Source organism: Lagopus leucura, unplaced genomic scaffold, assembly GCF_019238085.1.
Source record: "Lagopus leucura isolate 7727_CA_CO unplaced genomic scaffold, USGS_WTPT01 Super-Scaffold_100033, whole genome shotgun sequence".
Classification (NCBI taxonomy): domain Eukaryota; kingdom Metazoa; phylum Chordata; class Aves; order Galliformes; family Phasianidae; genus Lagopus; species Lagopus leucura.
This window is the reverse complement of record NW_024962282.1, coordinates 1986188-2115555: the sequence shown is the minus strand read 5'-3', so window position 1 is coordinate 2115555 and position 129368 is coordinate 1986188. Positions and strand designations below refer to the sequence as shown.

The following is a 129368-nucleotide window of genomic DNA, read 5'->3' as shown; positions in this document are numbered from 1 at the left end:
TCATATACATATTTTATAAAAATCCTACAGAAGTGAAAATTGGTCATTATCATAACACATTCAGGATTGCACATTTTGATTAGTTTTTTGATGTTTTAGGGATTGTATTTTTTATTTTTTGAGAACTGTCTTACATGATGCAAGCAGTCTATACTTGGAGGTAATGCAGCTAAAAAATTACTCCTTTATTAGTGGCCATTTTATAGTGTGAGCATTTTTATTAGGTATACTAGTGCTGGGATTTTTCAAAATCTCTACCTGTGAGAGAATTAAGCTTAATTGTCAGCAAAGGCTGGGAATCACAGACCCAGAGAGAAAGCCTTTGCAATCCATGAGACCATTAATGGATCCTATTTCCTTACAGCAGACAATGCTGTCATGTTAAATTAATGACGAGACGAAGTATTATGTTCTTAGTTTCGTATTTGTGTTCCATAAATATTTAACAGTGAGTACTTATACGTGGCTCACACAATAAAAGGTTGGCAGAATGGCTTTGCCCTATCCAGTATTGCCTAATTTCCTTCTTGAAAATGGAAATACATTCACATGCATGTCTGCCAGAGTCCATTAAACTAAGGCTTTTGGTTTGCTTTGTTTAAAAGAGAAGACCCTAGGAATTATTTTGCGTTCCTAGCATGACATTAAGAATGTGTGACACTTCTATTTGCAGGCATTTTTAAGTGCTGTGTGAGTACTGAACTTATTGTTCTGTTCAATTACTACTTAGGCAATGATTCTGGTCTTTCTGCAGCACATTTTTCAAAAAGCAACCCAACCTTTTCACAGTATGGATTCAGTCTTTGATTAGGAAAGACTACAATACAGGATTACTACACAAGAAAAAATTAACGTTTGATTATGCTGTAGTCTGACAGCCTTGCTGTCATCAGCCTTTTTTTTTTTTTTTTTCCCCAAGCATTTGCCAAGTTCCTAATTTTGTTACATGGATTTTAACAGCTTTGCTGTCACTCATATCCCAGTATATTTGCACAGTACAAATTTTATTTGGCACTGCCATCTTTATTGCATACATTCCAAAACTAACAACAGTGAAAGCAGAAACCAAGGCCTGTCCTGACAAATGTAAGAAAGCTTCTGGTAGTGTAAAGTCCATTGTCTGCAATTGGTCTGACACATGACTGAGCTCAGACAATGCATCATACGTACATGCTTAAATTGTGAACAAATCCCATTGATGTCAGGCTTTTTCTAAATCTCAAGTATTGGGTGCAGCCCTTGGCTTCTAAGCCCAGTTTATGGGATTCAGTGTAAGGCCTAAAGGGCTCTAAATTAATTCCAGACAGGCTTGTTATAACCCTGCCTCACACCAGTGAGTATTTAAAAATCTCTGCAATAGTTATTAGCAAATTGCTACATGGTCAACACATCCGCACAGCTGTTTCTTGCTTTATGAAGTACGTATCAAAGCAATGTATGACTATGTATGTCTTGTTCATGATAGATCCCCTAGCACCAAAACATTTGAGATGTGTTTATTGCATCATTACAGCACCAGGAACAATTATTCAGACAAATACATGGCTGGGTACTTGGAATAGAGAAAATAATTAGAAAAAAATAATAAAAGATAAAAGAATCAGAAGATCTTTGCATTTGTATAGATAAGCAGAATACTAACTTTAAGAACACTTGCATTTCTATAAAAGTTTGAATAATATAACACTGCACAACTGAAGCAGACAAGCAAAAATGACAGCAGTGCTTCATTATTTAGAAGTGACTGTCTCCCCAAGAACAGACTTCTGAGCATTGGTATCAAGCTGACCAAGTTCCTCTGGTTACCAGCCTGGGATGAACACAGTACATACAGCTACCAAATCCAGTGAATGAGAATTTTATAGAATGTTTCTCAGATGAGGAAATGCCATTTTTAAGTTGCACTGCAACACACACATATCTACACTTTAAAAGTCTTTTCTTTAAAAAGCTGTTAATTTTTATACATCTGCCTAGTTTTGTGTAAATTCTTCTTTCATACTTACCTTTCAATGCATATCTCTTTCCAAGATCTCAATTAGCATAGATGGTGTAGGACTTGTGATAAACATTCAACAAGCACATGAAAGCTTAAGTACCATTTCTGAGCACTCAGAAACCATTCAGAAACAGAGGAAACAACCATAACATCCAGACCGTACTTGAAAACTACTTCATGAAGGAGACAAAAATATTAACAAGCACTTCCATATACAATTACTACTGTATCAACAAAAACAAAGAATCCGTGCAGTGCTGAAACAGCTGTCAAATAGATTGAGCTGCCAGAAGAACCCAGCTCCATTCAGGAAACAGCAGAATTCCAGACAATGAGGCCAAGGAAAGGGAAATTGACTTCTCTGCGTATCACTTGGCAAATGAAGTCTATCTGAACAAGTACATTCGCCTCTTTTTGTTCTATTAATCAGAGTATTTCTCTAAGGGATAAATAAACAGTCTTTGGGCATTAGAAATACAATTTCAATAATGAGCTTGAATAGAAAATTCAATAGAGAAGTTGAAATCTTGATGTCAAGTCAGCCTTACATTAATACTTCAGAGATCTTGATGTAAAAGCAATGGCCTGAGGCACTGTACAGAAAGACTTTGGCAAGAATGTGGATTCTGAAATACATCTTGGTTGTATCAGCCAGCTTTAGCTATTAAAGTGATCATAATTATTCTGGTTTATCCTCTAAACAATTCTCAAGATTGGAAAACAAGTATGGTTAAAACATCTCTTTTAATAGCTGATGAAAAAACAGGTCTGGACATTCTGGAATGAAAAGTGTGGCATGTTGCATTCCCAACAAAGGCAAAGTCAGTATGGTTAACTATGTTCTTGAAGAAAAGACTCTAGAGCACAGTCTCAGAGTTCCTGCACGTGATACGGATGCTTCAAAATACTGAATCTATCACCCAGCTCATTCAAGAACACAAGCAGGCAGCTAGCAGAAACATTTAATAGATGATGCTTTACTGCTCAGGAGGACAGCATAGCTCCCCAATCTCAAGGCACCCAAAGGGCAACTTCTAGCCAAGAAATCAAGCATCTGTCAGGGCAACCTTAAAGCATATTAGAAAAGCATTCCAGTAATGATATTGCTTGTACTCAGTTGCAAGCCTGCAGTCTACAACCAGTAGAAGAATAGCTAGTCTTACTAATTCAGCTTGTTACAGGTAAGATATTCCAGTTCATACCCTTTGCAGTGTGTGACGCCTGCTTGGATTAGATGCTAAACAATCATTCTTTACAGTTGTTTTATTCTCTCTGGAAATGCCAAGCATTTGGAAGCCAATAAAATTGCCTAAGAAAATAAAGAGTAGGTGAAAGCACAGCTGTCCCTGCTGCTGCGTCAATTGAGGCTTGCAGGATTGTTCTAAGTAACATATTGCTCTCAGTAATTGGAGTGTCAAGCTTCTGGCAATAATCTTTAGGCAGTAATCTGATAAAGGTCAACAGATGGTCAAAGATCTTATGAAAATAGTTTGGAAAGAACACAAGGTAGTTCCAAACGTGGAACTGAAGTGAAGCTGAAGGCTTTACTGAAGCACAAGTAACTCAGGAATCTTCAGAATAGTAGCCTTGCATGGTACTTCGGCTGTAAAGATTTAGAACACAAGAACTCTTCCTTAAGGATGAGATAATATGTCTATATTGGAGGTCTGTCTGGTAAAGAGAACACAATGCTGCAGGTCTGACGAGCTTCTCTAATCGCCCCAGTTGTCACATAAATGTCTGGCCCTAAAATCTTGATTAGGAATTGGAGGGAGAAAAGGAAAAAGACATTATGTTTTCTCATCTGAAAAAGATGGGCTTGCCACTCATGGAACATATTGTTTGCATCTCATGTCTAAACAATTCAGATTTGTATTTGTGAACAGATGTGTATTTGTGAAATACAAATATATCCTTGTGTCCAAGGATTAAGTAGTTCTAGTACACAGAACGTACCTAATTCTATGTTGACCTTACTTAAGTTTCTGCAAGTCACTTTGTCATTTAAGACTAACTTTCTAAGTAAATGCTAAAGCACAGTCTAAATTCAAAAATGCCTTGTAAAGACACCTCAAATAAGTCACGTCCACTTACAAAATAAATTTAATTAGGCAAACTAGTGTGGCAACTGGAATCCTGTTACATTACATAGAAATAAATGATTATATACTCATTTTGTTTGCGTCCCATGCTAATATATTTCCATATCTTCTATATAAATGCTTCTAGCTAGACCTCTCCGAAGCGTGACCTTGCTTAAAGCAGCACTTCTGCCTACCCTCTCTGAATCTCTTCTACTTTGAGCAGTATTAAGAATCAGGCCTCACCTCAACATCTGAATGTCTTTGTTATTTTAAGCTGCATGCCAAATTAATATATTTTACACCAATTTGAAGTTGTTGCATTCAGAAATACATTAGTCACACCATTAGATCTGGTGAAGATCTACTTATGTAGGAGGTCTGGCTGGGGAGGTAACTGAATAAACTGTGCCAAATTTTAAAAACATAAATCCAGTCTTTAATGCTACCTGACATTTGAGCTTGACTTTTAAACATGAAAATCCTCTTATAAAAGCAGTCACCATAGGAATCATTATGGAATGGAATAAAAGATACAGCAATAAGAAATCAGTGATACAAACCTAAGTGTTTGAGTTTGGTATATTAAGCATCAATTAGAGCTAACTAGTTACTACTAATTGAACATTAGTGCAAAGCTATCATAATGCAAACTTCTGGGTTTCATCGATCAACTCTGGTAAAACTACTGCTGTGTCCAATCCACTCTTTCAATGTCTTTTCCTCTCAGGTTGTTGTTAATTCAAACAAAAAACCTCCAAGCAACAAAAGAACCATTCTAAATGTGATGCCTTTGTGTTTGCAGGGCAATTATTATTCTTCCATTGCATGAAAGATCAAACAAGTGCACATGACTGATTACTTCTACATCATTACTTTGTACCCAAGTATGCCAGATACATTTTAGCTATAAATAAGCACATAAAGTTTAACCAACTGGAAGTTCATACACGTGCATTACCAATTCATTACAGATTCGAAATGTGTAACATTTCCAGAGCATACCTTCATTTTTTCTTACCTTGTGAATTCAAATGTTTTTTTACAAATAGGGGAGAGCCTATTTTTTATAATATAAAAAGTCTTTGTTGTTTGGGTAAAACCCCATGAAGATTTGCAGTGTTTTCTTATGGCTTCTATTTACTCTTTTCAAAAGTTCCACCTGAGAAAGATGAGTATCTTGGAAACATTTAAATATATTTTCACATCCAGCTGTTCTTCCTCCTCTAAATGTAACATCACTCCTAAAGGCAATAAGCACTGCTTTTGAGCAATAATTCCATTGAATTTAATCAAGAGGTTTATCTGCTAATGTTGTGAAACCATTTCCTACATACATTCACCCTTGCAAACTAAACACAATTCAGTGATGTTCAGACATAATCATGATGCACCATTATGCCATTCACATGGGGAAAAAGCAGCAAACCCAAAGTTACAGAAGTATTTCAAGTATTTCAAGAGGTTCTGATGTGGTAAATTTGGACTCTGAGTTTTGTCAAGCCCAATGTAATGGGCACTGTGTTCAGCAAAATATCAGTGCTGAAAAAGGAGTAGGAGCTGCAGTTAAGATACGAAGAACAGGCTGATAAATGATTGTAACTGTACACAGTACTGAGTATGAATATCAAAACAGTCCTATTGAATTAAACAAAGAAAGGTAACCTTTAGCTAAATATGGAGGCTTAAAAATACATAGGCAAGATTACTGAGACAAGTTGTCTCAAACAAGAGCACTGACACTGTCATCACTTCCTGACAATACATAAGTTGCAGGTTATATTCAATAAACAACTGGATCTTAATAAATAATCAAAATAAAACTGACCTAAGCAATGCTGGTGGCATGCTTACCTTTTCAGGAACAGGCAGAAATAACACATTTATCACTGTAAAACTAGACAATTTGCTCTTGTTTGCTACTTCACACATCTCAACTCCGTCTGTAGCTGGAAGGACAAAATGCCTCCACGCTGATGAGTAATTATTTTAATTGCATAATCTTCCTTATTTATTTTTCTTTTGATCTCATATCCAATCTCCAGAAGAGATAGTTATGCAGTCACTATTACAGAATTCTGTCACCTTTCTCTTTGTTTTGTAGAAAAATAACTTTTATTTACATATTTTGTTCTGCAGATTCATTTACATAGACTGCCTTACTAGGCTATCATTATTTTGAATACTAAAACCAAATTAATCTCAAAATATTTTATAAGTTTAATGAAGTATAACAGTTTATGATAAGTTTTGAATGCTTAATATTCGGTCAAGATTGCTTTTTGCATTCAAGAAGATGTAGTACATCTTATTACTTGCTTTCTGTCAAGGCACAATTTTACAGACTCCGTTCGAGGCAAAGGATACATTTTTATTTATTTACAAACAAAACAAACAGTGACTGTTAATAACATTTTAGTCTCAGTCCAAACTCTTAGAATATATCTACTGTAAGGCAGTGTTAAGTATGATGAACTTCTGAGTACAATTAATGCCTATGAAGGCTTCATACACTTAACTAAATGGCAACACACCACCTAACAGCTGAGGTGCTGCTCAAACACGTGCTGAAACACGGGCCAGACCCTCAAGAGGTGTAAATCAACACAATCCCTTTACTGGTTTGTATTATGCCTGCTGACAACATAATGTAATTACAGCAATTTAACAGAATTCAGATGGATGTTAATTAACAAGGACCTGTCTCGGTGATTTAGGGTCAATAAAGTGGGTGTCCAAAAGACATGGAAATGAGACAAACTGATTAATTCAGCTCCCTAACCTCCTCTCCAATAAATGATTGCATTTGGACCAATTTTGATCTTTTTGAGAATGTATTTATGCATCTGATGCTCATGTGTTAAGACAGACGTCTCTGAAAAAACACACCAGCTGCCTAGTTAGGTTTAATCTTTAGCAGTATTAATGAGCAGAGTCCATGAAATGCCTACATTTCAATTCCAGACAGAAATTTCAATTAGCAAATTAGGGAGTGAATTGCCAAATATTAGCATGTACTCTTAAGTTTAATGTCATTTCACTGGATGTGCAGATTTTATGATAAAATACGATTTGGTATTTAAGTATAAGTTATACTTTTTGTAGAGATGTTACATAGGAAGAAAGTAATCTTTTTATTATCAATCTTTAACTTGATTATACCATGGCATGCCAAATTGTGCTTAAATAATTAATTTTGACGAAGCAAAACCTGGCAGAAGTTTCATAACTGAAAAAAAAAATCCTGCATTCTTATTCTAAACAAATTGAACCCACTCCCAATTCTCCAAATAAGCTCATGTGAAAGAGCAATACGGTATAAATGTATGCAGTTCTCTGGTGTCCTTAAGGCACAGTATATGTTGAATCTGATAGCACAATAACTTTATATTTATTAGGAAATGGTCCCTTCAGGGAGAAAAAAATCAATTTGTATATTATATATTGCACAGAAATGATGTTCTAAAATGTTACAGAACCTCGGTAAGTTTTCTCATAAAGCTAACATGAAATGTTGGACTTCTAGTGTTATTTGGAGCAACACAGACTGTATACATTGTGACAGCAATAACTGCAACTTCAAAGGATTCTACTTGTAAATCACTTAAAGTCACCTACTGACAGTTTCACCTTTAAAAAGTAGCAGTTTGGATATTATCAAAATACATTTCAGCTGTAAAGATACTTGTCATTGCATGTGTATCTGGAGATGAACATGTTGGTCCATTTGAGAAGCGTCTAAGTTTCTTCAGTCAGGAGACTGCTTAAATTAAAAATCTAAACTAGTATGAACATCTGGATATGGTAACAGAAGCCAGCATGCTGCTGGTTCTCTTAGAGAATCAGAAATATTGACACCAGAAAAAAAACTTGAGTCCAGATGAAGCTTTATGTTGTCCTAATTTTTATTAAGACTCAGAGTACTGATGTGATATTTCTTCTATTCACTGACTGTTCCTCAGATTTGTTACTACTGAGCTACAGCTACAGTTAGATGAGAGAAATCTCATCTAACAATGTCATATCACCCCAGCTGCATATTTCTAGTGCTATACCCATGCTTGTTAAACTGACTACTGCTGTATCTACAAGAGACATCTTACAAGACAGTTTTTTTTTTTTCCACAACTTGTTAGCTTTCCTTGCCACGTGTATCTTTTTTAGAAATTAAACACTTGCCATTTGTAGTAACTTGGTCTTTGCAGTCATCCAAAGATCATAATGTTGTGACTTACCTTTGAAACTGACTGCTTTGCTTCACGTGGAATGCAATTGGATCTCTTCTCACCCTTGGACTTGACAAATATAACTCCTCCCTGCAAGAGCAGTCACATCGTGCATAGTAAATATACTTCCAGAAGACTTTTTCCCTGTATTTTTTTCCTTCACTTAGTAGCTACATCTCAGTATCCTTCAATCATTTCTTTCCACTATATTGGCTGCCTATGAAGTACTGCAGATTTCTCTAGTCCTTCAGTGTTCAAGACTACAAGCATCTTAGCAGTTGGTGTCATACCCTGCTTTTAAAAGGCAGCACACTACACGCAGGTAAGTTTGGGATCATCCAGGCAGCACAGTTGCATCTCTGAGCCTTCAAGTCACAAGCACTCAGCAAGCTGAAGCACACATCTTTACAGTTTACCAGCATTTTCACTGCTTGGTTCAGTACAAACTTAGAATAGTAATAGTGGTAATAATATCATTTCCTTATTTAAGCACCTAACTTAAACAAAAACCAGTAATAAAACTGAGGTATCCCCAACTACTGCTTGTACCAACTTAGCTGTCTTTATATTGTGTTACAATTTCTTAACAAAACTGTAATATTCAAAGAAATGAATAGTGAAACATCTGCATTTCCACAAAGACTTCCAAGACTACATTTACAGAACAGCAGGAATTCATCCAAATGTTTTGGTTGCTCACAATTAGAAAACATTTTGTAAGTGTCCAGTTTACCTCTTTTGAGTACTGCAACAGAGAGCTGCTTACCCACAGATATGAATAAAAAAAACCAGCGTATGGAACTTACTAACTCAAAGCTCCAAAGCAAGAGAGATCCTCTTTTCTCACCTTCTTTTCACCCACACTCTACACTACTCCAGCAGCCAGGCAGTAGAAACTTGTTCCTTGAAGACATCAACTTCATCATCAATTTGTGTACAAAAATTAATAAGCAGATGATCTCAGATTACAGCTAGAAATGTAGGCTATTCAAACCACGCAGCTGGCTTAAGTTTTTGTTGTTTCCAGTTTCAAACATTTTTTTTAAAGACCTTAAGTCTAGGCAGAAAAATGAGCAGTGCAAACAGACGGGAATTACTGCAATTCAGAAATATTCCAGAGGATGTGACAAGGTTTAGAGATGGTTCTGGACATGTGTTAAAGGAACAAGCTGCAATGTTCTAATGACACAGAAAGTACTACAATAAGAGCAAGGGAACAAAGTCTTTGGAAATGAGAACAAACCCAAATGCAGCAGCCACAGAAATGAAAGAAAAGCACAGTTTACTTTTAGAAAGCCCCAGGTAGGCAGGAACCTACAGCAAGAGATGCCCTCGCCTCCACTGCCAACCATTAAGTGAGGACTGGGAAGGAGTGGACCCTGGCTCTACCCCTTCCAGTTACTCAGGTGCACTGCATACACCTGAGCTCCCTTGGGCCGGCCCTGTCTTCCCACCGGGTGCTCCATCACTGCTTCAGGCCATCACTCAGCATTTCTGCTACACAGGTGAAAAAATAAGCCAAAATTAATGTCTTAGTAAAGACAATTATGGTTATAGTCTCTGCTCTTTTTAGTTATGATGTTTTGGAATAGAGAACAGAAAACAGTAACTTGATATTTTGAAATATTATAGACTAGTTTTCATTTAAACACTTAGCAAACTGCAAATAAAGGCATTTGTCTGTATATACATGCTGTAGAATCAATATCCACTGTTGCAAAAATTCCAGTATTATACCACATAATACCTTAAGAATAAACCAGCATCAATGAAGTGCTTATTTTCTTTAATCAGTGCAGCTAGAAAATGACAAAAAAAAAAAAAAAAAATTAAAAAATTGCAATGAAATTATTGCCTTCATTACAAGTTAAATACTTTCTATCTTTCACTTTGATGTTGTCTGTATTTAAGCAATGTTGACCTACCAATAGCAAACGAAAAGGTACTTCTTCACTCCTCTAGCAGAAGTGCTAAGTGATGGCCAGAAGCAGTGATGGAGCACCTGGTGGGAAGGCAGGGCCAACCCAGGGGAGCTCATGAGTACGCAGTGCACCTGAGTGACAGGAAGGGATGGAGTCAGGATCCACCCCTTCCCAGCTCTCATTTAAGGGCTGGCAGTGAAGGTGAAAGCATTTCTTTTTAGAGATCCCTACTTACCTGAGGACTTCAAAAGGTAAGCAGCTCTCTTCCTTAATTTCTGCATCTGTGGCTGCTGCATTTGGGCTTGTTCTCATTTGCTGTAGCCAAAAACTTTGTCACCCTACTATTATCATCCCATTATAGCATTACAGCTGTTAAAATTATTCTGTCATAAGAAGTTTAGTTAACGCTCTTAATGATAGATGCTGTCTTATTCAAATCAAGTTTGCCTTACATTGAAATCCTTCACAATTAGCTTATAAACTATTCAGGAATCTATTCATAGTTACATCCTTTTATAAGAGTACGCTAGGAAGATTACTGTTAGGCAACAGAGAAGCTGCTAAAGAAACTACTCACATAAAATGAGCTGTGAATACATTTCTTCAGGGTGTTTTTGCACAGACACACCACTGAATTAAAAGCTAATTATTGCGTGGTAAGTAATCTGAAAACAAACAAACCATAAGGTGGTGAAGCGAATTGCTGATAGAAAATTATGGAGAGTAGAAAAATAAACTCAGTTGAGCAAATCTGCATACAAGCTCACAACCCTGAGGTCATTTGCAGGTTGTGTTTAATGTAAATAACCATGAAACATGTATGGAAAAGAATTCCATCCTTACCTGTATAACTATCTAGAGGAGTTAGATGTTAACACTAAAGGCTGTCCTGTGATCTATGAAGTGATAGTGATCAGTGTTCAATGTTTCTTCACTGTTCAGCAGAACAATTTTCAACAGTGCTCAGTTTGTTGGCTTGCTTTTTTTCTCTAACCAAAACAAACAAAAGACAAACAGGAGATAGGAACTATAAGGGAAGAATTAGTCTGGGACGTGGAAATCAATTTTTTTGGCCCAGTGTAAATCCATCTGCAATACTTCTGATTCAGAAAGCGCTAATGTCACAGTGAGCTGTGCTCAGGGTGGTAAGGGATCATATGGAGTCACATCTGGTGCTCTTCTTTAGGCACTTTCTGCTGTTACAGCTGAATATGTGCGCATATGATATTCCTAAGAGGATCACAATGTCTGGTTACCTCTGGAACACGTTTATAGCTGAATTCAATAGAATAGAAAAAAACGAAGGGGCTGTGGTAATATCTCAGCAAGGAAAACATCTGTATCCATGTCCCCACCTGGCTGTGGGTGAAACGATGTCAATAACACGGGAATAAAGGCAGGAAATCCACGTTCTCTTTCGGAATGCTGTTATCTCTGTCATTCTCTGCACTGGAGGAGACCGAAGCAAAGAGCAGAAACTCCCTCTAATCCAACCTTGCTCTTCACGCCTTAAAAATAACGGTCCGTAGGACAACGCCACGCTTTGCAGCGCGCACAAGCAACTTTCCCTCAGCGTTCAAAAGCAAACAAACAAAGACGAGAAGGGAAAACCCACACGCCCAGAGCCCAGCTCCCGTTGCCTCAGGCCGCTCGCCCCGTCCCGCGCGGCTCTCTCACAGCCCCGACGCCGCCGAGCCGCTCCGCACAGCCGGCAGCCGTCACCGCCCGCTCCGTCACCTCGTGGCGGACGGACGCCGCTGCAAGCGCTCGGGGCGGGCACGCGCGCGCGACTTCTCCCCCTCCCCCAACCCCTACCCCACACACTTCAACCCCGCCTCCCCCTCCCTCCCCGCTTCCCGCGCGGCCGTTACCGCGTGGCAGTTCGCGCGCAGCCGCTCGCGGGGCGCGTGCCGCCTCAGAGGCTTCCGCGCGCGCCGTGCGCAGCGCGTGAGGGGAGGCGGGCTGGGGCCGTGCCCCGCCGACGGACCGCTCCTCCGGTGAGCGCTGGGAGGCGACAGCGAGCTCCTCCCGCCGGATCCGTTCCGGGGAGAGCGAGCCGAGCGGCCAGACTTTTACCTTTTCTCTCTTTTCCCGTCGCTCTCCCCACCATGCTCCGGACGCCGCCGCCCGCGGGGCAGAAGCCGCGGCTCGGCCCGGCGCCCCTCTCCTGAGGCGATGCGGGAGGCGCCGGCGGGACGGAGCTAGCGAGACCCCCGACCGCCATGCGGGAAGAGAGAGAAGCGGCCGCCTCCGTCTCCCGCCGCGGCCCCGGCAAGCCGCCGCCGCACCGCCCGCAGCCGGACGGCGCGGGGCCGCCGCCGCCGCCCCCCCCGGCGCCGCCCGAGAGCCTCCGGAACGGCTACGTGCGGGGCTGCGCGACCCCGCCGCGCCGGGACCTCCCGGAGAGCGTCCCGACCCCACCGCTCTGCCCCGGCGCCGCCGCCGCCTCCTCCTCCCGCCGGGCGCTGCTCAGCCTGGGTGCCCTGGCCGCCGTCGCCCTCTCGCTGCTGGCCTTCCCCGGCCGGGGCGGCGCCGGCCCGCAGGACGGCGGCGGCTGGCGGAGCCCCCGGGCGTTGCACGCCTTGCTGAGCCTCTCCCGCTGCCTCAGCCCGCTCTTCAGCATCGCCTGCGCCTTCTTCTTCCTCACCTGCCGCCTGGCCCGCGGGGAGCGCGGCGCGACGCGCTGGTGGCTGCTGGCGCTGCCCGTCTGCTGCTACTCGGGGGACCTGGTGGCGCTGCGGTGGCTGCCGCCCGCGCAGGGGCGCGTCGAGGAGACCCTCGCCCCCGGCGAGCCGCGGTTGGCGGCGGGCAGGCTGCTGGCCGCGCTGGGCTCGGTGGCGGCGCTCACCCTGCTGCGGAGCTCCGCGGGGCTCCGCCGCAGCCTTCTCGTCCTGCTCTTCTCCGGCGCGGTGTGGCTGGTGTCTCTGACCGGCCTTCAGCCGCTGCCCCCGGCCCTCCGGCCGCTGCTGGCGGGCTCGGTGGGGGTGGCGGGCTGCCTGCTGGCTCTCCGCGGCGCCGAGCGCGGCATCTTCCCGGCCCGGGGCCGGGCGGCGCCCCGGCAGCACCAGCCGCAGCCCCGGCTGCCTGGCGTGGAGGACAAAGTGCCTGCGGTCAGACCCCGGCGGAGGTCGAGCTGCGTGTCCCTGGGGGAAGCTTCGGGCAGCTACTACGGCAGCAGCAAGATGTTCAGGAGACCCTCGTTGCCTTGCATCTCCAGAGAGCAGGTAGGTGGCTCCGGGACCGCGGGGAGAAAGTTTGAGGGCGGCGAGCGCGCCGCTCGCTCTCCCGGCTCCTGTAGGTGTGTGTACGGGGTGCCTGCTGTCACGCCGCTCCTTAGCGTCTGTTGACTCCTTAATTCGGTTCCGCAGGATCGGTGCAATCCTTGCGGGCTGCACGGAAGCTAAGTCGCACCGATGCGTGCGACAGAACGGAAGCTTCGCTCACTTTTTATACGGATTAAACGCTAAAATCTAACCCTTCTTGCTATCAACAGCCTTGTTTATTTCCCAAAGCCCACCTCCTCTGCTCCTGGCAAATGTCATGAGACAAAGCCTTGCTGGCTGCTCTCCCCCTGCTTCTTCTCGCTTTCTATCGACAAAAAGACTGCCAAGTGCTAAAGGAGAACTCGGGTTTGGAGGGATATTATTTACCAGTTTGGGACAGTGTTTGAGTGGCAGGGTCCTTCTGCCTCGCAGATTACCGTGTCTGTTTCTCTGGTCTCCAACCATCTCTCCCTCGCTCCAAATAAATTACCATTAGGTTTGAGCTCTTTGAACTCAAGAAACTTCTACTTTTTTTTTTTTTTTTTTTTTTTTTGTAACCTCAGAGAGAGCTGTTTAGTAGAGTCTGGAAAGATGCCTGAAACATTCAGTTTTCTTGAATGGAACTCTGTTGGTTTCTGCCTCCTGGAAAACTTGTCAATGAGTCCTGTTTGTTTTTTTTGTTTGTTTTTTGCTTTTTTGCAGGGCAGCCCCCATGTGGGGCAGTTGATTTATATTTGGTAGGTGGCACATGAGCAAGAGGAGCTGGGTGTAAGCGGCCCAGCTCTGCTGGAGCGGACAGTTGACCCCGTGCTGGGGGAGCGTGGGGGCATTGGGAATGAATGGCAAGTGCCCGGCTTCTGTGAAGGGATTGTTGCCACAAAACCCCCCATCTGTTGCTGCGGTGGCTGAAATTCATAAATGCCAAATGAAATGTTCTAACTTTGCTTTGTCGTGCGTTCCATAATGCGCTGCTTGTGATGTGAAATAGGTCGGAGGAAATACGAGGCAAATCTGAAACAGTGCAGCAGTTTGCGAGCGTTTCTTTCTCTGCATTTACGCAATAGAACAATACAGAAGTAATTGTTCTGTGCGTGAAAGGTTCAAATGCCAGTCTGCTGGAACAGGCGTCAGAAGGTTGAAATTATCAAGTGCAGACAATGGGACAAACGTTAAAATATTGTAACAGCAGTTAAGATACGTGGGGAATATTGTACAATAGTTTACTTTCTCTGCTCCCTTCCCTTCTAGATAGGAAATGCTCTCCGTTTGTATTGTGTTTGTCTACAATATAAGAAACGCAGAAAACGCAGTAACAGCTTTCATTAACTTTTCTAGACGATAAAAGATATTTGTTTTTATTCAACTGAGTAAGTGTTTCCTTTGATATTCAGTTCACTTCCCATAAAATACGTATATATTTCAAGTGAAGACATTTAGTATTCTTTAAGTAACATCATAAACGTCAACCTAACTAAATGCCTGGAATTTATTGGCAGTACTTAAATCATACGTGTTCATAGTAAAATGCAACTGCTTGGTAGACTTCCAGAATTTGATATCTTCATTATCACTAGAAGTGAACAGTAACGACAAAGAGATCTGAAGTTCTTTATTTTCCTCATAAAGTCTATTACACCTTACAGTAAATATTTGTGCTTTATTAGCCATGATTTAAATTGCATTCGGAGATACATGTTCGAGGCAGTGTTTTATGAGGGATTTTTATGAGGACGATGCAGGTGAAATACTCAGCTCTCGTGTTTGACTTGGAGAGATATCAGACATTGCAGAGCTGATAAAGTGTCAGCTGCTGGGGTTGGGGGTCACACGAGGAAGGAAGCCTATGGTCTGTGAGTGTGTTTGACCAAACACTGTGAGGTCTTTATGTTGTTTCCTTGAAACGGAAGGAATATATGCACTTAATGCTCTTCAGAGGAGCATTTATTGTGTGAACTTTCTTGATTCACTGCATGTTTTGTAGATGTTTAGACAATACTGCAAGGCTTCTTTCTCAATATTTTAATAATATTAATATTTTAAGATAGTGAAATAGGACTGCTGGGAAGGTCAGTGGAGTATGAGGAACGTGCTGCTGGATGTTTGCTGTGTCAGGAGTACTTATAATGACGATATTAGTTTAGCTGTCATTCAGTTTGATGCATTTTATATGATTGCTTATGCACATTGCACCCCTATAAGCAAGTGTACATAAGAACAAAAAAAGGCAGATGTAGATTTTAGTTACTTTGCAGGGGAAAAAGGGATTGCTGGTATTGACATTAAGTTTTCAGATACTTGTTGAATTGGAATTATGCCCAACTCTGTCTTAGTACCACGAGAAAAGAAGTGTAGTGTGCTGACTTCTGTTTTCTTTTTGCATAAATAAGCTTAAACCAACAATTCTAAGGGATCTTTCTGCGTGGAGAGTAGAGGGAGAGGGGGCAATTCCAGGTGTGCACAACCAGTAGTGTTCACACAGTGGAGTCAAGTGGAGCTGTCACTGTTTTCTGAGGGTAGAGGTAGGAAGAGGCCCTGTGAGCATGATCCTACAAGTGCTTTCTGATTTGAGGAATGTACTTCTCAAATTCGGGTTTCTGTTTTTTGTTTGTCAACAGATAGCAACAGTCGATAATTATCTTTGTTCTTACCTGTTCCACGAACATCCATGCTTTGCTGTCAGAATCTAACTTGTGCCATATGTGCTTTTTTTCTGCCGTATGTGTGGCTAGAGATGTAGTTTGGTGGGTGCAGGAAAAGAGTCTTGAATAGGCTTTATCCTTGAAACGTCATGCTACTGTACTTAAATGCCATTTTCAAACATACAGATAGCAATATGTGTAGAACAGAAGGAAGTAAATTAAGGCTAAAAATCATGCAAGCACAATGTCTTCTGATTTCTACTATATTAACAGGGAAAGTTAATGCAAATTTGTATGATGTTAGCAGTAAACAGGCCTTTTTGTTTCCTTTTTTTCAGTATTCAAATTGGGCCAATTGATGAGTCGTTTAGCAGTGCAATTGCAGTATTGATTGCAATTACAAATGCTGTGCAGGCAATGTTTTGACTAAATGTTTTAATGACGTGCTAATGTTAGCATATTGCTATCAAAGGTGTTGCCTGCATTGGCTGTTGAATACTTACTACGCATTTCTTGATGTTCTTTTTTGTTTGTTGCTGCTTCTTGAAAGCCAGGTCATGTCAACAAAACCGTGACAGATCACTACTGGGACTGGTCAGATCTTATAAATAATCTCTGTCTTGAAAAATACTGTAGTGTAAAACATTCTTTTTACATCCTTGTGAATGTGTATATGAGAGCATGTAACTACATGTAGGACATGTGATTCTAAAATGTCTATTTGTCTTTACTAAGAGAATAGGCCTTTCAAATTATGTGCATGGGACACATGTCCAAAACAACCTGCAAATAGAGCTAGGGTTTTTTTGTTGTTCATTTTCTTTTTAAAATTTCCTACCTATCTGACTAGGTTCAAACAAGAAGTAAAGCTGAGATGGATAAAAACTTCCATGCTGTGCTCTGTCAGCTGAAGGAAGAGTTGTCTCATGTTTAGGCTGGTAGATTGATCACCAATTCTTGCCAATTTCCATTTGTAGCTATCTTATGCCTTTTATCTTGTACCTTCTGAGGATCAAGTCTTATCTTGTACCCTAGGAAGATCACGACTTGATTTAGAGTCTAAAATGTAGATTTAACTTTTTAAATTAACATAGTTTAATTAGGCACATATAAGCTGTCTGTTTCTTGTTTTTAAAACAAATTATATTTTTCCTTAGCTGCTGAGGCGATTGGTTTCCTAGGGCAGAAGATACCTGTTAATAGGTATGTTACATTGCCTTAAAGTTTTCAAGTTCTGATACAGTTTCTAGGTTTGCAGCCTAGAAAGATGAAATGTATCTTCTTCTATGCAACTGAGATGATGAGCTCTTTGCAATGTTCATCTTTTCCTGTAGTGGTGGTTGTGGTGACTCACCACAACTGAACCTGCAGGCAAAGCTTTGTTTCTGTTGTTCTCCGTATGTCTTGGGTTTTTATTGGTCATCTCTTGGGGTGAGGGGTGGAAATCAAGGTAGAAATAAGTCTGTGTTTAGTTGTGAATGCAATCAACTTCAATAGAATGCAGCTGAGTGTTGGAAATACACAATAACAGTGAGTGTTCCAAGAAATGACAGTCATGGAGAACAATTGTTGCAACTATTACTTTGGATAAGTAAGATTATTTCTGTCTGGTTCTTTCTGGCCTTGACAGAATGTTTTGTGCCAGGCAAAATGAGAAGGCTTCGTAAGAGTTGCGTCCTTTTTTTTTAATTCTTTTTTTTTTCTTCTCCATTCTGAAGTTTCTTAGAGTATCTTCAAGTTTCTAGAAGTATCATACCAGAAAGAAGGGATCGTTTGAGCAGTCTGCCTGTAGAGACCTATAGAGAGATTGAAGCTTAAGATGCTGTCCCTGTGGCAGTGATCACCAGAACAGTAATGTGGTTCAGAGACTAACAAAGAACGCTGGGAGTGCGGATAAGAAGACTGGTGGCTGGTAAGAGCTCTGTTAGCTAACTGTAGGGTAGGCTGGTTTTCATATATCCAGAACTGCATGGCAGTTTGCTTTGGACAGAAGTAGCACACTTAAAGCAGGGAAACGTGTTTGTAACTTGTCAGTGTAGCAAATTAGCTTGACTGTTTCTGCAGGTGTGATTTCCTGAGGACAAGATGTAAAGAGAGAAATGAATGAAAGTGAAGACATCTGCTGAGGAAACACTGGAGAAATCTGGGGAAAGTATTGCAGGTGGTGTGTTACAGGAGTGACTGGAATGCCAGTGGGCAAGAAGTTTGTAAGAACTGAGTTATCAACTGCGTGAAAGGGAACCAACAGAATACATTGATAAAACATTGGTTTTCAGCTTTGACAAGTAAGCTATTTTAAAATTATGCAAGAAAATGGTAGAGATGTAGAATAATAAGTTCTCAGAAGTATCTCTAGAGTGGCAAAAAAAAAAAAAAGGATGGTTTCCATGCTGTAGGTCATAAACAACATGTTCTGTGAGGTTAAATATGAAAGGAGTGAGTATGACAAGGTGTCAGGTATATTTAACAGAGGAAAAGACAACTCATGTTGAGTTGCACACTCCTATTTGTGCATGTATGTGTCTGGCAGTACCATCCTAATGAAGGAATGTGACCAAACTGATTGAATGCTAAGGCCTTCGAAGCTTCAAAGATATGAAATTCAACTAAGCTTTGTGAAAAAAGGTGAGTGGGAAGACCTGCTGGAATATGCTGTGACATACAGCAAGTCCATAGTGTGAGCTGGTGCTCCATACTAGAATCTCACCTGTTTTTCTAGAAAAAAACTGTGGGGAGAGAACTGAAATGACTTGTTAAGGTGAGAGTTGGCGGAAAACAATTCTTAGCAAGATGAAAAGACACAACAGAATATATTATATTGGGGAGTAAGAATAATGGGACTTTTTGGCAACTCAGTAGGAGTGAAAGTCTGGAGGGTAATTGAAGTCTTGGGCTGGATAAGGAAGACTTTTCAATAATTGAGTGAATGATAGTGAACAATTAAATGCATTGATCACTTTGAGGACGCATTGGAAGTTAAGGAATACTTGAGTCTTCCAAACAGACAGGAATCAAGAATAGCAATAGATTAGAAGTGATAGGATATTGTGATCCATCAACTTATTTGACAAGGGAAAGCATGATGAAAACATATTGGAGAGATCCTTCCTTCAGCAGGAGTGAGTTATGTGAGTGGTGTTTGGGCAAGGGAGAGAAAAAAGTGTCCTAAGAACTGGGTGCTCCATAAAAAGAATCACTGCTGATACAGAATTGTAGCTTACTGATCAGGCTAATATTTGAAAAACAATCAGTTGTTTTGCGAAAGCATATCCATAAGTTGATCCAAAAGTAATGCCTCCTGCTTCTTTCTATGGAAACTACAACAGCTAAGAAGATCACAACAACGCTGTATGATAGAGCAGATTCTCTACAAAACATCAGTTTTTTAACGTAGTCATCACCATTAGCTACGCTTTTTCACCAGTGATAAACAAGAGCCTGCATACCGTGCTCATGAAAATCTGTACCAGTGGAAGTGACCCACTGCCATCACTGCTGAAACGCATCACTCACCACCTCACTGTGCTCACATCCATTGTTTGGTCTCCATAAACATTCAGCAAATCTCAGTGGGTGCAGATTGTTTCTGCATGAAGGAATTTACTGGTAAACCGTTGCTTCATCTGTGCTTCCATGTCAGATGCCATTTTGTCATACTGTCCCTCTGCTGCCATCTGTCACGCAGTGACAACATGTAACAGAATGTAGGTGGGAAGGTTCAGCCTCTACTGCCCTACCACCACCATCTGCCTCTGACAGCCTATAATAAAATAGGAGGCATTACTTTCAGAGAAACCCTCATAATTCAAATAGAGGCAGCTGCTGTCTAGAAGTTAGCGTTGATATGTCTGGTTTTCTTTTCATTAACTATCCCTACTTTTCGTAGCTTTTGTGTCTAGCCTCCTCCTTTGAAATGAGCAAATTCACAGGTGGAGGAACAGAAGAAAACACAGCCAGAGAAATGGTTTTTGTACATGCCTTCATTTATTTGGTAGTTTGGCATCTATGAAATGCAGTGCTGCTATGTAGAACATTTTTTGTGTGCCAGTGCTAATCTCATTTTATACAAAAAGAGTGGAAATAGCTGACAGACTTCCAATTAAATGGCCTTGAATGTTAATCTCGTCAGGTTTAGTTACCCAGTTCTGATCTGCCAGCCTTAACATTCCTGTCTTCAAATCTAAATACTTTAGTTATTTAATTAATTTAGTTAAGTTAATTAAGTTAATTTAGTTAAAGGGATATTTGCAGCAAACGTTTGTTGTTCACTTGATAAACAAAAGGTTGTTTCATTGATTGTTAAAATATTCTTTTCCTTACGTACTTTCCTTTAAGATATTCTAGATACCATAGAAAATATACCATGTGAAGCTGCTTTGAATTTGTTTTTGAGAAATTGTCCCTCTTTTATGAAGAAGCAGCATGAATTAGCGAAGTAGCTATAACCATGTTGGTAATGCTAGCTGGAAAAATATGCAGGTGGTTTAATTTGGGATGAGCACTTTCAGCGTGCCCAGACCACGCAGCACTGCTCCCACCCCAGCAGAGTTGTGCTGCGATCCTGTGGCACACCTGCCTGTGTGACACATCTATTGTCATTGCAGCTTCGTCTGCAGAAGTGTGTAGTATCAGGTTGTTGGAAGTGAATGAGATGTCACTTTGTGGAGAGGGTTTTTATCAGTTTGACTGAAATAACAGCTTAACAGTGAAACCTCGCATGGGCATCATGGCATTAGAGCATCTCTTTTAACCTTCATTGTTGGTCGTATTTTGTTTTCTTTTTGATTAAACTCTTTTAAAACGATGGCAGGCAAAATTAAGGCCTTGAAAAGGCATTTTACACTAGATTCACTGTCTGTATCTTTAGCATGATTTTTCTTCTAGTGTGGCCTAAAATTAAAGGCTTATATATGTGTTTGGGAATTCTGGGGCTTTTTATTTTTCTTAGTTTAATATTATAAAGTAAATTACAAATTATGTTCATTCTTATAAAAACCTTTTTCTAAGTCCCCGTGGGTGAAACTTGTTTAACCACATCAGCAGTACGGCTATTTTTGGTCTGATGGATTCCTTTAAAGGAATTCTAATTTTCTGAGTACTCTAGCACTGAGTGCTCTGATTTCTGACCAGTAGGACTTCTGGCTCTTTGGAAGAGCTTATATCTTTTCTTGTGAACTGCTACTATGGATAAGGTTTTTTAATGTTTGGTGATAAACACTGACCTCACTTCAAACAGGAAATAATCTGTGTGGTGCCACGGAGCCTTACAGTGGACATGCCTTACAGAAGTGGGCAGCCGTTTAGCTGGGTTTGCAGCTTGGAGGGGATATGAACTTCTTGTGAGCTTTCTCTGGGGCAGGTACTAATCTCTGTATTTATAGGACGTCATTAGTATTTAATAAAACTCAATGCCACACGTCTAGACTATAACTGCTAACTATATAAGAAAAAAATATATTTGAGAAATCTTAAATAACTCTTTTGAGTATTGACCACAGTAGCCTCTATTTCATTTGATTTGCCATCTAAACGATGCGGTCTACTCACAGTATTTTTGATATTTATTCTTGTAGTTCTGTAACCCTACGTATTACCAGTCCAAAAGAATTACTCCCATTGCATAGTCTGAGCTTCAATTTCAGTTCATTTAGGCTGCTTTTTCTTAGATACAAGCAGTTCAAGTCCCATGTGTGAGAGCAGGAAATTTGTGTTAGAACCTGAAGGTGTGATTAGCACACTGAAAAAAGTTAAAGTCCTGCTGTGCCTGTGAAATACTGTCTGCTCTGCATTGCCCTGCATGAATTGGCTTGGACTGAAGGAATTGAAGGCACACCAGCACAGCTTTGCCCTTAATTAGCTGGGACATGTGAGAAGCAGTCTTTACTTTCCAGGAAAAGAAAAGTGTTGATGTGGGTTACACTGCTCCCGTTGAGACTGTCCATACAATAATGCCATGGAACAGAGATGTATCCACTGTGAGTTGTTTGTAGCCTGGGGCAAACACACAAACCTGAAGGATTTGAAGGTCTTTGTTCATTCGGATGTCTCAATGTAGAATAGAGCACTGTATTTCATATCCTAGCTTGTAAACACAAGCAACTTTGTTATCTGCTCCCTACACACTCTCTTTCTGTCCTTTTGTTAGCTAGCTACATAGCATCCATTTGGGAATTACTGAGGTGTGCTCTGAAAGGAAATTTCAAACGAAAAAAAAGAATTGCAATGAGTTCCAATTGATTGAACGCACAGATGTTTGTCTAGGCGTTTTCTAGTTGTTGGGTGTTTTTGTAATAATAAAAGAGCTGAGTTACTTGGAATCTTTCCAGTGATTAAAGGAATGCAGTGTGTATGTCGATATGAAGTTAAAATGAGTGATTACCATCATGTGATAAGAGATAACTTTGTGACGCTATGGCAAAACACAGTTGAAGATATGTTGAAGACAGTGAACTTATTTTATGTAGCTATAGACAAGTATTCATTAGAATCTATCTACGAGTTTCTTTTTTATTCATCATAGAAGAATGTTTCCATGCAATGGTAATACTGAAAATCTAATTTTTCTTCCTATTTGGAGCTTCTGGTTGGACAAATTTGGTTAAGAAAGAAGATTTTGGAACAGCTGTTCTGTTAACAACCAGTATTTCTGTTGGTTTTAATTTCATTTACTATAACTGGCAGCACTTTCGTTAGATGACAAAGAACTTTTTAAAAAGCTTGAAAATAAGGGGTTTGTGTGTAACTTTATGAAACGTGTGTAAGTTTTGAAAATAAGAAGGCAGGCAGTGGCTATTGCTTTTGAGTGTAGCCTAGGTTTTCAGATCCTCTGAGATAAAGACTTTTGTATCAAAGACATCTGAGAATGGTCCGAAGGAGAAAATAGTACTTCTGTCTCTGAAGGATAAAAATTCTTGTGGAGAATAAAAGTCAAAGCTAAGATACTCAGGATTGAAAGCTGTTTTGTTAAAACCAAGTAAAACTCTGTTTACATATTAAATTAATTTATGAATTATGCCTTTTATTAAGATCATTAAGGGTAAAAATTCAAGACAAATCCATTTGGAATTTCATGTGTTATTTAGAAATATGAAATTGGTATCCAGTTTTAATTAGTGCTCAGGAAAGTGTTGCAGCCTTGGAAAAGGTTCAAGCTGTGTTTCATAAAATAAAGTGATGTAATTCAGAACTAGCTACGAGTCAGTAAAACTTCAGTAATTGACCTCTAACACTTCTCCATTGAGTAATAAGGGATGTAATATAAATGATAAATAAAAATATAAAATCAATAATATATAATGTAATACAGAATGTTAGCTTTATGTCATTATCTTGTATGAGACTAACTGCTGTTAAAATTTCTTTTCTAAGGGTTTGTTGAGTCTTCTATCCTTGCCTTAACATTTATTCTGTTAGGAAGCTCCCTAGAGTCAGTGGAGCATTTCTTCTTTCAAGTGGAAAACAACATGTGTTTTACATCATTTAAGGAATAGTATATGTACATATAATTATATATATATAGTCTTGCTGAAAATTCACAGGCTTTAATATAATTTATAACTTTGACTCTCCAGTAGTAGATGTTAATAGTCCCAAATGAATGCATTCTTAAAACTTACATTTCTTCTGCCTGTCTGATACTGGACAGGCATGGTATGCCTTTAGATGGTACATCTGTATTTTAAATTCATTTTGCTTGAAAATACATGAAAAGAATTTCCTAGAAAGTAAATGATCAATCAGAAATTGCTTATTTGCTTGTCTCTGTCTCAAAATACCATTTTTCTTTCTCTTTCCCTGTCTGCAACTGTTTTAATTTTACAATCATTTTAACACCTCTTATGACCAGTGTGTGTTCTTTGTTCACTTTCTACGTATTAGAAGACCAGTAACATAATTTTATCCAAAATTACAGATACTGTTCAACAAAGACGAAAGTATCCTGACTTGAAAATATTTTTACTTTTTTGGAAACCTTTCAACCAAATTTTTTTATTTTAAATCACGTAGAACATTTGGTAATGCAATTTATTAAAAAGAAGGATTAAATATTTCCTTGCACTTACAACAGTATTTCCAGAATCCCTTATGTGAAGGGATTACTATGTTAAGTCCATAACTGAAAAATGATGCATATTTAGCCTGCCTTTAAGAAGCCATCTGTGTTTATTTCTGATGTACAGACTGCACACTTCATGTTAATATCTTGCAATATCGCAAACATTTTTTTTTCCCTCTATTTCTGCAAATTAGATGTAAAGTATTTGTTCACCTGCTTCATTTTCTATAAATGTAATTGCAAATTTGCCAGGTCTGAGCTGTTAACACTCAGATTTTTGTAGATGGAAGCTTATTCTTTTGCGCTCAAAGAGAGACTGTACATTTTCAGCAGTTTCAAAGCTGAAATTAATCCTCCATTTACTTTGTGGGTAGAGGGGACAGAGGTTCCATAAGTTGCTTTTGGAGAGCAGTAAGCATTTAGCCATCTTGCTAATGTTTTGCCTAAGTCCATTCTAAGCGAGCGAGGAAAGCAAAGTAGGAGTAGCTTTGGCTCTAGTGCTGTAGCTGTAGCAAGAATAGCTGGCTGATTAGTGACGGTAGGGATTGAACTGTGCTTCAACAAATGATTGCTAAACAACCCTTTGTTTCTCCTCCATTCAAAAACAAGGGGAAAGAATTAGAGGGTTTGTATCCTTCAAAGTATCTTCCTGCACTGTTTCGCCTGATCTTTCCGATACTGACGTTTGTATCTGAATTTGAGCTGTTTCATTCCGATTACCACTTGGGTTGTAGCAGGATTAGTAAGAGAAGAGGAATATTTTCTTTCTTGATGTATAGAGCTCTATTTGCCATGTATAGAAAGAACTCTGGCAATTAAATTAAACCAGACTTCTGCAGAATTTTTTTTAAAAGGAAATTCTGAACTTTATTTCTACTTTCTGAGTAATGCTTTGGCTCAGCATATCTTCTAGACTCCCAGCTGTGTCTCAGGTCTGTCTTTTAGTTCCCGTCAGCTCTGCTTCACTCTTTGAGATGCTCTGCAATGATACCCCTGCAGATTACAGGAAAAGGGGTAAGCCAAGAAAAGCCAGAGTCAACAGCAGTGACTTCCCTATGTTTGCCTCCTCTCAAGTGTCATTTGGGAGGTTATTCAGCTTGGTGGACAGAGCTATACTTTTTTCTTGTGTCCCAGGCAAAGCATAGCAGGAAACAGAGCTGGGGTGTATCTCACGACGGTACGTTCTATAGCTGGGAGACTGTTATAAAGCATGTAAGGGTTCTGAGTGTTGCAGAAGTGTGTTTGATCTTTGGTATTTGGATAAACTCCCAAACGTATCACAAGGCTCACAGAGGCCAACCTTCCCTGCAGGATGGCCTTGTTATATAGCAATTAAATGAAGGAAACAACTAAGTTATTTGGTGCCTATTTAGGTATGAGTAACTTTTTATGCCCTCTGAGAGAACTTTCTGTAGATGTTTCTTTGCTATCTAATTCAGATAGCTAAAAATTCACTTTCTCAAAGTTAACCTGAGCAACCATTAGTTAATTCTGTACGATCTTCCTGAACCTTGAATCCCATAAAATGCATGAAAATCATCATGCAGCCGCCACAAAAACTATACCTTAAAGGACCAAGGAAAGGAAATTGCTGTCAACATTTCTCAGTCTGGAGATGAGATTTTTTCCATTTGCCCCTGGGCCTTCTTTGAATAGAGCTGGAATCTTTTGGATCCCAGGGTAATGTTATTGCTAGTGCATACCAGTATACTGTTTGTTTTTGTTGGTTTTTGGTTTTTTTTTTTTTTTTTTTTTTGAGTTTTGTATTAGTGTACTCATTTGCCTGCACACCTGGAGGTTTGTTGTTGTTGTTTTTTTTACCCCAATGCTTTTGTTTTCTTTCATAATAAGACTAAGATGTGACACTAGATTTGAGCAAGAAGACCTCCCAAGAAACTAGAAAAGCCATGATGAATTTGGAAGATTTAGGCTATATCCTTTGATTGGAAAACCAGGGCTGGAGTTCTTTTTAGAGCAGTGAGCAGTTCTAACATGCTATGAACCTGGCCTTTGTTGAAGGGTGAGGGGGGAAGAGGAGGTGGGCAAAATAATCACTAGCATTGTCTTCTTCCTGTACCTTCAGCTTTGTGGTGTCTTTCTGACCACTGCAGAGAACTAGATGCTCTGATAGGTTATTCTGCTGGCTGTCATCTGTCTGTTCCAGAATGCTTTGGGGGGGGTTTCACACTTAACACTGCTCTGGGTAGATCAGTTGGTGAAGGTGAGAGACCTTTTTTTTTTTTTTTTTTTTTTTTTTTTTAATCAGTAATTTCATGTGCATTTTGCCTTTGTGAAGCACTGCCCAGGGTTGTTTGGTTTGTTTTGTTTTTTAACAAAAACGATGGCCTTTATCTTTCCTTTTTTGCTTCCTTTGTGCCCTGTGATTATTCCATAATGCTGAAAAAATAGTTAAGTTTTGCACCAGATAAACCCTGATGTTAGCACTGATGTTAGAGTTCTATGCTGGCAATGGTTTGTTGCGTATTTATTCCTGTCATGAAATAGCCAAATCCATGCTTAAAAGGGATTCCTGAAATTGTCCACACTGTTTTGTGCAATATGTTGTCAGGCCAGTGCACGTGCTCTTTGATTATCATTTAATCCTAAAATAATCATCATTAATTTGCTCCAGAATCCACAGTTCCTGTGGAAGAGATGATCAGTAAAATTCTGGAGTTGTAAAATTAATACCAGAGGTACAGATAATTGGATGTTTTATGTAGAATCTGCAGGTGTTTGAGCTTTTTACGTTTCAGTGAGCACAGGCTCTCAGTAGCGTTCCTGCATTTATGTTTTAAATGCAAATTAAAAGATTAATTATGAACTTTTATTTAAGATTGTTTTCTTTTTCATATCTTTTTTTTTTTTTTTTTTTCTCAATTCAAAAGAGAACGCCGCTTAGGCAGCCTGTGCAGAAGTGTGAGAAAGTTAAGAATGCGTTTGTAAAACATTTCTGTACAAGTTGATTTCCAGATACGATAGGTTAACCATAAAGCTGCTAACCAAGGGTTAAGCTCAGTGTGTTTCTCTGGCTGCTGAGTGAAACAGGATGCAGTGACTACATTGTCAGACTGCTGGTGTGAGTGCAAACAGATGAGGAAATGCTGGATCAGGCACTTCAGCAACTTGGGCTGTTACCGAGGAAACCGTTTGCGTCATACTTGCCGGCAATTAGCTTACAGTTCTTTTATTTTTGATAGTGTTGCAAGCTGAACTTGACTGTTACAAAGGAAAAGGCTGCCTTCATCTCCAACTGTTAGGTTGTGGCTGGGCTGTGGCCGGTGCATGTGAGAATTTGCTAGTGTAACTTGGGATAAATTGCAGTTATTTCAACTCTCCAGCCCGCTTCTGCACATAAGGCTGAGTTGCTCTCAGTTCTGGACAACGTGCAATCATATTTTTTCTTTTCTGAGCAACTGATCATTCCTAGTTAATGAAATTAAGCACTGCACAGGTTTCACCAGTGCTTCAGGTTTCCCTGCCTTGTCTAGCAGTGGTGTGTACAGAAATGTTACATATCCATTTTGAAAACTTGTTTTCGTATTACTCGAGGCTTAACCTCTGAAATGAAAGATTCTCTTCCTAATATATACATATTTTTACCGTACTGATGAAACTTCAGCAACTTTCAGTGTTACCTTATCACCGATATAAACCAGTGAGTGTTGCAAACAGTATGTGCTTTGTCTCAGAAAAATCATCATTCCTTCTGCTTTTTGCTTAAACTGTGAACAAAGTCACAGTGGCTGGTTTAATATTGATGTATGTTGTTAATATGGGAATTGCCTTATGGCTGCTATGGGAAGTTAGTTTTTAGAGGGAAATCATGCAATGAGAAGCAGGTTAAACCAAGAATATTTGTTGCTGTCTTTACCTTTCTGTTGTTGTTATGTGAATAAACGAACTGCTGTTAATAGTACGTAGTTGCAGGCTAAACCTGTTCAGATGTCTAGCACACAGTACACATGTTCCTGTTTATATTAAGCTTAATAAGTTATTATCTTTTTCATCTTTGAGTACTAGGATTTTCAATTTACTTTGGAAGAAGCTGCCCAATTTTATTTTATTTTATTTTATTTTATTTTATTTTATTTTTTAAGGAAGGTTTTTTTCTTAATAGTGACAGACAATCACCTGGAGCTGTATCTGAAATCTATAGGCAAAGCTGCTTTAAAAACAAACAAGCAGGAGAACTTAAATGAGAGGCATGGAAAGATTGCCGTGGGTACCTGTGGTTCTGCACAGTTGTGGTAGATTAGATAAACTTGTCCACAAAAGTCTAGCAGCCTGTGCTTTGGGGGGCATTTTTTACATCCTATACAAATGTTGTCTGTACTTAGCTGGCCGTTTGGATTGCATTGCACGCTGCTATTGCTGCCTACCTGGACTGAGATCTTTCTATGGGATTACCTTTGTTAATATTATAAAAATACTTGGGGTGGGTGGAGTTGGCTGAAGCACTGAGATGCTGTTCCAAAGGAAGAATGAATGCTTTTGCTATTAGTTTGAAATGGTTTGACTGACTTGTCCAGCCTCACTAACACATGTTGTTGTGTGCGGCCGTTGCTTGATATGTGCTTTATTTGGTGTGCATTCACCGTATCTCCACCTCAAGTTAGAAGGTTTTACCATTCAGAGCAGTGAGTGCTGGGGTTTAAATCTGTAGTTAAAAAAAATGGTTAATAGAGGTGTTAATAAAACAGGACCCGGATAGCTGAAGTTCATGTAAATTTTGTCATTAATTTTATTTACTGCTGACAGTAAAGTGGAAGTTATGGTGCTGACAGATCACGGTTGGATTCTGTGAGTGTATGTCTAGGAACTTTGCCATTAGTTTAGGCAAATGCCTGTAAGTTACGCAATGCATCAAACATATGGAATATTTTGTTTTATCCTCATTTAGTCATTTTGCCCTGTAAGCCTTGTCATCATCTTCAATGAAGGAGGTGGGAGTTATATGACCACATTCTTATTTTTAATGCTGTTTGATTAACTCTATTTAATCTTCATTCCGGTACTTGTTATTTTCCAAGTGCTTTGTAAGCTAACAATACTCAGCTATTTTCTTTCCCAGCTTTCTTATTGTGAACCTGACTGTTCAGTATATACACGCTTCGAAAGATTCGTTGGTAATAACAGATGTAGTGGCAGTAGGAGTACCTGGTAGTATCTGGCAGTATCTGGTGTGTAATCTTGCAGGCAGTATGGTAAGGGACCGTGTTTTTCAGCAAAGTCTGTGAAGTTCCATGTGATTTCTGGAGAAGTTTTGTTGTACGTAGATTATAGATATGTCTGTTGTAGTCTCCTAAGTACATAAGTCAGCTCATCTCACACTGTACCTTCTATAACTTTCAGAACATGTCATTTAGGGGAGTGCTATGAAAGAGAAAATGGTCTCTTCCATCTTCCTGTGATTGTGATTCTTACTGAGGTTAGCAAATCTGCAAATAGTTCTTTGCAACTCTTACACTGTGCAGTATTATATAGAAAATTGCACTGAAAACAGCAAGGAAAACAATTAGTGATGTAAATTCACTTCTGTTCACCAGCCCCTTTCTCCTAATATTAAAATCTCTGTTTACTCTAAGTAGGAAATTTCTCTACAGCTCCACCCTGAGGAAACCCCAGGTTTAGGCTGTAGTAAAGCTGTGAGTGGACTGCTTTGTTTATTTTGGAGTTTTTGAGGATAAAAGCTATGGGGAGTTACTGAGGGACATGACTTGGCCACTTCTAAAAACTTCCAGGTGCGTCACACACTTTCCTTGCGTGAATTTCTTGTTTGTATATTGTCTGTGTCCAAATAAATGATTATTTCACATTTTTATCAGTGTTAATTTTTATCTCTATCTGTTTGGTATCCACGTTGAATCTGAGTCTTTTATTCACTACAATTTAACAGTTTACTTAAATCCTGTGGAATGGAAAGCTCTTTTCTCATTGCCTTAAGTATCAGTTGCAGGCGATCTTTCTGGGTCATCATATTGCACTATAATTTTCTCTGGGGATGCTAATTTTATTTAAATAAATTGATTTAAAATGTCTTCTGTGTACGGCAGCTGTTTAGAGGAGATGTTTACTAAGATGCATTCTGGAGGCAGGGAGTCCAAGGATATTTAAGATCAAATTATATTAATAACTCTTCCATACCTCCCTCTAATTTTGGGATGCTGAACTCTTTTGAATATGCCTCTGATATCTTCTGTATATGGTTTCCCCTCCTACCACCTTTCCAGCCTTCCTCATCATTCCTTCGCACTTTGATTTTAAAGCTAGGGTTGTTTTTTTCTTTTTGTCTGCTTGCTTTTTTTCCTTTTTTTTTTTTTTTTCTTGGCTGGGAGGTGTGGTACAATTGCAGTACAAATTGTAATTAAAATTTTAAGTTCTGGGGTCAGAGCGTACTTGGTGATAATTCTCTTGATGCAAAGATCTATGTTCGATTTAGATCGATCCTTATGTAGTCATTACAAATTTTAACCTTTAAACAAACAAATTTTGACCTTTAAACATATCTTTTCTAATCTGACCCTTTCTGCTTTAATATTTCAGTTCCCTGAGTGCTTTGTGGCACTTGCAGTGATGGAAGCTGTCCTTCCCAGTGCCATTCCTGCCCTGACTCTGTCCCTCTTTGTGCTGACACAAGCATTCATGAGACTGCACAGTGAACTAAATTGGGGAACTAATCCATGTTAAAACTAATCAGTTCTTTTTTGTAGTTCCTTGCCATGTGTCTGCATGAATGCTTTTGCTGCATAAGGGAGGGAGTGACACAGGGATGGGAATAAGCAGCTGGGGGAGGACAGAACTGCTCCTTTATTGTGGCACTGCTGACTTGTGCTCGGTCTAAGAGAAATAATGGCAGTGCTGTGTAAAGAATGTTTGTGTTAGGACTTCCCACCAAATCATTTGGAATAGCATTCCCTTGGCCCCCCAAAGCCCCTATTCTCTGTTCTCTGTTTTTTGGGTGCACTGCATGTTCTGCATTTATCTTCTTGAAATAAAAGGAGCAAAAGTCAGTGTACGATTTAGCCTTATGCACTAAGTGGGGCAGAGGGTTCCTTTGAAAATTAGTTTAGGATTTTGTGGTAAGAGATGGTATCATACTACATTCATACGTAAGAACAGAATGAGCTGATAAAGGGCACAGGTGGAATCAAATTCTGGGTATTTAGCTCTCCTTTAGAATAGTGCTTTAATGCTATCATACTAATGTGAAAGGCCTTCACTATTTCAGAATGAAGTAAATTGAAAACATGAAACTGGAACAATACTGGGTCATCTTCTGAGTCTTGTATTCAGCAGTTCATCATGCTCCCTTCTACAGTACTAAATATTAACTTGGTAATGTGGAAAAAAAACCAAAACTTTTATCTCAGAAAGTGGAAGTCCTGAGTCAATACAGCTTTCCCACTTTGATATTGCTAGATATTTTGATGATTTTTCTGCATGCTTTTCAAGTAGTAGAAATTCTAGAAAAAGTTAGTTATACAGTAAGAAAGCTTCAACTCAGTTCTCTACAGTGACTCTCCTGTGAGACTGGACTGAACTTCATGGGACAAATAATTCTCATGATTTCATTCCTGCCAGCTTCAGAGTTCTGTTAGGTTTGTAATCTTCTGTAGTATGGAATTGTGCAATCTAATAATGTGTCACTTAGTCCTTTCATAATAACTATGAATCTGTGCTGTGTTCACCTTAAAGAGGTATTTGCATATTTGTTCTTTCTACCATCCCAGTAAAATCTCTAATGTAAAAGGCATTAGCTACTGTTAATGTTCTTTGGCTGGAGGGGTTGGGAATGGAGAAATGCGAATAGGTGCACTGCGCTTCTGACTTCAGCTTTTGAATAATTCATCTGTTAAGGAGTATATGCAAATGACTCCATCTGGAGTCCTCTGTCCAGGCCAGGGGTTACTAGCACAGGAAAGGTACAGAGCTGTTGGACTGTGTCCAGAGGAGGGCCACGAACCTGATCAGAGGGCTGGAGCACCTCTCTTACGAAGACAGGTTGAGGGAGTTGGGCTTGTTCAGCCTGAAGAAGAGGAGGCTCTGGGAAGGCCTTAATGTGGCCTTCCAGTACTTGAGGGAAGCATATAAACAGGAGGGGGACCAACTTTTTATATAGTTTTGTAGTGATAGGATAAGAGGCAATGGCTTCAAACTAAAAGAGGGGAGATTTAGGTTACATGTTAGGAAGACATTCTTTATTCAGAAGGCAGTGAGGCTCTGGCACAACTGCCCAGAGAAGCTGTGGATGCCCCATCCTTGGTGATGTTCAAAACCAGGTTGGTTGGAGTCCTGGGCAGCCTGAGCTGGTGGGAGACAGCTCTGTCCATGGATTTTTTTTGAGGTCCCTTCCAACCGAAACCATTCTATGATCTGCTTCCATTGTGAACTTCTTGAGATCTTTTTTCTACCTTATGCTCAAGGTTTATTCTCAAACAGAGAACCTTGTGAAAGCACTTGCAGTTCTGCCACTTTGAGATGTTATATTTGTACATCTTTACCAAGTCTGAAATATTACACCTTGTACTGTGCAACTAACAATCGTTTTCTAACTCAAGGACTGATTCTGATCACCCAATTAAGGTATGGTGGTTTTCTTGTTTGCTTGTTTTTTTAATAATGCTAGGGAAGATAAGTAGAAATTTGCACTTAAGTTGATATTAATAAAAAAAAAAAGTTGATTGTATCAATGATTGTCAAAGATTAAATTCAAGTATAGGAAAAGTGAGAGGAAAAAACATGAAAGGAACAATAAACTGGAGAGAAAATGTTAATAGCATAAAGAAGAAATGCGATTATAGGTAGAAAAAGCATAAAACTTGCAACGGTTGTTTTCTTTAAGTTTTGGTTTGGTTTAAGTTGAAATAACAAGCTGAAGCTTGATCACCTTGATAAGTCTTGATAGTTTATCCTGTATGCTGCTTATTCCTATCCAGAAGATGGAGTTAGAATGCTTTTTAAAATACTACGTAACATGAAGGATTTAACAGTACTTGGAGTTTTATGTATTTTGTTGGTGTCTGTGCAACACTATCTGTTCTACACAATGCTCTGTGAAGTATGAAGAGCCTGCAAGGTCCTCTGTCACTGCTCTGTGAGATTTTGAAATAAATGTGCCCAGATGGCAGAAATATACTAGACAATAAAAAGACATTTTAACTGAGAATATTGTTAGAAATATATCACAAGAAATAGGTGAGAGCAGTGATTCATTGACCACGAGTTAGGCAGCCGCTTTTGAAGAGCGCAGAATGTCCTTTATCAGTCATCCATTACGATGACTACAAAAAGATAATGACACTGCACCATCTTAAGAATTACAGCAGCTGCAGTTTGTGATGTCCGTATCTAATGCTGCTCACAGTACGACCGAGGCAATTTGCAGCATACTCTGAGGAAATTAGGTGAGTGTGGGTGGATATTTTGTGCTGAATTCCATTCCGCCATTAATCTTTTTGACTAATTGAACATTTGGAAAAGTAGCCTATAATGCTTAAATATTTTGCCAGTGCTCCTTTTGAAGTCCATCAACTGTAAAAAACAGAATATTTTATGAAAATTACCCTGTGTTTTTTGTAAGTGCTCAGTGCTGATAGGGTTCCAAAACAAGGCCAGAATAGGCAATTCCAATCTTATCTCCTTTCTTTGTCTTCTGTACTATGTGAACTCTCCAGTCAAAAATTTCTCTTGTATGTATTTCCTTGTATGTTAAAAGCTTTGTTCTACATGAGAACGTAGTATGTGTTGATTGAATCAGTTAATTAATTAGCTGAATTTCAGCCCCGTGTCATTTGAGGAAAATTCTGTCATCTTTTGGTCAGAAACATGCATTGGACAAGTGATTTCACAGTGCTCTTAAGTGTTTTGCTGTATTGGTATTTAATAGAGCTCTGTTAACAATAACGTTACACATAGAGGGTTATAGATATTATTTGTAATAGATTGGTATTTATTAGACTTCATTAAATAAAATGAAGCTTGATTCCTCCTCCTCTTGGGACACATATATGGCAAAGGATTCTTGTTTTGCCAAAATATTTCAAGATAATATTCTTGGAAAATAAGATTTTGTCAAAAAAATTTCTTAGAAGTTCCAAAACGTTTTTCATGTACAGTAGGAAAAATAGGAGTATTGAAATTATTATGAATATTGGGTATTGATTGGATGTGTGGTTTTTTTTAACTTCATAATGTTTTTAAGTGGTTTTGTGTAGCTTTTTGGTTTTATTTGATTGGAAGATTGCTGCATTCTGCTGCCCTAGTTACTCAGTAATGATTGTTAAAATGTGTACATGAGCATAGCCCCAAATTCTAAAATGTATTGAAAGTAAAATGCCTATCATTGATAAAGCATTCTTCCCACTCCATTTTTGGATCTATGTAGTTAAAGACTGACTTGTTACGGTGTTTCTAAATATTCAAAAATGTCCCTTAGTTTCACACTGAAGTCTTGAGACTTATAAATAAATAAATAAGTCTGCACAACCCATTCTTATATTAACAAAGCTATTTTCAGTGTCAAAAATATTGTCCAAAACCTTGAAATGAACACTTTAAACTTAAATTGTAGCTTTTGTTTTTCAAATTTTGAAACGTGTATTTAGTATTCCGACTAGTTTCAAAACTTACATAAAGTTTACAATAAGCTTCTTTTGCTTAAGCAGCTGTAATCCTTTTTAATTACCATTTTTACACACCAAACAACTTACTTTTCCAGTTTTCAAAGTAGCAGCTCATTTTCCATTTCCTGAGGCAATTAATTAAAGCTGTTTGTGTGATAGCGAGAGTTAACATTGTTTAAGCGTAATAGTCTGAGTCAGTCTTATGGTGTTTGTAATAACAAGTTTCCACATCACTTTTTTAAAGCACTGATATAATTTTCTTTTTTTTTTTTTTTCATTGTAGCGTTAATGAATTTAACCGTTCCATTCTGTAAATTAGTCATCATTTCTTTTCTACGTAGCTTTTGCTGGTCTTAGCCAATTCATTTTTGTAGACTCCATGTTGATTTCCCTCCAAATAACAGTTCTTCTATTTGTTAAAGCTTTAATCGTAAGCTTTCCAAGAAGAGAAAGCATCTTTAGCTATGTAAATTATTTCCAGAGTTCATTGTCAAGAAATAATTTCCTGTCTCCTGTTTCACCTTCCTCTGAAATACAAATAAATGACACTGTCCCATACTGTCAAACTGCTGTATTTGGAAAGAAATGTCTACTCCCCTCCCACAGCCATTGTCCTTTGTTTTAAGTCGGAGATGCTTCTGTAAGTTAATTTACAGTTAATATAACCCTGTATTAACATACAACCTGAACATTTTGTAAATGTTAATAGGTATCACTGCAAGAGTTTTGTCACCACTAAAATGTATGCTAAGCAGTGTTTGTGCACACGTGTGTGTGTGTGCCGTCCCTGTCATAGATGGTGTCACCTCAGTACCTCTTGTCCTGCTCGTACATCCCTGGTACCTTTGTATCAGTTGGCCTACTTCAGTTAAATTTGACAGAGAAGAATCATCTTGAATAATATAATTCCTATATGTTTCATGACAATCAGTAGCCAGCAAGTACTCTTGGTAGCCAACTAATACCTTCATTACAAGAAATACTGAAGCTGCAGTAAGTACTCTAAATAAGGGAAAACAAGGCATTTAAGTCTTGTAACTCCAAGGTGCCAGGTCATCTAGTCATAATGCAAAAGTTCTTAGGAGCTCATCACTTCTGCTCGTCACAGAGCTACCTACTCTTTTTTCTGGAAAAAGCGTGCTTACTGTTGAGTTGTTCTATTCAGGTTCTGGGAAGATGATCTTCTATGTCCTGCAAGAGGAAAGTGTATTTTTGGTCACGTTATAGGATTTTTACTATTCTTCAGTCTTTAACTTTTGCCTGAAATAAGCTGTCTAGCGATGACAACTTCATGATAAATAAAATACTGTCTCATTTATTGGCCAGTTTATGCTCTGAGCCTTTCTCATAGTCAACTACAACTGGTTTGTTTGTAACAGATTGCAGGATGGGAATGACAATGGCTGTTCTTTGAAGGAAGTGCTTGAACAGTTTTGCTTCAGCATGAGGTATGCTTTACCACCATTGCTGGAATGTGAAAGCAAGCTGTTTCCCTGTTTTTCTGTCATTTAGAAGCTGTTGAGTAAGCCACAACGTATTCTTGTGGAGCCCTGAGAAGTGAAACGGAGAGCAGATGTGTTTCACATTGGTAGCAGATAAGATTACACGTATGTTTAGATTCTGAATGTTGCCCATTTCAGCAGGAAGGTGATTTCTAGGAAGAGGAGGAAGAACAAGGGAAAAGAATATTCTAATTTAAATCTTGACTGTTGCCTAAAATCAACAACAAAATTGACTTTCTAGTAAATCTTACCTCTTTACTGGATATGAACTTGGCATTGTGAGAACATAGTTCTAACTTTAGGATTCTGCAAGGTGTGCTTAGTGCATTGGCTGCATTTTCACTAACAATCTAGATCCTTGCTTCTGGCTCCGCTTCCTATTGCAAGTCATGTTTAAAATATTATCTGAATATCTTCTGAGTGTTTATGTATGAGAAGCTTATGAGCAGTGAGTCTTAGAGAACAGAGTCTCCTGCTGGTACTGTCTGTTGCAGCTCTGTTAAACTGTCCTGTAGTCCCTTGAAGTATGGAACAGTTGGAACAGCTGGCTGCTCCCTTGATTGTTTCCAGACACAGCAACAGAAAAATGATGCTTTGTTCCCCAAGGATGTTTGAAAGCTGGCAACTCAGTTCTCAGCTGTCATGGTGGGAGATGTGATGGAAAGTGAATTCAGAATCCTGGAAAAGTAAACTGTAGCTTCCAAAAAGCAAGCTGAAGCAATTTCTGAACTATCACAGAATAAATGAAGAAGGCTTATGTGGATTTAGCAGAGCTGATTTTTCTTCAGACTTCTTTGCTTGACTTTCAGATAAACTGCTTTTGGGCCAGGTGATCCTTGAGGATTACTTTCAACTGTATTCTACCTAGGTCTTTGGCTGGTGTCTGAACACTTCAGTTTGGGATCAAATAGCTACTGTTGGACCACGTTACTTCTGGGCATTGTCCAGAGGCAGTACTGCTTAGGGAAGAGTTGAAATTGCAGGTGCAGCTTTGCCCCAGTTTGACAAAAAACAGAAAAAAAAACTGAGATGAATGAAACCACAAGTTAATTTCTTCAGATCAAATTGATGATACTTGCTGTCTTACTTAGTTTTTTTAGTTTTAGAGAATTTAGGGATAAATTGTGTAAGACTCTCTGCATGCCTTGAAATTAAATATCTCAAAAATGAGGGTTATCCCCATTTGCAGTACTTAATGTGGTTTTTCCACTTTGTCTATGGATGATGGATTTCTGTTGGTGGAAAATAAGTGGGAAGTGTTCCTAATTTTGATTAATTTCATTTCAAGTAGTGTCTGTCCCAGTAATCCTTTCCAAATGCATAGTAGTTCTTACGTTAGCTTGAAGGAAGAGGGCGATTGCATTCTCCTTCTGTGCAGTTTTTCAGCTGGAGGTGTGTATGACAAAAACTGATAAATGCATGCACAAGATTAGGCCCAGCTCTAAGGAGAACTCCTTACATTCCATACACTAAAACTGGAGAATATCTGCTAGATGTGTAATACAGACATTTAGCACTTCAGTACTATTTTTTAAGCTTGTACAAACCACACTTTTTTTTTTCTTCAGTAGATTTCAACAAGTGTAACAAAAACAACAAGATACATACATGAAGTATGTGTTTGTATCAGTTTTCAAGATGGTGTGTGACAAAGCACATTGCCATTCTGTAAAATATAATTCCTTTTAAAATGGTTGTTTTAAAAAAGGCACTGTTTTGTGGAAATTAAAAATAAATTGGTGGGGACAGATTAAAGACAACAATGAGCAGCTTGCACTCAATCAAGAGTTTTACAATTTGGACGTTTAACAATTTAGTAATGGCTCATAACAATTCAGCAGTAGTTTCGAACTATAATTTACTGTTATAGAATTGAAAGTGTCAGACTGTTCAAAATTGTTCAGTGCAACTTGCAATGGACTGATAAATGAAACTGCATATGCAGTTTTCACACACATTGTTTCTAAATTAAAATTCTATAACTGTAAAATTAAGTTTGGGAAGCTTTCCCAATCCACTTTTTCAGCTCTACGGTTTTATGGTTTTATTCTTGAAAGCTTTGAAAATAGTTTTCCTATGAAGTTATTTAAAGTACAGCACTTCTGAATTCCTTAAATGTTAGGCTTTGTAAACATTTCTAAAATAATGGTGGGATGATTATTTCTATTGCTGCAGGTTGTTTGGTGAGATTTTTTATTTTATTTTATTTTATTTTATTTTTGCTGTGGGAACAACGGGTCTTTGTCCCTGTAAACAGTTACCCAATGAAGTTACTGGATTTGAATTTTTGTTTACAGATTAAACAGAAGTGAAAGAAGCTGAAAGCTTGCATTCCAAAACCGGTGACTTCTGGGGAAAGGGGGAATTATACCATTTAAAATATGAAAAAATAAATCTATTACTTTTAGTGGAATTATAATCACTGCAAAGTATTTATGCAGATCAACATTCTTTGAAAATACAATGAAGCTTTTAGAAATTTTTACACGTTCTCACATGGTTTATGAGCCTTTTCCTGAAACTATGGTGAGTCCTGCATACTGTCATTCTCTTCTCAATTGTAAACATAGTTTCAGTACTACCACTTTTGCACCAAACGCTGTTCCTAAGCGACTGCTGACGTCAGTTGGTGCAGCACAAGAAGGTTTGTGTGTTTATCTGCTGTGGGCAGACTCTTAGAAAATACGAAAGTATGTAACTAGATTAAGTCAAAGAGGTCGCTGCTTTAAATAAGCATACGTACTGTTTGCAGTGTCATGCTTCATTTTTTCCATATTTTATTTTGATTAGCAATTTTATCTTCTTTTACATATGCCATGGTATCTAGTTTGCAGGAGACAATTGGGAGGGGTATACGTTCCCTTTGCAGTTGCTTTAAAGGGGTAGCCTTTAAATATTTTTTTTCTGTAGTATAGCTAGAATAATTTAAAAGCAGCGTAAAGCTTTTGTGTGTTTGATTGCAAGGCTAGAAGTAGTGTTAGAAGTGAAAGCAGGCATATGGTTTCCAGTTCAAGTGAAGCATATTTACTTAGTGATTTTTGGCTAGAGCATATACATTTGGAATGATACTCTTGGAGTGCTTTGCTGCCTGCTTTTGTATTAAACAAAACCTGAGTGTAACTGGTTTAGTAACGTTTCTGAATTTTAATTTCTTCTTGGTTATACTTGCATTGCACCCAGGCTAAATAAAAATTACCTGTAGGAAAAAGTCCTTGTCATATGAAAGGAAAGGACATAGCAGTGAGACTGCAGTTGCAACAGTACAAAGAGCAGCTTATAGGAAGTAGTATTACAAGATGGTTTATTATGGCAGTAAGAAAAAATAGCAAGGTTTTTTTTTTTTTTCAGAATTTTTTTCTTCAGTTGGAAGATTTGAAGCAGTGATTTTTCAGAATGAGGTAGAAGTTGAGAACAGTTGCTCCAAATTAAATTAGATGCCAAATTAACCTGAATTAGACAGAAATTTAAGAAAATGCCTGTAGAACACTGGAGAACATTGGCAAGCATAAAAGTGAAAAACTAGGTAAAGTTCAGACTGAATGTAGCTGTTACTGTGGCCTCACTGGTCTCAAAGTCCATTTCAATGTTTTAACATTTCCTGTACTGGTATAACTTGTTAGCCAACACGACTTTAAAAATCTCAGGATGGAGGCTGCACAGCCTCTTCAGGCACTTTGCTTCACAGTGTCCCACTGCTTGTCTGTCCTGACAGTGAGGAACATAAGGATTATGTCTAGTCTGAACCTATCTTGGTTCAGTGTTGGTTCTTGCCCTCTCACTATGCACAACTGGATACCATCATTTTCTAGGTGAATATGCCCTTATTCCCCAACTTGTTCTAGCAGGGAAGGGCTCCGGTCCTCTGGTCATTCAGTGGATCTCTGCTGAAATTGCTTCATTGCAGTGACAACAGTATTTGAGAGCCCGAGAGTGGATCCAGCCTTCTGGGTATGGTCTCACAAGAGCTAAGAAGATGGGAGTAATCTCTTCACCTAATGGCTGTGCTCCTGTTAATACGCTACAGGATACTGTTGGCTGCCTTTGCTGCTAGGGTGTGCTGCTGGGTTAAGTTTAATCCCTAGCTCCCCTACTTTTATCTTCCCAGGTGCGGATCTTCATGCCTGTTCCTACTGAATTCCATGACTGTTGTTGACTCATTCTTCCAACCTGCCTAGGTCCCTGTGGATGGCAGCCTTCCCCTTCTACATGTAGGCCAATTCTCCCAGTCTGGTATCATCTGTAAGCATATTTTGTAAACTATTATTAAACAGAAGAACATAGTTTTTCTTTCATATTTAAGAAAAAATAGATTAACAGCTGCCAAGTGTTATTACTCGTTTACCTGTAGAGATGCTTCTTCTAGATCTTCATCGAGTATTCATCCTTCTTAGCTGTATTTCCTTATTTAAAAATCTTTTTTCCAGCTTTGAGTAGCAAAGGATGACTTTGAAATTGATGTTTACTTCAGTAATTTGTTCCCAAACAAATACTGAAATTGTGAGTTTTCCTACTATTGAAGTGTAAAAATCACTCAGATCAAGAGTCTGTTTAGCTTAATATTCTGTCTGTTTTTTGTCTGAGATGAAATCTAAAATGTTCTTACTAGTAAAGTTGTATTGTTTACTTGAGGATTTTATACTAAGTTGGTTTTTAGGGCTGCAACATGGGTTAGCACTTTTTTGAATCATCCCATGCGTTTGTCTGTTATTGCACTGTCTCCAGGAGCAAGCACAGCAACGGCAAATCAATATGGACAGTAATCATAAATAGCTGCTTATCATCTTCCCACCTATTACAAGAGCTAATGTGCAATTAAGAACATTAAAGATCACGGAGAGAAAAAAAAGCCATAATCAGAAGCTGATAGGAGATATGAAATATGAAATGTGATACTCTTTTTCTTCCATAAAACCTTCCTATGCTTCCATCTGTTCTCAGTCCAGGGAACTTGCTGGTTTTAGCTAGTTAGTGACAAGTCCCTACCTTTCAACTTAAGAGAACTTCCAGTTTTGCCCAGACTTTCCCGTTCTGGACGTGGCTCATTCTAGCCTTTTCTAATGGCTTTTGATGTTTGTGCTATGAATAAGTGGTCTTTTTGTTCAACTTGCTACCAACCAGTCCATCGGGTAGTATTTGCAACAATCGTGTTTTCAGCATAGCAATTGGCTCAACATATAGCAGTGAAAATAACTAGTTGGGTTAAGAGATTTTAATGTTACTTAGAGACCAATTTATATCAGAGTTTATGACCTTTGTATACTTTGTGAGGGAATGTATTGCAGTAATATGTATCCTGCTTCCTGCCAATAACTGCCTGCTAGGAGTTTTTCCTGCAGGATGTGCCACTGGAAGCTCTGCCCAATGATGTCAGATGGACTTATGCAATGACCTGGAGATGAATGAATAGCAGAAATATATGGTCACTGAGAAATTACACCATTCTATTACGTTGATTTCCTTGCAGGAAGGAAACTTGTTGGTTCTGTGCTGTGTGAGATCAGCTGGAATTAGTATAACAGTCTTTGCATGATTATGGAGAAATGGCTGCATCTTGAATGTAAGTTTTGGGCTTTTTGCAAATGTTTGTTCTCTAGGTTCTGCTCTTGTTCGGAGAGCAAACTTGGTCCTTTTTGTGAATAACTAGATTGTGCCAACAATTATCCATTCATTGTCACTGACTTCAAAAGGCAGCTACAGCAGAGATCCCAAAATATAGCTTTATAAACAGAGAGAAGGTCACTCTTTCCTTGTTAGATCATATGTTAAGAGTAGAAACAAGCAAGCAAACAATAAAACAAAAACAGTAAAGAAAACTCCTTGTTTATTATATGATCTTACAACAATTCTATTTCAATTTTTAAAAGCATTTACTCTGAAATACCATTAAAAATACATCAAATGCCTGTAAGTTTTTAAAATAAACATTTTTTACTTGCTAGACACTTTAAAGTTATTGTAATCCCTCCTTGAATTAAGTGAATAAAATATTGAAATGATTTTTACTGTAAGAACACCTGTGGTTTTAACTATAATTAACTTAAATGGAGACAAATCAAAAGGCCTTGATTATTTTTCCTAATTGCAGTATGACATATTGTAACCATTCTGCTCTCAGGTTTCTTAGTTACCATCCTGTATGTTCTGTTAGTTTGTGAAACTATAACTGGGCTCAAATCCAAAAACTTCTCTCTGGAAATTTATAGTAGTCAAAATAGGACACATGTCTCTATAGACTTAAAAATAACCAGCTCACATATTTTTAATAACAAAAAGCAGTGTGTTGTATTATTATTTTTAACGCTCCACAGTTAATTTTCAAAAAGTGATATTTTCAGTGCAGTGCACATTCTGAATTTTCTTAGCTAGGCATTTTTCATTGTTTTTCAATATATCTTAAACTGGCAACTGCAGTTCTAAAACTGTGAAACACGGTGTAGAGTTTACAGAACCATTTTGCTTTATTATGTGTGAATGGTAAGTTTTAGTAATGAAATGGAATCAACTGAGGAGATGTTAAGTTAATATGAAATATACTGGAAATAGAATAGTACTTCACTGATGATTAACTGACAATGGACTTTTATTGTTCTTTCCATAAAATTTCTTCTGTAAATTTCTTCTTCCCACTTTTCCTTTTGATTTTTGCTTTTATTCTAGGCATACAGTTACAAAAGGATAAAGCCTGTTTTTTCAGTAAAGTCCAGAAAAGCCAGAATTCTTCAGCAGATATAGCTTAATTTTGTTTAATGTGTTACCACAATTGATAGGACAGTTGGTTGATAAGATGCATTTACAAAGCTATAAATGAGGTATACTTGGATGCAAGTGGTGAAGATGCTTTTTTGTCTGTAGACCAGAATTGACAATTCTGTGAGGTAATGTTCACATATGGCTGTCAAAAAAATAGAGATCTGTAGATAAACTGGGCACAACATCTGAAAGAATTAGTTTTAGCTCAAATACAGTAGTTCTTAATATAGTCTTACGTGGATATAATTTGAACACATTGGTTTTGTTTTCTGATTTGTTCAGTTGCTCTTTATTGGAGGCAACCATTTTGGAATGTGGTACCTAGATTGGATCCACAGCATATTTTGCACAGGAATCCTAGTCATTCTTTCTCTGCTTTAGGTAGCATTGTCTCATTGCCTTATTTTAGAAACTTGCCTTTTTTTTTTTTTTTTTTTTTTTTTTTTTTTTTTTTGGACAAAACCTAACTCCTTGGTAGTTCCCACCCTGACAGAAGTTAGGTTTGAAATGAAAATTATCACAACATGGGAAATAAAATTGGCAACTTCTGCTTTTGGTATAAAGATAAGGTGGAGGCACAGGATATTTATTCTTCTATGGAAAGCGTTTATTGACCTTTTAAAGTCATTCTATTCAAATTGAGTTATCCTGGAAGACTATGAACCAGTTCGTATAAATTTTGTGTAGGCATACAGAATCACAGAATGGCCAGGGTTGGAAGGGACCTCAAGGATTATGAATCTCCAACCCTACTGCCACATGCAGGGCCACCAACCTCCCCATTTAATACCAGACCAGGCTGCCCAGAGCCCCATCCAACCTGGCCTCAAACACCTCCAGGGACGGGGCATCCACAACCTCTCTGGGCAGCCTGTTCCAGCACCTCACCACTCTCTCTGTAAAGAACTTCCCTCTGACATCCAACCTAAATCTCCCCTCCCTCAACTTCAAACCATTTCCCCTTGTCCTGCAGTTATCAACCCTTTCAAAGAGTTGATTCCTCTCCTGTTTGTAGGCTCCCTTTAAGTATTGAAAGGCTGCAATGAGGTCACCCCGCAGCCTTCTTTTCTCCCTCAGCTCCAAGCCCAGCTTCCTCAGCCTGTCTTTGTAGGGGAGGTGCTCCAGTCCCCTGATCATCTTTGTGGCTCTCCTCTGGACCCTCTCCAACAGCTCCCAATCTTTCTTGTACTGGGGGCTCCAGACCTGGTCACAGTACTCCAGGTGGGGCCTCACAAGAGCAGAGTAGAGGGGGACAATCACCTCCCTGTCCCTGCTGGCCACCCCTCTTCTGATGGAGCCCAGGATACCCTTTGCCTTCCGAGCCACAAGGGCACACTGCTGGCTCATGTTAAGGTTTTCATCCGTCAGAACCCCCAGGTCCCTCTCTGCAGGGCTGCTCTCTCTTCCAGTCTATATGGATGCCTGGGATTGCTCCGGCCCAAGTGCAAAACCTTGCACTTTGCTGTGTTGAACCTCATTAGGTTCAACCAGGTCCACCTTTCCAGCCTGTCGAGGCATCCCTTCCTTCCACTGTGTCAACCACACCACTCAGCTTGGTATCCTCAGCAAACTTGCTAAGGCTGCACTCGATTCTGTCATCAGTGTCACTGATAAAGGTGTTAAAGAGCGTCGGTCCCAGACAGACCCCTGGGGGATGCCGCTCGTTACTGGCCTCCACCTGGACATAGAGCCTACCTAGTTCAGGCACTGCTGAGGGCATGTTTGCAGTAGCACATAATTCATCTCAGGCTGTGAATTATGGGAAAGGAGTTGAGCAAATATTTAAGTATGGAGTCGATGTTGAACTCCAGCCATTGTGGCTACTGAGCTAGTACTACCTAAGCTATCTAGCTTGTAGTTTGCTAGGAGTTTTCTAACGTAGTTCTTGCTAGTTTGTATGAATGAACTGGAGGCATATCAGTACTTTTAGCTACTATTCATGGCTCTTCTGTCATAGTCAAAATAGGCTATACAACTGTATGTGTTCTGTAATTTTTTTTCCTTGGGTTTTAAACTTGGAAAAATCCACTTAAAGATCTACCTGGCTGAATTTATCTAGCACTTCAAACAATCTGTTATCTTACTGAGTTATAGAAGCTTATCATGGTCTATTAAATCTACATTCCAAAAGTGATGGGAGCGGTCAAAATATTTAGTATTCTGAAATATGCATTTTAGATTGCCTTTAATATGCTCAGAATATAGCACAGGAATAATAAGAACTGTGTGTTAGTAGCATTGAAATTCTGCTATGTTATACATCTGAATTTACAGTGAAGTTTTAAGAAGTACTTTGGGAGGATAATGTTCACATACTTGAACAATATCTTGCAGTACTCTCTGACTGCAGCTTTATGACCTTTCATGTCAGTGACCCATCTCTTTAATATCGTCTGTTTATTTCTCTTGTCCCCACACTGGCCTGAAAACTTTTGTTGATTTTTAGATGCTTTTCTTTAATGCTGCTAAATTTGAGATAGAATTAATATTTAAATGTATTTTGCTTAAAAGCATGAATCATCCTTTAAATAGCCGTGTTCTATACAGGAGAATCTTCAGGAATTTTTACCTCTTAAACTGGGGAAAGAAGTGGTATAATACAGTTCTTGGCCTTCAGTAGATTGCGTCAGCAAAGTATGTAGTGGAAATGTGTAAAATGCATCTATGATTAATATTAATGAATAAATTATTTTACTCTGTAAACACAGTCTAATTCTCAGTTTCTGAATCCTATCTTTTTTTTGTTTTTTTTTCCATAGACAGATTAGAGGTAGATTTGAGCCCGTTTTTATTTAGTACCATTGCTAGTACTTAAGCTAAGAAATAATCCTGATACTCCTCTTTAGATCTGTTCCTGAAGAAAAATCTGATCCTTTTTTTACTCAGTTACTACTGAAACTTTGTCAATTTAGACTTTTTTTTTTTTTTGCTTTTTTATTTGTTTGTTTGTTTCATGAGTGAAGAGCTATGTAACACGTGGTGTAAGAAAGGCGCTGGATCACATCGCAGGCTGAGCCTTCAGTGCTTAATCAAGTCGGCATCTGACAGGGCCTTGCTAGGTGTCCCTCTCTTCTGTTGGATTAAGATACTGCAGCAACTTTTGAGATTGATTTTAAACCTTGCTAGTAGCTTCAATCACTATTAAAAGTGTTAAAGCAGTAGTTTGATGGATTGGGCCACTACAAGTCCTTAGTAAATAAGGTAATTGCGATATCAGCCGTTGTTAGGAATTCATAGCGGAACAATGAAAATGAGAAGATCCACTGCAATCATGCTCAGATCGCAATTGTGTCAGTCAGAAGGACTGTTAAGCTTTTTAGTTTAACAATTGAAAGTAAATAAAGTAAAATTCCTGCAAGCAGCCTAGAAAATCTTCGAAAACATCATACTGGAAACTGCGTGTCATTTATCATTGAAGAGATGAAGACAAAAAGAAACATACCATGATAAAACAAGATTGTAAAAGAGGCTTATAGGAAAAACAAACATTCTTCAGAAAAGTTGAGCTTGTGTCTAGACGAGACATTAAATGTAATACTTCAAGACAGGTAAAAAAGAACTTGGAGGGCAAATTGTAGAAAACACAAAAATCAGTGATAATATTTCTTCAAAGTCGTTAGAAGCTTCACGTCTCCAAGAATATTTGTTGAACTGGTAGGCTCTCAGAAATAGAGGGAGAGTCTTTATAAGATGAGGCTGTAGCTGGAAAACAAAGTTTTCCACAAATGTTCAAAATGTTCACAAAATGTTCACTGTTGGAGAACCTGCAGAAAATTCCTGTGCTGGAAGTTTACTGGCAATTTCTCAGAGGATGGCAAAATGTCAGGACCAGATAGTGCATGCCAAAGGTAATCAAGATGCTTGAGAATGAGCTAACACAATTGCTGATGGTAATGTGCATTTTTTTACTTAGAACTGGTAAGGGCTTGCAAGTGGAAGATGCCTGAAGTCAGGCTAAATGACGGCTTTTGCTCTACCCTCATTCATAAAATGTCATCTCTCCATGGAAAGCAATTGGGTTTGATGGGTATGGCTTGATCTTGCTAATTCTTTGTAGTCATTGTCTTTGCCTTTCACGTGTCTGGAAATTTCTTCCAGGCGGACTTGCTCCTAAGTTGTCCCAGAGTTTGAACATCATCCAATAGCCTGTGATTCCCTGAGAATGCAGATGAGACGGAGGATTTCACAGGCATGTTTCCTACATTGAATTTTGAGAAGTGTATTCCGTTTGCCTGATTCGGTGATTATGAACACATCACCAGAAAGTAATGTGACAGCTAATTAAATGATTGTTATTCTGCACTGGAACAAGTTCTGTCATTCAATAATTGATATTATTGTTTAAATACATCAGCATGTGGCAGTAGTGCTGTGATCCTAAAACACTAACCACAGTATTTTTAATGTCTAGAACAATGTGAGTGCTGCTTGTATATTGTACATCTCCATTACAAATACATAAGTATATTATACCAGACATTGCTTATATTTCAATTTAAATATCAGAATGTTATGCATATGAAAGCACTGCAATGCTGAAAGCTGCATTCATGCTTTGCAGTTCCGCAAGGAAAGTTGCAGTACTAATAACTGTGAAGTGACTATGAGTGTGCAGGCTGCCCAGGGAGGTGGTTGGAGCCGCTGTCCCTGGAGGTGTTCAAGAAGCACATAGGTATTGTGCTGAAGGACATGGTTTTGTGGGAAATATTGGTGATAGGAGGACGGTTGGACTGGATGATCTTTTCCAACCTTGGATTGGTTCTATGATTCTATGATTATGATGAAGCCTTTCTTTTTCCAGCATTTACCTTTTCTCCATGTGCAGGCTGGATGTATTTGGAAAAATTAATCAGTGTAGACAATGTGAAACATACAATAAATTAAATAGTTAATAAGACTGTAAGGGCAATATTTTATCTCAAGGTTGAAAGTATGATGAGAAGGGATCATTTTGTAATTGTACTACCTGAATGACAAAGCATCTTTGTTTGATACAGTGCTGTTACGCTGATTACTGGTCCACTCCAATCGCCTTTCTCACTTGGTCTCTCTTTAAAATATTTATCATGCAGCTCTAACCTCTTTGGCAGGTCTTTTCTTATTGTTGTAAAAAAATTAATCTTTATTCCATTCACAGTTTGGAAGTTTTACATTGAGGAACGTATGAGATTGCACTAAATATGTGGAATAGAAATACAAAATCATTTCCTTACAGTACTCTAAGATAACCTCTTATACTATAGTCATTTAGACGTGGGTATGCTGCTATGCCATGGCTAGCTTATGATACATCAGCTATTCTGCAGTAATTGCTGATGGATTTCCTTTTATTCCCTGTATAATAATTCATTTCCAATGTTTTTCTCTGGGGAGTGATAACTGGAAGTATTTTGTTTTTTAAAAACAGTGGCTTCACGTAGAGCAGCTGACAACCAACAGCTTGCACCACATTGATTTACTAATGGAAGGCTCTGAGAGGGTCTAATGCTAGCAGAAACATCTCTCTTTGCTAGGATGGATTGAGCTCTATGTGGAACTGCAGCAATTCTCATATCTTGAGTCATGATTATCAGCTGATTTCAGCCTGATGAGAAAACAGCTAATTGATGTTTCTTAAAGTTAAGAAGCATCTATATTGAGAGTTTGGAATTCATCAGATTTTCAAAAGATGATAGTTGTAGTGTTTGCCTTACTTCATTCACTACATATAGAAGGTTTCATCGCAGCATTTTAAAGGAAGTACAAAGAAATTTGGGCTGCTACTTGTACAGAAGACAGAATAATGTTAAATTACTTAATTTTATTACAAAAATAATATTAGGAATCTCAGCATTTATTGTTGGTTTGTGTGTGGGATTAATTAGCATAATTCTGTTTTCTTGGTTCTACCCAATAGTTTTAGAGGCTGACCAACAGTTTTAAACTGACAATGAAAATCTCTTGAGCTGTAGTCCAACTAATTTCTTATTGGAGACTTGTCTCCACAGCTCTGGTAGGCAACTTCTGTCCAGTGTCATCCAAGTTATTCTAAATTGAGCTGTCTCCCAGACTTTCATTGTCTATACTGTTACATAAAAGTGCTGTTCAGTATGACATAGTATGCTGATTTCTCAGCAGTTTAACTTCTTTTTATTTCCCACCAGCATTTGCATGTTAATAGTATAAAAAAAGTCACATTTGCATCTTTTACCACCAGATTGATGGTGCAGTAATGAACCAGTTATGAGGGCAACTCATGAATATAAATAGTCCCATTTAACAAGTATTTTGCCAAGGTCAGTGGGAGAGAGGAGGGAGGTCAGAAGCAGCTCCTCAGTCACAATCACCTCTGGAGCTGAAACAAGCTCCTTCTTTGTCTGTAGAAATTTGGCAGCGTTTTAGGGTTGCCAGAGTTTAGATGCTAAAATCTGGGACAACGGCAGGGAACTAAACTGTAGGTACACAAATTAACTGTGCATGGGAACTACAGTTTATCTGCATAATAACCACTTTTCCAGATGCCTACAGCCTTGATTTCTGCATGTTTGGAAGGAAAAAAAAAAAAGAAAGAAAAAAAAAAAGGTGATTCCACAGAAATACTTGGAAAGCTGTATTCCATATGCTGTACATAAAGTAGCAGATTTGACCATTAGATCACATTGTCTTGACTACACAGGATATCTGGCAATCCTCTGGGGCTCAGACTGTATTTTCCCCTAATCACAGAAGAAATATTAGTGCATCAGCAGAAGCATTCTTTGGATACAGTGATCGTTGTTCAAGATGGCACTACTGGCACTCGTTTTTGACCTCTTAACTTGTTTCTGCCTGGCACTGGCTTTCAGTATTGTTCAAGCACAGACTGGTGTCTTCTCAAAATAAAAATATTTTTATTTTATCTCATCTGTCAATCTGTCCACCTAAGCAGCCTCTGTCATCATAATATAACAAAATAAAACTCAGAAATTGCATTTGAGTGGGGGAAAATGCATGTTCCAAAGAGGATATTGCTTGCATGGTTCTTTTCAGTTTAATATTGGATTTTAAGTGAACCGTCTTGGGAATTTAAGATTTGCATGAAAAAGATGGAGCATGCTATTATAAAATTAATTACATAAATAAAATAGTAACTCAGGGACAAAATGTTTGTATTATTACCACAAGGAATTCAAAAGCCAAGGAAGCATGGTGACAGGTGCTTTCCTCAAAGTATCTTCCAGCTAAAGTAGTCATCTTTTGTATACAGCAGTTATTTTTCCTCCATATCAATCGTGACAAACTGATGGAATACATAAACCTTCCCTATAATTATTGACCAGTGTTGTAGTTTCATTGAAGAAATACTTTCTATTGGCCAGTCATTACGCTGCTTCAGTCTAGAACAATGCTGTAAATGCAAATCACTGAATATAAGCTTCTGGAATGAGACCATAGGCTCCTAGTTGTCAGCTGATGGTATGCCAAGGACTGTGTCCTTGTTTCCCCAGGAACATCCCTGGAGGTTCAAAACACTGTTTGAAGATGATTCTTCAAGTCAAAGCCTTTTAAGTTACAGCTCATTTCAAATCTGTGTTACCATGCAGCTTTAGAAAACTTGAAAAAGTACTTCTAAATTACCCTTTGAGAAACTGCATTCATCTTTTTCTGACTGTTTTTTTCAATATATTTGCAACTCAATTAAAAACACTCATAAAATCAATTCAACTGATTTGTGTAGAATTGTGATAGAGAGGCTTAAAGTGTGGCACTGTGAAATGAAGTGTATTTTTGTTGTAATGCTTTTGTCCTTCCTCAATTCTGCCTTGCAGGTAGAAAGGTTCAGAAGAGCGTTTGTGCTACCTTTATCTACCTGCACATCTGTCCCCTCTTGCCTGCTACCTTTTGAACCTGTTGCATCACTTTATAACAAACAAACAAAACAACCAAAACCAACAACAAAAGCACAACATTTGATACAGGACTACTTATTTTACTTATGATCCAGTTTCCTAAAGGTTTGTGGTTGTAGGTATGAAAGATTTAATTGTAGGCTTCTGTGTAGCTCTGCTACTTGATAGAGACAACCTGTGGGAGAGATCTCACTATTTTAAGTGCATGGCAGTTCCTTTCAATTTAAAATGTTTGTTTTGTTGTTCTTTTTTTTTTCTTTAATTTTTTTTTACTGTTGCCTTCTGCCCTTTTTTCTTCTCTCCATACAATATTTTATTAAATGAGGTTGTAGGACATTTATGGTTTTTGTTTTTAGCTTTCTGATTTTAACAGCCAAATCCTTTCCAAAAGCTTTGCTAAAATTATTAGGAGCGAGCAGAGTTCCCTTCTGTAAATCTTTAGCTGCATGTCCAGAAACAACTAATCAAGCAGGAGTTTCCCTTCTGCTTTGTTATAATGAGGTTTCCAAAGGTGAATACTTCATATAGTTCTGTCTTAGCCCAGCTGCTCCTTCTCGATTCTAAGCTTGACCTGTTGACCCATGTAACTTGTCTAAATAGGTATATGACAGCTAGGTACCTCTTCAAAATTATTCATGCTTTCTAAATTCGAAATTTATCAAGGTAATTTTGTTCTTATGATTTCTAATGTAGTACTATGTAATGTACCAGTTTATTAAGCTGTAATAAACTTTTTTTATTCACTGTATTTTGGTGGAGAGGGAGAAAGGAATAGAGATGACTGAGTTACAAATCTCCTTAGTTTTATCAGCTTTGAAGCCAAAGTTACTATCAACTTAATGCCTCATTTATTTCCATGGAAACTACAATAGATACAAAGTTCACAGTACCACTATTTGAAGGAGCAAATTCTCAGCAACAGAACTTTTTCAGTAGTCACCACTATTAGCCAAATTCCATGTATGAGCTGATCAAGAAGCTGTTCATTTTGAGGTGTGACAGCTGTGCGTGGCCATCCAGCACAGGACTTGTCTCTCATGTTGTGTTGCTGCTGCTGGAACACATCAGGCACCATCTCATTATGCTCACATCTACTGTTTGGTCCCCAGAAATGTTCAGTAAGCATCAGTCAGTGTCAGCGCGTGCCTTTTTATTTTCTTTTTTCTGCAAGGAGGAATTCAATGACACATCTTTACTTCATTTGATTTCCATATCAGACACCATTCTTGTCAGGCTGCTGCTTTACTGCCATCTGTTCCACGGCAACAACATGTAACAGGATAGTGGTAGGAAGGCTCAACCTGAACTGCCCTACCACCAACATCCAACCTCTGATGTCAGGCCAGCATAATTAAATAGGAGGCATTACTTTCAGAGCAACCCTCGTACTTGAGGCAATAGTGCTGGGTTAGGAATTTTAACAGTCTTCCACTGTAGTGAAAGTTGCCAGGTGATGATACTGTAGAATCGTTTTGGCAAACAACTTATCTTGCTATTTTATGAGACAAGATAAAATTCACCGCTGGAAGGCTTACTCACATGTTTAGTAACTATTCTGATTTGATTTTTTTCTGGATTACTGTTCAGCTTCTTTATAAAGGTGCAGATGGTTTCTTAAAATCCAGTTCATGTTAATGTCAGAATACAAAATGTTGGCTAATGCTTTTTGTGTACTGATGTTTTCAGTTTTGGCATAACTTGCCTTCAATAATGATAGATGCAGACCTTAGTTTTCATGTATTTTGACAATTAATAAAAAACTTGCTGTTAATGAGAGAATTGGAAACAATCAGTTTGATACAGCTGTCAGAACTTGCTCAGATGTGCTCAACTTCAATCTTGCTACCTACCTTAAAACTAACCATAGCTGCTTTTAATTTCCTCATAGCTCATTTCCTTATTACCTTTTTTTTTTTTTTAAGAATAAAATTTATGAAACCTAGATGGTAATACTTGAAAAAAGACAATAGAAATAATGTTGGTTTAATTTTCTTAAATAAGCAGGGCAAGATAATGCCAGTAGGTAAATATTTAAGTTCTTTTTCTTGTATCAAGTACACCGTACATTTTGAATGAAAGGTAGCATTGCTTGAGTCTTGGCACTTGATTATGTAAGCTATCTTCCTACAATTCAAATAATTGGTTTAGTATTTTTAATACATCTTTTTTGCTTTTAGTTGAAAATTAATTTCCCACTTGATCTTGTGCGAAAGCTGCTAGAAAGGAAAGACCAGGCGGCGAAGCAGCACCCATACACTGCAGCTGAGCGCTGAGAGTTCCTTTAGGCTCTCTTACTCTCTCAGCCCTGTTCTGAGCCCCAAGATTCAAAAATGCTTGCATAATTGGGTACTGTTTTGTGACTTATTAATTGCTCTCTTGGGTATATAGTTGCATGTGAGCCAGCTTGGCTACTTTCCCAGCTTGCATCACTGGCAGCTGTTTTGCTTGAGGCAGATGGCTTGTAAGAGAAGCACCCATAAATTAGGGCATTGCTGCTTTTCTCAAACCATTCTGTGAGGGAGAACCTAATAAGATGATGTTTCACAGTGATTTCTTGTATAGTCTACTAGACTTCATGTCTAAACAGTATGTTTTCAGTTTACTTTAATTACTTTTTAATAATTTTAGAGAAATATTGATACTCCACTGGAGTCAACGTGAAAATGCTAAGCTGAGAGTCACTGATGATATTTTCTAAAGACGATTCTGAAAAAAGAAATGAATTGATGTTAGGAAGAGGGAAACCTTTATACTGAAAACAAGATCATTTCTAAGGGCAGTAACAAGAGATGAAATGGAACAGTCTGCGTTAGAAAACTATATCCTATACAAATACATGTAAAACTGTTGAGTAGAGTGTTATTTTTCTGAAATTAGTACTGACATTTCTCTTGTGCTTCACATTCTTGTGCTCATACATCCCATGTACAGTAATAGCTGTGTTTCTGCAGAGCTGTTTGTAAAGAGTGGTATATGACTTTCGAGTATTCTTTGCAGTCAAGCCTTAAAATGCTTCTCCACCCCTGTGTTCATTCTGTAGTTGTACACATCACTGCTCTGGAGGCAGGAAAACACGTTGCATGAATGTCATCCATGAAAATGCATGTAAACCTTGTCTTTCTGTATATTTCCACATCAGCATAAGTAGAAAATCTTATCCTATGTTCTTCATTTCTTAAAATTACCTAGCAATTTTAATCCGGAGTAAATTGTTCTTTTTTTCTATTTCTTTCTTTCTTTCTTTGTTTTCTGCCTATGTATGGGGACTGCTGTTAAGTTTCTGTCCTTTGTTGCCTTCTTGCCCTAGCTTGAAGAAGTACTTGGAACCACCTCTGCTCACAAACTGGCCACATAACTAAACTCTGTCTTTATCATGTTGTTTATAAATCACTTTTTAATCACATAATCACTTGGGTTGTTAGTGACCTTACAGATCATCTAATTCCAATCCCCTGCCATGGGCAAGACTGCCAAGCACTAGATCAGGCTGCCCAGATCCTCATCCAACCTGGCTTTGAACGCTTCAAGGGATGGGGCATCCACAGCTTCTCTAGGCAGCTGTGCCAGTGCCTCATTGCCCTCTGAGTAACAAATTTCTTCTTAATATCTAATCTAAATCTCCTTTGTTTAGAATAAAACCATTCTCCTTTGTTCTATTATTATCAGACCATGTAAAAAATGAGTCTCCCTTCCGTTTATAAGCTCCCTTCCAGGTACTGGAAGGCAGCAATAAGATCTCCCCAGATCCTCCTCTTCTGTAGGCTGAAAAAGCCTAGATCCCTCAGCCTTTTCTCATAGGACAGGTGTTCCACCTCTCTGATCATCTTTGTGGTCCCTGAACTTGTTTCAACAGCTCCACGTTGTTCTTGTACTGGGGGCTCCAGACCTGGATGCTGGGTCCTCAGAAGGGCAGAGCAGAGGGGGATGATCACCTTGCACTCCCTGCTGGCCATCCCACTTTCAGTGCAGCTCAGGATGCTGTTTGCCTTTCTGGGTTGCAAATACACAGTGTGGGCTCATATGAACCAGCTTTTTGTCTATCAGAATCCCCAAGTTTTTCTCTGCAGGGCTGCTCTCAATGAATTCTTCTGGTCTGTTCACATATTTTAGTTGTTTAAACATGTAAGTGGTTTGGGTTTTGTGGTCATGACAAGTGTTTGATTGTTTTTCATACTTTTAATTTTCTCTAGATGCCAGCTTTTCTCATTTCACTTCTCAGAGTAGCGATGATCTTTCTGTTCTTCTAAACTTGTTACCTAAGTCCTCTTTGTATGTGTAAAAGAAATTGGAGATACGGATATATTGTTGGAGGCGAGAAGGAAGTTGGAATCTGGAAAGAGCTATGAATTATCTCTTGCTTTCAGTGTTCAAATCATTTATGTATATATTTATATATATTTCAAACCGCAGTAATTTGAGGGGGCTGGCTTTCTGTGTATTTGCATAGTGTGTAGAGGTGGGGTGATTAGCCCTCAAGTTAGGCTGCCTGTGACATAATGTAGAGGATATATTTCAAACATTCATTCGCACATACTCTCTTTCAACTGGAATTAGCTTCTGTGAAAAGACTCAGCCTACAAAATAGGCTCCAAATTAAACCTGTCAGCTGGGTCAGAAGTTACTACAATCTATGTCATACATAAGAAAGGAATAAAAACAGGACCTAATATTAGGCTCTTTTGGGTCCTTTGGGCCTAATATTTCATAGCTTCAAGTGTCTCCCCTCTTTATTTATCTTATGCTCTTAAAGCTCGGCTACTTTTGCTTCTTCTGTGTTAAAAGATACTTTTCATCATTTGGTGGCATAATGGAAACATGGGCAACTGTGATTGTAGAGGTCAAAGCAGGAGTATTCCTCATATTTATATTAAGCTGGAGTCAGTAACAGGTCTTTAAGGAGTGTCGTTTCTGATACATGCACACCTGTCGTCACTAAGCAGAAAAGTGTAGACTAAGAAAGGTTTGAAACATGACTGAAGGAAAGAGGGCTTTGAAATAGAGGCAAGCTTTTTTTTTCTTTTTCTTTTTCTTTTTCCCTTGTAAAACGTGACAGCAGGAAAGAAGAAAGCTATCAGCAAAGGCTATTATCACTTTTCAGGGTCTTTTTTTAGTCTCTCTCTCAAAATTTGAGAGATTTATGGTCCATTTATTTGTTTTTCCTACCGTCTACTTCCTACTGACTGATCTCTAGGTCAGAATCTCTCGTAATACTTATGGCAATTAGCCTGTCTTGCTGATCTAATTGCCCTTATAGGTCAGCTGACTGTCCTTGGCAGAGACAAGCACAACAAAGTTAGACAGTATGAACAGACAGATTGGGAAGCAAGAGAGAAGAAGAGAAAAAATAAATAGTTATGAAAAGCAAGATAAGATCAGTATTATCTTACCTTGTTTATCTTAACTATTTATTTTTTCTTCTTTCCATTTATTTCAGACATGGATCTGTAAACATAGTTTTGTAACTCAGAGTTTATGGCCTACTTTAATCTCATGCTTTTGTTTGAAACATTTGGTCTGTAATATATCTTTATGTTCAATAACCTTTATTTTCAACAGAATCCATTATATATAAGGATATGTGTCAGCAATTTCCAGTTCCACTTGAAGTTCTTCCTATAAGGTTTATTTCCTTTTGTCTTAAATACAGTTTATTTGCTGTTATCAAATTGGAGTGAAGAGAGAATCGCTTTGTATCTAGTCAGCACTACTTTTTATGCCAAATGATACTGATCATTTTGGTTATCGTTACTTCAAAACATTGCAGCTTAAATGTGAGTATTGAAGTAGTTTAACCTTAAATTGTGCTATTTGCAGTGGACAAAAGTAAATTCATAGAATAGAATCATTAAGGTTGAAAAGACAAGTGAGATCATCTAGTCCAACCCACAACACGTGCCTGTGACTGCTCTAAGACCATGTCACCTATTGTGACTGTTACGTAGTGACAGTGGGTTTTCTGTATTGCTTGGTGTTTCTTTACAAATATTTCAGCACAGTGCTGATGCAAATGACTTCAAGATCTCTTTCCTGGCTGATATTTTTGATATTCCCTGGCAATAACAGCCTACTTTTCTGCATCTTTGAGGAAGTATCTTTTTTGGTACATTTTTTCTTCTGTATGAAATTCCTGCAGTTATTCTTTATTTGACATGTTTTAACAAATCATGAACCCAGAAGAGAGCTGTCCCTTTCTTTCCATGTGATTTCTACTACAGCATTAATGAGAAGCCATATCATGGTTTCTTTTTGGAAATCAAAGTAGATTGGCTGATTCATTCATAATTCATAATCATTGTGCACTATTTCAGGGTACAGTAGGTTTCTTGGATATGATATCCACGTAAGAAAGTTCTGTTGATTTTTGGTAGCGTTTACATATTTAAAAGATTCATCTCTGAATTCATTTTGCGGTTGTTTTTCTTCCAATTTTTGTCCATTTCCTCTGACAGCTTCCCCACATTTTTCTGCATCTCTTTCAAAGGTGGTATAACTGCTGCTTTCTCTTCCTATGATGCAAGACACAACAAGTGATGTGGCATACTTCACTGGGCAGATTTTACTCATTAAAAGGTTACTATAATTAAATCTTATCTCTCATGCGTTGGACCAAGTATGAATAAATATTTGATTATTTATTTTGGCTAGTCTTCCTCCTAGTATAATACGTATGCATTTCACAAGGGTATTTGATTAACATATGCATTTGAGTTTAAAAATTTTAAATTAGTGCCATGGAAAATATTTGCTGTTATTAATTTCAGAATTGTGTATTTAATTACTGTAACAACAACAAAAAATAATCTTTTTCGTAAAGCTTAAGTTGGATAGCTTCCAGGTTTATAAAGAAATGAATAACTATACAACTATTTGTCTTTTTCATAAAGATCATGAGGGTGTCTTTATTTATTTAATGGAATAGCCATTTACAGTGCTCTGACATGTATACTTCTGTAAAAGCTTTTCTTTACACCTCATTAAGACAGCATTTTTCTAGTCAGATAGTGCTGGGAACCTTGACATCCCATAGTTTTTCTGTGGTTAGTGTTAGTTTAAAATTCAACATATCTGCTTTAAGGAAAAAGCCTCATGACGTGAAATTCTAGGAGAGGTGAATTCTAATCGAGAGGTGAATTTGTTGAAAAGGGGATAGAGGTGGTCACAAGTCAGTGTAGGTTCTTGTTGGTGGGTTCCTGTTACTAATGGCTACTTTGAGAAATTCAGTCCGAATGAGACTTCATAGCAAATACACAAAAAGCTGTAGAAGAAGAGAAATGGAAGAATTATTGGTGTTCCCCAGGGAAAAGTTACTTAGCATGCATTTGTAATGTTTGGTGGATTTATTGGGTATGCTGTGCTGCAAGTGTATTATAAATAATACTTGTCCCAAATGGCAGATGTTCTTACTGTAACATTTGTACTTCATAGGTTTCTACGTGATTTTTTACAGTTCTGATGATTTTCCTAAGTGTTTGCAGTTTAAAAGAATGTCCTCATACTTTTCTGGTTGTGCAGAATAGGCTGGATAACTCTTCTTATTGTACAATCACTGGAAGACACTTGACCTGTCTTGACTTCCTTCTTTCTTATTATTTTCTCCATCTGAGTCACACTACCGAAATGAAAAATAAGTTTTTTGTTAACTGGGTATTTTTAAGATCAACTCATTTCAATACATTTCAAGTGTTTGGTTTCTTGGGGGGCAGGAAGGGGGCAGGCTTATCAGTTTCTCTTATAAAAGTCACCATGGGTTTACCGCGAGGCAAGGCGGAATTAGGCACATCGCCCTCCCATTGCACTGACGTTTCTTTCTTAGTGTTGCACTTGCAAAATGAGTGTGGCACAAATAGTTTTGTGTGCGGGGCTCAACGTTTGAGGGATGTAGTGGATCTCACAAGGGAGTTTTATTTGAGTTAGTCTTTTTCTAACGCTTTAAAATAATGATGTCTTCCTCCGTCCTCTTAGGCGGGGAAGTCAACTCAAGTACTACTTAGCGTGAATTCAGTACAGAGAAATAAAATGGCACTTTTTATGAAATGTTGCAATTTGCATTCCCTCATTTTTCTCTGTTTCTGTCAGCAATCTCTATTACCTTGTTCAGAATTTCCATATTTTTTCCAAGAGATCTCACATTTCCTGGCACTGCAACCAGAAACTTGTCCATTAAAGTATATTTTAAATGCTAATTTAACATTTACTGACCCAACTATTCTTGTAATCAAACTGATAATTGCAATCTCTCATCTGTTTTAGAACTATTACTTTTAATTCTTTAGCTTCAGTAACAGAGAATTCTGTTAATTCAGTCCCCATATATAACTTCTAACCTCAGCACTTACACCGATGTGTGTGTGGATATGATTTTATGGTGTAGTATCTCCTCTGGCTTCTTGACTGTTTTCTTCTGACTTATTAAGTCATCATCTTCCTTGATTGAATGAGTTATTGAAAGGTAACGTCACTGATTTGTGTAAAGCTTGTAATTGGTGGCAATTCTGTTTGAAATAAAAAGTATCTTAAGACATATGTGTGTAGCACAAATATATACACACAGCACTATGGATAGGTCTGTACACACAACATCATTTGTATGTGTACACACACATATATGGCATATATGGTGACGTTCAGTCAATTGAAAGTTTGGGGTCTATTTTTTTTTTTCCTTTGCTTTTTATGCAGAGGATGCTGTGTCTCTGTAGTAGCTTGGGAGTATTGAAAATACAGCTTCACAAAGTTTAGCTGGACAAGAACTGTCATAGTTTGCAAAAGCAGGTCTTTCAGTGAGTTGTCTGCCTGAATGCAGTGCTGATTGTTTGCTTCCTTACTATAGGAATCTGGGGGCATTAAATGAAGCAGGTTGACAGATTAGAAATGAAAGGGAACTTTGCATAATCTATAATTAGACACTGGAACAGGTTGCCCTGAGAAGTTGCATATAAGAATTGTACAGCTTAATTTTATGCTGCTTGTTTTAGAGGGGGAGTTGGGGGGAATAGAGAAATGTAAGTATTTTTATGAGATTTTCAAACATACAGTTTTGATAAAACATCCTTGTGAAAAATTCAGTAACTGCTTAAGAAACACCGCCAGCGTCCTCAAGTAGTGGCCATATGAAATAATTTCTTGCTGTTTCCTGCCAAGAAACAGATCAGAGTTCCATTCATACATCCCTAGGGTAATAGGTGGAAAAAACACATGATCAAAAAAAAGAGAAGGTAACAGAGAAAATCAGTTCATCTCTAGTAAATATTTTTAATTACTGCGTTAAGAATATATCAGCATACAGTAAAATGCTTCAATGTTAGATTTGTGCACATTCATCTGTTGCAGAAAGATGAAATTTGAAGTTGCTGTCTTGATCTGTTCCAGCACATAAAGCAGCAGCGCGTCAATACACCACTAAAGGCTTTAGATTTTACTGTGCATCATTTTAACATAATAGGCAGACATGAAAAGGATGTTTTGGGAACAATTTCTAGATTTTGCTTTTCACAAAATAAACACAACTTTAATAATGGCTTTAGGTTTTGCATGACAGTGAGAGGGGCACAGAATGCCAGAACACCGGAGCAACTACTGGATCAGAGCTGTAATCCACCTGGCACTATTTCTTCTCTTTGATGCTGATTAGAACCACATGCTCCAAAGGAAAATGCTTGTAACTGGCAATTAAAGGATCTGCACATAGCAGGCTTTTTTCTTCTGCCCTCCCTCCTCCTGTTGCCATAAATTACTGGTTGGCCTTTACTCTGACGTGCAAGTCTGACAAAACCTAGAAGGAACAGGAAATGACATAAGTGTGGTTTTAGCCAGTTTTTTTTTTTTTTTTTTTTTTTTTTTTTTTTCTTTAGCTACATAAAGAGGGGGGAAAAAACCCCACACACGCACAAAAAACTTTCTCTTAATAGGCAAAACACCTTTTAAAGCTTTTTGAAATGTTTGAAAATATTGAAAGGAAGATCTGAGCAAATATAAGGGAGAAAAAAAAAAGAGAAGTGTAAACTTTCTACAGCAGGCAAAGTGGAGGCTGACCTGCTGATACTCCTGGTTAGAAAAGCAGAAGTACCATCTTGTTTAAAAATAAAAAGAAAACAAAAGGAGGGGAAAAAAACCCAAATCAGCCAGTCAAAAAAGTGTTTTTTCATGCACCTGCAAGCATTATCATTAACAGCTTGAATGAGCCTGCTGAAGACTTACTTGAAACTGTAGCGTTTCAAAGGAGCATTTTGTACCTGGTATTTTGGAGAGTAGTAAAAGCATGTTAGTAGGCAGAATCTGTATGTTCCCATGTTGTTCTTATCTGCCCAGGCAAATCCATTGCACGTAGTACTTGATGTAGCAAATGGGAGTTTAATAAACTAATTAAGTAGGATCAAGACTCTTTGCAGTGAAAATATATATTGGGTTCCTTACAAAATTGGAAATAATTCTTTGAAAGACTTTAGCTTAGTTTAGGATGGAGGCATGACCTTGTCCCATCAGTACATGTATCCAGAGCTCAGAACTAGGAAAGCACATTCAGTTTTTCTTCAAAGACTGTGGCTATCTCCGTACTTCACAGTCTATTAGATATTTTACAGCCTTGGATAAATAAATTATATAGAGACAAGAATTTACAAGTGTCAGGATTGCAAAAATATCCTACTTATACCCTGTGCCTTTTATTTTCATGGGAAGGTTAGTGGGTATTGAAATATCATCATACCTTAAGTATCATATATATTTTACTTTTGAATGAAGTGATTTTTTACAGAGTTGATTTCTGAATCAAGTTGCTATGGTGTTGGTTTCGTTGTATAATTCTACACTTGGTTGCTATGGAAATGCTTGTGAAGCTGATGCCTGGTGGTGTCAACTAGATGCTACTAGCAGCTCGAAATCTTGTGTTTGATCAATGAAAGACTTGGTCAGAAGTCATTTTACTACTCACTTTGTCCCTGCTGACATATTCAGAGCGTGGAATGTAAACGAGTGGCATCACGTTGGGCAAGTTTTGTTTTCCTAATGAGCATTAGAAGGCATGCCAAGACATCACTGAAACTGCAACTTCCTAGGTAACTTCCTGGGTTTAGGCAATAAAACAGCAGTGTTACAAATCTTAACGCTATGGCTGGACATGTGTGGATTTTACAGTTCAGCATTTCAATTGTCCTAAGTTGAGAAAAGTAAAGAAAAGTAAAACTCACAGGCATTTATTGTGCTTAAAGTTCTGGAAGTCTAAAATATTCCTCATCCAGTATGAGTTTAGCCAAATGGCACTGTGGCTCTCATGCAAGGAAGATCCAAAAAAAGTCCATGTTTTGCATCCTCAACTCTTCTGAAATGCATGTCTGGTCATGTGCTGCAAATACTGGCTGCACCCTGATGGGAAAAATAACTTTCTATATAGAAAAATCATTTAGTAAGCAATCCACAAACTGCCATTTTTTATTGATTGTGTTCTCCTACTTTTCATCTGCTTCTAGTTTATTTAGACTGCAATCCATTAGGGGTTTTTGTTGTTGTTTTTTTTTTTTTTTAAAGATATTTTTTCCTTACTTTTTCTTTGTAAAATTAACATTGCTTGTTCCTGTGGCCGGGTGTGCTGTAAATTGTATTAGGAAAGACCTTTACAGCCGTTACTTTGTGTACATTTTTTAACAGATGTGTCTGGGGTTGCTAACAACTTGTGCTTTGCCAAAGGGCTATACTTCAGTTTTGATAATTCTTAGGCTGCTATTCAGCAGTCAGGGCTTTTTCTGTTCTGCTCACTTATTTCCCATCCCTCTTCCTCTCTCTCTAGCCCTAACTGTCCCCAGAAACTGATGGATTACAAATAGTGTTAGAAAATTCTTTGGTTCAAGTTGTAAGGCATTCCTCAGGAGTATAAACAAAGGGTAATTCCTGATGCACAAGGACCATTTTGCTGCGTGTTTCCAGTAAGTGATATATACTTAAGGTTTCCTTAGATGCAACTAAATATCCATAGATCTGAATGTAGAAATTAATTCTTCTAAGTAGTTACTCTGTTGTTAAGAACTAACAGTTATTTTTTAGCTTTTTAACTTCATTTCCTGTGATAAAAATTTCCTCCTTGGGACTCATAGCTTAACTTGAGTGGCATGTTTCAGTTTGAGCTAAATCCATCATCTCAGCTGATGGTGCCCAAATCCAAATCCAGCCACTTGTACATAAAACATGTTTGTATGCTGCTTCATCTCATTTTAACTGTATTGAAACTTATTATACAGATGACATAGATTTCAATTATTATATTTAAGCATAATACAGACCCCAACTGTTAATGAACATGTAGTGCTGTTGTACATTTGTACCTTTTTTCATTGCTGTTTGTTTGTAACCGTTTCATTGTAGTAGTAACTTTCCTTCAAAACCCCACTCAGCCTGACAAGCAGTTATATGAAAACAAGGCTGTGTGATCATTGCTCTTTGGATGAACTGAGAGTCTCTAGGAGTAGTCAGGCTGAGATGAGAACTCATTCTCTAGGCTGACTGGTAATCTGGTGTGTGAGCTCATGGGGAGTGGAAAGCCATAATTTTTATATCACCTCACCCGAAGTTCGTCGGCATTATCACAGCAATCTTATTGGCATCCAGTGGTGTGGCTTCTGTAGTGTTGGCACTGCAAATCGATGCTCAGAAGCTTAAGTATGTGATCAGAACGTCTGTGACTCAAGTTCTTCTTCAGGTGTTTCTTGTTAGAGGCAATACAGAAGAATGTTACATGCAAGTGGGTTATAAAATCTTAGTATTTCAGAGTATGGATCTTTCTGCAACAGGTCCAATGGTTGCAAAATCAAATTTTGCTGAGGCTCTGCCTGAGACGTATTGGAAGACCTGTTCACATTAAGTTAAAATAGACCGTTTCCCTTTTACTTTCATTCTGCTCAAAGATAGATTAGTGCAATTCTTTCTAACTTTTGTTGATGATCCACAGTCATTAATTAAAATTTTGACTACCAAATTCTCAAAAATAATAATTCCAGAGATATTGCATTTTTACTATTTCGAAATGCAGTTGCAGTGCACGGCCTTAAGCTAATTGAACTGAGTGTGCTACGTAGTGAGACAGTAAGTGTAGCCGGTAAGTAGTTTCTGACTAGAATGGGAAAGAGTAGATTCTTCCTAAAGCAGAGAAGTGTTTGTGAAGAAGCAAGATTTGTCAGCTATGATAACCTTTAAAGCTGCCCTCCTCCCCTCTTTGTCCCTAAAACCACTTCAGTTCTGCAGAGGACAAACAGTACTAGTTTCTGTTCCTTTCTCTCCAAGTTTTTGGGAGGGGGAAGCTTTCTGGATGTGAGTGCCACCTTGTGGCCTATTTTCAGCATCTAAGATAAGATGATAATTCCCTTTCGTTATTAACTTGGATTGGGTAGATTTGGTAGAGGATTTGGGTAGAACAGAATTCTAGCATGTTATATTTACCAAGGAAAAGTATTAACTGTGTGGGCAACTGCAGTTTTTCACTGTGCATAGTGGGAGAGATTGTGCCTACAGTTTTAATCAAGTTATTTTAATTACTTCAGAATGTGCCAGATGGAAGATTTACAGTTAACATGCATGATGGTAGCCTGGGAGCTGTGGTAAAACAATACACCTGTCTTCTCTCATGAGATGAGGCTTTTAATTAATGATGATGTATAGTGAACAAAAACAAATACTAATAACCTGCTGGTAACACACAGATGAACCTGTGTTCTGTTGCTTCAAAACTATGTTAGGTCCTTTGCTGAGAACATTGAAATCAGTGGCAAAGCTTGAATCTTCTGGTTTAAATGAAAATAGAAAATTTTCCGAGCTGTGAAGCTTTTCATTTAAATGAAATTGTGTATGAAATGTTGCCATCCCATTTAAAATATCAAACCATGATTTGCACTGGAAGTAGGTTTTGTGTGAACAGCATGCATTGTTGTTCCTTGTGTGCACTGAATGGGTATAGGACACAAGATTTAGTGGTAGCAATGAACAGTTTATGCTTCTCAGACTTTGAGGTTTTCTCTACTATGATGGTGCTAAAGCAGAAAGGAAGTCTTTGAAATTTTAGTCCCATCGATCTGTCCTCCAGAGCTTACCAGGACAGCTAATGTATGAGTGTGTGTACTTATTTGTGTGCACATTTGTGTACACACACAGAAGACTACTAACACTGTTGTGTTAGTAAAAACATCTGCAGTTAAAGGTTTGGTACCTTTACCGGAACAGACATGTTCTGGTGCTAATAAGATGCATGAATATGGCTAGATGGTGTTTGTCACTGTTGCACTGCTCATCACTGACAGGCTAAGAGTCATCTTCTGTGGTTAGGTTTTTAGAAAGGATTTGATTAACGAGGCTGCAGTAGCTAGATTTATTTTAAAAACCTCAAACCGTTAATCTCCTCATTTTTGGGTCAGTCTTACTTCATGTAATATGGCTGTTCTCAGCCTATGCACATGCTTAAACAGTTAGCCATCTTCAGTTATCAGAGCAAGTGGATGTCAGTAGCCATCTTCAGTTATCAGAGCAAGTGGATGTCAGTATAACTTTAAGCGTGGTGCAAAATAGTGTCTGTGTGAAGATAACAAGAAAGAGGAGACTGTAGGTGTTGCCCTTGCCTGGGTACTGCTGCTGTGCAGCCTGCATTTCTTCACTGGTGCTTTCTACACCTTCTGCGGGGCAACCGCCAGCGTGGAACATTGTGTTTGCCCCAGGAAAGAACTGTTAGTCTTGGAGGAACAAATTCAAACATAGCTCTCACCTATAAAAACAAGCAGAAAAATTTCCAGGACTGCAGAACTAGGAGGCGAGGGCACTGGTACCTATTTGTGCTCTGTAACTATAGGTGGAAGAAAGGGAAAAAAGATGTTGTCTTTGTGAGTGCCACTTTTGTTGTGCACACAAATTAATTTATCAGAGAATAATTAGAATCTTGCTGTACTGTGGTAATTTAGTGGCTGTTAAGAAGTCAGAAAAACTGAACACTTCTGGAACATAGCAGACATCTGAATTGCATTCCTTGTATGTTGTTTTTATTTTTTGCTCACTGAAAAATTCAGTGAGCGCTGTTGACGTACTTGAAGCTGATAGTATCTGCAGATTGTGTTGCTGACGTTCTTTTGTGGTTTTGGTGGGTTTCGTGAAGCTACTTGGCTGGTAGATTCATAATCATATTCAAGCAGAACGTAACAAAACGCTCCTCCTGCAAGCAAGTGCTTTTTAAAATACAGATATTGTTATTAACCCGAGGTATTGAGGAGCCTTTTTTTTTTTTTTAAACAACTGATGATAGTACAGTGCTTTCTACACAGAGCTCACAAAAATCTTTCTGTTTGAATGGCTCTGGGAAGAAAGGGAAGTTCTAAGCTGTATTCTCTATCAGATTTATAAGAAAATGAAATATTAATACAGCTGGTATAGACTGCCATGAGCTGTGAAATCCATGCAGTTTTATTAGATAAAACCAAATAGAAAAATAATGATTTTATTTACATTTCCAAAGTAAGCAAATCAATCAATTACATGAATTTAACTTTTAGGCATTGTTATCACAGATCCTGTATTTCATTATATTTACAGAGTAGGGAAATACAATAATCTCCAAACCCTACAGTTTTAGGTTGCCTGTTGTAATTTAATGTGACTAGTGATGCTGGATGCATATGATGGACATTTCTTTTCACAGGGCTACTACCAAAGTTCTGAATGGTGGACAAATAATTGATGCAATATATTTGATTTCTACCAAAAGATTAGCAATTGTTATTTTGAAAATAGGACTCAGAACACACGTATGAATCAGTTTAGATAAAGCCAATGTCATTCAGGGTCGTCATTTGATCGGTTTGCATGTAAGTTTGGAAAGTATAAGTAGGGCGTTGCCAAGACATGGCTGTTGCTCTAATATCAGTGTGTATCAGTATATTTTTTGTATTTACTTGAACATCTCAGTGTTGGAGAAAAAGCATATAAAAATGAGCCAGTACTAAGTCTCAGTAATGAGATATGGTTCTGGGAAAGTATGTGGACAAGGTGGCACAGATGGCTTTCATCCTGTATCTCTGCCACAATACCTCAGCTTCCTTACCTTCAGGATTCTGTCTGACTCTTCTTTAGCAGAAATGAACAAAATATTCCCAAATAATGATTCATCTGCAGTATTTTGTAATTTTCATCTACAACAGAAATAACTTATGATCAGAGTACGATTCATAAGAATGTAGACTCTCACGATTGACTCTAGTTGGTCAGTTGAGTCCAAATTTTATTGGACAGGAGGATAGAGAAACTGGAGAGGCAGTTTTGTTGCTAGATTATGATAAACATTTTATGTGTGTGTGTATATATATATATATATATATGAAATACATATATAAAATTTATTTAGGAAATCTTGTCTAAATATGCATCCCACTGCAGAATTCCTAGTTGCCATCTATCAGCTGTTGCAAATTCCTTGCTCATGTGTGTTAACAAACTGCATAATGATTCTAGTGTTGAAATAATAAAAGAGTATAAATGAGAACAGTAGGATCGGTCCCACAGTGCTTTACCCAACCATAATTCTGTGTATGCAAAACTACTTGAAATCTTTCAGTGGCTTCTTTTGAATATTTTCTTGACAAATTCTTGTGTGTTTCTTTTTCCCCTCCCCATAGATCTTTATTGGATGTTAATGCAGTAATAAGTTTTGAATTAAAGAAAACTTTTTCCTTTTTTCCTAACTTTCTGTTCACAAGCTCTTTTAAATATTCTACAAATGATATGAAATTGTAAATTACCCAATACAAAACATATCCAGTAACTTGTGTTTTTCAGTTTTGAGTTAATCACAGCAATTTATTTTATTAGATTTAGCTGTAAATTTACTTTGACATTGAGATTTGCCTTAAAATTTTTTTTTTTTTTACTCTGTGCTCTACTGTTCATGTAGGAAGTTCCATTATGAGATTTGCCAAGCCTAGTGCAGCCCATACCCTGAAGGATGGGGATGTATTTATTTCATAGTTTGAGGAAAAAAACCTGTATATTTTTTCGTTTCCTGAGTTTAGTCTGGATACTTGTTCTTGTGATAACTGTATTTATAAAATATATTGGATTTTAGAATAGATTGACTTTTACAAGTCTAGATGAATAGACTTAGATGCTTTATCTTAGATCTTCGTGTTTTATCAAAAACCTAGAAATATTGAAGTAAATCCATATAGTTTTGTCCTTCGTCAAAAGATCCCTGTTTTATAGGAATTTATTCAGACATTTCTTAAGGATTTTAGCTGTTGTAGCATTTACAGAGAAAATAGTCTCACTTTCATTTGGAGAAAAAAAAAAAAAAAAAAAAAAAAGTACCACATAATCAATATTTATTCTATTTTTTGTTTTTAAGCATTAACATATCAACTGTTACTCTTCTTTATTACAGATGATACTTTGGGATTGGGATTTGAAGCAGTGGTACAAGCCTTACTACCAGGTCAGTGTGTTGTGAATCTAATTATTCTCTGATGAAATGTGACTGAGTACAGAAGTTTTAGTTACCTATGTTGTTCTAATACTCTAGTTTATTCTATCTACATAGCAGTGATTGATATGTAGCAGTCAGAGGAAGTTGACAGGGCTCTGCTTCCTGTGGTGTACATGAGAGCAGTATCAAACCCAGTTAAGATGGGAGCAGTTTTCCTTGCTTATTGATTGATTGATTGTCCTTTAAATGTTCATTAGCATAAGATTAGGGAGTGATTCCCCACAGATGTTAGAAAACTCAGACCTACCAGGATCTGACCTCTTTTCCTGAATGTTTGTTTCTCACTCTCTCTTGTGTTAATGCTGGCATCTAATTAGCTATTCCAGCTCCTGTTCAGGGAGCTGTGCCAAATAAAAACAAATGACACTAATGATGTTTCTGAGACAATTTTTAGGATTTGTTTCATTATAAATAGAAACAACACTGATAGAGATGCAGTGGAAATTTTACCTCTGCAAGAATCTTACAACAGCTTGGTCACCAAAGTTTCTGTTGCCATTATTGGAGGAAGTAGAGTATTAATTTTGCTTCTAAGACAAATTAATAAAAAATTGAAGTAAGAAGAACTGGGATGGGATCCTTATTTTTAAAAGAGCAAAAATAACTGGTAGCTAGTGTTGAATTTTGAGAATTTTTCTTATATGCATGAGAAATACTACTAAAATTTCTTTGTTAGTATGTCTGTGTATATTTTTTCTTTAAAAGAAAAATATTTTGCAATATATATTTTACAGTAGATAGGATACTTACTTAAAATTTATAACAAGGTTAAATGTTTTGACGTGTTAATAGTTTGCAACAATTCCATTTATTTTAGAATGCTGGCAGTGGAACTGGAGTTGATCTTTCAGTACTAAATGAGGCTCGGAGCATGCTAACAGACCTCCTGACTGACCCATCCCTTCCACCACAAGTGATTTCTTCCCTTCGAAGCATTAATAGTTTGATTGGTGCTTTCTCAGGCACATGCAGGCCAAAGGCTAATCCATTCACACCATTTCCTGGTTTCTTCCCCTGTTCTGAAGTAGACGATCCTGCTGAAAAAGGAGATCGAAAGCCACTCAAGGTCAAATTACTTTTTCATTGTCACTGTTGTGTGTGTTCATACATATATCTAGAAAAAATAATCACAGCATTATGTCACTTCCATTTTCAGACATTTGGCAGGTTGTCCCAAACTGGCCAGATTGCTGGCTTAGCAGCTTGGGGTCAGATAAACTGGATCACAAGCCAGATTCAGTGCACGTGCTGGAGCCTTCTTTCAGTATTATGCTGACATGTGTGCTTGTTTCAGGGAGTAGACTTGTCTGCTCCACTGTCAGGGATTTTCAACTGCGCTCCCCATGTTCCAAGAGAGTCTTCTGACACAGAAGTCCTTTCTAAGCCTGACAGTGCATAGTGCTCAATGTTGTGTTGTGACCAAAGTCTGGGCTCAGAAAACTTGCTGCCTTTTCTGGGCTAAATGCCCAACACAGAGGAATTTTTGAGTCTTGCTTTACAGTTTTAGCTATTTTCTCTGTTTTCTTGAAGGTTATCTTAAGGCATCAGTCCATTCTATTTTTGTTAGACAATTTACAGGTGCTTCATACCCTTGCTTCCCACCTAACTGCTTCCAGCATGTAGCTTTTCCAGCACATGTTTGACTGAGTTCAGCTCTGCCTTTGATTTTGTTTGCTTAACTTCTGCATAGCAAATCACTCTGCAAGTGGCTTAATTAACACCTTCACTGCCTGCCCATCTGAATATTTTGTTGCTGTAGTGCAGCATTGCTGTAGCCGGTTTGTCCAATTTGACAGAATACATTCCTCTGGTTCTCATTCTAGTAGGGCTGGTTAAGGGCTACTGCAGGTTTCTGTGGAGATAGTGGTCTTGTTCTGCTTGTACAGTTTCACCTTTCTGGCTGTGACTATTGCTTTTTGCAGCAAAGCAAACAGGGTCGAAGTACATCTTATATCAAGGACTCAGAGCAGTCTGACGTTTTGGGGTCAGAAACTTATTTTTTGTGTTAGCACTTCTCCATTATGTGAAGTGTATGGTAGTGAGTGAGGTGAGATCTTTGACCTCTCGGTGAAACTTAAAATTGTGAAGTCATAATTTCTGCTAGACTTTTTGAGGTTAGTATCTGAGGGTCACTTGTCCCCATACGTGATCCTGCAGACCTTACTCAGTACTGCAAATGTTCCTTTTAAATTCTTTGTTCAAAACATTTTTTTCTTGGCATTTTTGTTGTTGTTGTTGTTGTTGTTTTTTAGCAAGGTTTGATTCCATTTATCTCAGTTATGTGGAACAGTACCTTCCTCCCCAGGTTGAAAGGACACATCAGTGGTCGAATTAACCAAGTAGATTGTAGACTGAAAGGAGTCAGATTTCTTAAATTTGGGTAGAATACAATATCTCAATTTCTGGAAGCAATTGAGGAGTAATTGTTGAACCATGTGAATTTCAACCAAACAAAAGAACAAAAATAAAACAACAAAACCACCACCACCACCAAAACATAACTATTTGTAATAAGCTAAATAATTTTTAAATATATCTTTTTTATTTTCTTGATCAGTAAGAATGAAGATGAAACACTCTGCTTCTTATTTTACCATAAACAATAGTGACATATCCTATCTACAGTAAGAAAAAAATCAAGTCTTACTATCTATTTTCAATTACATCAATTTCAACCATAATGAAATTATTCAACAGGGATTAATTAGCAGGAATAGCCTGCCAACACCACAGCTGAGACGATCTTCAGGAGTTTCTGGTATTCCACCTATAGAGTCACCATCTTCTAAATGGGAACGGAGTAACAGTAAGAGAACTCATCAGGACTATAATGTGTCAAGGTAAGCACCTGACAGGATTTTAAAGGTAGAATAATAAACGTTGCCTTTCAAAAATGTTCATATCTGTAATGGTGTAAGTATCTAATGTAGAATTTTGTACTTAAATTATGTCTTTAAATTCTGACAGCTTAATAATGTGCAATACTTTTATAACTCTAGCCTCAAGTAGAAATTAAGTCATTTTGAGGCTGAATGGTTTGCACCATCATAGCGACTGGGACTGAATATTGGTTTTAGTAGGAACCAAAAAATTAGTCAAAAATAAATTACTTTGTTCTGCAATTGTATAACCTGTAAATTATTACTGACTTCCTCCTTTCAGTTGAAATTTGAAAGTGGTACTTATTTTAAACATACTGAAAATTTGTTCCCTAATTAAAAGAATTACGTGACATTCTCACATTTGGTAGCTACTGTTGCATGCGTGTATTGCAGCATTTATTATTCATACACTTATCAAGCAGACATTAAGGCATACTAAGAAAGCTTTCTCATTGGTATGATGCAAAAAAAAAAAAAAAACAAGCAACAAAAAAGAAACTTGTTTCTAAAATCAACATTATATTTTGAATTAGAAATAAAGTTAATATTCTGTGTTCTTTTTGTTTAACTTGTGATTTTGCTCAAGGTCTTGAGAAAAGTGCAATAGATGTTTGAAATTGTCATGCAACTCATTAAAATCATTTAAAAATAATTTTTAAGAAGATTTTATTGTGTAGTTCCACCTGTTAAGAATTGTTTTTGTGTAGATGATAAGGAAAGTAAATACATGACTTCTTAAAAGAAAATGTGAGTTAGAGTGATATTTGATAATTACTAATAGTAAGTGAAAGATTATATACACATGCCCAGAAGTTTATTTATCAAGATAATATTTAATTTTAAAGTGAACCATTTAAACAATTTGGCAATTGTCAGTTGTTTTTTCCCCTTCAAATAACATACATTCTTCAATTTTTTATGAACTATATAGTTTAATACAAAATATGATTGCTGATACTTATGTTGTTATGAATAGCTTTTCACAGGTATGGCTGTCCAGATGAATTTGACATCAGTGAAAGTTTAGTTATTATACTATTTATACAGCTCATCCGTAGGCAGCAGTTCTATCGGTTTCTCAAATCAAGCTGAAAGCATTTCACAAATTCTCACTACTTGATTATGATGGTAGGTTAAAGATTTTATGTTTATGCTGATTTGCTTATCAGCATTTGAAAGGATCATATTTACTGCAAGTAGCCAAGAGAGGCAATACTGCGTTCCTCTCTGGCTCTTTGTCCCATTGGCTCTGGCTCATAAGCCAGTTCTTTAAGTTGTCAGAAAAATAATTCAGCAAAAGAAAAGGCAATATTTTTTTCTGTCTTATAACAGGATTCATCCCAAAGAAGAGCCCAATTACCAGTAGAAGAGAAACAGGCTAATAGTAAAAAAAGAAGAATGAAGTAGGAAATTTTGCTAGGAGGAAAGCTTATGAAAAATGAGAATTTTTTTTTTACATACAGTGGCTGCTTTCAACTGAATTTTAGCTGGGTTCACAAAGATAATACATTACACAATGATAATATAACCTATTGATCTAAAAACTGATTAAATGTTGAAAAATTTTCTTCATCTATCAAGGCAGTGCACAAAAACAACTCTTAAGACCTGTTCTCTTGATTTGATTTGTCATTTAAACTAATTTGAGGTGAACTGACCTTGCTTGTTAGTATTCCTAAACTAAGTACTGATGTAAAAATTTTATATGCTTTAGAAGGGTACATGTTATGAAAGCTGAACTGTTTGCAAATGGCAAAAAAAATTCACTGTCAAAATTGAATCAACTTGAACAACTTTTAAAGTTTTCCTAATAAGTCAGCATTAAATTTCAAAATAATAAATCTGTCTTTATTCTCTAACTCACTTATTTTTTTATATCTATTAAAAAAAATAAATAGGAGATTGGGTAAATAATTGTTTGACTTTTCTTTGAAATCTGACAAAATAAGACTAAAGATGTTTGAATAAATACTATTTTCCCATTCTAAAACAAAATAATTATATCACTTAAATTATTTTCACTGGAGATTACCTGCGTACAGTTGCCTTTAATTGCGCATCACATTTTTGTTTACTGGAGGAAATGTTTAATTGGAATTTAGGAGTGTAATTCCAGGCCTACAACAGCAGATGGCATAACTTATCAATCAGGTTAACAATACAGCTATTGGAGTTGACAGTTAAAAGCAGCATTATTTTTAAGATATTTAATTATTTCATTTATTATATAAAACTGATTTGAGAAGCAGGCTGCAGCTGCATAAGATTGCATTTGCAATGTAAACAGTATTTTAAAAGCTTTTAGACTTACTAGAATGTAGCTGGCTTTGTTAAAGCACACAATGTTGCATCTGATATTATCACTAACGAATAAATTCGCAATCACTGTGTAATATTTAGCAGAGGGATTTTGAGGAGTTATGCAAAACATAATGATTCAGCAAGTTCCAATTACTTTCCATAGTATTCCTTAAAAGACAAGCGGCCATGAAAATATTGTTCAGTGCCCTGCAGAGAAGTCTAACTGATAAACAAATACAATTGCTCAGATGGATATTGGACTCTTTCTAGACAATGTTCAAAAAAAGTAAATACAATTTTAGGAAATAAATGATATGTCAAGTTGTCTGAATGCACTCGCTGTGCCATTTTAGTACTACATAATATTTTCTATTGCTTTTGCACAGTATGTATAATTTTTTTACTATTCTGTGTGGTACATTGACTATGTGATCTTGAAGTTGGATTCTTTCTAGTACTTTCTTGTTTTGAATGGTAGTGGAACCATGCCAGAGCAGTCTGTACGTCTTGCAAGCATTTTATTTGATAATGGCAGAATACAAGGTAGGAAACAAGGAAAATTCTTATAGTTTGACTTCGGGTTTTGATTTCCTTGTTTCTTTGTAATTCAGCCAAGGATCTCATTCAAATGGATCTTTTGGTGCAAACCTGTTGACGATACCAAAATCGAGATCATCATCTTTGACATTGGCTCACCATATGGGTCCCCGACGAGCAGGTAAGATTGACATCCTGCCATCAGGCTGTGTAAATTGCACAAGCTAGTAAGTACATCATGCATTGCAATGTTTTTTGAAGTTATTTTTCATGCAAATGTAACACTAGCATTACATCAACGTGTTCTTTATCTTCTAAAAATGTACTTTATGTATTTTTCTCATCTCCTTCTAAGTATACTAAAAAGTTAACATCAACTTTGTATAAAGTTCAAATATTTGTCCAACACTATGAATTTGCAAAATGTTGTATTTGACCTGGTTGGTAATTGTTAAAAACTGCAAAGTTCACATACCTTAATAAGGAACCCTTTATTTTTTTCTTTTACTACAGCTTTTTGTAATAGAACAATGTTACTTAGACACTGTGGACTTAAACATTGTCCTTTAGAGCACCAAAACTTAATTTCTACTCTTAAGGCTTGTGAGTTGATTCAGGGTGGCCTGTGATACTGTTTGAGATGTATAACATACACATCCCTTATTTAAGGGCAAATGGTGCCTACTGCATACACTTTTAGTAATTTGTTAATGTGCAGTACATAATCCCAATAATTACGATCAAATTTTTATTTTGCAATTTGCAGAATAAGTAATTCAGCTATGGAACACCCGCAGCACACTTAGATTATTTTGCTCTTTGAGCCTTTGGCAAAGGGCAATTTTTTCTCTTTGATAAAAGTTTGTTTACAATGGCTATAATTCACTTTGTGCACTCATAGATAACCCTTCTTTTGTAAATTTTTGCAAAGGGGAGAACTGATATGTTGGTTCAACACAAAATTTTGTTTTAAATTCACATCAGATATATGGTAATCAAAGTATGATTTGACAGGCTTTCTTTCCTGGATTTCCTGAAGTAAGCTTTAGCTTAGTTTTTTCCACAAGAATGGGGAATTTCATGTATGTAAGCAAGATTGATTTTGTTGTTGTTTTGTTTTATAAATTTTAATTACCCATGAACAAACTTTAGGGTTGTGTTTTATTTTTGTTCTGTTTCATTTCTGTTTGTTTAAAGTGCAATATTAGGCAGATTTGAATGGACTGTCATAGAATTAATGAAAAGGCACATCACTATTAATAATAGCCAACATCTGCCCACTTTAATCACTAGCTTCAAAGACATGATTACAACTTTTTTTCTTGCTATGTTTTTAAAAGCATCTCAAGCCTTTTTTTTCCTTAATCGCAAAACAACGAGGAAAAAGATTTTCCTCAGGCCAATTGCCAATAATGAATTTTTTTTTTTGCTCATTTGTTTTGGAAAATTTAAATATAAAATTCTGAATCAGAAAAGGAAATGGAAAGATTCTGCAATTGCTTAACAAAGTTAAAAACAAGCCAGATGTTGTACCGCCTTGTGTAGACTACTGCTTCAGATGTGTGACCTAGAGTGTTCAGAATATTAGTAACTCTCAAAACTTGGAATAAATTGCTGATCTATGTATATTTACTTACATGTTCTTTACAATTTATAAAAGTTCTTGTTCAATTCCAGTCTTTCTAAACAGAAGTGTTTTACTGTAGGCTGATCCCAATGTTATGTTTGTTTTGGAAGGTGCTTCTCCTGGCCTGAGTCCGGTGGGTTCACCTACTCATGGATCTGTCTCCAGTGGCAGCTGGTCTCCTGTAGAATTTCCTGATACTGCTGACTTTCTTACAAAACCAAGCATTAATATCAATAAGCCTCCGACACACACATTTAGTTCTTCAGATTATCAGCAGCAAGTTAAAACACCCGTGGGTTATGTGTGTAGCAGGTACTGTAAACTGTTACATTTTCACTAACTCAGTGTGCTGAAAATACTAATTATATTTAAAAAAAAAAAAAAAAAAAAAAAAAAAATAACAATCTCTGCTGTTTATTAGTATGGAAAAAAAGACATATTGTAATAATTTGTAACTGTGTTGCCCAGTGAACTGAAGAGTGCTGCATGTGTGCAATTGAACTGAAGTGGTAGGAAAGGCAGCAGTTACTGTAGAATAACAGTATTTAACAAATTTAGAGAATTATTTCCTGCTTGGGATCTTAATTCTGTATGTCTATACACTTTCTAAGCAATTAGCCTTACTTTGTTAATTTGTGTAGGTGAGTCCAGAGGAGGTGATAGCTGATTATTTTCAAAGTACATGTTAAATTTGTATGTCTAAATAGAGAAAGTACTGATGGTCATGTGGTGGAGGATCCTTGAAAAGCATACCTTTTAAGGGGAAGTAATTTGCAGATATTTTTCAATAGAATACAGCAGTAGCAAACGAAGAAAGATACTGAATGTTTTAAATATATTTCATGTATTCTGTAAGCTGTGGACGTCAGATACTCAAGCCTATTCCATCGCTAGAGGAAGAATTTGTGGAATATAAAGACAAAAAATCAGGTGGGATTTTGAAAATATGTAAATAATTGTGCTTTGTTTTTTTTTTTCCAAAGCCAATTTAATTCATATTTTTCTATTTCTAGATTGAATTGTGCTATAATTTTAAAGTAATGTCTATCCATATATTTTATTTCACTTGATATGGTTGATGTAATCTAAAATATTGACTATTTCAGAATAAGAATAATAGACTCCCAGTTGTACCTTCATAGACCTGTGCTCACTATTTCAGAACGTGTCTACCATCTCAGCTAAACTTAACAGTGAAACCATTTGTGCGAGTAAAAAGTCATGCTACCTTTTCTGTATCTTCAAATGTATTTTGTAATAGTTTTCCTCCCTTAAAACTTCTTATTTTTAAGTTCTTAAATAATTGGTTTAGAAACAAGCTATTTCTTTTGTGAAGAGATCTCTTTTGTGAAGAGATAAAGTGTTATTAGGCATTAGTATTTACAAATAAATTGTTGATATAATAATTACCTAATCATTTTCTTTAAGGTGAAGTTGGAAGCACTAATCTCTCAGCAGAGTCTTTCCACCATACAGAGGAGACAAAAGATGAAAAGAAAGAAATAATTACTCAAACACAAAATAAATCACTTGTAAGTATGCAATTGCAAAAGAACTTGAAGTAACATATCAGTAGATTATTTCTTTATCAGTTACAACATGCTGTAAAGAGGTTTTTGCATTCCTAATAACAGTCATGTCTGAAGGGAAATGGTGCCTCACCTTTTTTTTTTTTTAATTAAAGTTTACAATTAATGATATATTTCTATGTTGCATAAATGTCACTAACAAATGACAAGATAGTGAACTGCATGAATTTTTATTCATTAAAATTAATTTGTGTAGAGTTAATGTAGACAGTACCTTTAAATACTAATTGACTAGTATTTTTCCTGAAAGTTTATGAAGTATGTGGCAGTTTCACAGAAACTATCAATGTTCACACAACATAGTATATTGGAAGTGCAAGAAGACAAAGTGTTTCTTAAGCTTTACTGATATTTTGAGTCTTCACAACGCTTTTTTAAAGCTAGTTCAGCTAAGGAATTCTCAAAGCTCAGTATACATTTTGGTACCCATGCATTTTTGCTTTGTTTTATTAACTCACTCAGTTTGCCTTAAAGATTATGATGATGATAAAATAATTATCACCATCTCACGAAGCCTCCCCCATATACGAAAAGTCCAGTGTTATTTTGTACTGCTGATTTATTATTTTCTCATAGCCACAGATATGGCACCATTCAATAAATTCAAGAATGGTTTATGATTCTCACAGGGTTTTTTGGTCAATATTGTTGGCGAATCAGTTTTCGTTATTATTTTAGAGGTGATTAAGTCTCTTGCTCTTATGCAGGTGGTGCAGAGTCCTAAATTAGAAACGATGATAACAGAACACGATTCACTGATGGAAAAAATGAACAATTGGAATTTCCAAATTTTTGACCTTGTGCAAGAAATGGGAGACCAGTCTGGAAGGATCCTTAGCCGGGTTTGTTGCCTTCTGTTACATGAGGGGTAGGGAGGGTGCTTGAAGCTGTTATGCCTTTATATTAATTTAAACCATGAAGACATTTTGCATTCAATGTGTATTTGAAAACTAAGATGTGAAGTAGAAATTTCATTTTTCATGTACACCATCTCATTGTAAACCATAAAAGGTGCTTTGTTTATAGAGAAATTGCTCCAAAATGGCTGAATTTTGTTTTCAGTGTAAACTACATTCGATTTATGGTTACTGGAATAGGTTTGCAGTAATTTGCCATTTCCTATAAAAATTCTCCTGCTTTCAGAATTGCTACCTTGTTTGTCAACCATTTCTTTTTTCTTTATTTCAGTAAAATATTTCTGCCTGAGCTACACCTGTGGGGGATGAGAAGTGATCTTTTAGGCAGTCTTTTGCCCCTTGATCCTACAAACAGTGGGATTTTTTTTTCCGTGCTGCTTTCTGCATCCCTTTTATCTCTTTCTGACTTACTATTAAGCTCTTTGGTGCAATTTAATGTTGTGCTGGGGCCGATCTAATGGCAAGTGCAAAAGAATGAACCTGTTTGCTCTTCCCCAGACTTTCTCATTCATCAGTATCACCTGTAAATGTCTGTCTCTTTCTTTATACTGGATTTAGGATTTGTGGGATTATAGTATGAGCTGGATTTGGAATCTGATCCGAAGATTAAATGCTTTTTACTTGCTGGTATCTTAATTTTCTAAGTATTCTATCCTGAATTAGAATGCGTGTTGCTCTTGGTTCAAAGTAATGTTATGAATAAGCACCTGGAAGGAAACAGGTTAGAAGTAGTCAGGTGCAGATGGAAAAATAGACCAGCACCTATGCTGAAGTCAGGAAAAAACAATGGGGACAATTTAATCTTTGTCATTAGACGCAATCTTTTCTTTCCCAGTCCACAAGTATTCTGGCTATTAGTTTAAGTCTTCAAGTAGTTGTTTGTTTTTTTTTTTCCTTGGCTTTTTTTTTTACTTGATCAAAATTGACAGGACTTCACCTCAGTTATTGACTGCTGTTAACATGCAGTGTAGAATGCCACTATCCATTTTTGAGTGGTATTTTTGCAGTTGTATACCAATGTTCTTTGATCCATACTAGCTGGCATTTCATTTGTGTGCAAGCTATAAGATAGTTCAAACCTGTAAGTAATTCAGTGTGCAGGTTTCTATTTAACCAGAATTTATGTATCAGTCCTTCCTGGTTTTATGTGTATGTGTTTTATCTCTTCTCCTCCCCAGTCCTTTTGTCAGTTATACTATAAGCATATGATGTTTATTTTGGTTAAAATCTGAATAAAAGTTGCATTTTGATCATTATTAGTTGCAAGATTCACAGATTGGGTATGTATAAAAAAGGAAATGTTTAGGACAGCTGAAAGGAGGGATGCCCCTCATTTTGCTCTCATGTTGTTTTGAGAACCTTCCACATTTTAAAGCTTGTTCATTCTCAAGTGGCTGGATAGGAGCTGGCAAAAAATGAAAAGTAGTGTCTTTGAAAAGCTTTCTCAATATTTGCAGTCTTAAAGTGCTTTTATATCTTTGTAGTTGCCAAATTCTACACATACACTTCTATATTTTTGTACTGTATATACATGTGGATGTTCTGAGGGCATTTTGTTAGCTTTGAATAGGTTTGTTAAAAAATACCTGAGTTTTGAATAGAAGAGAGACGATTTGCTTTCCAAGGTCTCAAAAATAAATACAAGATGTGATGTGGCTTCTTTTATTTCTTTTTATATTAATGGATCTGCTACTATAGTTGGGTAATCTCAATTTTTGAGTGGTAAGTAAGAATATAGATTTCTTCTGTTTAGGTCATGAGATAAAACATGAGTTCTCTGACGTATTATGAAAAGTTTGGTGGATATTATTCAAACAATCAGTTGTGTGTATAATCAGTAGCAAAATGCAGGTTTTTTATCATATGTGTTTAAGAGGATGCTAAAAATGCTTTTTTAAATTTCTGAATTAAAAATGATTAAGCATCTAACTGATGTTGTGACGTTAGCTTTCTGGCAAACTTTAATGAAATATCAGTAGTTTTCAGCCCTATCAGCAAGCACAATTTGTAAAGATGGGAATATTTTTAGAATTTTTTTTTTTTTTTTTTTTAAGAAAAAGCAAAATATGCTCAGCTACTGTGATGTTTTCTGGGCTAAAATTCATCTTCATATGTATGTTTAGGTAACTTACACCTTGTTTGAAGACACTGGTTTGTTTGAGATTTTCAAAATCCCAGTTAAAGAATTCATGAATTACTTCTGTGCACTGGAAAATGGCTACCGAGATATTCCATGTGAGTAATATCCAATTGTATGTGTTTTTTTCTTTTATATTTATGTATTTCCTTGAGGTATACTAATATTCAGTGTGGAGGCATACAGTATATTTTTATATGATATATCTGCCAGAATTTAGCAAAAAAAAAAAACCCAACCCCCCAGAATACAACAAACAAAAGCCCTTCAAAACTAGACTTGGTAATGTATAGGCTGAATACAGTCTTAAAGATTTTGATGGGTAGTTCAATCAAAAATACTGACTTACTGTAAAAAATACTGTAATCATTGTTATCAATATTTTGTAATTGTAAATTGTAATCAATATGTAAATGTAAATTGTAATCAAAATGTAACTTGTAATCAATACTGTAAACAAAAATACTGTAATCATTCATGAATATGTTTAGGGCTGCCAACTTTAAAATAAGTAAGTAAAATCATGTCACAGATGTTTTTACTGGCTCAGATGCCTGTAGGTGTCAAATTGGTATGAATGTCTAGTGGCCATTGCTGACTGACAGGTAACTTAATCCATTCCAGGCTTTCAGGAAGGATGAAGTGTGCTTAGGGCATGTTTGATTTTTATCTCACTTTTTTCTTGAAAACATTCAGTGATAGTATCTACTACAAGTTAAAATGCAATCTTTTCCTTAATGTTTGAGTTTTCCTCAACTTTCCTTGTACTAAATTTGGTCTGTTAGATATTTCACTGTTATCTTTGTGGGAGATAGGTGGTTGTCCCCTCACGTTTAGTGAATTTTCTTCTGTTTTGAAGGTCTGTCAAGTCCCTTTTTGTGTACAGAGTTCTAATTTTCCTTAGTAAATCCTTGTTCTCTATGCCTACCATTTATTTCTTCCAGATCTTCACTGGAGAAGACAGATCCAAAAGTGGCAGAATAAATACTATCAGATTTTCATATAGTGCATCTTTTAATAGTATGTTTCATTTTGTAGTCAGTCAGTGATCCTCTCTGGATCCTTTCTGCTGCGTGTATTAGATTCTAATTTTAACAAAAACAATTAGATGATATATCAAAAACAGTTATAGTTATTTAGATATTAGATAGAAAAGTTCAGTTCTGTCTTGGATTCTTACTAATTTGATTGATGAGTCCTTTTACTTAATTTTCTATATTGCTTTTCTCTTGGGTCTTTCTTCAAAAGTAGAACACTTTAAAAAAGTTAATTACATGTCTAATAAAATATAGTAGAGTGCTGTTTTTATATGAATAAAATTCTTGTCATGTACCATGTCAACAAGTCTACTCAGTTGAGTTAGTTCTGCTTTTTCTGTATGTGATTTCTTTTTCTGGTCTTGTTTCTCTGAGTTTTAATGTAAGTTAAACATAGATAATTGTTTTGGTATTTTCATGTCTTACTGCATTTTAAACTTAACTTTCTTCTTTTATAAGATGTACAGACATTATGTCTTATGCAAAGTTTAAATATACGCTAAGTGTTAGCTGATTTTTTGTGTGTGTTTGTGAAAACTGATTACAGTGACTTTACAACTCAGGATGAGAAAAAGAAAGAATGAGAAAATGGCATTGAATAAAGAGTCATGAAAACTGAAAGGCAAAGATAAAGTATTATGTCTGAGTAAAAATTGAAAAACGTTACAAATAATTTTTTGTTGGTTCTTTTATTTTTCTTCTATTGAAGAAAAAAAAATGTTTTTTAATGTGGATCTGTTTTAAAACAATTTAAATGCAAAAACTTCAGTAAAGGGTGTAGAGTAACTCACGTATCTGATTTATTTATTTTTTAATTTTCAGATCACAATCGCATACACGCCACGGATGTTCTTCATGCAGTTTGGTATCTGACCACAAGGCCCATTCCTGGATTTCAGCAAATTCATAATGAGCATGTACTTGAAACTGATATGGGTATGTATCCACATACTTTACTTCTATTCTTTTGCTGTAAAAATGTCTTAATGAAATCACAGTACATTGAAGAAAACCGCTAATTATCCTTATCACTCAAGTATTTTTTGTATTTTAATATAAGGCAGTAGTGATACGACAGTACTAGTACATACTATTCAGAAGTAAAATGCAATTGATTTTAGAACAGTTATTAGAAGAATTGGCTTGTTAGACAACAAAACAGTTTCACTCAAGTTTTCTATGCTAAATGGAAGTCAGCCCTTTTTTAGCACTTGAAGTACATTAGATTAATTTTTAAAATTGTCTTTTTTTTCCTGATTATGACAGATAACAGCTCTTCCCAAAATCTCTCTAAGTTGTATGAGTGATAGTTATCTTGTAATGGGTAAACTTGCCTGAGTAAAAGTATGTTAATGCACCTGTCTTGTGCTAAGTAAATAATTGGTTTGAATGCAGAAGCTCTACAACTTTCCAGTTTTGGGACACTTTAAAAACTTCAGGATGTCCTGCAAAAACATGTTGCCCTTGTGTAATGTCTTGAAATAGTGAGAGCTTTCCGTGAATTTTGTAAGATTTTGGCTACCCTGTTGGACAACATGTATGGTCATGATGAATTTACTTCTTACTGGCCTTTCCAAATGTGCTTCAAAATTGCTAGTTTATGTAAAAACAGTAATATGATTTTTTCTTAGATGAAGCTGGTGGTGGTGTTCCTGATCAAGTCAGCTATATTTCTTCAAAAAGCTGTTCTGTTACTGATGACAGTTACGGGTGCCTGGCATCAAACATTCCTGCCTTGGAACTGATGGCTTTATATGTGGCAGCTGCCATGCATGATTATGATCATCCCGGTCGTACAAATGCTTTTTTAGTAGCTACAAATGCGCCACAGGTAAGAAGTTTTTTAATCAGAAAACTGTTTCTATCTGCAAGGAGAATAGTAAAAATTATTTTCTTCTTTATTCCTACATTGCTTGTGTAGGAATTATTTGTCCAATTTAAGGCTTTGAGAAATGAATTTGAATTTACTTGTGTAACTGTTTTTCCTGATAAATTCTCATGTATTTTGTGTTTATAGATTGTACATATATGAAAAACATTCTCAATTAAAAAAAAACTATAAATAACTTAAATCTATGTACATTGTAGTAAAAGATAATTTCAAACAGAGCTGGCTATAGGACTGTCTGAGCACTTAAATTAATGGATATATTTCATTTTGCAAGTCCTATGAAAAGTCTATCACTATCATAGGGATTTCTGCAATTACCTTAAAAACATGAATTGTTCTTGTAGTTCACTGAATTGCGTTGCCTAAAATCTGAACTTAGTATTTATCTGTTATGGGAAACAGTCATTATTTTTAAGAGTGGATGAATAAACTAAGACAAAATTAGCAAGATATGCTTGCTTTCATCTGCTGTAATCAGCTTTATTAGAAAAGGGAAAGAAAGGAAATTCTCTTAAGGTCTAAAAGCGAAAGATGAAAAAGGTGACATAGAGCAGAGCAAAATGAAATGAGTAAATAACTGGGGATGGAAGAAGGAAAATCACTGAATAAAAGATATCTGAACTGCATAGGGTAGTAGTGATTGAGGAAGAAAAATACTAATTACTGATCATGGTGGTTTGCATCTCTGAAGTTTGAGACAAGAAACATATATAATGACGACAGCAACAATAATAGTAAATCAGAATCCAATTCAGTTTATGAGTTTTTTGGTTTTGTTTTTGTTGGTGTATGCCCCATACATATTACCAGAAGTTCAATCTCTGTTTTAAGAGGTGTGTATCATGTGTAAGCATGAATGGAGATTTGAAAGACCTTTGGAGAACTTGAAGAAATAAAAGCTTTTACTACTTGGCTTTTTTTCCTCTCATCTGCCATTTTTTCCTCTATAACCCTCAAAACTAGAAGGTAAAACATCACTGGGTAGTTTAATTAAGAAAAAAAAAAAAGGAAAAAAAAACCATCTTGTTAGTGACTAATCCTTAAGTTTCAGAATATTAAGTTCTAAATCTTAAATCTGATATTTATGATTCTCTTCTTTTGTAGGCTGTTCTTTACAATGACAGATCAGTCTTAGAAAATCACCATGCTGCTTCTGCCTGGAATCTTTTCTTATCACGACCAGAATACAACTTTTTATCAAATCTTGATCACGTAGAGTTTAAGCGTTTTCGTTTCTTAGTGATTGAAGCAATCCTTGCCACAGATCTCAAGAAGCATTTTGATTTCCTTGCAGAATTTAATTCCAAGGTTAGTTACATTTTACTGCCTGCGCTGGGCTGGTTGCAGTATGCTGATGTTTGTGTTGCTATTGAATATTTGTTGATATTAAACAATTATATTTAAAATTTTATCTTACTGAGTTGTTTAGAAAAATGCAAATCTGCTATTTTCTTAATAGAGAACAATTTTATGTTGGTTTGTATATTGTCTGGTAGGCCTTGCAGACCTGTAGTAGAGCTGAGTCTTATTTCAGAGATGAAAAATGACTTTTTTGACTGTGTTAAGATTTAAAAAAAAAAAAAAAAAAAAAAGTCTATAGAAAAAATAATTCAAGTGTCTTGGTGCAGAGCCTAAAAATATAATACCGATAAATAGTTTTAACTTTATTTTTCAAAATGTATATGCTCAACCCAGGCCAATGATATCGACAGTCATGGTATAGAATGGAGCAATGAAAATGATCGCCTGCTTGTCTGTCAAATATGCATCAAACTGGCAGATATCAATGGCCCAGCAAAAGTTAGAGAGCTGCATCTGAAATGGACAGAAGGCATTGTTAATGAGTTTTATGAACAGGTACGTGTTGGAAGTATACATATTTTTAATTAGAGGCAGATGATCAATTGTTTATGCTACTAAATGTATAACTAATTAGAACATTATTCCTTGTCTGGATAAAGTCAGACAAACTATTTCCATCTTCTTTTTCTGAATACTGACAAGTTATTTTTATATGAAGCATACTAATGTAATCTTTCACTTCCTGTTAGTTCTGTTGGAAGCTTGAAGATGAGCTCCCTACAAATGTCAACAATTTTTGAGATATTGAGAGCAAGTTGAAGGGAGGATTATGAGATCTGCAGATCTTAAAATATCTTCATGATTGTTCTAACTCCATTTTCATTAGTTTAGTTTATATTACTATTGCCTTTGGTAAAAAGATGCAATCAGCTTTGTTTACTTATCTCCTCGAAATTAATCTCTCAAATCAAAATTTAAAGTTAATATTTTGAGAAGTTCTGTGTTTTTTGTAATCTCTCTTTCAGGGTGATGAAGAGGCAAGTCTTGGGTTACCTATAAGTCCTTTCATGGATCGTTCTTCTCCACAACTTGCAAAACTGCAAGAATCTTTCATCACTCACATAGTTGGCCCCCTTTGTAATTCCTATAATGCAGCAGGGCTGCTTCCAGGGCGGTGGGTAGATGAAGAGGAGGATGCAGAAAGTAATGAAGATGATGGAGCTCAGTTGGAGAGCGATGATGAAGAAATAGAAGATGATCTCATTTTAAGTAAGATTTTATACTTGAGTTGGTACCTGGTTTTCTTTTACTAGATTCAGGCATAACAATGGCGGTTGAAATCACGCTGTTCAAATATTGTAGCTACTGTGATTATCCTTATTATCCATGTTGCTGTTCAAATATTGGGAGTAAGCATTTGTGGGTTTTGCTCAAGTTTACATCTCCTTTTCAACATGGCGTTATTCTGTATGTGTGTTTTAAATGTGATCTCTTCGAATCTCAAAGAGCTAAAATATAATGCTTTAATTTTTACAGAAGCTCAAAGAAAAAAAGGTAGAAGAATATTCTGTCAGCTAATACACCATCTCAGTGAAAATCACAAAATATGGAAGAAAGCAGTTGAAGAAGAAGAAAAAGCTGAAGGAGCTGAACTGCTAACAGAGATCTCATCTTTACCTCAAGCAGATGAAATTCAGGTTATTGAGGAAGCTGATGAAGAAGATGAGCGGCAACTAGGAGAAGAAAAGACATGCTGAGTAAACTCCAGTTGTGTTCAGTACGATGATAGGAAGTCCTATTTTTTTTTCACTGTGCAGACTTTAGCCTGATGCATTTCACTTAAAGTTGAAAGGCCTTAATACTGTGAGAGGATTCTTTCTGCTCCAGTGGAATCCCGCTCCTATGCACTTTCACCACACAGAATACAAAACTTTATTCTAAAATTAAGTATTGTATACCCAGATGCAAAGTTCCTTATGCCTTAGTTGGTATAAAATATCCTGATACAATGCTGCCTTGCTGAATACGGAACTCTTATTTTCCTCGAGGTACCTACGATTTTTAGATACATTCAGTGACTTCAGTTACCAAAGTGGCAAGAACTTTTTGCTAACAAGGATATGTTTGATGAATTCTAATATTGTCTTGAGTTGTGTATTTCATGTTGTTTTTGAACATGAATAAGAAGAATTCTGTGCCTATATGAAAACCATATTCCTGTTGCAGTGCAAGCCTGTTGTGGGGTGTCTACTTTAGTGCAATCGCGTGCTTAATGTAGTCATCTCAGAGCAACTGTTCACGGACTGTGACAGAAAAGCTAAATTTTGATACTTGTGGTTTAAAAGAAGAAAAAAAAATCAGATGCATCTATTTATGATGCTTTTTATTCTTGTGCATAATCTGATGGTTTGGGTTTTTTTGCAGAAAATATTCAGGTTTGCAGTGGGTATTCGTTGAATATGAGGCCATTATCATCTGTTGCCTTGCTGTTTGGTGGTAAAACATTAAAATTCTGTTCAGCTACTTAAATTATTAAGGGATTTTATTCTTCTAGTTAAAATGCTATATTTCCTGCCCTTACTCAGGTTCCTGTTTAAAAAAACAAGTCAGCAACACAATAGATTTTATCTTGCACCAATTTCTGGTATTAAATTGTAAAGAAATAAGGTCTTATTTCATTTATTCTTTGTATGTAAAACTTTAGGAGAATTAAAGATTTTTTTTTACAAAAGATAGAAACTACTGTTTCAAAGTGGCTAGTGTATGTTAATGTGTCTTACATCCTTTCTTCCATCACAGACATAGCTTGATCTGCATCCAGAAATATACATATGGAAAGCAGAACTTGAAAGCTTTGAGTAAAGCCTCGTAGTAAGATAAACATCACTGTAATATAGTAGATTTTAGATCATTTAATTTTAAAATAAGAAACTTAATCCACGATCCACACAAGTATGTATTTTAGGAACACTGCAATTGTGTAGTGCTAGTGGCAAAAATAAAAATACATAAATTAAACTGCAAGTAAATAATCGCCTTATGCAAGCCACAAAGAAAGCTAGCTTTAAAGTGCACTTTTTAATACTGAGCATTTATATGCTGTGCATATGAATAGCACTAAAAAAATGCACGTTGCTAATGTGTTAGCATATTTTTGTTTACATTTACATTAGTTAGCTTGAAAAAGATGTAACATTTCTAAGATAATCTTGTCTAAATTATTTTGTGCTGTTTCGCACAATCTAATATATCTATTCTGCATTTGGCCAGAGAAAGGACTTTTATTCCCCCTCCCCCCCCACTAATCAGCTATTTGTGGATTCACTTTCAAAGACTACTGAGGTGTGCTTTTTGTTTTACCTTATCAGTGCCAAATTCCCCTTTGCTGCCATTATTACTATCAGTTTTTTGATCTTAATCTTTCTTATTTTATATTCTTATTTTTTATTCCTTTCATTTATTTATTTTGTTCACTTAGTTGTGAATGTGTTCAAAAGCATCTTAGAATGTCTGTTGTTTATACATACATAATATGTGGCTTACTGTTTTCCTAGGAGCTAATATCATCAAAGGTTGCTTCAAGGCATGTTTGCAGAAGTGGAGGTAACTTCAACTGAAGTGCTGTAATCTTTCAAAAATATTGATGGAGAGTTATTTGAATGTTGTTTGAGCTCTTGTCAGCAACACATATCCTTATGAAGCAGGTCACGCTCATTGTGGTGACAGATTACTGGGAAGTTACAACTAATTTCGATCTGTGATCACACTTCTATTCCACATTTACCAGGGTATGCTAAGGAGCACAGAGAAGCACACAGAACAACTTCAAAATATTTGCTAAAGCAACACACACTTCTTGTTTGATCAAAAGTAGGCTAAATTAGCTTACGCTGATTGCTACAGTAGATATCCTTATTTCTGATATTTTCAGTTTTAAGTAAAGCCTTCACAGCACCTTTCCTGTCAAAATAGCCACCATCTCCTCATTGCCCTCCTATACAATGTAGATTGGATTACTTGCTCCCATGCATACAGTACATATAGAACTGCACTATGAAGTTTCCTGTAAGGAGCCAAATTCCCTCTATATCTCTGGAGAGCTCTGGATGTCATGGTGGTACTAAACAGCCAAGAACAACTACTTGCTTCCTCTTCCTTTGGGTTATTCCTTCACAGCAAAGTCAGGTGGTGAGTTGAAGACTCAAAATGGAAGGACTGGTGTAACATTACTTCAGGTAAGTTCAAGTTTACAGTATTTGAGTAAGATCTTATTAGCTAGATAGTTAAAACCATTTTTTACTCTGTATGTCTTCCATTCAAGTTGCTATTAAGAGGGTTCTGCTAGAGGAGAGAAATTCTTCACTCTGCTTTCAAACCACCCTTTTCAAGTGAATGGAGTGCATTCTCATGGGCATCGAGACTGGCTGTCAAACACAACCAGTGGCAGGTAAATCACCACAAGGAATTAGACTTTAGGAGCTCACTTGTATCTATAGTGCGTTCTCCTGGGCACTTGTAGTTGAGGCCTTGCTTCTGATTCTTCCAGAATATACAAAGAATTTGAAGTAATACAGCCTGAAACTAATAAGGCAGAACTTTCCGTTCTATCTGGAACCTTTTCAGAAGATGTGAGAGGTGCAGATTTGAAGTGTCTTATGCTTGTAATCATGAGATCAAGAATCCCAGACTGATACTAGACTAACAGTAGAATACAATCATCATAGGTAATGAATACTAGGAAATAAAAAGTAGGTATGTCATAAATAATTTTATATGCATGCAAAAGATATTTACTTATACAAAAGAGGGACTTAAATTTTTATCATTTCAAGCCAGTTCATTGTCTTTTAAAGAACATGGAAACATGACTAATACTTTTATTGTTTAATACAATACTTTCATGGTTTAGTAGTAATGAAAATTAAGTCATACTGCTAATAACAGTGCAGCTATTATAAATGAAGTAGCTATGCAAGTTTAAGAAAATTGATTTTTTTATGGCTTATAAATGTTAGCATGGTTAAAAAACATGGAGAAAATAAATGAGAAGTTGACTAAAAGATATAACAAGTATGATCAAGGCAGTGTTCTTTCTCAAGCTTTCCTCAGAATTGTGTTTCTGAACAATTACCTTTCTCACTTTTGAGTAAATGCAAATGAGGTGATCAATTCTTTCATTTTTGCAATGAAGAATTTTCCTTCTGATATCTCCAGAATTAAGCCTTCAACTTGCTATAATAATCATACTGTGACTTCTCAGAGATGGTGATAGCAAAAGAACACATCTGTTAACTGGTCTTAACTGATCTATCTGATCTTAGTTTAATGGCATCACAAGCAATTAGTGTTCTGTCTTCTGCTTAATGATAAAGAATAATGACTAATATTCCTGAAGTAACAAGATGGAAAGCTAATGAACTAAGCCACTGCAGGATAAACATTTCAGTTGGCAGTGATGCTCCTGGCATAGTGTGCATACTCCAACATCCTTATGAATCCAGCAGATATACAACTCCTAACTCAAGACATATATGTATATATACACATTAGTCTTAACAATTAAGACAGATTGCTCAGTTTTATTGTCCATTTATACTCTTCTCTGAGATACTTCTGGCTCAGACTTGAAAGAATAGTTCTGGTTAGTCTCCCTTCCGTTATCTTTAATATTCTAAAGCAACAGAGTAAAAAGCAATTGCTCGTTTTGCTAATAATAGCATTAAGCTAAAGAAAATGGTTTCAGTAAAGTAAGGCTGCTTTTCTTTGGCACAACAATGGAAATGTCTGTCCAGAAACTGCCAGACTTAAAATGCTATGTTGTGATTCATTCAGGGTACTGAATAATGGATGTTTAATGCACCTAAGGGACTGACACACAGTTCTACGTGATACAGCAAACACCCCTTAAAAAGTGCACTACACAGTCAAATGGTTTTGACTGGAAGGCTTCTTCTGGAACCTGTACGCTGTGAATCATCTTTTAGTTTCTGCACTGCAAGAAATCACAGATGTTAGCAACTGATGTCTGTGGTAGGTTCTAATGCACAGGCTGTATTACCTGGCAGAATATTAATATCTGCAATACCAAGGAAACTAAAAGGCCTATGCAGAGCAGAAGCTTTCTATCATGTGGTTTGTCTGTGAGTTTTCAGAAAAATAGAAACAAATGCCTTAACAATAACCAGTGGAGTCTTTAAGTAATGATGAGATAGCATAGTGTTTCAGATGATTCTTATCATTCACCTTGTGATTTGTCCATGTTCTAAATATTTTGCCAAAAAAACAGGTGATGATTCACTTCTGACTCATTGCTACTGATCAGCAAACCCATTGCACCTTGGATGAGATCAAAGTTTTTCCATTTTCCTTGTGTATAAAACAAAGACTAATGCTTGGCTTAAAGCTATTATACAAAAAGTTCAAAGACTTGATATTGCTTATTGGAAGTTAGGCATGAAATCTTTCTCTTATGCGTGGTCATTCAAATAGGCTTTCTTGTTGATTAATCTCTGTGGTATTGCTAATTTATCTGATGCATATTTTAACTAAGCTTCCTCTCAGTCATAGAAGTGAATGAAGAAGCATTTGAAAATGAATTTGTAATCGTTTTGTTCTATTTGGTGTAAGTAAACAGTTACCAATATACTGTTTCTAACTTCGGATGCCACACTTCAGGAAAAGTATCTGTCCATTAGATAGATTATTGCATTCCTATACAAATTAGCAAAATAATCAGAATAATCTTTTCAGTGTTCATAATGCTGAAGACAATAATTGTCTGAGGATTGAGAAAGTTGTGACTCACTGAAAGAGATTATCTTTAGAGTAGGAAGGAAGTTTTATGAAGTCTGACAAACAGTGCTGAGAAAATATATTGCCGGGTGAGATGAATGAACTGCATAACTTACTGACCTCCTTTCTGGATCTGTGTTTTAAGTATTAGCATGAGAGATGGGATGTCATGTATATCATTTTAAATATCTGTAAGAAAATGTACAAATGATAGAAAAAAATCTGAAAGCTTTTCATTTACTGAGCATTTAAGTAGTAATGCATCTCACATTAGAAACTTTTTGTTTGCTGAGTGAGAAATTTGGAATCCCTTGGAGGAGAAGGAGTGGATCTCCAATAAATGTTTGGAGCACAGCTGAAGTTAAGATTCTGTGTACTTGTTGTTGCATGAATAAATGGAAAGACAGTAGTCAAATGTTTAAAATAAATAATCCAAGCTTTGGTTGCTAAAACTTATTACATTTTAGATATTTATTATGCTATATGGTTCCATAGAGCTTAGTGCACTAGTGCACTGAAAGTGCACAGTGAGGGCACTGTAACATTTTTTTAAGATAATGCAATTTATATACTTACAAAGAAAATTAACATTAGCAAGAGGGGATTTTTAGATAAAGCTTAACTTTAGCACTGAGGTTTTTTGCAGTCAACAAGGAATTGCTCTTATTCTTTTCAAATACATAGTGATCTTTTCTAGCATGAAGAACTCAGCTATTTTGTGGGCTGTATCAGTCATCTGTGATGCAGTAAATGCCTTGTTGAGATTTGTTGCATTTCCCTCTATTGTGACAATTCTGACTGTAGGTTACTTGAGAGAGAAACAGTATGGCTTTATGTAATGTAAAATACGTTGAGACTTGATCTGAAGATGCCTTCAAGGAACTTTGAAGATCAGTTTCTCTGGTCCCGTGAAGAACAATTAAAAGAACTTCCTTACCTATAAAGGCGCAAGAAAGCTCATAGGTATCTAGCTTTTTTCCTGGAAAAATTAGACCTATCAGTAATGCTATGGTGCTTGCTCACTACGGGCGCTATTATTTTAACAGAGTTTATTGTGCAAGCTAAAGACAACCAGAGAGCATTTGGACTGCTTAATCTTGGGTGCATTTAGAGAGAATTAAAGTAACTAAAATTCTTTAAGGTGTTTTATCCACAGCCATTTTTCTACTTAATTTGCATTCCTTGCTTGCTGAAATTCCATCTGTGTTGCCTATCCTGTGAGGGATCTGAACAATGACTGACATCACACATTCCCTCTCTTTAGTGGGAGCATAATACAAATGCATGGCATTTAAGTATATATAATGTACTTTCTTTCTGTGCTTTTGATAAGTCAGTTTATACAAATTAAAAATATTTCCTTTAAGGATTTTTGTACTAGCCTAGACAAGCAAATCAGGAGGTGGAAACAGTAAAGGAAAAAGTGTATTCTGTTTTCTGTTACATTACTATAGGCTGTTATAAATAACATGTAAAGTTTTGGGCAAGCAGCCATCTGCTGCAGTAATAGTAAGCTATTGGATTAGATTGTACATTCCTGATTTGCTCCATTATTTTAATGGATTTAATCTATTTGGAATGTTACTTATTCAGGAGAATGTAGCAAACATAATGTCCCTTGAATTCTGGCAGACTTCCTAAGAAATGACCACTCTGAGTATGGGTTCTGCCTAATTCTAATCACATTGACATCGAGATAGTTGACAGTATTCAGAAATATCTAAGGGGATAATCTAGAAATGGAAGAATCTGCTGATTCTCAAATTGTGTGAAGGACAGAATAAAGCAAAATGTTTCCAGAGCGGAAGTTTAATTTGATCTTGATTAGACAAAGGCCTTATGTAATACCAGACACCAAAATAAGGCCCAATACTAAAACCTCAGGCATTCAGCTGCTAGGAAAATCCATGTCTGTACCTTCACAGACCAATTTATACTGAGAATTTACCCTCTCAAGCTTGTATTTAATAGTCCATTGCACCTGGCTCTATTCTCTTGTTTTCATTTTCCATCTGTCTTACCCAAAGATAACTTATGATCTGGCACTCAAACAATTATAATTATTTTTCTATTTATCCTTAGTCCTTCTGTTTTCCAATTTAGTGCATTTTTGCAAATTTTTCATAATATTATTCCCTCCCTTTTTCCTAGATGACTTGATGATCTTACTGTTGTTTTTCTGAACTTGTTACTTTTCCAAGTGAACGTGCTGTCTTAATAATCTCCCTCATCTACTCACTAGTATTTGTGCTAGTACAAACCTTTAGGCTAAAAATACGCACATGAATGGCATACTTTCACTCTGCAGACAACCACAGATCGAATTGTATAGTACAATTGCACACCAAATCAAGACAAAGCTTACTTGCTATGTCAGCTCAAGCCACTTGAATTCTTAAATAGCTACCAGAGATTTGGAATTGAGAGAGAAAAGTACATATTTTAAAAGCGATGATTGAGATTGCTGTGGGGGAATACTGTCACCTTACGTCACAGTGCATGCTACGTGCAATGCAAATTAGAAGCAGAGCATGGGAGAAATACCTATTAGCTGATTTTAAAATTCCTTAATGATCCTGAGTAACTAATCTCACTATCAGTTATATACCTGATTCCTCATCTACAGCCGTTTCAAGATACTCACGTGGTTCCTAGTTTAAAGAGATTTCAGCTTGGCTGCTATTGTTCTTTTCTACTAACTGAAGAGACCAGCTTTTTGTTCTCTGTAGAGACAGCTGTAGATTGTAATCAAGCCATTTAAATTAAATTTTGTAAACAAAGTGAATGAATTGCCTTGGATGTGTGATTAGCCTGTATGTTCTTCAGTATATTTCTGTGATGTACATTCTGGAAACAGGCTTGAGTCTCCAACTTAACAAAACTAACAGCGCCAGTGTACAACCAAGTCTGGAACAATAAATTATGTTGGCAGGAAAGCACATTAGCTTGGACATAGCTGTGCCCTGATATGATCATATAATACATGCTCAGTTCATAAATCAGAAGTAGATTGCAGCAAGCCAGAATACATGGCATAAACATATTCTTAGTTACTCTTATAGCTCTATAGAAACACAACCAAATTTTAAATGCTCCCGTAGTTATAGACAACATATCAGGACACAGTATTCAAGGAATGCTTGTGCCAGCAACAAATACACATGTAGTTTCTGTATATTCATTCAGTATTCTGTCACATAAGATCTTTTGGCTGCAGAGTTAAAGCTCGTGTTTAACAATTCACCATGAATCCCAACTACTTTTAAGAATTACAGCTTTTCAGAAAGGATTTCCTTCATCCTTTTCCTGTATTCTGTGTCACTAGCTCATACAGATATGAATTTATACTTGGATACATCCAAAAAGTCCAGAGTCTAAAAGGGCAGACCTTCTACTGATATTGAATCTGACTAATAAAAACATACACCTGTAAGGTAGAGAGATTGTAAAATGTGCATATATGAAATGAATGTAAATCCATTGAATTTTTTAATGATTACAGATTTAAAAAAAAAAATGTCAGCAGGAAATTCTAAACATAAATCCATTTACTAGTGTTCATGACAAATCAATCTTAATAAGATAGAGAAATACCAGATAACTGGAAAAAAACGATTATGTCCATATTTCAAATGGTTAAATTGAATCTTTGGATTAAGTCAGATTTCTGAAGAAAAATAATGAAGAAGCTGGTAAGAAATGAAATATATATATATATATATAAGTGATCTAGGCATTCATTTATAGAAAAGGTAGTTTGTCAGATGTATTTGATTGTTCAAATGGGACTGTAAATTGGCAGATAGCAGTAAAAATTTGGACTGATATTTTAAGACTTTCTATGAGGTATTTTGATTTGGAAATCAGAATAACACATAATCAATACAGTTCTCATTAAACGGAATTATTTCTAAAAATAAGGGAATCACTGGCCAGTTGTTTTTTGAGAGTAATACCACGAGAACTAGTCCTTGATATTTTTAATCAATTAAGATTTATTTGAAACATGTTTTAACTAAATAATGTGGAATTCTAGTTACTCAGATGGCAAACCTGCATAACTAAAATCTGACGAAGAGTACAAGTGGGGATATGGGAAGACTTATCATTAGTCTAGAAATGTATCTGAAAACTCTGCTGTTCTGTTCCTTCATACTGAAAAGACCTAAATTTGGTAGATTTGACAGTTTTTGCACAAACATTTCACAAGCACCCAGCAGCTACTTATGCTGACAAAAAAAAAGCCTCAGTCTGGACAGTGCTGAGAAGCTCAGCAGCTTTCTCTTCTGTACTCATTCTATATGCAAAAATCTTACGAACAGATTATTTGCAGCTTTCATGGTGTGACAAATACACAGGAATAAGGTTTATAACCATCCTTTCCTTTTGAAATCTCAAATCTCTACAGAAAGGTAGTTTAGCAAGAAGAGTTGCTACTCTTCCCTTTTCAGAGCACCAGGGACACGCTTTTGAGATGTTCTCTGTTGGACACGTGGGTCTCGTCTCATCCTTAGACATGTAAGTAATTTGGATCTGCTGCATCTGAAGTCCATAGTAGTCTATGTAAGTGGACTGATACTAGCTGTATTTGACACTTTTCAGTTGTTATTTCAAAAGAAGGGAAGTATTTCTGCTCAGTATGAACTGAAAACCTCAGGTGAGAAGAAAAATGTCACATTTCTGCCTTTGAACTTTCCTGCAGCTCCAGTCAAAGCAAAAGGTGTGGAAACAGCAAGACTCAATATTAAGCCTTGTTTGTAAATAGCTGTTCCCTCAGCACGTGTGCTTTTCTGAACCCTATTTTGAAGTCCCACTACTACCCACACAGAGTTGTGCACTCACTGTATTTGGAGCACTGGGTTCTCCTGTAGGCCTTGCGTGCATAATTCACATTCTGCCAATAACCATAATGCAGTAGCTGTCAAGCAGGATCAAAAATGGGGTTACCAGAAGTCAATTAGCTTTTATGCTTAAAATCCAGTTAAAAATTTGTTTCTCCCTGCCCTACTCTCTCCTTCCTTCCAACAAAGTCTCTTCTCCTGCCACTCATGAGCAGACTCTTAGTGTAGCTGCACTTGACTTTTGTAACACAAACATTTTTTTTAGACTACTGAGGCAGAGCTTAATTGTTATGTAATGCTTTGTGTTGGGAGGAAATGGAGGATGTGTCTGGAAATGCAATTAACAAGCAAAGTGCATTTCTGTAATTGTCAAGAGCATGGAAATAATGGAACACGTTGCGTATGTTACTGAACAAAAAGCAAGCCATAAAATACATCAAAAATGAATCATACAGTTATCTGACTTACTAGAAAATGAAGACCATATAGGAATACTGGGAATGATGAAGGAAGGATTGAAATGCTTTAATTACAGACTTGTTTGTCGAGGTCACAAATTATGATTTCTCAGTTACAGAAATTGAAATATACCTTTAAAATCATTTTAGCTGTATGAATTTAATAGAGAATCATATATTCCAGTTTTGCTTGAATAAGGATATACAGAATTTCTAGAGATAAATCTGAGTATAAAAATTTAAGCCATATTCTTTATGTCATAAAAATACTCTCTCAAAGTAAAATAGCTTGCTAAGAAATTAAAAGCTGAATCAGATGTTAGATTCAAAACAAATTGATGGAGTGGAAATGTCACCCTTAAACACAGGATTTTTTTAATATTTTTGGTAGAGAGTGTTTTTTTGTCTGCTTTGTGAAAACTAAGTAAAAACAAACCATGAACTTGTGCATAAATAACCATAGTTTAAGTCATTAACATTTCTGTTCTTCCAATTTGAATACATTTAGAAATAAAATGCAAGTGACTCCTTGGCAGCAGCTTGGACCATTTTCCTCCACCTGACAATCTAGACACCTCTCTTCATCGTCTTTCTGCACAAATGAGGTATGGCTGTGGTTGCAATGTCATGCCTAATCTTGGTTTGAGATCTGGAATCGCACCATGAGGAAAACACAGGTGAAATCGTTGCAGTAACGAAGTGAAAAACAGAAACAGTTCCATTCGAGCTAGCTGTTCTCCAAGACAATGTCTTCTTCCTGGATTAGAAAAAAAGTTTTTGAAAAGACTTGTACAATTATTTACATTACATTTTCACTTTTGTGAGCAAGAAATTGTGGTTTCATAGAACAGATGGATTACAAACTCCAGAAGTTTTAAAATCAAATGAGTACAGAGAAACAAAACAAGCAATAAGGATAGAATTCATCACATCTACCTTAGGCCATTTAGAAGTTGTGCATCTAGTCCAAGAAAACTGTCTTACGACTCCCTGAATATTTTCTTGGAACATAATGTAGTGCCATAAGCTGACCGCCTTGGGAAAAATACCTGCAATTTCTGGTGCTCAACAAAGTCCTGAAATTCGAAAACTAGCTCTGCATATCACCTGCTTGCAACAAGTTTAGCAGCAAATGACTATGCACGTTAGTTCTGAAACAAATAGCACTTGGTTTGTATAATTTGTATAGTAGTTGTCGGTTTGTATAAGTTGTATAATAGTTTATTTTTATATAGCATTATCCTAAAATGTGCTATGCCCAGAAAAGAATATATCTTTAAAATAGCTGTTTCATCAGAACCATGGATTTAAATCATGCTGTTCATTTCTGATTTATTGTCATCACTTTTGTGCTGTATGTTCCTAGATTTATGCGAAGGAACAGCGGAAGGAATCGTTTTTACCTAATGAAAAAGGAATAAATGCATCTTTCTTGACAAACTGTCCACTGCTGTCCAAAAATCTCTCAGGAAAAAACACTTCTGGGTTGTTCCAGTATTTTTCATCAAAATGTACAGAGTAGAGGTTTGTAATAACTGTAGTGCCTTCAGGAATAGAGTAACCACGTACAACAGTATCTTTGGAGGTTGCGTGAAAAATACCTAGTGGAACTATGTTACAGAATCTTAGGACTTCGTGGAGAACAGCCTCAGTGTATGGCATTTTACATTTCTCTTCCCAAGCAGGCATTTTGTTTGGGCCGATGACTAAATCGATCTCTTTTTGAACATGTCCTGTTAGGAAAAGGAATAAGTGAAAAATCCTTTATATTTTATAGCTTGAAAATATACTTATAAAAGATACTGAAACATGACATGTCATACCAAAAATATAGTAGCTTATACGTTTTTAAGGTTAGACCTTCGTCTTCTTCTGGCTAGTAGGAATTCTTGTAAGCATATATAACAGTAATCTTCGTGTCAAGATTAACTATTGACAGTAAAATCATACTTTAATATATTCTTTTGTTCTCAAGTTTACTTCTGTTTCATCAAAGTGAAGGGAACAAGCATGAGACTGCAAAGATAATGTACTTTAAACACCTGAGTGGACACAGGTAACACTGATATTACCTACTTACAATGGTGCTTGTCTAATTCTGCTGAGTCTTTGAAGTTGACTCAGTGTCAAATCATTCACTCTTAAACTGAAAATAATTCTCACTGTAATGTATCAGATAAAAAGAACTGCAGTAGCAAGATGCTGAATGTAACTGAAAAGAAAAAAATTCAATCCTCATTTTTTTAGCTATTTTTAAAATTAGGTTCATAGGAATAAGATCACTCTTTAGAAAAATCTCAAAGGCATTTGGACCTCCTCTTTTTTTTTTTTTTCCTCATAAGCTTTCTTTGTTGAAACACCACCCCCTAATTATTTAAAACAAATCTGCATTTTTACATTTCATGTACAAATAATGAAAATCTGAATAGCAACAGGAAAATTCTACCAAGAATCACCAGGTTCTTCAATCTGATGTGACAGTATTTCGTATCAATATTAAGAGATGGGAAACAGCTTAGTGAAAGCACATTCTGTAATGTAGTGATTTATTGGCATGTATTGTCAAAAAAAAAAATAACATCAATTTTTATTTTTATCTAGATGAACTGATATTGAATTCTGATTCAGGAATGTATTGTACTGTACAGTATCTAAGATCAGAAGATTATTTTAGGTGAGTGGATTTCTACAAAACTGGCCAGTGTACAGGAGAAGAGAGAATGTTTTTCTTGATCTCTATTGAATAACAAGATCTTGGTCAGAGCTCAGGGAGTTAGGATGTTTTAGTCTTTTTGACTACTTGTGGCACTTAAAATACCTCTTTTCAACACAAATACGTATCCTAAAACTTAAGTACCTATAATCGTATTCTATCATTTTTAATTTTTTTTTGTAGACTTTCTGATTGCACTATCAAGCACGATGACAAATCAACAGAACACAGAAACATAAAAGCAGTATATAATTATTTTAGAACTGTTTTAAGTCATCTGAAATATGCTGACTGCTTAAAAATAACAACCTCCCTTTTATGCTTCCACAAAAGAAGTATTCATTTTGTACTCAGTGAAGCGTATGTATTTCTCCTTAGTTAAACATCCATTACCACAAAAATAAAACAGAACTTTTCACATATAAAGATATCTGATTTCTAGATAGAACTGGAGAGCCTTACAGACATGGGTAGTATTGTTATCCCTAATCTAAAAGAATGTTCCAATTGATGTTAGAGCAGTATTATTTGGTCAAAGTATCTTTACAAATTTGAGTCATCCACACTGCTTTTTCTCCAAACCATGAAAGTTTCTATGTGAAGTAAGTGCTGCTCATTTTAATGGGAGAAATAAATCAGTAGGCAATGAAACAAGATGACTAGTTACCTCTGAAATCCAAATTTCTGCCCAGTGTCTGGGCTGATATTCAAACATCTAGTGCTGCCTTACTTCCCGATAGCTGTAACCTTATCTTCTTGTTTTTAAATGTTTTTTTCTTTCTTCCAGAAATATAAATAACTATAATCTATTTTGAATTGAGGTGCTTAAGGAAAATTGAAATTGCAAGTAAGATACCCAAAATATTTTTGCTGATGTTTTTACATTTTGTTATCATTTCTTCCTTAATTGCATGTATTTATTTTAACATATAGATTTAGTGCATCTACCAACCAATACTAAGCAATGCAATGCAGAATGTAAATATATTAGAAATATTTTATGAAAAAGACCAAATCTCCATAATAAGTTGTAAAACAATTTAATAACATGCTAGAATGTTATTATCATACCTCATTTTATAATTTGCAATGGGAAGGTGTATCAGTTCCTCAAAATGACAAAGTTCTTACCTTGAATGTTTGGATAAAGAGCCATAAATAACACCGCCCATCTCAAAACATTTGTTGTGGTTTCCGTCCCAGCTATGAAGAGTTCTCCAACAGAGAAAATTAAGTTTTCTCTTGAATATGTAGATTCTGGATCACTTTTGTTGCAATCCATCTCATCTAAATATGCATCTATAAAATGCCGAGGTGACTGAGGTTTCCTATTTTCAGAGACTCGTTCTATAAGCTTATGAAGAAAGTCATAGACTTCTGCTGCATTTTTAAACAGCTGCTGGTGTTTCCCAAATGGCAAGATACCGATCCAAGGAAAAGCATTATACAAAAATACAGAGGCACTAGCAGCTAATTCAACATTTTCACTGAAAATCTCAATCATGTGCTGAAATTCAGTATCTTCATACGTAAAACGTTCCCCAAAAATAATCAAATTAGTAATGTTTGAAACGGCATTTGTTATCAAGTGCTTCAGATCAAACGGTCTGCCTTTGTAGGTATCAATGGCATCAAGGAAAAACACAGACTCTTCTGAAATTTTGTGTTCAAAGGACCTTTGACCGTATCCAAAAGTTCGAAAGGTATTTACAGCTAGTTTGCGATGTTCTGTCCATCCTCTGCCGTATTTGCTGTTCAGTAAGCCTGAAAAAAATGTTTTGACACAGCATTTTATGCAATGCTTTTTTTTTTCCTCAACGAGGCAATAAAACTATTTAACCATTCAGTCCACTCTAAAAGTATATTACTGCCAGTAGATTAAGCAATTAGAAGATTGCCTAAACAACCCCTCTGCCTCGAAGCTGAATTAGACATACCTGTGCTACTACAGGCAAGCAGACTTCATACCCTTACGTAAAAGCATGTCAGATCTATCTGGAAACATTTTGCATTTATGGAAAACTGGGACTAAGAGCAATTGCTATGAGTTATTTCCACTATAACGTCAGCAGGTACACCAAGAGTATTTCGCTATCAAAAAGCAAGCCTCCTGAGTCATAAGACATATACTAACATGTATTAATGCCCACATTTTCCTTTTTCACTGAAGTTTTAACAGCTTTTACTAAAAGTAATATATCCAATAAACAAAAGTTGAGGTGAAGTCTGTCTATAACTAATTTTAAAAAAAGATCTTTTAAGATTAGATTCAAAGAATTCAAATACTAAGCAATCTCTCAGTATTTGTCTCCATCAGATTTATAAAGGTCATACTACTTCTCAGCATCTATGGGAGATAAAGTGCCATTAGGATCCGGGGCTGCCAGTCTAGGTTAAAAATAGGTATGTTAATAAGCACTCTAAAAGAAAACCCTGAGTATAGGAAAGAACAAGGTGCAATTTTTAATGATGTGGCTGAAATCTGTATAATACAAGGTAAAAGAGCTGGTGCAAAACAGACGTTACAAAGCCAGGCATAAAAGGCAGAAAACAAAGAAACAGAATGGAAACACCAGAAGAAATACTGACATTTAACCTCAGAAATTAAATTTGAGGTGCAGCTCTTAAAGTCATCAAAATTTCTGAAGTTCCTCATACACCTGTATCTGAATGTTCAAGGCCAATTTAATACAGATCTTCTCACTAACAAGGCCACGGAAATTATATTTGCCAACTCAAACAGACCAAATCTGCAAGGAAGGCAAAATGAGTTGCAAGAAAATAGAATCACAGAATCACAGAATGGCTTGGGTTGAAAAGGACCACAATGACCATCCAGTTCCAACCCCCTGCTTTGTGCAGGGTTGCCAACCAGCAGACCAGGCTGCCCAGAGCCACATCCAGCCTGGCCTTGAATGCCTGCAGGGATGGGGCACCCACAGCCTCCTTGGGCAGCCTGTTCCAGTGCATCACCACCCTCTGAGTGAAAAATATGTTTCTCAGAGTTCATGCTAAACAACTGGAAGAGTTATAATAATAGATAAGTATAGCTATTTCAGAAGACTCTTGCACTGCTCATAGCTAAAAGCTAAGAGATGCTTCAAAGCTAATTTGATTCCCAGAAACAAAGACAATAGCTTTCCAACTGACATTAATTGACTGAGGAGGGGAGAGCATAGAGATAAAAAAAGAAATAAATAAATTACATGTATCTTGCTGTGGAATTTAGCTCAGGAATGACAGTCTTTTCTAGATATCTTTAAAGAAGCATCGAGTATTTCATGATAAGAGATAAGGTAGAGAAAACAACTAGAGCAAATGTTGCATGCGATCGTACAGCCTAGTAAAATCTCATGGACAAAAATGCATTTCTGTTTGAAGACACTAGCACTTACCTCCCATGTTTGTCAGCTTCTTAAACAAAGGAAGAGATGGCCTGTCTGCAAAAATTTCGCTTTGGTGGACAAGGCATTCTTTCACTGCATCATAGCCATTCAGCACAATAGCAGATATCCCTCCCAAATCAAGACTGAAAATCTTGAGGGGAAAAAAAAGAGATTATAAAATGCTGTTTACAACCAAATCTCACAAAGAAATAATGAAAACAAGCAAATATAGCTAATGAAAAAGTGACGCAACACTAAACTTCAATGCAAAGTATGGATTTCATAAATACAGCAATAAACTTCAATGGGCGTACAAGAAACAGGAATGTTTTCAAGTACTGACACAATTGTGGCACCATAGAGTTTGTTGTGAGCTAAATTAATCTCTGTCAAATGGTACAGTAAGTTAGCCTGTGCTACATGCTGCTTTGCAGTGCACCCAGTGGGACCAAACCACCGAAGTAAGGATTGGGAACACTTTCATATAGTCATTAAAAAAAAAAAAGAGAGAACCTGTGCATATTTCAGTAAAAAAAAAAAAGTTTTTTTCTCCAAATGCAAGTGGATGAAATGTACATTATTTATAGAAGAACTAAAGTCCTTGTATTATATACTTTCATATTGAAACAAGGAAAGGGGGGAAGTTTTGCTGCTATCTGTCGCTCCGTTCTTCCGTAGTATAAAAGAATCCAGTAGTTGAATCTGGTTAAGGGCATTGTGATTGAAGCTACGAGTTCTTCTGACCAAATCTTCCATCACTTAGTGATGGCAGACATAGAAGTGGTGTCAGTGCTGGAAGACAGCCAAGCTCCACCTAGTCCTTCCTCTCTCTGAAGCCAGGCACCAGCTTACTTTGCACAGACTCCCAAAGACCCATCAGATGACAGATATGAGAGCCACGATGATGGGCAACAAAAAATGATAGCATAGCCCAACTAGTCCCATCTCCTGTTTCCAGAAGTGCTCAGCATCCAGAAGTGCATCTTTGGAGAAAGATGCAATACACCCTGCAGAAGGCACATACAGGATAAACACAATGAAAATCTTCTCCTAAGCTTAATAAAATAAAATAAAAATGAGGCTAAATTCTCAAGACTGAAATTCTATATTCCTTTTCACACTTTTGTTAGCGTATTAAATCTGGTATTTTTCACCTACACAAATCTTTATTTTTTCTTCATTGCAGCATTGCTGACCATCGCTGTGTGAAGAAGTAATGGGCAGTAGTTTAGTTACTCATTCTATGAAGTCTTTTTTCTTTTAGCAAGAGTAAATTTTTCACTGTTGCAATTGCTCTTTTTTACATGATGAGAAGAAAATGCCGCTGTACCTCTTGGAAGCTTTTATTTTTGTATACTTCAATTATAGCCTGTTTATCATTCTTTGTATGTTGTGAAACACTTTTTAAAAGACCATTTCCTTGATCTCCTCTAGAGCTCCCAATATCCTGGTCTGCCTCCTGATCTACCCCAAATTCTGCAGAGTCTTTGATGACAGCAGCTGAAGAGAACTGCAGTCAGCATTCAGGCAAGTATAAAGCTTAATTTTTGGATTATACATTTGCCTTCCTATTTCCATTCAGTTCATCCCAGTATTTTCCTTGAAACACCTTTACTGCCAAAATAACAGGAAAGAGATGAACAGATAACCCTACCCTTTCTGCCACTGAGCATGCTTTTCATTCACACACTTTGCTTCTCGTTCATAAGACTATGACTGTTAAGTTCCTTCTGTAGCTTTCATAATGAAAAGCTTTACAAAAGCTTTTGAAAGACTTAGGCGCCATCACCAGTATTCTTTCACTGCCTTGTCCCTTTAAACCACTCTTAACAGTTTGAGGAAGTTAGTTTTCTAGGCAAGCCAGTGTTTGTTAGACTCAAAGCTCTCTCTTTCCATCGCTTGAGAATCCCTCTAAGGAAAAGCCCGCAGGCGTTCCGGGATGGGGGGGGGGGGGGGGGGGGGGGGGTGGGGGGGTCGGGACGGGACGGGACGGGAAGAGGCGCACGGCTACACGTGCTGCGTCTGCTCTGCCTGCCTTTCCGAGCCAGCACCGATAACTTGGGCTTCGCTTTTTTGAAGCGTGTTAAGAATAGACTGCTTCCATGAAACGGGGTAATGAAAAGGAACAGCTGAGAAACAAGAAAACATGAAAAGGGAAAAAAAAAAAAAAACAACCAAAAAACATCTCAACATTCCTATATATGTATAAATGGACCGTCAGTAAGTACACTCCAGTATCACTCTGAAGGCGCTTTAATGCACAGTTCTTCCCGCGACAATGCCGCACTATGCCCGTGCCTGCCTTTTGCTTTCCTTTTGGCGAAGCCCCGCGAATGCAGGGCAGCCGGATGCTCGGCCACACCGCTGTCCCGAAGCGGAACCCCGGCACGCACGGGAGCCGCTCTGTACCCGGGGCCGGGCCGCTCGCAGCACGCGTCTCGCCCGACGCTCAGCGCCAGAGCTGCGGGGCCCCCTGCGCCGTCCCGCCCGATAGCGGCCAGGCCGTTCCGCCGCTCCGCCCGCCGCCTGCCCCGGCTCGGCGTCTGTGCCGGCTCTCGCCCGGTACCTGCCCGTGGATCTGGCTCTGGCGCCGCATGTAGACGTGCGGCTGCTCCGCGCCCAGGGAGTGGATGTTGCCGATGAGGGGCAGCCCCGTGGGGCCGGGAGGGAAGCCGGGCGGCCGCCGCTGCTTCAACAGCTGCCGAACCACCAGCGCGAACAGCAGCAGCAGCGGCGGTAGCGCCAGCAGCAGCCAAAGCCCGCCCCCTGCTGCCGCTGCCGCTGCCGCCGCCTCCGTGTCCCCCGCCGCCGGCCCCATCGCGCCGCTTCCTCCCGGCCCCGGCTCGCCGCCCCGCGTTGGGCGCTGGCAGAGCCGCCCCGCGTAGACCGGCCCCCGGGAGCGCCGCCCCTCGCGTCAGCGGGCCGGGCCGGCTGCGGGGCGGAACGGGGCTGCGCTGGTGAAGCGCTGAGAAGCTTTTGGCGCCCGAATAAAAATAGCTTCGTACGTAGACCTGGAAAAACAGGAAAAGCAGAAATACGCGCTTTGGGGGTGTCTTTCCCGGAGCCTCCTCGGGTCTGGAACAACTGCAGACGGACAGCCCCGTCGCGTTTCCTTCCCTTCTCGCCCTCCCTTCTAGCCACGATAAAGGGAATGTGCCCGTCCGACGGGGCTGCGCTGGTGGGAGGTGGGCACCGTCGGCAGAAGCCTGATGTCTGCTGGAGGACATCTCTGCGTAACTCGTTATTGCCGCTGTTAGCGAGCAGGGTGGCACCTCGGCAAAGGGCTGCAGATACTGGACAAACACAGATTGCTTCCTGCCGAGCTAAGAATGCAATCCCACAATGAAGAATAACATCCTGTTGAAACGGTTCTTAAAAAACCTCACTCTGTTTCCGCTCATGTTGTTTTACTTTTCTATCACTGCTACCGTACAAGTAGATCTTAGCATACCAGAAGTACTGATGCCCTGCTAAAATTACAGTGCTGTGTCCAATCAGTCTTTCTTTCTGCTGATTTTAGCTCAGTACCTCCAGTAGTTCTGTAAGAAGATTAAGATCTGCACTGATACAGAGTCTGTACTGATGAACTTCATAAATAACCTAACTGATCAAAGTGCATCGCATTCTCGGTCATCTAACTATTTAATGCTTAATCCCCAGTATGTTCCTGTGTTGGGATGTTCTGCTCCTGATGTGGAGGTATTAACTTGAGAGCACATGGCCCAGAGGCTGAGGATGGCCCCTGATGCTGCTCAGAAGGCAGGTGAAGACAAAATCAAGCACAGCAAAGGCATCACTTTGAGAGCACAGAGAGGAGGTACTGTGACTGGGATGGGGGAAGGAAGAGGACTGGGAAATGATAAGGTGTGGCCTTTTGCCTGGCATTTTGGGTGCAAGTCATCTTACAGAACCATAGAATAACTTGAGTTGAAAGAGACCTGTTAGAGTAATCAACTCCAGCTCCTGGCTGTACACAGGACCACACAAAAATCAGACCCTATGTCTGCAAGTGCTGCCTTAACGCTCCTTGAACTCCAGTAGATTGGTGTGATCACCGCTGCCCTGGGCAGCCTGTGCTATGTCCACTGGCCTCTGGTGCACAACCTGTCCCCCATTTCCAGCTGCCCCTCCCCTGGCACAGCCTCCCCTCAGCCCTGTCGCTGTCACACAGAGCAGAGCTCAGCGCTGCCCTTCCGCTCCCTGTGAGGAGCTGCAGCCACCATCAGGCCTCCCCTCAGCTCCTCAGCTCTGGGCTGAGCAAACCGAGGGACCCAGCAACTCCTCATACATCCTCCCCTGTAAATCCTTCACCATCTTTCTTGTCACCTTTCAACACTCTCTAGTAGTTTTATATCCTTTTTGTATTGTGGCACCCAAACCAGCACGTGGTACTCAAGGTGAGGTTGCACCAGCACAGTGTAAAGCAGTGCAATCCCTTCCCTCACACTTTGTTTCATTATGAAATTTCCTGTCATCTTGACTGAATTACTTTGGCCATGCCTGCAAAAACATCAACGTGTCAGTGCCCTAAGATTTCTCACCAGTGGGCAACAGATTCAGGACACCAGTTTGGCTTCAACCAGAGGCAGAATGAGGGGAAGTGATTAAAAAAAAGGTCTGTAATTTGCTTGAGCAGCTGTGCTGAACCACACAAACTCAAATGGGTGGATTCAAACCTACTTAAGTAAGGAAGAAGGGGTTTACCATCAGCATATTTAGGTGAATGGAGGTACACAGATGAGCTGATCAAAATATACCTGTCCCAGATCAGATGACACTTGAATAGTTCTCAGAGTGTCTGAGGAAACATAGCCTAGCTGCAATTGCTTTGATTTTCACTTTTAAGTGTGTAATACATCACATGCCCCCAGAGGATCATGATTTCCAGAGCATCTGTCTAAGAAAAGAGAGAAAAAGTGATTGACTTCTTGGCAGCAAGCATTCTGGGGAGGAGAAACAGAAAACAAACATAGCATAGGAAGATCCAAGAAATAAAAGGAGGTACAGAAAATCCCAACAGTCATTTTCAAGAGGAGGAGAGAACAATCAAAACTGATCTTATCATAGTATTTAGACCCTGTGGTGATGGAGGAAAGAAGATGGTGCTATTCGCTGTAACAGAGGACGAGAAATGGAGCACATGTTTGCAGAGCTGTTATATCAGATTTGGTCAAGCCAAAAGGTGATGAATCTACCAAGGTTAAAAATCCAACAGTCTCTAAAGAATGATTAAATGGTGGAAAAGTATGACTGAAAGCCATGGATAAGTATGACTGAAAGTAGTCAGAAGTGATAAATGAAGCTTTGCAGACAGATGACATCACGTAAGAACAGAGATGCAGGGATTCAGGAACCCATTGGGCTATCCAAGATGGATTCCTTGCCAGTTCCTCACTGATCTTTTTATATTTCTTTCATTCTTTTGAGAGTGTGGGGGTAACTTGTGCTGAATTGCTACTTTGGGAAGGTTTTACTCATCTTAATCACAGATGATCAAATGAGCAAACTCATAGGATGAGTAAAGGTTTTGTGATTTCAATTATAAAAAATGATGGCTGAGTAAGGAAACCCATTAAAGTGTGTATCTTTATTAAATTCTGAAACATTCTGGTCATCACAATTCACAATTACTTTGCACCATAAATCCTGTAAGGAAAAGTTGGACGCGATTAAGTAACAGCAAAGATTATGTTCCTGCCTTCTCCAAAAAAGCAGAAGGCAGTTCTTTGAAAGGAAGTGACTATGCACGTGCATAGTTTTGACTTCAGAAGGAATTTGAAGAAATCTACTGGTAGCTGGGATTGCTCTTTCAGTAACAACATTCAAAGTCCAATGACAACTCTGTTACATTCTTGGGAGGAAGATGAAGTTGCTTCCAAGCTCCATCAAGTATCTCACCAACTTGTATCAAAGCAGGCTTCTTTCTTTGTCGAGCACAAGTGGCTTTTGTGAAGAGTCAAAGAGTTAAACAGCCAGCTGAGAAACTATTACACCTGGTCCTCCCCACACACGTGGCACTGCTGGCAACAACAGGGACCTATGGCTGTAGCAGCCCACTGCATGGGGTCAACAGAATGGTCCTGGAATGGGCTGATCAAACTGTTAAATGACACTGTGGCTTAATCACAGTTAGGGTTCCCTCTACTATTGGGACAAAGAATGAAATACCGACATGAGCTCCCTCAGGCTCCTAGTATCTTGTGAAGAAGAAATACAGGGTTAACTTCAGGATTCACCAGACAGTTTCTCACTAGATTTTTGCTGACACGCTCTGATGACATACAAGATAGTAGCGTAGCACTTGTGCAAGTGATCAAAACAAGGTTTTATAACTGTGCTATTGCCTAACAAGGTCTGTTTTCAGTTCTGAGGCTGCTTTCCAGATAAGGAGTTTGTTCAACTCCTATCTCAGCTGGAGAACGTGTAAAACTGAAGTGGAAATAGGTGCTGTGTTTCAGAGTGAGATTCTCCTATGCAGTTTGTCCCCTTTGTGTTAGCCTGGTCATGCTGTGAGTCTGTCCGTGGCTGAATTTGGTGAGCTGAAATCTCCCCTTCAGGGATTCCCCTTGTCAGAGCACTGGAGGTACAGCTTGGAACAGAGCTGGGTCTGGCTGGAGTACTGCAGAGTTTTGCCAGTTCTTAAGGGTGGAAGTGTTGCCAGGTGGCATGAACTGGGCCTGCAGCCTCTGCGAGCCTGCAGGATGGAAGACGATGGAGCCACAGCCAGCTTCCTTATGGTCTGCCCCTTCTCCCCTGCCATGGAACCCTCAGTGCCGCACAGCGTGACCCACTTTGTTGTAAAAGATTATTCTGCACCAGGTTTTTGAGTATATACAGGGAAAGTACTTCAAAGCCAAAGCTCATTAGGAGCGTTTCAGTGAGATTAAAACAATCCAGCATCGATCTTCTGTTTAAAATGTCTTCCATATTTCAGTCTGGAAGCTTTTCTAAGGCATTTTGGAAGATCTGAATTTGCTTCCAGACTGATTCATAGATTTCCCAGTAATTAGCTCAATAACAGTTCCTTTCTTGAGAAACGAGTCACTGAAGCACCCTGAATGCTGATGCTATTAAAAAGGGAGCCCTCTGGTGTTGGGATCTGTATCCATGTTCTGGTTCTCACTGAAATGCTGCATTTTTCTAAAGAGAGGAACTCATTTTTTTTTTGGCCAAATTTAAATGAAACTACAGGATGGATGGCTAAAATATAATTTGTGCTGGTAAATCTGACATGAGCTTAGTCTAAATATGGACATTGCCTTCTGAAGGCTGTGGTTGGGAAAGGATCAGATAATTTAGGGAAGTAAGATCTAAAGACCAATGCTAGTAGAAGTTTGGATGATAGGTAAGGTGTTATGTTTCAGAGTTTAAGTCTCTAGCTGTTAAGATCACAGAATCTCAGAAACTGGAGATGAAAGAGATGAAGAAAGCTCCTTTAGTTGATCGTGTTCCCTTCCCAGAATGAATATTAGCTACATGATGTCATTCCTGACAGATGTTAGACTACCATGCCTTACAGTGGCATAGAAACTGTTAGTCTAGTGCAATAGAAATTGTTCTTGTATGGCATTAGTTTCAATTGTAGGAAGCTCCTTCTAATGTGCAGCATTTCTACTGTTGTCTTTTAAGTTCATATATTTTTACTTTTTTGAGCACATTATTACTTCTTTGTAGCAAGTATTTATGTTTTGATCTTTCTCCATGATCTTTCCTTCTGCTGTTTCTCCAATCTTCATGTTTCCTTTGTCTTTTTTTTTTTTTCCTTTTTTTTTTCTCCTAAGTCACTTTACAGGCTCCAATAATAATGTTGGATTTTTTCTAGACTCCCTCCAAGTTGCCCTTTCTGAGGTATGTCATGCTACCCTGAACAGAGTACAGTGAGGTCTAGGTCTTATCAGCAGCAAGTAGAGTGCAAGGATTAGCTCCAGGGCCTTAAACACGACATTCCTGTTAACAAACAACTTTATTTTAATACAGCACCATGTGGCTAACTCAGGTCCTGATTAATTTTCTGTGGGGCAGATTGGGATAACACATTAGAAAGATGTTTTCATGGGTATTCAGCAGCGTTCACTGTCCCCTGTATGAGTTGTCATCTTCTTCATTGGAAGTGTTTTCCAGCCATTTGTGGAGATATGAAGCTGAATTAGGCATCCACCTGGAACATGGACAGGTAGAGACACAGAGACAGAAAGGCTGTGTAGCTTTTATAACCCATTTTAACAAGAAACATCCTGCTCTGCAAATCAGGTGACATTTAAGAACCTCACTGCAATGTCTATGGCTTGTTGGCACGATGGCAATATTTATAGCAGAAAAACAAATGCTTGTGCTTCAAGATGTATAGTTAAACAACACACAGTAGGATATTGGAAGAAGTTCAATCAAATGTAGAGGAAGAAAGTCAATTGAAAAGAGAGCAGCCTTTTCTGATTCCCTACAAACTAATTAAAAGAGGAAATTCTTTTTTTATTTGGAGCTGCAGGTTGTATTGGATAATCTAGTTTCTTATTTAAAAAAATGTCATTCTGTAGCTCTTCAGTTCATCTCCTTTGAACCTGTACAGACTGATTGTTTCACCTGACATCAGGCACTGAAGGAAGCAGAACCAGATCCTTGTTTCTGTAAACCTCATGTTTCCTTAGGGCAGTGCTCACAGGTACCCACTGCACTAGTTTTCCCACAAATACTTAACCTCTGGTTTTGGATTTATCCAGCAGCAGGAAACCTTTATCCCATAACAACCCTGCCACTTTTTGGCAGTTTCTAAAACTAGACAATCCCATCTTTGGAGTTCTTTCATAGCTGTTTCTTCTCCATCTTATGTATAAGAGAAGAGAGGAAGAAAATCTATCTGATGAGACCAGCTGATGTATAATTGTGGGGAAAAAAACAGAAGGAGCTGGGAGTCCCTCCATTAGTGCTGGCAAGGAGCAGCCAAAGCGCTTGCCAACATCCAAATACTATTTCATCTTTACGCTCACAAAAGTTTATCTATTAGCACTAATACCTGTTGCTTTAAATTTATGTTTCTTCCTGTGAAAGCCTAAAGTAGAAACGCTGGCATCTGAAATCCGTTGATCAGTACATCCTGCGGGCTCCAGCCCGGGGCTGTTGTGTTGGCAAGAGAAGTACTTGGAGTGACTGGAGTTGGCTGTAAGATGGAATACAGCTTGCTATCCCTCTAAAGAACTGAGATACTCTATTCCTACATGGTCGTCTGGGTTTTTTTAAAGGTTAAAAGATAAATATTCCTTGCCGAGTAAATAAATCCCCAAAGAAAATGAGTGTGATTAATTTTTAACATAGAAAGGGAAAGGAATGGTGGAAGGCTGGGGCTGTGAGTTCAGTCGTGGAGCTCCCACACCATACATCTGTTGATGGAGCTGCACAAGTCACGCTGAAACAGCAAAAGCGATGCCGACCTGTTCCTTTGGGTGCTACCTCACGTTTGTAAATGAAACCTCAGAAAGACTAGCTGAGAAATCAGCACAGAAGTGTCGGAAATATATTTAAAATTAAATACTTCAGTTCCTTCTCTCGGGAGACCGAAGGTTCCCTTGGCACGCAGCCGTGCATCACAAACTAACTTTCCACGTGCGGGAGCAGCAGGAGGGCTGTGGGACGAGCCCAGCCGGGAGGGAGCCGTAACGGGCAGAGTAACGGGGAGCCCCGGGCCGGGCTCAGTTCGTCTAAAACGGTTTTGCGGTCATCGTTCTGCAGAACGAGAGCGGAAAAGCGGCAGCAGAGCCCTGCCGTATCGCGGTGCCCCGCTGCGGGGCGGGAGGAGAATGAAGAAGCCGCCATCGACTGATCAGCGCGCCGCGTCCATGCTCCTCTTCCAACTTCCAAGACAGCGAAGAAATACCTGTTCTCGTTTCTCCCTACCTTCGTTCGTCTGCAGGTGAAATGAGTTGCTTCTGCCATCAGGAGCCGTCTGTGAAACAAACAAGAAAAAAAAAATAATGCAAGAGGATGCTGCAGCAGTGCCCGTGTCAAGTCGCCCGCCCGCACCGAGCACGGAACGAGCGCACCAGCCGTCCCGCACCCCGCCCGCGGATCACCTCCGCGAGGCCGCCGAGTCCCGCTCGCAGCCTGGGGGCCGATAGCGACAGCGCAACGCGGGGCGCGACCTCGTACCGCGGGCGGGGCTCGGCAGCGCCGCAGGGAGGGGGCCCGGAGCCAGAGGGGCCGGGGGCTGCCGCTTCCCCCCTCTCCTTCCACCCGCCCCATCGGCGGCTGCGGAGTCGGGGGTGTGGGTTCTTCTCCTCCCTGCTCCCGCCCGGGCCGGAGGCGGCTTTCCGCTTCTCTCCGGTCCTCGAGACCCCTCGGCAAACACTCCTCCGCCCGTGCAAACATCCTGGCGGCAGGTGCAAAGGGTCCTCCGCGGTGATACGTGGAGCCGCGGCAGCTGCCGGTAATCCGCAACCACCCGGCGGTCCCGAGCTCCCTCCCCCCGCCTCTTCCGAGCGCCGGAAGGCGCCGCACCTGCCTGTGCCGGTAATAGCGGCGGCAGAGATGACGGTGATGATTTCCTCGAGGGCTGCGGGATCCCACCGTGGTGCGAGCCCAGGGGAGACGGCGAGGGCTGCCGCTCTCAGCCGCCTGGGGCTCCTCGCTCCGGCCGGCAGGGACCCGTCAGGCTCCGCTCGGCACTGCGCGTACGCTCCGGCTTCGGGGCCGCAGCCCCTCCCGTCCGAACACAGCCGTCGGGGCAACGATAGAACGGCAGAGGCCGCCCGGAGCGAGCCCGGCGGGGGGGGAGGGGGGAGTTGGGGAGCGTGCGGCCGGGCATCGTGGGCGGCAGTTCGCCCTCCTCCCCCCGCCCTGCCGCCGCCGGCTTTTTTGTGAATGGGACGGTGGGACCGAGCGGGGCATGACGTCACCGCCGGGCCGGGCGGCCGGGGAAATGATTGGCTGGCGGGGCCCCGCGGGCGCCCACGCAGGCCGCCGCGGCGGCAGGTATAAAGGGCGGCCGGCGGGCAGCGCGCGGCACCGCGGCTCGGCGGCAGCAGCAGCACGGGCTCCGCTCCGCGCGGCACCGCTGCTCTGACCCGCACCGCCGGTAAGATCCGCGTGCTGCGGCGCTCCCAGCTCTGTCGTGTCATTACGCTGTCGTGCGGGGCGGTAACGCGTTAGTTCTGTGGGTGGGTGTGTGGAGAAAGAAAGCGAGCGGAGCAGGTAGGTAGGAGCCGGCCCTCGCTCTCCCCATCCCTGTGATGCTTGCAGGCTGAGAGGTGTGGGGCAGCCTCCTTGTAGGGCATTGCCGGTGGCCTTGGGGCATCTGAAGGCTGAACTGGGCCGGGAACGGGCGGCTGAGAGATCTAGAGCTGGTGGGGCAGTTACCCGTGTGCCTGTCTAACTTGGAGAGCTGATGCTGTGTGGAGCAGAGCTGTAACTCAAAGCAATTCGATTATGACTTCTTTTACAGGGTTTGCTTTTGTGCCAGGTTTTTTTTTTTTTTTTTTTTTTTTTTTTGTTTTGTTTTGTTTTTTGCTTAGCTTCTCCTCCTTCTAGTTTCTGAGTAGGAATACTTATAGAAATGAAGTTGCTTAGTTCTTAAGGCATAATCTAAGCTGGGACATTAGCGTGCTAACTGCCAAGAAGCAAGCAGCTTCAGGTACAGTGCCAGCAGTGGCACTTCATTCTTAGCAGCGTTAAACTGCAAGCATTTTTTTCCTTCTCTTTCCTCATTAATTTTTTTTTCCCTCATGACTCTTCTTGCACAGCTGCCTCTTCACATTGCACACCCTGAATGACATTGTGTAGCAGACAGGGGGATGTGTTTTCACCCAGTCTGGGGGGAAAGGGTGCATTAGGCTGAAAGCAGCTGGACAGAACTGCAATTCAGGAGGACTGTGTTTATGTTCCCTGTAACAGTATTCAGTTATCTTAAAATTCCAAGAAAGCCAAAGCAAAATGGAGTGATTAAAGGTAATATTAGGGGAAAGAAAACAGTAAAACAGAACCGTGAGCACTTGTGCAACTTGTGGCTAGCAGAGGATGGCCTCCTCAATAGGTCTTACAGGATTGAGATGATTGGAAAATAGCCATTGCTTGATATGCCTCTTTGTTGTAGAGAGGAAATCATGGTTATGCTGAAGATTTCATCTTTCCTTGCTGTTTATGCCTTGGTTGTGTGCCAGATGGACAGCTTCCAGGCAGCTCCAGTCAGGTAAGAAGCTGGTCGTATTGCTGAGTGCTTTGTCTGAATGGTTTGGAGATACTTAACTTTTATTTTTTAAGAGCTCTGGGAGAGAAAAAAAACTACAGAAAGCTGGCTTCTTCTAGGCTATCTATGATACGGTTTTCTAACTACGTGTATAAAACACCTAATGCTGTGCATGTGTGTGACTTACATTTTCACACCCGTGAAAGGCACCGCCGATGACGTACAGCAGTGCAGGGCACTCTCCTCTCTCCTTTACGTGGCTCTCTGTGTTCATCCTGTTTTCTTGCCTCTGCGTAGACCTGGCTTGGAGTCCATAACAGATCGAGTGACGCTCAGTGATTACGAAGCTCGGAGATTATTAAATGCGCTGGTGAAAGAATTCATACAGATGACAGCAGAGGAGCTGGAGCAAGCCTCTGAGGGGAACAGGTAAGGACAACGACTGTGGGGGTTGGAAAAGGGCAAGTTGGATGTCAGACATTTCACAGAGAGCCGCCTGAGCAGACCCTCTCTTTTGTTTTTGTTTTCTTGGGGTTATGGTTAACTGATCACCTAATTAATAAAGGAGGATAATGTAGAGACATCCTAACGTTTGTGTCAGGAGAATGGCTTCCACTTAGTTAACCTGCTTCTATCTGTCTCTTACAACCGAAAGTGGAGGGCGATTTCAGCTTGAATGAGGGGGTTATGGGGGGGAAAAAAATACAGCAAAAGGTATGTTTTCTTAGTGGGAATTTAGGGATCATTCAGTCACTCTTGGATTCTCTGTCGTGAAAGTGCATGCTGTTGTAAGGCATGGAAAGCCCCTGGCAGAGGGGAGGTGCCCTCCCAGTGCACGCAGCGCCATCTCCCCCCTGGAGCAAAGGCATGCAAGAACGTTTGCATTATCCTAATAGGATTTGTATTGCAAAGCATGGTGATGATGTATGACAGACTGAAAAGCATGCTGAATACATGGAGAGTGAAACTTGCTGTCTCCTAACTGCAAGCATCTTAAAGGCTAATGAGCTTGCTTTTTCAACAAAATGAATTCATTGAAAACGGTGGTTTTCTTTCCAAGTGCATTTGTCTGAACCTTGCTTGCATGGAACGTGATGTGGAGGGATTCTTTTTATATTATTGCGTTTGTATTATTTATTGTATTATTTTGATTTTCCTAACAGCAGATATTTGCCTAGGGAAGAAATGCATGACCGTGCATGTTTGAAATATTCTTCTTTTGGGCATGTTTGTTTTGTTTTTTTTTCCCCCCCTGCAGCCTGGATAGACCTATTTCCAAACGCTGTGCCAGTCTGAGTACTTGTGTGCTGGGCAAACTGTCTCAAGAGTTGCACAAATTGCAAACTTACCCTCGTACTGACGTCGGGGCTGGAACTCCTGGCAAGAAAAGAAATGTGCTGAATGACCTGGAACATGAACGCTATGCAAACTATGGGGAAACCCTAGGAAACAACTAGGCGTGCTTATTTCTACCCTTTTTCCGTTCCCCCCCCATCCCCCCCCCCCCCCTTTTTTTTTTTTTAAACCTGATGCATGTGGATCTAACTTTGATTGCTAACTCTGCTGTGTTCTTTTGATTCTGTTTTTGACAGAGAATGTTTGAGGTGGACCTAATGTTAGCAAGACAGAACATAACACACACATCAAGCTAGGGGAAAAATAAATAAAATTAGACAGCGCTGCCTCAATTTCAAATGATTTTCTTAGGTATTGATTTTAAAAAACAAATCTAGAAAAGGCTCTTCATTTCTGGCTACTAAATGTACAAGTAGACTCTTTTTTTCTGTGCCTGCCCACGCACTTGTTCAATAAACCTATTTTTCTATAAGGATTAGATCTGTTTGGTTTACTTGTTTTAGAACTTCTAGATAAGGCTAGAGAGGTTTTGTGCGTTGTTGTGTTCAAGAGAGGCAACGCAAGAAATTCTAGAGAAGTTTAATAAGCTAAGAAAATGCAAAGGTGTCTTAGAAGTTATTCATGTGCATGGGAATTATACAATATATGCACTGATGTAACCAAGCATGCATGCAAACCTGTTAGTAAATAGCCTGAGATGCAAAGGAGTCAAGAAAGGCTCATGCAGAGCTGTACAAACTAGAAATGTAATCCTGTCTAGAACTGTGTGCTGAACACTTACAGGTAAGAATTTAATATTTTCTCTCCCTTTTTTTTTTTTCCTTCTCACTTGATAAGTCTTCACACTAGTGCAATTGAAACCTGAGTGTGTTTTAAGTAAAGAAGCTAAATTATTTTGTTCTTATTGCTTAATGTTTAGATAGTTTTGCCTGTATTTTCAAAGAAACGCTTACTTTAGCTGTTTCTCACAGTATGCTCCATACCTTTATTTCCAGTTCTTCTGTTGCAACATCATATTTATCCTGTAAGCAGAAGCCTGTTCTGAATCATGGCATCAGTGTTATAAACCATATTATTTGTTACCATTAATGAACTGTCCTGCAATGCTTTTCTGAGCAAAATTGTTCTTCCTTCAGATGCTTGTCCTTGCTTTAGTAGAAAATTTTCAAGCAAGGTCTGTGTGGAAATGTATGCCATGAAATACTGTCTAGCAAAAAAAAATTAATTGCCATGGGCTTACCTGAAGATATTCTGATGTCAGTGTAGTATTTACATAGCAATGAGCTCTACTGAACTGAGGCCTAATGGCAAGAAAGATGTTTCCATGTTCCCACTGGACAGGCAGAAGCAGTGTGCTTGTGTGTGGTTCAGCTCTGAATGCACATGAGTGGCTGCTGGGCCCCTCACAGTTTTGTGAGGAAAGGGGATTGGTTAAATATCTCAGATCTGCACCTCACCAGCATCTCTGTGCTTGCCGTGGTGCCTTGAAGACAAGAAACAGCTCAGATGTCCCGAAAGTCTGGTTTGGCCCAATTGGTCTTCAGTTGTCCAAGAAGGGCTTGTCTACCTTTCACATACTGAGCCTGATTCTTAGAAGAAAGAGCTTGTTGGTGGAGCAAATGAAATGCCTGCTATACAGCAAGCCTGCCCTTGCTTTTGTGGAAAAAGCTTTCTAAGGTATAACATCCCTTACTGCCATCTTGTTGCAAGCAGGGTAGAGACCTTGGAAACTGACTTGGGAACTAACTTCCTTCTCCTTTCAAAAAGCAGTGTAACAGCACAGAAAAGGGCGTGCAACACAGCTACCTGCGTGACCCATCGTCTGGCAGACTTCCTGAGCAGGTCAGGAGGAGTGGGCAAGAACAACTTTGTCCCAACCAACGTTGGCTCCAAGGCTTTTGGCAGGCGAAGAAGAAACGTTCAAATATAAAGAGCTGAATGGTAACATGCATATGGTAAATATATTGCATAAACAATCTTTAGGTAACCTGAGTTTGCAGAACTTCAGTGTTGCTGGATGAGTAACAGGCTTGTAGTAAAAGTACCCCTGGTAAATAGGATAAGTGAGGGTATAAAAAGCTGTTACAGATGTTAATGAAGTTTGTGGAGAAGAACTTTCAGAGGTGTTCCCCTTAGATAACTAACTCCACAGTGCATTATCTAAATGCAACTGTATGGTTGGAATCACTTTTCTCATTTTGCTGGCAATGTTTAATTATCAACATATGGGTAACTCTGTTTGTTTCTTTCAGGTTGATGTGAAACTGCAGACTCAGCTTTAATTTCTAATGAATGGAACTCTTCTCCACAAATCAAGACAGCCAAAAAAGATTAATTTTGCATCCTAATATTGAAAGCGTTTTGTTTAAGACAAAAACGAGAACACTTCTGTTATGTATAGAACAAGGGACTCTAGTTATTCAAGTTAAATTATTGTATATTCTTTTTATATGCAACTCTATTTCAAATAAAATGTGACAGCATCTATTATTTATCTTCTAGCATATATGTGATCCATGCTATTTATCCTGGCACTGCTGCCAAAACTCGGGGAGTTGTACTGAGCTGCTGCCTAGCAAGGCGTGTGTGTATAACATGGTGTGCTGTGCCTTGGTGTTAAACACTTCACTAACCTGATTGTACAGTATGTTTAAAAAAAAACAAAAACCAAACCAAAAACAGAAAACAGCCTCTTAACTATTGTACCATTTGTGAATTTAAGCAAAATTAAAAAAAAGTATTTTTAGATACACTTGGAATGAGAAACTGATTTATTTATTTATTTATTTATTTATTTATTCCATTTTGGATGCACTTACAGAAGCTTTTGGCAGTAACCCAGCATCACTGCAAATTAGATGGCCCAGTCGTCTCTTACAGCCTTATTTGCTGTAGATGTAGGCTTTGATGCAAGTGGTCCAAACTGGGAGAAGAGCAGCCTTAGAGTATGCGTTCAGAAACCAGTAAGTGAGTGGGGTACTGCTTACTGAGACTTGTATTAAAAACAAGAAGTCACACTTCTGTCTAAAAAAAGAAGTCCAGAGGCAACATTTATCGTGTGTGAGTTAAGACAGAATGTTTTCCTACGGGCTGTAGTTGGGCTGAAACAGCCTAACGTGCCTTGTGGGTTTAAGGTTTAAAAGGTAAATTAGAAAGGAATTTTAAAAGGTGCTCCGGAAATATCCATTTCTTTTAAGCAAGCCTGAGCCTAAGTCTACTTAGGGATCAGGGACAAATAATTAGAGTAAGTGGAGAAGAGGGTAGCTGGAAGCAATCCATGGCTCTTTAAATGATGCTGCCAGCTCCCTCCACAAAGCTGCTGCTTTTTCAGTTTAGTAGCTGAGTCAGATGTTTGTTTAGACACAAATTTCGTGCTCTACAGTTGGACTCCAAGCTCACTGTGTAAAGTAGATATTTAAGCCCCTCATCATATCTCTGTCTGTCTTTGCTGCAGGTGTAATAGGAAAAAAGAGGAGCGAGGTCAACCAGTGTACATAAAGCCAGTAAGGCTGCCCGGTGTTGATGCTGCTTCTGTAGCTCATTCACGGCCGTGGCTTTACTCCTTGAGGGACATTTCAGCTATAGTAAGTCAGCGTACAAAGCAGACCTTGTAGGTATAACTTGTGGAAGATATAAGCCAGTTTAGGGGGGGAAAGTTCTACTGTTTGAGTGGGTAAGGAAGGGGTGCGGAGTGAGTGACCTCTTCTTAGGTCAGCTGAGAAATCTGTTAATCTGAGACAGTTCAGCACTTTTTTTTTTTTCTCCTGTGTACTTCTGAAGTAGCTTAGATTTACTACATCTGTATTTACTACAACTGCATGACTATGCCCTGCCCTGCCCTGTGTGACCCTGCTTGGGTCATGTGTGGAAGACCCAATTTTGCAGTCAGGAAGCATTTTTTTCTCTAGATTTCAGATATTTTTCTCATTTTTTTTTCCTTGTACAAAACGTGGATAATGTGCTGAGGTCACCTGATCACAACAATACTCCTTTCCACGTCACTGTAGAGCCTTGGAACAAAGGTGGCAGGTGGTTTTTGGTCCCTATTATAGCACCCAGCTTAATCTGCTCCAAAATAAAATGCCTAAGCCTAGTTACAGGGATGAGTGCATGTAAGTCAGTGATGCATTTTCAGTAAGGAGCCAGGTAAAGTCCATGGTCTCCTTCTGGCCTTAAAACAGACACTCAAGCAGTTTATTGTTTCAGTTTACAGCTGAGAGACATCTGAGGCTCCTTCATGTGTAGTTTCCAACCCTTTTAATAAATCAGATCTTTTTTCACAAACTCACTATTTTCTTTCCTGTCAGCCAAAGGGATTTCCTCATTTCCTCAGACTAATGTTCTACATCAAGTCACAAACTTAACGTAGGCAAGGCATTCTAGTAGTGATTTTGGTTCTTACGTTGTTCTGGTTGGAGAAAAGATGGATCAAACTTTTGTTGTGTTTTCTTTTTTCTTCTTTTTCTTTTTCTTCAGGAATAAATAGTTTCACATCTCAAGATCTATGCCTGTTGTATCTTCAGTTGTCTCATTAATTTCTCCATCTGCACATCAGTGCAGTACTCTCAACAAATAAACAGAGAGTCATACAACGGTTAAGGTTGGAAAGACCATTAAGATCATTCAGTGCAGCTATTTAACCCATGCCTCTGACCACGTCTACTATTTTGGAATTAGAGTTTAGTAAAGGAAAGTATGTTTTCTATTGTAATTACTTTCCCATTTTAATTGCATTACTGAAAGCTGGTGGCAAATATAATGTTGGTGAAGTACGTGGGAGTGATATCAAACCCAAGTTATTCAGTATTCAGTCAGCCAAATATGAGTTAGCCATGCACAGGTCTTTGTATTGTTTATGGGGCAGTATCGTCATGCTTATAGACTGGTTCTGATGTTCTTAGATATTTGTCAGTATGCACTTTTCTTGACAAACCTGTTTCTTTTTTATTCTGTGTGCAAGCAAAGTCTTTGGGATGGGGCTTTGCAAGAAAAGTTGAAGAGGGAAGAAATTTAAGGGAAAGAACTGCCTGAGGGTAATTTCTTGAAAACTGTCTTCCCATCACTGTAGATTTTGGGGGTTTTATTTTGCAGAATTTGTAGGGGTTTTTTTTGTTGTTGTTTTTTTTTTTTCTTTTTTAAGAGTAACAGATACAGACACAAGCATGCTGTGAGCCTAAGGCAGATTATGAGTTCCACCTGGTCTTCTTCCCCAGCTGATGGGAAGTAGAAAGGCACCATCTTGTGGCCAGCACATAAGCACAGTGAGGATCTACAGAAGAATTCTCGTCTGAAATACACACATGCTCCTGCTTTTGTCTTGCTGGTGAGTGCAGCTTCCAGTGGGATGTGGGCCAGGTGAGCAGGGGTGGCCTTGGGCTGGTGCCATGGAGCATCCCACATGCCCACCTCCCAGAGCCTTGTGGGAGAGGGGACGGCAGGAGGGTGTTGTAGTCTGCCTGGGTATCACAGGTCCCCAGGGCCTTTTTCCAGGGCCGTGGCACCACACAGGGTATCAGGGAGGTGTGGATGTGCTGCTGCAGGGTCCAGCTGAGAAGTGTGTGAGGTCCAAGTGATAACAGAAGCTTTAACATCAGCATATCTCCTGATGACCTTTTCAGCTGCCAAAACGGATGTAGGAGCTATAGCTGTTCAGCCATGTGCTCTTTGCCCGTTCCTAGATCCAGCTGAGATTTTGGTTCATGGTCACGCACCAGGACACAACTGCATGTACTAATAGAGCATCATTTTGAAAGAGCCCAAGTGAATTTACTGTGGTTCTTTCCAGACATTTAGATCTCTTTTTCCTCCTCTTAGAGGATTTCATCTCCCTGAAAGCTTTCATCGTCTGCAGTGTGAGAAGGGAGAAAAGCTAATGCTATTCCTTCCGACACCAAACGCTGCCAAAAGCAACTGTTAGTAAGCAATAGTAAATTTTGGTATCCACTACCTAATCCAGCACTGTCATGTATAATTAGCAGATAGAATGTCTCTTCAAGGTGAGTAGTTTAACTGTGCTGGAGAATTTGGGCCTTGCATTTTTCTGTATTGAACAATGTCAGAGCTATCTCAGAACACCTGAGCACTACAAGCATTTCAAGCTTGTTTTCACATATGTTGAGCACTGGCAATTTTGGTCCCAGCTGGTTGTGCTCTCTACTTGTGACAATTAGTTGAACCCTTCCCATCTGCCAGGGGTCTACATGGCGCATACATTTTCTTCCTCCTTACTGTGCTAACAGACACCACATCCTTCCTCTAGTCTGCACAGAATTGACCTTTTCTTCAGGTGCTCCTTTTCAAATTCTCCTCCTTTGCAGAATTTTTTTTTTTTTTTTTTTTCTCCCAAGGAAGTATTGATAATAGTTTCTAAATTTTGCCAAACTTTGCAATACATCTTCTAGGAGTTTTCAATCCATCCTTAGAGTAATAAAATTGACTGCAACAATTCTCCTTTCTTTCTTTTCTTGGCTTTATCACAATTCCTGTTTTGCACCAATTATGTCTTTGGCTGGGGCTGAGCTGTGATCCCAGCTAACTCATTAGCATCAGCTCTAGAAAGGCAAATATTGCCTTTAAACATCTGAATGTGTACCTTTGGGCAAGCTTTTTTCCTAGTACTGTATCTGAGAAAATACTCTTAGATCCCACTCAGTACTTCGTTACAAAGATATTGGCTGTCCACCAAAGAAGATTACATTTGTAGTATGGCTTTTCTATTTATTTCTGTTGTGTCTTTTCAGTGGCTTTTCCTAATAGTATCCTGCCCCATTAGCATATAAAGCAACTTGGCGTTGCATTCATCTATTCAGTCTTCTCCAGGAGACTCAATGGCAGGGAGTGTGGTTGTCTGGAGGTGATGATCTTATGGTGGAGTCATGGGTACAACATTCTTGAGTAGCTGCCAGCAAGGTTGTCTTGGGTGACCATTCCCAGGATTACAGTCTGAGTGCTTGAGAAGCCAGGGTGTCTCCTCCTCCTTCTCCATTCCACGGACCTTGTCTGTCTCCATCTCAATAGGTCCCACTGACCTCTATTCACTGCACAATTATCTGCCCTCCTATAGCTTTGCTGAGCTCATACATCATGATTGCAAGCAGTCTTTCTGTTATTGTTTTTTTAAAAACCTAATCATTTACTTAATTTTTGTTTGCTGTCTCTCAGGCCACTTCTGCTCCACAAAAGAATGTTCATCTTGTGGCTATTTATACAATCTGTAGCATCTTCATAGCTTTGCAAACAATGTAAAAGTCCAAATCAATGGTATGGACAACATTAATTTGCTCATTATTTTGCTGACATGCTTCAAAGGCTGTTATAGGTCTCTGCTGTTACGGAGGGAGCCAATTATTGTAATTAGCATGTCCTAAATAGTTCCATAGTTTGTAATTCCATTTTTAGCTCACGATACAACTGTGTTTTGAATCGAACAAACATCATAGTTAAAATTATTAGTGGGTAGGACTGGCCTGCTTTTACAAATGAATCCCAAGCAAGCACATCACAGTGCTGGTGTAATTACTTTTCTGTGTAAATCACAGTTCCTTTTCTCCAAGGCTGGAAAATTCTTTATCATTCTATATGCATACTAAGTTTTAAGTCAGTTATAAAGCACGTATTGATTTATGTTCCTAATATAATGCAAGCAGAGAATCCAATGGAAAACAGAAACAGACCTCAATGCTGGAATTGCAGAATTTAAATGAAAACCACCCAGTTATGGAATTGACTTCTGAGAGATGATGGAATACCACCTTACAATAACAGCACTGATACCTGCAGCATGGGTGACTAAAGCCCCTCACGCTGCACCTTGTCTCTTGGTACCACGAGTAGCCAGAGGGGCCCGGCTACAGAAGGAGCGGCCCAGGCAGGCACAGATGTACCGAGACCTTTCTCTCACTTGTATCCCTCCTCCTTTAAAGTTTTACTCTGCATTTGAGTGTTCCCTGCGATGTTTGCCAAAATGATGTTTTACGTGTGCCACTGTAATGATATAGCAGGTGGGATCTGAAGTAGAGCCCTTCTAAACTGTGCAAAGAAAACTCCTTTCTCCTGCAGGATCTCTATCTGTGGACACCAGCCCTATCATTCTTTTTTATGGACACATTCGCTCCTCCCAAGTTTTAATCTCCTCTACTCAGAAATCCAACCTCGCATCCTGTGAACGCGGTGCTTTTTGCTGCGTACCGTTTGGTGATCTTATCTAACGTTGTAATTGGGTCCCATCTTACACATCTCCAAGCTCAGTTCTTCCTCCAGATAGGAATACCCGTTTCCCATAATTCAGGTGGCATTTCCCAACTGAGAACATTGTTCACAGGGGACCCGGAACTGATGTGAATATTCTCTGCACCTCTAAGTCCTGTGTACACAGCCAGGGAAGTATAAAGCACCTGTAATGGAAATGAGAGTTCACACTAACATTTTCATGTTTCTGTTTCAGCCTCAGGTAAAAAATATATCTGGTAAGAAGACAGGAGAAGGCTTCCACTTTTTTAAGTAAGATTTTATTAACTGTGTAGTAATTCAAACTAGAAACGTGCTGAAGAAAGGGAGAGGTCTGTAAATGCATCTTCCAGATGCTAGAGGGCGTAGAAGGCACAGAAAGTCTCCGGAGTAGCAGTTGAAAGAGGTACGAGGGAGACATTTAGAGCAACTTTCTGTTTTTGTAAAAGGATGTTTGCTAATGTTTGCACCGATCCCGCTCTCTTTCTGAAGAGAACCAAAAAGCAGAAGATTCTCGATTTTTATTGGATTTGCAGATAATTTATAAAAAAAATCAATTATTTATGGGGCTATTGGTCGAAGTGAGGATATTAATATGTGCTCCCAATTTTTACTCCGCAGCAGTTTAGTAATGAGGGTATGTTCCAAAGGAGGTCCTATCATTAACCACCAAAACAGAGAGCTACTACTAATGTTTTATGAAAAAGGTGGAAGATAAATTCCTAGGCATTGTGGCATTGGGGTATTTTCAAAGAGGAGAACTATAGGCTTCAGATTTTCTGTCTGGTTTGGTCAAAATATTCAGTAACTTTTATTCATCTCTAGCAGAATTTCTGTGCTAGTGAAAATCCTGCTGTGTTTCATGATGCAGCCTGCAAACCTACTAGTAGGAAACCTGCGTGAGGGGGATTTTTGGCAGATGCTGTACAGCACAGACCAAGATTTTCTCTGTGAGCATTTTGACAGTAAAGTTCACAGGGCTTTCTCTAAATGTGTCAGAGGAACAGGGCCGCCACAGTTGCTCCTTGGAAAACCTCTCCAAACAGCAGAGTGTTTTGTCATCAATACAAAGCAGTACAGCAAGAGACCTGAGCTTTCCCAGGCCTGTAAAGGAGAAATATGTACATATTGATAAGTTTGTGTTGGGTTTCTCAAGTCATTTCATGCCCCTCAACACGAATGTACTGTCAGCTCGTAGGACTCCAATATTAAAGGGAAAGATCCCCCTCAGCCACTGTGGACTCCTTTTTCCCCAGATTTTATGCTTGAGGCCAGATACAGATGCTGAATGACAGGAAGATATTCTAGTAAACAAAACAGGACAGGTGGAGTAGTGAAACTCTGCTGAATTATTCATTGGGTCCTGAATGATGCAGAGAGAATTATTGCAGTGAACAAACACCCCTGGAGAGAGGAGCAGCACAAGGAACAGACCTGCAGTGCAACTGACCTGTTTTCCCAGGTAGGCATCTGCAGAATGAATACCTTGTATAAATGAACTGGAGCAGCCATGCCTGATATCTGTCCATTACTTGTATGGAAATGATCAACCTAATTCCAAAACCAGTTTAGTTTGTGCTATGGTGCCACAGACGTCAAACTAAAAGCACATTCAAGTGCTTTGCTAAAAAGCAATGGACTTCTATGTGTATTTATAGGGAAGAACAGCTTCAGAATTGCTGGCTCAAGCCTGATGAAGCCTTCTAATAAATGTCACAGGTAAAGAAAGGAACAAAAAATACATCAACACTGAGCTGATTCCAAGAACCAGTGCATACCAATATGTAATTCTGACCTCTGAAGCATTTTCCCAGCTTGTCTTTAGAAGTTGAGAAACTGTACAACCTCATCACAATGGTAGGTATCTCAAGTACAGCACTCCAACTGCTGCTAAGGTTTTTAATAATGATCAGCTGTGTGCTGATGTACAAGGTAGGGAAGTTAAAGGAGGCTGTCCAGCACAGGCAGAGCAGCTAGGGTAGACAAGGTCATGATGGTTAGACCAGCCATATCAGTAAAACTAAACTCACCTTGGAAGCAGTGGTGGGAGAGCCATGCTCTCATTTCAGGTTTGTTCTGGGCCTGGATGCGGTGGTGACGAGTGCTATAAGATTAAAGAGCAAAACAGTGAGAGAGAGGACAGGGCTTGAGAAAAAAGGGGCAGGGAGTTGTAAGAGGATATTCCTTGAGTGCCACTTGTACTGGGCATTCAATGTGGAAGACAGTAGAAGTGTGTAAGTCAGGCTAGCATTTGAACTGTGCAGTAACGAGATAGGGAAAAGCTTGAGTGTTCCAGCTTCCCTGCAAATGACTTTGAATCTTAAGTGATGGTTTGTTGTGGGTTTTGTTTTGTTTTGTTTTGTTTTTACACTGCAACGATATTAAATACAAGTATATAGTAACATCCAGATTAATTCAACCTGGCTGAAATCCCATTTAAATGCCTGGCTTCCTTCTGATGGTGCTTACTGCTGAGAGTTGTCATACTACAAGAAATTCCCTGAGAATAAGGTACAGATGTCACTACCATAAAATGCCACAGAAAGTTAGATTTATTAACCTTTATTAATGCTTTTAAAAATATTATTTACAAAATATTTTGATTTTTTTTTTCTGTATTTTTAAATGGAAAGCAAACTTAATAGGAAGCCTTGTGAGCCTACATGAAAATTTAACAAAACAATCTGATACTGTGGCATAAGAAGCTAAAAGGCTATTTGCTTTGCAACTGAATACTAAGCATATGGCCATCCAAGAAAGTGACTTTTGCTTTAAGGCATTTTTCATCCTGGTAGTCATTTCCAGAAAGACTGATAGATGGTTAGTCCTAAAAATGCAGGCTTTAATTTGGTACACTAGCATTAACTTCATGTGGTAGGAGATTGCTGTCTTTGCATTTTCTGCAGCAGTTTTGCACACCACCTTTGATGTCTCCTTTTGATGAGACTACTGCTAGGCAGATCTATGGGAAATTTCTAGTGTTGTTTCCTTGAAATTTATGTGTTTGTGGACTGCCACTGCCACAGGCCTCCTCCTCGGCTGCAGATATCTGCAGTACCTGTGTTTGGCACTTTATTCTCTGAGCTTGACTTCTAAGTGATCATTTCTCGGGAGCTTCACTGAGGGCAGTAATGGAAAACCACTTATTCTTAACAGCTATGTACTTATGACTTCTTCTGCACAACAGGCTTGCTATTTTTGACTTGGTTTTCTGTCTCATCTATGTCTATATGGCTGAAATAGGATGATTAGTTACTGCTTCTCTGAACTTTTGACACTTGCTGGCTGTTTTCTGTGTGTTATTCCCTGTCCAGCAGATGTTTCTGCAGTGAGCAGCCCAGCCATTCAGATTATTTTATTTGGATGACAAAGCCTTAATTTCGTCTTCTGATGGAAGGCTTTTGAGCATGGAGACAGCCTGTTCTGTTGTTGTTGTTGTTGTTTTGTTTTGTGGAAGGATTCCAGTGGTTTCAGCATTCTTGCATGATTGGATGCATGACATTCAAGAGCTGCATTATCACTGGCCTCACTAGAGGTTGCGTGATTCCTTCAGCGTTTATTCAGCCTGCCTTGGGTGCACTGTGTTCTCAAAAGGCCATGACTTGAGTTCATGGAAGTCCCTTGTGAGCAGCATTTGAGGTTACTGACATTCTTGAGCTCAGGCTTGAAAAACGCTGCCTGGTGTTTTAAGCTCAGATTCAGATCTCTTCTTACCTTTGAGTATATATGGAGAGTGTTACACTCTGCTTAAGTCTGGTTGGTGGTATTTACACACACACACACACACACACACACACACACACACACACACACACACACAAAAAGCTGATTTTGTTGGTAAAACCCTCTTTAAAACCCTCTTTAAACTGTTTGTTTTGGGCCACAGTTCTTGTATGAGCGGGAAGAACGTGTAGAAACCTGGCCCTGTCCTCAGTGCTGTTGGTAGGTCAGGGTGTCTTGAGAGAAGTGAAAAGCTGGGTTTCCCCTCACAGCAGTGATTTTCTCCATTGCTCGTACAAGAAATGTGACATTATTAAGTTGCTGGAATAAGTACATACAGAAGGTAGAAAAGGAGAAAGGAATTTTTCTTTGTTTTCTTGTTAGGAGATGAGCAAACCAATGCTTCAGTCATGTAGGGACTTTCCTGTGTGCTTTATCTCAGGCACTGTCAACAGCTCCATTGCTGTATGGGCACAACGTGTAAATGAGAATATATCAAGCATAAAATGGGAAGAAATAATCCAGAATGGACTCTGATCCAAACTTTAAATTAAAAGGAGGAAGATTATTCTACTTCTTCATCTTTTCAAGTTTTAAGGAGGCCAGTTCTGGCTATGTATTGGATGAAACAAGAAATGTGCCCTGATGTGAACAGAACTTTTGCTTTTTATTTTGAACTTAAGGATGAAATCAGAGAGAGAGGGAAAAAAAAGAAATTGAAGCACAGCAGAAAATAATTTTTTTGCTGTGTGAACGCAGTTGCAGGATGCAACCACATCCGGTAGACAGGAAAAAACAATGTGATGGTACCATTAGCAGGGCTAAGGAGTGCTGGTGCAGATGCCAGTGCATGCTGACCAGTCTGAGTGCTTACAATGAGCACAATTAATACTGTATTCTAAGGAAGGTAGTGGAATTTGCAATGCATCCAAAAAACAACTAGACCATTTTTCAGGTCCTGATTATTTCCCAATGAACTGCTTGACCTCAAGGCCTCTAGCAGGCATGAAATTCTGCTCTTGCAAAGCCTCTTAGAATAGTTCCATTCAAATTCAG

At 38.3% G+C, this 129368-nt stretch overlaps 3 protein-coding genes and 1 long non-coding RNA gene across 4 annotated transcripts; 3 read left to right on the top strand and 1 right to left on the bottom strand.

Annotated features, from left to right (window-relative positions):
• Positions 1-12435: 12435 nt before the first annotated feature.
• Positions 12436-87379, top strand: PDE3B (phosphodiesterase 3B). The gene is made up of 16 exons (XM_042882202.1): positions 12436-13452; positions 68327-68377; positions 69246-69494; positions 71126-71268; positions 74223-74329; positions 75886-76087; positions 76632-76705; positions 77204-77307; positions 78072-78206; positions 80405-80516; positions 82278-82391; positions 83087-83286; positions 84451-84654; positions 85042-85203; positions 85674-85917; positions 86185-87379. The coding sequence occupies exons 1-16, from the start codon at positions 12451-12453 to the stop codon at positions 86403-86405; spliced, it is 3324 nt and encodes a 1107-aa protein (XP_042738136.1). The 5' UTR covers positions 12436-12450; the 3' UTR covers positions 86406-87379.
• On the top strand, positions 17286-18381 carry LOC122185960. Its single transcript, XR_006181004.1, has 3 exons — positions 17286-17333; positions 17849-18042; positions 18195-18381. It is a non-coding gene; the product is annotated as an uncharacterized LOC122185960 (long non-coding RNA).
• Positions 87380-95105: 7726 nt separating the features above from the next.
• On the bottom strand, positions 95106-106065 carry LOC122185809 (vitamin D 25-hydroxylase). Its single transcript, XM_042881940.1, is given in 8 exon segments — positions 95106-97496; positions 98143-98472; positions 100584-101216; positions 102848-102989; positions 105405-105671; positions 105673-105780; positions 105783-106035; positions 106037-106065. Coding segments are annotated over 8 exon segments (1938 nt in total). The 3' UTR covers positions 95106-97320.
• CALCA (calcitonin related polypeptide alpha) lies at positions 104284-116838 on the top strand. The gene is given in 6 exon segments (XM_042881941.1): positions 104284-104365; positions 106499-106631; positions 106634-106655; positions 114918-115013; positions 115308-115439; positions 116269-116838. Coding segments are annotated over 5 exon segments (525 nt in total). The 5' UTR covers positions 104284-104365; positions 106499-106555; the 3' UTR covers positions 116468-116838.
• Positions 116839-129368: the final 12530 nt, after the last annotated feature.

Bases quoted from the DNA above. Each gene is read 5' to 3' on its own strand.
- PDE3B (XM_042882202.1), top strand. From the start codon at position 12,451: ATGCGGGAAGAGAGAGAAGCGGCCGCCTCCGTCTCCCGCCGCGGCCCC. The intron at 68,378-69,245 runs GTCAGTGTGTTG...CATTTATTTTAG, and splicing joins GGTACAAGCCTTACTACCAG to AATGCTGGCAGTGGAACTGG. The intron at 76,706-77,203 runs GTGGGATTTTGA...ATTTTCTTTAAG, and splicing joins ATATAAAGACAAAAAATCAG to GTGAAGTTGGAAGCACTAAT.